The sequence below is a fragment of the Gobius niger genome, assembly GCF_951799975.1.
Source record: "Gobius niger genome assembly, chromosome: 14".
Taxonomy (NCBI): Eukaryota; Metazoa; Chordata; class Actinopteri; order Gobiiformes; family Gobiidae; genus Gobius; species Gobius niger.
The window spans coordinates 5,134,319-5,278,497 of record NC_136865.1 but is presented as its reverse complement, the minus strand read 5'-3'; the positions used below and the strand labels follow the sequence as shown (position 1 = coordinate 5,278,497).

General features: G+C 42.4%; 3 protein-coding genes across 5 annotated transcripts; 2 read left to right on the top strand and 1 right to left on the bottom strand.

Moving 5' to 3' along the window:
- The first annotated feature begins 47,386 nt into the window (after positions 1-47,386).
- On the top strand, positions 47,387-50,042 carry tril (TLR4 interactor with leucine-rich repeats). The gene has a single exon (XM_079571246.1). It carries the CDS (start codon positions 47,731-47,733, stop codon positions 50,026-50,028), a length of 2,298 nt encoding a protein of 765 aa, XP_079427372.1. The 5' UTR covers positions 47,387-47,730; the 3' UTR covers positions 50,029-50,042.
- Positions 50,043-58,583: 8,541 nt separating this feature from the next.
- Positions 58,584-94,860, bottom strand: LOC306974134 (cyclic AMP-responsive element-binding protein 5-like). Of its 2 annotated transcripts, none has more exons than XM_079571293.1 (9): positions 94,796-94,860; positions 86,530-86,596; positions 86,002-86,095; positions 84,917-85,023; positions 83,373-83,635; positions 76,762-76,888; positions 60,314-60,619; positions 58,960-59,208; positions 58,584-58,715 (listed from the first exon to the last, which is right to left on the bottom strand). In XM_079571293.1, the coding sequence occupies exons 2-9, from the start codon at positions 86,581-86,583 to the stop codon at positions 58,590-58,592; spliced, it is 1,326 nt and encodes a 441-aa protein (XP_079427419.1). In that variant the 5' UTR covers positions 86,584-86,596; positions 94,796-94,860; the 3' UTR covers positions 58,584-58,589. The 2 variants fall into 2 exon arrangements, with proteins under 2 accessions (XP_079427419.1, XP_079427418.1); XM_079571292.1 differs by having other exon boundaries at positions 94,792-94,839.
- A 9,710-nt stretch (positions 94,861-104,570) lies between these two features.
- LOC306974163 (juxtaposed with another zinc finger protein 1) lies at positions 104,571-143,101 on the top strand. 2 transcript variants are annotated; one of them, XM_079571333.1, is made up of 5 exons: positions 104,571-105,094; positions 130,243-130,315; positions 135,205-135,410; positions 139,269-139,438; positions 142,647-143,101. In XM_079571333.1, the coding sequence occupies exons 1-5, from the start codon at positions 104,980-104,982 to the stop codon at positions 142,821-142,823; spliced, it is 741 nt and encodes a 246-aa protein (XP_079427459.1). In that variant the 5' UTR covers positions 104,571-104,979; the 3' UTR covers positions 142,824-143,101. The 2 variants fall into 2 exon arrangements, with proteins under 2 accessions (XP_079427459.1, XP_079427460.1); XM_079571334.1 differs by having other exon boundaries at positions 104,584-105,094; positions 135,205-135,401.
- Positions 143,102-144,179: the final 1,078 nt, after the last annotated feature.

Here is a 144,179-nt window from a genome sequence, read left to right as displayed (position 1 = left end):
TGGCGCACAGTAATACTAAGAGGAGGTGTTTATCAGTTAAAGGCGTTGATCTATGGAACGGTTTATCTATTCAACTTAAAGGAACAGGCCACCGTTTTTACATACTGAGATGTGTTCTTACCTTAGCTTTGACGAGTTCTTTAGGACCTGTCTGGTCTTCCCCCGTGCCTTCAGTCACATAAACACAGCACAGACGGCGTTAGCATTTAGCCTCTCCCTCTCTCCTCTATAGCTCCAAAACTGGTCAAGATAGAAGCTACCAAGCTCTTCCACGTTTTCCCTATTTAAATATGGTTACGTGACGTGTTACACTACAAAGTATAATTACACAAAATTAAATAATGTGGATTTTCTAAGCGGATAAAAGGGGGGACTATATTGTAAGGTGTAATAATACCAGGAGTAATTTGGCATCCGCACAGTAAAGGTAAAGATTACTGCGCGGATTTCGAACTACTCTTGGTATTATTACGCCTTACAATATAGTTCCCCCTTTTATCACTTTTTACACTTGAATGAAGACTATTAGAAAAGAAGTCGATCGAGGATACATAGCATAATTTCTGATTGTTGAAGTTTAAGTTTTGTGCTTAAGTGTTGCCATCGTTGGTATTAGAGAAAGTGTATAATGTGTCATCTTTGGACACAGAGTCACAGTTGTAAAAGGGGTTGGGCAGATAAAGTCTTGGCTTCAGCCTAAACCTCTTTCGGTCAGGCATCATTTAGCACTTAAATTCTTAATGTATGTGTTTTCTTATTGTATAATGTCTAAGATTTGATTGATGATGATTTAAATGTTCATAATGACCGAAGAAAATCAATTAACTAAAAAACTAACTGAATTATTATTATTATTATTTATTTCATCTCTCAAACTGCATAAAATGAACAAAAACGACATGTTGAGCTTTTTAAGACAAAAAAAAGTGGTGTGAACATTGGTCACTGGACATCTTTTTACGCATTATCATAAGGTGACGGCAAAATTGCAAATAGAGTTTGTAGCCGTCAGATGGTTCTATAGACACTGCCTATATTTAACACGGATTCAGTCAAGTTGGAAAACATGACGATATATTGCTGATGTCAGAAGGGAATTTCTTTGTTTAAGCTAATTTAAGCAGCTCACTGCTCCCACAGGTCGCCCCAGCTGCAGTGAGGATGGTTCAAATGCAGAGAATGAATTTCCCTACGAGGATTAATAAAGTACACCTTAAGCCTAACTTAACCTTAATTCTTTCAGTGGCTGACAGGAAACAAAGTCACAAAGGACTATTATTCTTTCACTCTATAGTAAGTGGTGGCAAGCTAAATATATCGCCATATCTGCCCTGGAGACTGGCAGAAGCTCAGCTGTCGATAGCATGCGCTCGCTTCGACCACCACCAACCACTCATGCACCGCATTCACGGTAAATGGTCTCAGCTTATATAGCGCTTTTCATTTGGCTCAAAGCGCTTTACAGCAGGGAACCAGTCACACATTCACTCTCTCATTCATACACCAATGTGCGCAGACACTGGAGGCAAGGAGGGTGAAGTGTCTTGCCCAAGGACACACCACAGTGTGCATCTTTTGGAGCTGGGATTTGAATCCTTGACCTTCCGATCATGAGACAACCCGCCCTACCAACTGCGCCACTGACAAACCTTTACAAGGAGGCAGTACAGCTCATAGAAATCACATCATAATAAAAAGGAGACGTATTATATGGACTGTTATCAAGTCGGCATGTTAGGAATTTGTCTCATACTCGTGTAAAAGATAACTCACGTGCAGGAAGTAAACAAACGGGAACCCGGGCCGAGGGGGGCGCTGCGGAGGAGCTGATCCCAGCGTAACTTTGACACAGATTTAGCCACTTTTCAAACCTCCTGTGACTATTTGTAGAAACAGGGAAAGCAACAAATGTTGTGTGACCCTCCAGGGTTTTAATAAAGTCACCATTGCGTCTTCAAAGCACGTCCAGCTGCTCCGTGTGCAGGTCAGTCCCACGCCTCAAAATAACTCCTCCCATCAGCGCGAGCGTCTCGTCTTCTCTCGGGTCAGTCTCATGATCGATCACAAACACAAACGCTCCGTCTAAACTCGCCTTTTACACAAGATAACAACAAATAATCCGGTCCGCGGTCAAAACGAAACAGAAACCTGCAGTGACATTGATGTCAGTGCTCCGCTTACAGCAACAAAACACTTCCTGTTGTAATATAGGCCCCGGCCTATATTAGAGCATTTACGGAAATATGTTAATGATAATGATACTAATGATATAAATGCCGTGAAAAGGACAAAACGTTCTTCACCGCACTTGTAGTACTGTGAGTATTGCATTTATTGGAACAGGCTAAAGGACCAGCCTGTCAGGTCCAATCAGGAGGAAGGGGAGGAGCTTGTTCCTGCTCTCTTCATTTTCCAAACAAAGAAGTACTTTCTGATGAAAGAGGGAGGAGTCTGATTGTTTACTTTCAAATTTCACTCTCTCTCTCCTCACTTTGCAAAACTTGCAGACTATCACTTTAATCAAATAGTTAATGATAATAATGAATGAATAAAAGTGGCCTCTGATCCAAATATTCTATTTACTTTTTCTGCTTATTGGGGGACAGATACACATCTAATGTCCACTAAACATCATCTAATAATTTGTTTATTATGGAGACACTTCAGACATTATATAAACGCCATGAAACAGACGTTCTTATACCTCACGGTAGGCAGTAGCTTCACCATTTCCAGACATGGGGAGAGAAAGCTCCTTAAACATGTCCGTGAAGCCGTTTGCTCTCATAAGTGCACATTTTTAGGAACACGCTGAGATAATGAACGCCGTTTATGCAGTTTGCTTTGGTGCAATTTCCCACACAACACCCGTTTGGTTTGTTTGCTGCATACGAACCATAAGAACGGCTCGAGATCTAAACCGGTACCCTGCCAACATCCACACAAGTCTTACACATGTTTTCAGAAAGTTCAAGGTCTTAGCTTTCAAATGAGGAGTTGCACTGGCTTGTCCGCTTTTCAATTTGGGTAAAGCCACACCGGAGAAAGTGTGCTTGGTTTTTAGTTACATCACAAATACCCAGATTCCCGTCTAACTCGATAAACAGAGCGGATCTAAAATAGAACAATCTCTACAGACTCTTAACCTCTTGCCCCCCCACTTTAACCAAGCGCATTTTCTTTTTTACTGAAAAGCTTGACCAGCGTAGCACCTCATTTGAAAGCTAAGACCTGCAAACCTGATCGTAAATACTTTGTCATGTCATTTTTGAAGCGTTTATGTCTTGTTTTCATCTCTTTATTGTGTTTTCGTAGTTTTGTCCCACGGGTCATGAGACAACCCGCCCTACCAACTGCGCCACTGACAAACCTTTACAAGGAGGCAGTACAGCTCATAGAAATCACATCATAATAAAAAGGAGACGTATTATATGGACTGTTAGCAAGTCGGCATGTTAGGAATTTGTCTCATACTCGTGTAAAAGATAACTCACGTGCAGGAAGTAAACAAACGGGAACCCGGGCCGAGGGGGGCGCTGCGGAGGAGCTGATCCCAGCGTAACTTTGACACAGATTTAGCCACTTTTCAAACCTCCTGTGACTATTTGTAGAAACAGGGAAAGCAACAAATGTTGTGTGACCCTCCAGGGTTTTAATAAAGTCACCATTGCGTCTTCAAAGCACGTCCAGCTGCTCCGTGTGCAGGTCAGTCCCACGCCTCAAAATAACTCCTCCCATCAGCGCGAGCGTCTCGTCTTCTCTCGGGTCAGTCTCATGATCGATCACAAACACAAACGCTCCGTCTAAACTCGCCTTTTACACAAGATAACAACAAATAATCCGGTCCGCGGTCAAAACGAAACAGAAACCTGCAGTGACATTGATGTCAGTGCTCCGCTTACAGCAACAAAACACTTCCTGTTGTCCCGACAAAATAAAAGGCGTCAATGTTCCAGCGCTGGGAGAGTGTTTGAAATGTTAAATAATAAATGAACCTAATATTTTAGGTGCAAATGGACACAAATCTGTTTTTCTTCGTTTTCCTGGTCGTCCGTTTTGCTCAAATAGAAATAAAGGCCTGTCTCTAACTGTGGCCTGGTTCCAATAAAGGCCTGGTCCTAGATGCCCTTGAGTAAATAAAGGCCCCGGCCTATATTAGAGCATTTACGGAAATATGTTAATGATAATGATACTAATGATATAAATGCCGTGAAAAGGACAAAACGTTCTTTACCGCACTTGTAGTACTGTGAGTATTGCATTTATTGGAACAGGCTAAAGGCACTTCTATGATTTCTATGGGGGACACAACAACAGTACTGTTCAAAGCTGGATTCAAACCGCTGAACTCATAACAAATTCCAATGTTGTGCAGACACTGAGGGACAAACCTTGGGGACGACTCCGGGTTCTGCCCGGAAGGAGAAACAACAGCACATTTACTGTGAGAATAATCTGATGTACCACCATTATGTGCTCCACAAGCCTGCAGGACATGTACATACAGGCAAGTCCGTTACAATGTTGTTGCTATGAGTCAGTATCACAAGACTGCACTTCTTCATGCATCATCCCTCCTCCCTCCATTTTCATGTGTAAGCCTTTCCATTTGCCTGTGTTTTTTTTTATATAACTATAGCCCTGGTTTATTGAGGCTTTACTCCACCATGGCCTGCACATAACCCCTTTTTACTCTCCATTATTCATTTAGCATATATTATGGTCTGTCAATCCCCACCACCAAGTGTTACAGCTGAAATATTAATGATTGCTGGATAATTACTGATTTAAACACAGCGGTGGTGAGGTATGACTGCGGCCCGCCCGGCTAGTCTGTGCCAGTCACTCACTCGTTCATAAACAGGGAGCAAAGGGGCAAATGATTCAGACAGAAGCTATAAACTGTCAAAACACTTAAATAAACATTAGATTTTTGCTTCTTTTTTTGGTAAATAACCATTAGTGAGCTATTAGTTAGACATTATGTTTTTGAACAATGTTTAGCCGTCAACATTTAGCCTCAAACATTGCAAAGTATGAACAATCCAGATGTTTTCAGCTGTTGTCAACCTCATTTAGGTGATGTCAAAGCCTGGTTACAAGTCATTAAAGTGATAGTATGGAAGTCTAAATGTTTTACAAATGTTATACAATGTGCGAAGTCAACCACCTGGTCCTGCGTTTTGATGTAAAGTAAGTAATAATAGCGTTTTTTTTGTTTTGTTAAGTCCCTCCTCCCCGGATCTGAGCAGCTAATCAGAGTCTAGTCCCCTCCTGCATTGACCAATGAGATGAGCTTTCCCTGTGGACCAGCCTGTCAGGTCCAATCAGGAGGAAGGGGAGGAGCTTGTTCCTGCTCTCTTCATTTTCCAAACAAAGAAGTACTTTCTGATGAAAGAGGGAGGAGTCTGATTGTTTACTTTCAAATTTCACTCTCTCTCTCCTCACTTTGCAAAACTTGCAGACTATCACTTTAATCAAATAGTTAATGATAATAATGAATGAATAAAAGTGGCCTCTGATCCAAATATTCTATTTACTTTTTCTGCTTATTGGGGGACAGATACACATCTAAAGTCCACTAAACATCATCTAATAATTTGTTTATTATGGAGACACTTCAGACATTATATAAACGCCATGAAACAGACGTTCTTATACCTCACGGTAGGCAGTAGCTTCACCATTTCCAGACATTTTGGGGAGAGAAAGCTCCTTAAACATGTCCGTGAAGCCGTTTGCTCTCATAAGTGCACATTTTTAGGAACACGCTGAGATAATGAACGCCGTTTATGCAGTTTGCTTTGGTGCAATTTCCCACACAACACCCGTTTGGTTTGTTTGCTGCATACGAACCATAAGAACGGCTCGAGATCTAAACCGGTACCCTGCCAACATCCACACAAGTCTTACACATGTTTTCAGAAAGTTCAAGGTCTTAGCTTTCAAATGAGGAGTTGCACTGGCTTGTCCGCTTTTCAATTTGGGTAAAGCCACACCGGAGAAAGTGTGCTTGGTTTTTAGTTACATCACAAATACCCAGATTCCCGTCTAACTCGATAAACAGAGCAGATCTAAAATAGAACAATCTCTACAGACTCTTAACCTCTTGCCCCCCCACTTTAACCAAGCGCATTTTCTTTTTTACTGAAAAGCTTGACCAGCGTAGCACCTCATTTGAAAGCTAAGACCTGCAAACCTGATCGTAAATACTTTGTCATGTCATTTTTGAAGCGTTTATGTCTTGTTTTCATCTCTTTATTGTGTTTTCGTAGTTTTGTCCCACGGGTTTATGTCACAGAATGAACTGTTACAATAGTCTAAACGGGAAGGCACAAAGGCGTGGATGACCATTTCAAGATCATCTCTGGACAGAATCATTCTAAGTTTAGAGATTTTTCTCAGTTGGTAAAAACAGTTCCTTGTGAGCAGTTTTGAGTGATGCTCGAAGGTCTTTGCTTTGTCAAAGTTAACGCCTAGATTTCTGAGGCTTGTTTTAGCAGACAGACTCAGGTCGCCCAAATACCGGTGAATCCCTGGAATAGCGTCATCGGGGGGCGATCACCAGCACCTTCGTTTTGTCTGAGTTTAGTTGCAGGGAATTTGCGCCCAGCCATTGTTTAACTTGTGCAAGACGTTTCAGCAGAGAGCTTAACTTCTGGATCTCAGAGGGCTTAGAAGAGCAGTAAAGCTGAATATCATCTCCAAGCAAATGGAAACATCGGTAACACTTTACGTTACGGGCCGGTAAGTCCGTGGTACTTATAGTGGTAATTACTAGTAATGACACTGGTACTTACAGTGTAATTACAGGATAATTACTAGGTTATTATTGTGGTACTATAAGTCATAATTACTAGTCATTAGGGTTAGGGGTTAGGTAGACACAGAGTTAGTAATTCTTAGTAATGAAGGTCATGCATCTATGTACTTTGGTACTTTAAATGATAGTTTCTAGTAGTTTCAGTGATACATCTATGGTACTTATTGGTAATTCAAGAATACTACAGCTGCAATTTATAAGTAGTAAATGTGGTACTTCTACATACAGATGTCATTTCTAGGATTGTGTGACTATAAAACAACATAAAACAGCATTAGGGAAAACAAGAAGTACAACCTTCATTACTAAGAGTTACCACTGTATCTAGAAGTATATACCTTCTAACTCGCACTATAGTGTCCTTTAAGTACCACGATAAGTACCTAGAATCACCACTGTAATTACCACCATAAATACCATTGTAAGTACCACTGTAAGTACCAAGGACTTACCGGCCCGTAATGTAAAGTGTTACCGAAACATCATCAGAGCTCTGGATCATTTTTGCAAATGGAAGGACATAGAGTAAAAACAAAATCGGGCCCCAAACAGAGCCCTGGGTAACCCCGCACAGTGTGTTATTCTTGATTTTCCAGCATGTTTTTGTCGCTGTTTTGGTGCTTTTATCAAGAAGCTTTTAGATTTGGGCAATGCCGAACTGGAGAATTTGTGCTTGGTGCAGGTGGGGGTTTAAGACGTTAAACAATATAATATTGCGATACTGCACACACTTGATGGATATACGCAAGATGGATTGTCCTTTTATTGGCCTTACACCTAAAACACTGTCCACTTCAAACACCGATGCTTCGACATGTCATTGATGATTTCCTCGAGACTTTCCCCCTCCCCTGCAACAGATATGTAAGTGTTTTATAATCAGGCACCACATTCACAAGCAAAGCGGGTGAAGGTTTGCCCAAGAGACACAACAGCTGCACACACACACACACACACACACACACACACTCACACACACAGAGGAGTTAGTGAATGCGTGGCAGGCTTCTTCCCCATTCCGAACAGTTGCGTGGCCCCCACCTGACTTCATGCCTTACATTTCTCTACCTCGACTAAACAAAGTGCCTTTTTTGCATGAGCCAGAGGCCGTCCCATCCGGCCGCGGCTCATCGCTATGGCAACCGTGGAGAGGTAATGAATGAGTGTGTGTGAAAGAGAGAGAAGGCGAAGGGAGTGGTTCTACCGGAGCTTTAAGGGCCTAGATCTTGCTCAAATTAGACTTTTTCTCCCCATGCGGGACTTGTGAACATGCCACGCCTCATTCAAAAGCTAAGAACCTCCGGAGATTAAAAACAAAAGAAATCTTATATTGTGCAGACTTATTCAAAAGGCTCCGGTGTATAAAGTATTAGAGTAGTGATGTATTTTACCCAGCTTTACCCAGAACAGTAAGTGTCGGCGTGAGGGGGTTGCCGCACAGGTGGTGACTTTGGGCCCGAGCTTTGCGATTTTGAAGACACAAATGTAACCGGGGGTGGTGTAAAGGGACAGAATAGCAGTTTTAACCCAAAGGCACACAGGTAAGTAATGCTGATACAGAAGGCAGGTTCCACACATTGAATATGAAGTTTCATTTGTTCCATTAAGGTCTCTCTTTTTCTTAAAGGGGGGGGGGAATATTATGCAAATTCGACTTTTTCAAGCTTTACATCATGTTATTATGTCATTCCCTCATTAAAAACATGCCTGAAGTGTTGCCTTGGCACATTCACGTATTTTTGAGTAATCTGTAAAAACTCTGATGGCGGCCATTTTAGGGATAGGTTTGCCTGAGTCCTCCTAGGAACGCCCCCACCTCCTGGAGACGCCTCCGAGCTTTCGTCACCAGCCGAGTAACCAACCACTGCCCCTCAGCAGAACCCCCTCCCCACTGATGCCACAGACAGCGTGTGGAGGGGGCGTGTCGGAAAGGGTCAGAGGTTCTTAAAGAGACAGAGGCCTATTTCAAGACATTCACTACAGCCATTTTGAGAGAGACATTTTATACAAGGCAGTTATTCTAATTTACTGCATTTACAGACCAACAGAAGGTTTGGTCATCATTGTAGTGTGATATAGACTGGTGCTATGTGGTTGAAAAAGCATAATACCCCCTCTTTAAGTTCACCGATCATGGTTCTCTTCATCGTTCAAAGTTTAAAATATAGAAATCCATAGTTTGACAAGAGGACCGCTCTCCGGACCTTCGGGACAACCACACCCGATACACAGTGGCTTCAACGTGCATTGCGCTGAGGTGCTCCCCCCGGGGTAGCTGTGCCCCATCGGTGCTTGTGTTAGGGCCAAACCCATTTAGTTAATTTTGAAAAGAGTTAAAACTTCACTCTACCTGTTAGCCTGTTGCTCCAAACACAGGGGAACACCGGCCTGAAGAACAAAGACCAAAGGCAGAGCGAAGATCGGCGTGACCTTTTATACTTTTTACCCCTAGTGGGCGCACCGTCACACAAAGATACTCATTACAACACTCATTTAAAGTGATACACTACAAAAATATCAAGCATTGGCTTAAATGACTTGAATTAAGGAAATGTTTCTTGTTTTGAGCGGTTTTCACTCATTTAGACACTTTTCCTGATCGGACCAAGTTTCCTTTGCTTGTTTGAGGACATTTCAGACCAGTTCTAATGTAAATCTCGCTTGAAATATCCATCCATCCATCCATTTTCTTCCGCTTTATCCGGGGCCGGGTCGCGGGGGCAGCAGTCTCAACAGAGATGCCCAAACTTCCCGATCCACACACACCTCCTCCAGCTGTTCTGACCCCGAGGCGACACCAGGCCAGCTCGGAGACATAGTCCCACCACCGTGTCCTGGGCCTTCCACGAGGCCTTGTCCCACTAGGACATGCCTGGAACACCTCCCGCGGGAGGCGACCAGGAGGCATCCGAAACAGATGCCCGAGCCACCTCAGCTGGCTCCTTTCGACGTGAAGGAGCAGCGACTCTACTCTGAGCTCCTCCCGGGTAACTGAGCTCCTCACCCGATCTCGGAGGGTGCGCCCAGCCACCCTGCGAAGGAAACTCATTTCGGCCGCTTGTATTCGCGATCTTGTCCTTTCGGTCATTACCCAAATCTCATGACCATAGGTGAGGGTGGGAACGTAGATCGATCGGTAAATCGAGAGCTTTGCCCCCCGACTCAGCTCCCTCTTCACCACGACAGACCGATACAGCGACCGCATCACTGCTGACGCCGCACCGATCCGTCTATCGATCTCACGCTCCATCCGTCCCTCACTCGTGAACAAGACCCCGAGATACTTGAACTCCTCCACTTGAGGCAAGGACTCCCCACCGACCTGCAGAGGGGAAGCCACCTTTTTCCGGTGGAGAACCATGGCCTCGGATTTGGAGGTGCTGATCCTCATCCCGGCCGCTACACACTCGGCTGCAAACCGCCCCAGTGCGTGCTGAAGGTCCTGGTTCGTTGAAGCCATCAGAACAACATCGTCCGCAAACAGCAGAGATGAGACTCTGAGGCTCCCAAACCGGACACCCTCCGGCCCCTGGCTGCGCCTAGAAATTCTGTCCATAAAAGTAATGAACAGAACCGGTGACAAAGGGCAGCCCTGGCGGAGACCAACACGCACCGGGAACAGGTCTGACTTACTGCCGGCAATGCGAACCAAGCTCCTGCTGCGGTCATACAGGGAACGGACAGCCCTTAGCAGAGGGCCCCGGACCCCATACTCCCGGAGCACCCCCCACAGGGCACCACGAGGGACGCGGTCGAACGCTTTCTCCAGATCCACAAAACACATGTGGACTGGTTGGGCGAACTCCCACGAACCCTCGAGTACCCGATGAAGGGTATAGAGTTGGTCCAGTGTGCCACGACCAGGACGAAAACCGCATTGTTCCTCCTGGATCCGAGGTTCAACTATCGGCCGGATCCTCCTCTCCAGCACCCTGGAGTAGACCTTACCGGGGAGGCTAAGGAGGGTGATTCCTCTGTAATTGGAACACACCCTCCGATCCCCCTTTTTAAAGAGAGGGACCACCACCCCGGTCTGCCAATCCAGAGGCACTGTCCCCGACCGCCACGCGATGTTGCAGAGACGTGTCAGCCAAGACAGTCCTACAACATCCAGAGACTTAAGGTACTCAGGGCGAATCTCATCCACCCCCGGAGCCTTGCCACCAAGGAGCTTTCTCACCACCTTGGTGACTTCAGCCCCGGTGATGGGCGAGCCCACCTCCGAGTCCCCAGCCTCTGCTTCCTCATTGGAAGACGTGACGACGGGATTGAGGAGGTCCTCGAAGTACTCCTTCCACCGCCCGACGACATCCCCAGTCGAGGTCAGCAGCCCCCCACCCGCACTGTAAACAGTGTTGGTGAAGCACTGCTTCCCCCTCCTGAGGCGCCGGATGGTTTGCCAGAATCTCTTCGAGGCCGACCGATAGTCTTCCTCCATGGCCTCCCCGAACTCCTCCCAGACCCGAGTTTTTGCCTCCGCAACCGCACGAGCCGCAGCACGCTTGGCCTGCCGGTACCTCTCAGCTGCCTCAGGAGTCCCACAAGCCAACAAGGCCAGGTAGGACTCCTTCTTCAGCTTGACGGCATCCCTTACTTCCGGGCGCCACCACCGGGTTCGGGGATTGCCGCCGCGACAGGCACCAGAGACCTTACGGCCACAACTACGAGCAGCCGCATCGACAATGGAGGAGGAGAACAGAGTCCACTCTGACTCCATGTCCCCCGCCTCCCCCGGAATCTGGGTGAAGCTCTTCCGGAGGTGGGAGTTGAAGACCCCACTGACAGAGGGATCCACCAGACGTTCCCAGCAGACCCTCACAACACGCTTGGGCCTGCCAGGTCTGACCGGCTTCCTCCCCTGCCAGCGGATCCAGCTCACCACCAGGTGGTGATCGGTTGACAGCTCAGCCCCTCTCTTCACCCGAGTGTCCGAGACACGCGGCCGGAGGTCAGACGACACAACTACAAAGTCGATCATCGACCTCCTGCCTAGGGTGTCCTGGTGCCACGTGCACTTATGGACACCCTTGTGCTCGAACATGGTGTTCGTTATGGACAAACTGTGACTAGCACAGAAGTCCAACAACAGAACACCACTCGGGTTCAGATCGGGGAGGCCGTTCTTCCCAATCACCCCCTCCCAGGTCTCACTGTCGTTACCCACATGGGCGTTGAAGTCCCCCAGCAGAACAATGGAGTCCCCAGTCGGAGCACTATCTAGTACCCCTCCCAGGGACTCCAAGAAGGCCGGGTACTCTGCACCGATGTTGGGCCCGTAGGCCGAAACAACGGTGAGAGACCTGTCCCCGACCCGAAGGCGTAGGGACGCGACCCTCTCGTCCACCGGGGTGAACTCCAACACGTGGCGGCTGAGCTGGGGGGATATGAGCAAACCCACCCCAGCCCGCCGCCTCTCCCCGCGGGCAACTCCAGAAAAATGGAGAGTCCAGCCTCTCTCCAGGAGTTGGGATCCGGAACCCAAGCTGTGCGTGGAGGTGAGCCCGACTATATCTAGTCGGTATCTCTCCACCTCCCGCACAAGCTCAGGCTCCTTCCCCCCCAGCGAGGTGACGTTCCATGTCCCGAACGCCAGAAGCTGTGCATGCGGACCAGGTCGTCGAGGCACCCGGCCTCGACTGCCACCCAGTCCTCTCCGCACCCGACCCCTACGGATCCCTCTGCGGGTGGTGGGTCCACAGGAGGGCGGGCCCACGTCGTCCCTTCGGGCTGGGCCCGGCCGGGCCCCGTGGGCAGAGACCCGGCCACCAGACGCTCGCGTTCGGGCCCCAACCCCAGGTCTGGCTCCAGGGTGGGGCCCCGGCTGCGCCATGCCGGGCGACGTCACGGTCCTTGTATAGTGTACGTCCATGGGGGTCTTTTGAACTGCTCTTCGTCTGACCCGTCACCTCGGACCTGTTTGCCATGGGAGACCCTACCAGGGGCATAAAGCCCCAGACAGCATAGCTCCTCGGATCATTCGGGCACTCAAACAACCCCACCACGTTAAGGTAGCAGTTCATGGGGTTGTAAATAAGAAAGCTTGAAATAAGAAAGTAAAATTGCCAATGAGACAAGACCAATTTTCTTTCCCCATTGGCCAAGAGAATGACCTGAAATAAGGACGAAACGTATCGAAACGAGTCAGAAACATCTCAGAACAAGTGAAATAATCCAGGACAAATGCCCAAGAACTTCTTAACTAGTCAAAACAACTAAAATGTGGATTATTATGCTCAAATTGAGATGTTTACACTGATCTAGTTAAATACTTTTTGCAGTGTAGTCTGTACGTTTCCTCCCCTCTTGGATCAGGAAGCCACTGCTAGTTTGCAAAATGAGGAAAGCAGGACCGAAAATTTCAAAGTAAACAATCGATCTCCCTCCCCCTCCCCTCCTGATTGGACCTGACAGGCCAGTTCACAGGAAAAGCTCGTCCCATTCGTCAGAGTGATGGCTCCGGTGCTGAAATCAGTAAAGGGAGGGACTTTAGAAGAAATATTATTATTTTGTTATTACGTATGTTGCATCAAATTTCATTCAGAGCTATGTGGTCACTTATACACAATCTGTTAACCTCTTATCTCCCGCCTGAACTGAGAGCATTTTCTCCAGTTCAGCTTTACCCAAATCCTGTAGGCCAGTGGAACACCTCAAGCTAAGATCTACAAAACTAAATTGATCTTTTTCCTCACATCATCAGATTTTTTTTCATCACTTTTTTTGTTGGGCAGTCATCTCATTTTTGTCAAATTATTTGTGCCTTTTGTCACTTTTTGTCAAATTTTTCGATTTTTTTTTGTCCATTTTTTTTGTCACTTTTTCATCTAATTATTCAAATTTTTTGGTTAAATTCTTATCCCTTTTTTGTCCATTTTTTCTCAATTTTTCATCACATTTTTCTCACTTTTTTGTAAATTTTTTGTCCATTTTTGTCATTTTTTTGAAAAAAAAATTGTAAATTTTTTGTTACTTTTTCGTCAGTTTTTGCTCACTTTTTTCACATTTTCATCGTTGTTTTCGTCTCACTTTTTTTGTTGCTATTTTCACACCTTTTTTCCAGAAGCTTTTGGATTGGGATAAAGCTGGAGAAAATGTGCTCGGTTCAGGTGGGAGTTAAGGGGTTAAATTTGTACAACATTTAAACTTACAGACTATCACTTTAATCTCTAGTCTGAATACCTTTTGTGTTTCTCATCAAATGTTATTGGTCTAGGAACACAGGGTGAGGAGCCCGCCCACATACCTGTGCACAGCGCCACACCTGGCACTCACTCGCCCGACTTACGCACACGCCGGAGAATGCTTTGTTTGTTTTGGGTCACAACATGCTACTAATTATACAGAGGGTGAAATAAACACGGGCGGAGAAGGTTTTCTATGTGTAAAGGTACCAGTGAGATCATCCCAGCTATGATGAACCTGAGCACAGATGAAGCCGCTGGTGGAGAGAGGGCGCCAAATTGTGAACTTAAAGCCACACCGCGTAGAATTTTACCCAATAAATAAAATTGAAATACAAGCATTTATTTTATAACAGATATTTTCATCATTGAAAAATACCTCATAAATGCACAAACAAACATTTATGAGGGTCACCCCTGCTAAGATATGATTGTAAACTTCACTGGGAGTGGGTACGTCTCCAGCTCGTCTCCATGGAGATGTGATGAAAGGCAGTAGAAGATGGGATTTAAACAGGTTAGTTTCTCATCCAAGTCCATTCTTTCATTGCCCACTGCAGTAACAGCATTTTCTGTGTCATTAGGAGCATGTTTTGTTTTTGCCGCAACAGTATAGTCCAAAATGTTACGCAGTGTACCTTTAAATACATACTCAATATACAGTCAGTGGTCACTTTTGGAAATATCTTCTTCAAGGACACGAAGCAGTGATATAAAAAAACCTTCACTATTTGTCTGTGACACTTTTTAGACGCTATTTAGTATCTGAGGTCAAATCTCAAACGAGGCTTTGACCTCACCTAAATGTGGTCGGGATGGGTTGACAACAGCGGAAAACAGTAAATCGCTCATAATTTGCGAGGATTCGTGGCTAACGCTAACGGCTATAGAGAAAATACATTGAGCAGGCTAAAAGGGTTCTGAAAACTCTCCCGGACTAGTCTACTTGTACGTTAGAATCGGACGCCACTTCTCCTTTTTATTTCTATGGTCTTAATCAGGGGTCCTCAGACTTTTTCTCTGGGGGCCACATTATTGTTCCTGACTTTGATGGGGGGGCCGGACCGGGTTGGCTATAATATAGAATTGAATGACCCAGAACAAAATGACTCTTTGTGAAGTAGAGATGACTCGCCTGCAGTTGTCCCCACGACTATATCCACAAGATCAACACTTGATTCAGGCTCATATATGCTTCAATGTAGTGGTTTGCAAGAATAATCAATCAAGTCTTCACACTTTGTTTTAATGTCCATTTATTTATATTTTCAAATAAAACATCATTATGTAATGTGACCAAAGTAATAACTTCTTACACTTGTATTGCGGTGTCACAAGTTTCTCAAAGTACTGCAGTCATTATTCATTCTCTCCACACTCTGTGGAGGTGAGCTTCATTTACCACGTGGCTATAATGTGTTTATATTCTGATCTCTTATGTAAGTGCCCTCTGCAGGACACCTGTGGAATTATTTTTTGTTTATTCAAATTACCCCCAGTGGCTGAAATGAGTAAACTTGTTATTTAGTTAAAATATCCTAACTACGCACAGGAATGGGCTAGAGACTTTTTTTTCAGGGATTTGTGCTCTACAAGTGGGGGGCCGGAATAAATCATCTCGCGGGCCGGAGTTTGAGGACCCCTGGTCCTAATGAACCTCTTTGACCCCAAATGTGTCACGCTAACGCTAATGCTAACGCGCTGATGCCGTGCATTCTTGTAATCGGGTGGCAGCTTAAACAATTGTACAATATGTGACGGTGCACTTTATAACAAGCAGAGGTGGGTAGTACTCAGTTACATATACTCAAGTACATGCACTAAGTAAGGCACTCAGGTAATATTAAAATAAAGTATCTGTACCCTTACTTGGGCACAAACAGGCCTAACTCGTGCCAATCATTCAATCAATGGTTTTGCATAAGCCAATATAACAACGGGAGCTGCAATAAAACAGGACAGTAAATAAGATAATGTAAAGCTCAGGCGAATGAAGTATCCAGGCAAACATAAAGTCCAAATATGTGTCAGCAGCAGGTGGTGACGAGCCGCATGGGTGTCCCCTGTCCTTCGACTCTCCAGCACGATGAGGAAAAACTCAAAAACCCAGAGAACCACAGAAGGAGAGATCCACTCCCATGGACGGACAGGCTATACAGACCCAGGGCTGATGGGAGTCCCTCAGCAGACGGGCCAGGATCAAAGAACGTCCAGTCCTTGTTGGAGCTTGGAGTGGGACAGGAGAATGGAATTTAGTCAGCATTCAGTAATAAACTTCAGATAAAAATATATATTATATCATAATTAGACGATAGCACTCAGTGTACCGTACTTCCCACAGCAGGTTTTCTCCTGAGGCTTCACTTCAGTGAATCATTTTGACACGTAAAATAGATGTATTTTGTTTTGTTTACTTAATTCTTCATAATGATTGATTGTTGTTTTGTTTTTGCGGTATTTTCCTATTTCATGTTCATCATTATTTATGTCACTACTGAAACATGAATCAAACGCTCAAACAGATACTCAGTTCTCACCGGGGCGGACTGGCCATATGTCCATTCTGGAAGAGCACAGAAGGGCCACTGGCTCTAGGGCCACCGGTCCCGCCTCGACCGAGCTTTACCCAAATCTAAAAGTTAAAAAGAAAAGCATCAAAATAGCGACAAAAAGAGGATGAAAAGTCAACAAAAACATGAGGAAAAACACGGGCAAAAAAACTCTACAAAAACGTGAGAAAAACGCAACAAAAAACGACAAAAATATGACAAAAATGTGGCGACGTGACAAAAAGTTTCCATCACTTTTGTAGGTCTTAGCTTTCAAATTAGGCGTTACATTGTTGCTCTCCAGTCGAGAAGCTTTTAGATTTGGGTAAAGCCCAGTATAAAAAAACATGAATCTAAAAGGAATTCCGTGGAGCATGGTGCACCACAAGGTTCAATATTGGGACCATTATTATTTATTATTTATATTAATGATTTTGCTTCTGTTTCTACGACCACATTTTCCGTTCTTTTTGCTGATGATGCCAGTCAAAATAATAATAATAAAAAGCCGAACTGGGGAAAATGCACTCGTTAGTGTTAGGGCGGGTGGTAAGAGGTTAAAATATGTATTTGTGGAAGTGCACAATTATGATAATTTGGGCCAGGCTGGTCAGAGTCCAGGGCTGTTTTTCAGTCCCAGTCCGCCCCTGATTCTCACACTACTGAAGTCAACTTTGCTCCAAGCACTTTTTTCTTACTTTAATAAATATTTGTGCCACTGCTCTTGACTTCTACTTGAGCCAAAGTATTCAAAGTAACATTACTTTCACTATATTGATATTTTGGCTACTCTTCCCACCTCAAGCGAATACTTCTATTTGTTTTTTTGTTGTCAAAGATTGTCACACATGGTACTGGAGCAGGAGGATGTGCATAGAATGGGAGAGAAAAGATAAATAATATCCCACAAAACCAGTCTCATTACTCTGGCACTTAAACTCACCAAGAAAATGGCCTAAAACTGTAGAAGAACAGTTTAGTGGAAGCAGAAGTCCAGACGTCAACTGCTGCTCCCTTTGATATTTTCTCATCAAAGTTGCTTCAGGCCTAAACTCGATGTTATGATGTAATTCATTCATATAAATTGTGTTTTCAGTGCCATAGTAGTAATGTGCACGTGACAGTTCCATCGACGCACACATAACTTTAGAATTTTTTTTTTTAAAGAGGATTCTCTCTCCAAAACCATACACACTCACTCCCAGGGCACAAACAGGGGATTGTTGACATTTAGGACATACACAAAACCACATGCTAATTAACATTTACATCTAAGTTTATTGTATTGTGCCCAATCGTGACATAACTGTTTGGAATTAGTTTGGAAATGTTTTATTGTGGCTAGAATATGTGTCAGAACGTGCTAATTCTGTGTCCGTGCACAGGGACACATTTATTTTGGTGTTTTCAGATCAAGTGGATTGGCTTTTATCAGAATCAGATTTGTATTTATTGCCATTGTTTGAGAACAGGTTCACAAACTAGGATTTTTTTCTCAGTGCACTTGTGCAACATAAAACATACGACACTATGAGGCTCTAAGGGCATGCATGAAGAAGATTTAAAGGGACTATACAGATTAACCTCTTAACTCCCGCCTGAACCGAAAGGATCTTTTTCCTCACGTTAACCATCATTCCATCATTTTTTTGTTGGGTATTCAACTCATTTTTGTAACTTTTTTGTCATTTTTTGTCACATTTTGGTCATTTTTTGTGTGTCATTTCTTGTCACATTTTTGTCATTTTTTCTTCAATTTTTTAATCAATTTTTAATCATTTTTTGGTCAAAATTTTATCACATTTTTGTCATATTTTTATCAAGTTTTTTTCATTTTTCCGTCAATTTTTTGTCAATTTCTTGTGACATTTTTGTGAAATTTTTGCCACTTTTTCATCCATTTTTCGTCACTTTTTTGTCAATGCTTTCTCACTTTTTTTTTTTTTTTCCATCATTGTCTTCGTCTCAGTTTTGTTGCTATTTTCACAGCTTTTTTCCAGAAGCTTTTGGACTGGGGGTAAAGCCAAACTGGAGAAAATGTGCTCGGTTCAGGTGGGAGTTAAGGGGTTAAAAATGTTAAAACTAAGTATTTTCCTCCCCCTACATGTCCCAGCCATGTTCCTAATGTGTAGAATGAGCTCAGACCTGTTCACCACAACTGCCTCTAAAATCCTGCATATAGAAGCTGCAGTTGCGTGTACGACCTGAGGTGGAGGTAGTGAGTATAAAAATGACCAACTTGCATCTGGTCCCTTTAAAATTAAAATAAATAAATAAGGCAAAATACAATTAAAAGCTAAATATGCACAAAATATCCACATAGTGCAACAGAGCAATGCAAATGGCCACAGGTTATTCTGTTCATGAGTCTGATATAGAGGTACTGGGTCTTGTTATCAGTCATGAGTCTGATGGTGGAGGAGAAAAAACTGTATGGGTCTGTATAGATCGTAGCCTCCTGCCTGAGGGAAGGGGGTGAATAGTCCGTGTCCAGGGTGAGAAGGGTGAGCAGTGACCGACCCACACATCTCTGGGTCCTGGAGAGATGGGAGCTTCTCAGCAGCAGCACAATGCGCTGCAGTCGATGCTTTTTGCTCTTTACCTCCTCCCACTTGGAGAGATTTTTAAGAAGCATGGCATGTCTTACCACCTTTACGCAGATGACTGTCAAATTTACATGCCCATTACCAAGAATGACCACAGCCCCCTGACACCCCTGCTCGACTGTCTAGGTGACGTCAAGGCTTGGCTAGCCCAGAATTTTTTAAAACTGAATGAGGGGAAAACAGAAATCATAACATTTGGATCTACCCTCACGGACTTGGGATCTCTACAAAATTATTTGCGTCCCAAAGTCACCAGCCTTGGCGTCATCCTAGACAGTGATTTTAAATTTGACAAACAGATCAATGGCGTTTTAAAATCGGGTTTTTATCATCTTCGTCTTTTATCCAAAGTTAAGCCGTTTTTATCTTTTAATCTTTTTGAGCAAGTCGTGCACGCTTTTATTTCAAGCCGTCTGGACTACTGCAACGCACTTTACTCGGGCATCAGCCATAAAGCACTTTCCCGATTGCAGTTAGTCCAGAACTCCGCGGCACGACTTTTAACAGGGACCAAAAAACGTGAACATATCACCCCAATCCTCGCGTCTTTGCACTGGCTCCCTGTTAATTTTAGAATTGATTTTAAAATTTTGTTGTTTGTTTTTAAAGCTCTAAATGGACTGGCCCCGCAGTACATCACAGACCTCATCCAAATTTACCGCCCCCCACGCGCTTTGAGGTCTGAGGGCCAGCTCCAGCTCGTTGTTCCGAAGACGAACCGAAAAACCAGAGGGGACAGAGCGTTCGCTGTTGTCGGCCCTAAGCTGTGGAACGCTCTGCCCCTTCACGTCCGTACGGCCCCCACCGCGGAGTGTTTTAAATCTCGTCTTAAGACTCACTTTTATTCTCTGGCTTTTAGCACCGCGTAAGTTGTGTGGTCCTCTGTGTCTTTTTATTTATTTTTATATTTTATTTTTTTATTGAGTTTTATTCTTATTTATAGTTTCTAATGTGTTTTTATTTATATTTATTCTTTTAACCTGTTTTATTTATATCTATTGTTTTACACTCATAGCGGTAGAGCTCATTTGCATTGTTTTGGTTTTATTGATTTTGTTGCATGTGCAGCACTTTGGAAACGTTTTGTTGTTTAAATGTGCTATATAAATAAAGTGGATTGGATTGGATTGGATGCTTGTCCCGGGCTGTAGCGCCGGAGCACCACACGGTGATGGAGGAGGTGGGGATGGACCACACGGTGATGGAGGAGGTGGGGATGGACCACACGGTGATGGAGGAGGTGGGGATGAACCACACGGTGATGGAGGAGGTGGGGATGGACCACACGGTGATGGAGGAGGTGGGGATGGACCACACGGTGATGGAGGAGGTGGGGATGGACCACACGGTGATGGAGGAGGTGGGGATGAACCACACGGTGATGGAGGAGGTGGGGATGGACTCGATGACGGCCGTGTAGAACTGCACCAGCATCTTGCTCGGCAGCTTAAAGGATCTATATCATGCTATTTTAGCCATTCCAAAGTTAAGTATAGGCATTTATATGATATATTGTACCTCTACCATTATGGAGCACTCATTTTTGTGATAAATATAAGTGTTTTCTGGAGGTATTTTTCAAACCCGGAAGACAAAACGCTTCGATTCAGTTAACTCCGCCCCCTCTCTCCGCACATACAACTTTACCGTAATATAAATAAACAGCAATAAGTGAAGTTACTTCACGATGCAGTTATAAGGAGTTGACATCTGCAACACAGCTTCATAAATGGCTAACACACATGCTAATATGCTAACACACAAGCTAACACACGTTTGGATTGACTCACCGCTCTGGTCCATCGCTGTTTACATTATGGGACTCGCGTTGGTTATAAAAGTTTTGATTCTGGCGAAGGTTCACCAAACATCCATCAGTGACAGTCACAGAAAAACAATATTTTGGTGAAAGTCGCTGAATCCTGGAGAAAAAATACAACTTCTGAGAGAGTGGCCTCTTCCTGAAAAAGGTTGAATAAACTCCGTAGCCAAACGCGCTTCTTTTTCTCCGTCCGTGACATTATCGTTAGTTAAGAATAAAGAACAGATGTGTCCAGTTATAACGAGCTCCATCTTCACAGCTGCAGCGCAAACATGACTGATCTGTTCAGACGCTCAGGGATGTGTTTGTTTTGGCCTCAGCTGACCTGGAAGCACCTCGGCACATCCTTTTTATAGTTTTTTTTATAATTTTTTTCTCTTTGTTTCTCTCTTACGACAGAAATAATGAAAACGCTGTTTTACAAATTAAAATCCGTCCGTAAGCATAGAATTAAGACATTACATTACAGACGTCGAGCACTTCCGTTCCGCTGTTACGACACAACTGAACACTCAGTCGTTCACCAGGAGAGGGAGGAGCAGCTGCTCAGAGAGCAGGATTCAGGAGGATTACTGAGAGCTGCGTGAATGAAGCCACAAACCACTCTGGGGGTGTTTTTGATAAGGAAATAGCATAACAACATGGCTAAAAGCTCCAAAAAGTCGATTTTGCATGATATAGGACCTTTAAGTTTCCTGATCTGCTGCAGGAAGAACATCCTCTGCTGGGCCTTCTTGATGAGGGAGCTGATGGTCGGCTCCCATTTGAGGTCCTGGGTGATGGTGGTGCCCAGGAAACGGAAGGAGTTCACGATGGAGATGGGGGTGGGAGAGTCTGTCAGGGCGAGGGGGGGACAGTGGGGCTGTGTCTTTCCTGAAGTCCACGATCATCTCCACTGTCTTGAAGAGCTGGAAATGGTCATCTTGTTTTTCACTCTTATGTCCCATGGCTTAAACATATGCATATTTCAACCAAGTGAAATACCAATATGAAGACATTTTTTGGGGGGAAAAAACAAAGTTGGGGGAATTTTTTGGTAGAAAATTGGGAAAATTTTGGGGGTGAAAATGTGGAAAGTGTTTTTTCTGCCCATGTGTAGTTAAAGGAAGTGTCTTGGTTGTTTCACCACACATTGGTGTCAGTGAAGGATTATATCAAATTAAGCCTTTTGCACATCCTTGAAGACCATCTGACTTGGTCACATCCCGACCCCACAGCAGCGCTCAGTCGCCCTCTCATTTGATTTAGTAACAATCGCGACAGCCAAACTGGAAGCTGTAATCCTAAGGAGAAAGAAAGAACATTATTTCACCAAAGAAATGTTCAGATGTGTTGTAGAAGCGTCGGCACGAGCAGCTGCAGATATAGATGACTTTCATAACAAGGAGATATTGCATTCAGCAGCCGTGGCCTAAAAGGCTCTATTATTGAAGAAAACCTGCACGATATATCTGCACATCATTGTTAACACAGCTTTAAACAAACACATGCAGTTTAGTTTAAGTCAGCTTTAGTCATTTGAGTCTTGTTTTAGTCCTCATTTTGTTTTTGTTTAGTTCCTTTTGTGGGGAGTTTTTGGCAAACTGCCCTCAGTTCAAGTGTTTACCCGGTGACATCCAGCCCTCAGGTGCGAGCGAGCGCGCGGGGTTTCCGGGCCGGTCAGAGGAGACAGTGAGGTCATGAATAAGAGAAAGGAGATGGTTTACTTGGTTAACCCCTTAACTCCCACCTGAACCGAGCACATTTTCTCCAGCTTGGCTTTACCCCAATCCAAAAGCTTCTGGAGAAAAGGTGTGAAAATAGCGACAAAACTGAGACGAAAACAAGGATGGAAATGTGACAAATGTGAGAAAAAAATGGACGAAAAAGTGACAAAAAATGTGCAAAAAAGTTATAAGAATTTGACCCAAAATTTTTTTTTTTACAAAAAATGGACAAAAAAATGACAAAAATGGACAAAGTTTTGACAAAAAAGTGAGAAAAATTTGGCGAAAAATTGAGAAAAAGTGATGAAAAAGTGACAAAAAATGGACAAAAAAGTTTTAAGAATTTGACAAAAAAATGTGAATAATTTCACGAAAAAGTGACCAAAAAATTGACTTTTTTTTTGAAAAATTGGACGAAAAAGCGACAAAAAAGTCCCGAAAATTTGACAAAACTGAGATGACTGCCCAACAAAAAAAGTGATGAAAAAATGGATGAAAAAGTGACAAAAAATGTACAAAAAGGTTTTAAGAATTTGACAAAAAACTGCCAATAATTTGACGAAAAAGTGACCAAAAAATGGACAAAAAAAATATCGAAAAATTGGACGAAAAAGTGACAAAAAAGTCACGAAAATTTGACAAAAATGAGATGTCTGCCCAACCAAACAAGTGACGAAAAAAAATCTGATAATGTGAGGAAAAAGATCAATTTAGTTTTGTAGGTCTTAGCTTTCAAATGAGGTGTTACACTGGCCTACAGGATTTGGGTAAAGCTGAACTGGAGAAAATGCTCTCGGTTCAGGCGGGAGTTAAGAGGTTAAAGACTCTCCTTGTGTTTTTTTCTTTCTCTGATTGAGTTTCTGCTGAGATGCAGGAGAAACACTGCTGAGGGCTGCAGCTGTGGACACTGACACCTGCAGGCCGCGCTGGGTAATACACACAATCACCTCAGCGCAGTCTCTGTATGTGATCAACCTCTTAACCCCCGCCGTAAACCGGGTGCATTTTCTCCGGTTCAGCTGTACCCAAATCTGAAAGCTCCTGGACTGGAGCTTACAGACTATAGGCCAGAGAAACACCAACATTTGAAAGCCAAGGCCCACACAACGTATCTTTTCCCCTTGTGTTGCTGCTGCGTGAGTCACTCCTTTCATGTTCTTTTTCACTAAAATCTTCCCAGAGCAAATCTTTGTAACTGGCTCTATTGTTGTTTTTGTCATATTTGTAAATCAGAATGAGTTCTCAAACATTGTTACCTGGTTTAACCTCTTAACTCCCGCCTGAACCGAGAGGATCTTTTTCCTCACATCATTAGATTTTTTTTTCCATCATTTTTTTGTTGGGTATTCAACTCATTTTTGTAACTTTTTTGTCATTTTTTTTGGTAATTTTTTCGTCAATTTTTTGTCAATTTCTTGTGAAATTTTGTCACATTTTTTGGTCTTTTTTTGTCACATTTCTGTCTTTTTCGTCAATGTTTTGGTTACATTTTTTGTCATTTTATCGTCATTTTTTTATCACATTTTTGTCACTTTTTTGTCATTTTTTGTCAATTTTTTTAATCATATTTTTGTAACATTTTGTCACATTTCCGTCATTTTTTGGTCAATTTTTTTGTCACATTTTTTGTCATTTTTTCGTCATTTTTATCACATTTTTGTCACATTTTTTCGTCATTTTTTTGTATTTTTTTTGTCAAATTTATGTCCTTTTTTTCGTCAATTTTTCTTTCAAATTTTTGTCATTTTTTTGTCACATTTTTGCCACTTTTTCATCCATTTTTCGTCACTTTTTTGTCAATGTTTTCTCACTTGTTTGTCGCATTTCCATCATTGTTTTCGTCTCAGTTTTGTCGCTATTTTCACAGCTTTTTTCCAGAAGCTTTTGGACTGGGGTAAAGCCAAACTGGAGAAAATGTGCTCGGTTCCGGTGGGAGTTAAGGGGTTAATAAAGGCCAAATAAAAGAATTATGTCAAACAGGGGTAACTAAAAAAAAGAAAGAAAGAAAAAGAAAACAATAGACCAAAACCTTTTGAAATTATGATAATAAAAAAAAAACATAGGATTTATTTTTGACAGGATTATTGAGGAGTCAGAATTCTACTTTAAACTGATATGTAGAGGCAGGTAAATGATGTTATCGAAGACCTTTTAATGCCTCTGAAATAGCGCTGGGCATTGAATCAAATTTTAATCTAATCGTGATTTTAATGAAGGTTGATCTCGATAATCGTGTGGTGCGTTTTAATCGATGAGAATTGGCCTGTCCCAGTCTGGAAAGAAATATGGACGGCGCAATGCTGCAGCGCCTGTCAGGTCAATCCCAGGGGAACACTCGGCCCAAACAAACAGGAAGTACAGGATCACATGCGGCTGCCAGAGGAGAGCTGCTAAGCAAGAAACCACCACCAAGGCCAAACCATACTCAAACCCCTATACACTCCAGGCCCAGCGGTCCCACGAACAGAGCCAAACATACAACCCAAACAAATACGCCATGAGCAACACACACAAGGATAAACTGAAACGACCACCACAAGAAAACCCAAGTATAAAATAAGCACTAAAGATTAAAATACAAAATCATGATGAAGAGGCTCCTCTGGCTTGTCATCTTGTCATCCCCTAGTCTCCTTCTTGTATTTACTCCGGGACCACGTCCATAGGTTCCTCGACAAACGTTTCCTGTACCCCTTGAAATAAGAACTTCACAGCAGAGTTTAGTATTCTCATGTATTCAATTATTTATTAGCGTTGCTCTTTCAACAACATTGTTTTGGCGCTTGGCCTTACAGTCAGAGGACAAAGCATTTTTGACCTGTGAGAACCTCATGGAGCTTTAATCCACAGGGTGAGATCTCATTCCAAATAGACATTTAAGTTTTAGTTTGTGCACATACCCCCTGTTGATTTACACCGTCCCCCTGTTCAGATTTAAAGTAAGCAATTGCCTGTGGCTCTTGTTTCATGACCAATCACAATTATTTATTTTTATTTGTTTATTACTTTATTTAAAAAAATTGTAGTTTACCTAGTTTTCTCGACGTGTTCACGCACAGAACCAGTGTTAATTTCGTCGACTGAAATATTTAGTCTTAATTTTAGTCAAAGTGATATTTTTTCCGACTAAAACTGGACTAAAACTAAATTAAAAGTTTCTCATGAGACTAAAACTATGACTAAAATGTCCAGATATTTTAGTCGACTAAAATAAGACTAAATAAAATTTAAAAGGAGAGACTAAAATCATCCAAACTTCTATTGACCGTCTGAAAGAGCCTCAGATCATGTAAATTCTCTGCCAAAGGATCAGCTCTGAGCATGAGCATGAAGCAGAGGAACAAGATTAAACATGATTATAATGAATATTATCAATATAAGTCGACTAAATTAGTCTTAAATTTAGTCGACTAAATTGACATGCAATTTTAGTCGACTAAAACTAGACTAAAATTAAAAAGTGTTTTTTGACTAAATCTTGACTAAAATTAAATTACATTTTAGTCAAAAGACTAAAACTAAAATAAAATATGTTCTCAAAATTAACACTGCACGGAACTAGTTTTCTCGACGTGTTTACGCACGGAATACATTTTTTTTAATATTTTTGTATTTATTAATTTTTTTATTCTTATTTTTTGTAGTTTACCTAGTTTTCTTGATGTGTTTGGGCACGGAACTTTAATGAGACCTTAACTGTAATCTAAGGAATCCTTGTAATAAGGAACGGCATTCTTTTTTGTCACTTTTCTCTTGCCTTTTATCAGTGTATGTCAAAATTTAAATAGGAAGTTCCAAACCTTAAGAGCGACTCAAATGTAGGGAAATAACACGCTCGAGCGCGGCAGAAACTTAGAAAAGGTTTTCTGCTTACCTTGTTCTGAGGTCTCTTTCCCCTTTGAGTGGACTCGTCCTCCTCGTCCTTGTGGAGGTTTGGTGGATTTGTTTACTTTGAGAGTCCAAAATGGTCCTGAAGAAAGCAGCTTTTTGAAGGTAAACAAACTGCTAGCTTATCAGCTTAACCCATTTGAGATCTACAAACATCTTCTTCTGAGACACTGAACACTGAAGAGGCACCAAGAGCCCCCACACCTGCAGCACGGAGGAGGCGTCACAAGAGGAGCTACAGGAAGCAACAAAAGGGACAAACGAGGAGATGGTGATAGACTGTGGAGGGAGCTGTGCAGGAGGAAGAGGAAGGACGAGGTGGAGCTGACCAGTGCAGGACACCACGCTCTGAGACGGGGACAAGCCCAGGAGGCGGTGCACCGTTTCAGATGATCAGAGGAGACAGAGGCAGCTACAGTTTCTCCATCCTCCAAGGTCACGCGGGTCAGGTTGACGAACATTGGCAGCGCGGCTCAGCCGCAGCAGCTCAGGACTGACACCTGAACACTATTTCGTTGTACGCTTGTACAATGACAATCAAATCAAATCAAATTTATTTATATAGCACATTTAAAACAACTGCTGTTGACCAAAGTGCTTCACAAAAGGCCTACAGTACAGAAACAAATAGAAATATAATAATAAAAAACAAAACACAATATACAAAACAGCAAAGCACTAACAGCTTAGATTTGGCCAGATATGTGCTAGACAGAGTTAAAAGCTTTTGCATAAAAGTGTGTCTTAAGCAAAGATTTAAATTGGTCAAGTGTCTGTGCAGCTCTGATGTGGAGAGGCAGGTCATTCCACAGTTTTGGAGCTGCAACAGAGAAAGCCCTGTCCCCTTTAGTCACATATTTGGAGCGGGGAACCTCTAAAAGCAGCAGATCAGCAGATCTCAGAGCCCGAGCAGGGGCGTGACGTACCAGAAGCTCAGACAAATACAGAGGAGCAGCGCCATGAGACATTTAAAGACAACAAGTAAAAGCTTAAACCTTATCCTATAATACACAGGGAGCCAGTGTAGAGCAGCTAACACAGGGGTGATGTGCTGTCTCTTTCTGGTCCCTGTAAGGAGACGAGCGGCTGCATTTTGTACCCCCTGTACAAAGTGTAAAACACTTACTTACTTAAGGCACTAATAACATGTAAACTGTTCATTCAGATCCATATTGTGTCATTTATGAATTATTAATGACACAATATGGATCTGAATGAACAGATTTTATGTGGATTTTATGTGGACTTCTCCAGTCCCATGTTAACAGATAGGAGAAAAGGGGCGGGTACAATTAATGGCGGCGCCAACGCGAGCCTCCGGAGTAAGGTGAATATTTAAGAAGGCCAGACTGCGGCAGCACCAGTTAATAACGTTAGCATACGTTAACTGAAACCCTCATGAGCAAAACTAATGCTAAATACTAACATGTTACGCCTAACTGTAATGTGTTATAATTAACTTATGTTCAGTCACATTTGTAAGTTTTCCTGTCATATATGAGTCATAACACAGCAGCTACATGACATTAATAACTAACGTTAACTTACTAACTGTAGCTTTACCGCAGCAGCTGCTTTTACACACGTTACGGTCCAAATCTGTTGATGTTTTACATCAAATTAGTTTAGCAGTCTCGCTAATAAGGCAAACTTTAATCAGTCAAAGCTTAAATAAAAAGAAACCAACCTTGATTTTTGCTTTGTGTCCAAAAGCTACGGTGAAAGCGCAGCTTGAAAACAGTTGAACCGGTTTGAACCAGTGCTGAGGAGGGGCCACTGGGATTTGCTTTTTATCAACGTATTTTTAATGGGACATTCACCTCATTCTGGAACTTCGCGTGGGCGCCGCCATGAATTGTGCCCGCCCCTTTTCTCCTATCTGTTAACATGGGACTGGAGAAGTCCACATAACATCAGTCACTACACGAAAACAAAGCCGTTTTTCGGCTGCGCAGAAAAACGCTGCAGTGTCGACATGTTGGTGCAAATGAACATTGGACATTTTACACAAATCAATCGACTAAACATCAGATTTGAGCGGAGAATATTTTCTCCGTTCAAATGAACGGGCTTCGCGCTCGACCGGAAGTGTCTGTACAACCAGACGCTGTCCTTCCTGTCCGCTATCTCTCCCATTAAAAATTAGCAGGTCCCACAGAAATGAGTCGATAGCTCTAAGATAAAAAGCCCCGCCCTTACGACCGCTGGTGCTTCCTTTGGGTGCAGGATTCACTGCAAACATGATGTTTGTAATATGTTGCTGAGACTGTCCTAAACCGGATCCCGAGCTATCTTTTTATTTGTGTGGGACCCTGCTAGTTTTAAAAGTAAACGATCGCCAACAGGAAGTACAGTGTCTGGCTGACTGTCCGTCCAGGAAGACGTCACGTGGGGAAACTGCACATAGCCTATACCTTTGTATTGACAGGCCAATCACAAAGAAACATTTCACGTCTTAAATTAAGTTGATCTGAAGTTATATTATCCATCCTTGTGTGGTACTATTATTTACAGTACATGCAAATAATTTCTCCACACATAGTTATTTAATGGTTAAAATTAAGTATAAAATAATTATTTAAAATGTTTTGCATCAAAGTTGTGACTGCAACACTTCTTACAGTGTGGGCTTTGTATACAATTGTCAAACACGTTAGAAAATTCCAGCCAGGTTGTCCGCAGGCTTTGGGCGGTTTTTCAGATATTGTTGGCCGGGTTTTGGTGTTGAGGCCTGTTACAGGAAATTCTGTGTCCCGTGTGCCTCCCCCAAAGGTATTTCATAAAACTCTGGATTGGACCAACAACCAATGCAAAACAAGGAGCAAAATGGCAGAATGTGAGACACACTCAATGGCCCTCATTTATCAAACTTGCGTACGGTGAAATCAGAGCGTATGTGGGGTGTACAAAAAATTACCGCCTGTTTTGGCATTTATCAATCTGAGCGCACCGTACACTGGCGTACGGTGCGCTCAGATCCTACACGAAGTTAGGAGGTGGTGTACATGATACACCAATTTTAAAGGAATAGGCCGCCGTTTTATACATACTGAGATATGCTCTTATCTCACTTTAGCCGTGTTAATATATCCCCGTCTGGTCTTTGTCCGTGCGCTCTGTCATGCAAACGGAGCACATACGCAGCCTCTCCCACATGTCACATAGCTCCAAAAAAGCTCACGATAGAAGCTACCAAGCTCTTCCACGTGTTCCCTATTTAAATAAAGTTACGTGAAGTGTTTTCATGCGAAGTATATTTACACAGAAATGTAACATGTCGATTTTATAAGCAGATAAAAAGGGGGACTATATTGTGAGGCGTAATGATACGAGGAGTAAAACGTCCGCGCAGTAACTCCTAAAGGCTATTGACGGAAGTGAGCGGGGGAAGTCTTTAGGAGTTACTGCGCGGACGTTTTGCTCCTTGTATCATTACGCCTCACAATATAGTCCCCCTTTTTATTTGCTTATAAAATCGACATGCTACATTTCTGTGTAAATATACTTTGCATTAAAACACTTCACGTAACTTTATTTAAATAGGGAACACGTGGAAGAGCTTGGTAGCTTCTATTGTGAGCTTTTTTGGAGCTATATGACATGTGGGAGAGGCTGCGTATGTGCTCCGTTTGCATGACAGAGCGCACGGACAAAGACCAGACGGGGATATATTAACACGTCTAAAGTGAGGTAAGAACATATCTCAGTATGTAAAAACAGTGGCCTATTCCTTTAACTAAACACTAAACAGCGCTGGGAAACAGTTTTAAACAGCATGAATTGCATTGCCACACCGCATATAATCCACATTGATGATTTAAACATGAAACAAGGCGTTAATGTTTATGGGCAGACTTGATTCAATGTTGCTCTGCATCGCATGCTCCTCCACGGCACGGGACGAGCTCAGGCTCAGCCCGGACCAGAGACACTAGAACGTGGACTGCGGGGATAGTTTCTTTTTTAACAAAAAAGACCACTACTGCTGCTGCTGCGCAAACTTTGTGTGGATGGCTGCCCCGCCTCACATTCCGCTGCCATCGGGACACCGAGACTCACCTGGGTCTTCGCGAGGCCCTGCTCCGTGTTCTGGCTGCTTTGAGCGTCAAGTCTGTGGACCGTATTCCGTGGCGCGAGCAACCCGGGTGCAACCCTGCCCTGATCAAATCCGCCACAAAATATCTGAAAAACCGCCCAAAGCCTGCGGACAACCTGGCTGGAATTTTCTAACGTGTTTGACCTGTTTACAGATGCATGTGCTCGTCCAGTGATGCGGGACTGGCCCTTTCTCTCTCACTGAAATTGCAGCTCTTGTTATTGTGCCGTAATTTGCTCCTAATTTGTCAATTTGTATCGCGTGGTAATATTAATTTTACTGCCCGACAAGTGGAAGCATACGTGATGCTTAGTGCTAGCTGGTTTGTTGAGTATATAACCCTAACCTTAAAGTTAACCCTAATTTGTGTCATAAAATGTCAAGTTTTCACAGCAGACTGTTTCTCCTGTGCAAACTATCTTGCATTAATGTCAAAAACGGGACGATGTAATCGTGATAGCAAACCGGATGTAATCGCAATCCCGACGTATGTCTTATTTCAATTAGCCATTAGCTACCTAGCTCCTCTGTACGATCTTAAGTCTACGTGCAGGCTCAGAGGTGTCTCCCGATGACCACCAGCTCCACAGTCGGCTGTGTGCCCTTCTGTTGGCGGTCCAAACCTGCCCTGGTGACCGGGGCTTTCTTGTGGCTGTTTGGGACTTGACTTGTGGTACGTGGTACCTTATTTTCCTTACCTTTAGGCAGACTTATAGGCTGCTTGCCGTTCAGCGGGCGGTCCAAGCCCGTCCTGGTGAGAGGGGCTTTCATGTGGCTGGTACGTGGTACCTCATTTCCCTTACCTTTAGGCAGACTTACAGGCTGCTTGCCGTTCAGCGGGCGGTCCAAGCCCGTCCTGGTGAGAGGGGCTTTCATGTGGCTGTTTGGGACTTGACTTGTGGTACGTGGTACCTCATTTCCCTTACCTTTAGGCAGACTTACAGGCTGCTTGCCGTTCAGCGGGCGGTCCAAGCTCGTCCTGGTGAGAGGGGCTTTCATGTGGCTGGTACGTGGTACCTCATTTCCCTTACCTTTAGGCAGACTTACAGGCTGCTTGCCGTTCAGCGGGCGGTCCAAGCCCGTCCTGGTGAGAGGGGCTTTCATGTGGCTGTTTGGGACTTGACTTGTGGTACGTGGTACCTCATTTCCCTTACCTTTAGGCAGACTTACAGGCTGCTTGCCGTTCAGCGGGCGGTCCAAGCCCGTCCTGGTGAGAGGGGCTTTCATGTGGCTGTTTGGGACTTGACTTGTGGTACGTGGTACCTCATTTCCCTTACCTTTAGGCAGACTTACAGGCTGCTTGCCGTTCAGCGGACGGTCCAAGCCCGTCCTGGTGAGAGGGGCTTTCATGTGGCTGTTTGGGACTTGACTTGTGGTACGTGGTACCTCATTTCCCTTACCTTTAGGCAGACTTACAGGCTGCTTGCCGTTCAGCGGACGGTCCAAGCCCGTCCTGGTGAGAGGGGCTTTCATGTGGCTGTTTGGGACTTGACTTGTGGTACGTGGTACCTCATTTCCCTTGCCTTTAGGCAGACTTACAGGCTGCTTGCTGTTCAGCGGGCGGTCCAAGCCCGTCCCGGTGACCAGGGCTTTCATGTGGCTGTTTGGGACTTGACTTGTGGTACGTGGTACCTCATTTCCCTTACCTTTAGGCAGACTTATAGGCTGCTTGCTGTTCAGCGGGCGGTCCAAGCCCGTCCTGGTGAGAGGGGCTTTCATGTGGCTGTTTGGGACTTGACTTGTGGTACGTGGTACCTCATTTCCCTTGCCTTTAGGCAGACTTATAGGCTGCTTGCTGTTCAGCGGGCGGTCCAAGCCCGTCCTGGTGAGAGGGGCTTTCATGTGGCTGTTTGGGACTTGACTTGTGGTACGTGGTACCTCACTTTCCTTACCTTTAGTCAGACTTGTAGGCTGCTTTTTCGGTGACCTCCTGGCATCGCTCAGCTCATCCTTCAGCCTGTCCACCTCTCTGCAGTGCGCGTCCCGATCGGCTGTCCTTGCGTGAGTCTCATCCTTAGCCTTTCTCAACTCAACACGACAATTTTCGTATTGACCCACAGCCTGTGCCGTTTCGGTCCGTAGCTTCTGACAGTCATTGTGAAGCCTTGTGACCTCTTTATCCTTTTGGGCGACATCTTTTGCCAGTGCTCTGATCTGGAGCAGTTCCATTGGGGTTGTCATTATTGAAGTTGGGCGCTTGACTGTGTGTGGAAGAACGTTGACCTTTCTCCCCAATTCCAGCTCTAATTCGTGATGTTCCAGCATGTCTGCCATTTCTTCACGCTGTAATTCCAAGTCTTTCTTGAGCTTCAGGATATGTTTTCCCTTTACTTCACTGGCGTCAAGAAGGTGATTGTAATTGGCCATCCAGACATTCAGTTCTCCATCCAGCTCCCGAATTCTGCGTCCTTGACTCTGGAGCTCTTTGTCCTTGCGTTTTAAATTGGAGATGTGTGTAGAGTTTTTGTTTCCCAAATCAGAACTCTCCTCTTTTGCCTTGGTCAGTTCATGTTTGATGGCGTCCATCTCGGCCTGGACAAGCTTCAAGCTGTCTTCAGAATCTTTCCATTTCGTCTTGTGTTTTGACGAACAGTCTTTCGCTTCGGCGAGCTGTTTCTTGAGCGATTCAATGTCTTTGTCTTTAGAGGCAATGACATTCTCCGCCCGTCTTACGTCCACCGTGAGCGTGTGGATCTGTTTTTTCAAGAGCGCGTTGTCTTTGTTCGCGTCGACCAGATTCTTCCGAACAATTGTGTATTCGGTGAACAGTTGGTTCTTGTTTTTTGAGAGTTCTACCTTGTCGTTTGCCTCCTGTATCTTTGCTTCGAGGGAGGCAATGACTTTATCATATTCTTCACACTCCTTTGCGTGTCTCTTTGCCAACAACTGCAACTGCTTCTCATAGAAATACATGTTGACCTGTGTCTTCCAGTGAATTAAAGCTATATATTTCTAATCAAAGTGCCGGAAGACTCCTTTGAAAACCTGGTTTCAAGTGAATGTCAATGTCGGCCTTTTACCGTCATCAAACCGGAGACCAAGGTGAAAGTGTGGAAATGTTTTGATGTAGACTTGGCCTAGGACCGAGCTAGCAGGATCTAGAATATTCAAATAAGTCTCATCAGTCCCATGGAATGTGCACAACGGAAGCGTAACCTAGATACAGACGGAATTGCCCATATATGGTCATGTTCAATGCTCACAGAGGGGGAAACAGAAGAGGGAAGGGGGTATTATTCTAGTGTTTAATATTATTATTTGTATCTACAATAGCTATGAATACATAAATAACGGAGACGTTAGCTTCATGCTACATATCCTAACGCCCCCCCCGTAGCCATAGCCGTATTAGCATTGTTTTCTCCATTCATTCCCTGTGTTCAGTGGTTAGCATTCACTATCACTGTTCCAAGTTCAATACATTTATAAATCAATAAATATATTTATATTTGATATAAATAGAAGTGAATGATTTGGAGTGTTTGACAGAGGAAAATCCATGAACAACTGAAGCTTAAGTCTCTGCCTCCTATGAAACTGACCTAAAATTTGAAAAACTGTAAAAACATAATTTTCTGGCCGGATATGACATAATTTTAGTCACAATTATCAAAGAGCCATTAAATCAAAACGGTACCAAGGAAATAAGTGCTGCTTTCCACTTGATTAAATTGCACTGGGTTAAGGGCCAGTCACAATATGGCCGCCAGAATTACCATTCGTTCCAATGTATTACTATGGCCATGTCCTAGAGTTTGATTACAGAGCTATGGGCCCCTCTCTTTACAAACACACGGCGTCAGCCATTATTAACACAAGGCGGGAGGTAGTAGGTTACATTTCGATTTAAGATTTAAAATTACCAGCATAATTTCAAGCGCATCAAATAATATTGTCCAATGTCAAGTCTAATGTCAATGTCAACTTTATTTATAAGCACATTCACAATGCTTGGTGCTCAAAGTGCTTCAAATACAGGATAAAAACCATAGACAGAGTATCAACAATGTCAAATAAGGAAAAAAGCAGCTCAACTTGAATCAAACGCCAACACAAACAGATTTGTTTTGAGAGCAGTCTCAAAGGTTTCTAAAGTTAGAGCAGCTCTAATGTTTGGGGGAGTTTGGGTGCAGCCACACCAAGACCTCGTCCACGTCCACGTTCACTGAATGAAATGGGGTAAAACTAAGGCCTTAAATGTCACTAAAAGCATTAAACATTTACAAAAATAAATTGTCACATTTTTTTGTCAGGGGATTTTAATTTTTCAAATTGTTTCACTCACCACTAACTTATTTAAAAAATAATTTGCTTCATTAAAGTGAAGCACTTTGAATTCCCTTGTGTTCCCTTGTGAATTGTGTTCTACGAAATAAACTTGCCTTAAATATGAAATAAGAAAGCCTGAATCCCGTCTGACAGCAAGAAATCCCCGGGTCCAAAACCCCGGACCGGACAGATGTTTCCAATTGTTTGTAAATATCCTAATTTTACACATCCTCTGCTGGAATAGATTCATATCTTTAGAAATGATAATGCTTCGATTTTTTGTTGTTGCAATATTTAATTTAGACACTAAAAATCATGACATTTTATATGGTGTACACTGCTCAAAAAAAATAAAGGGAACACTTGGAGTTATAGTGTTTTTGAGCAGTGTATATAAACCTGCCTCACATCATCATCACTGTGTGTCTCCAGGGCCTGCTCTCCATCTACAACAGCGTGTTATTTATACACATTTATACATATATACACATATATACTGATGAAGCCTTAACAGAACAGCTGGATGTATTTTTTTTCGTAATGGCAACAGCTGCTGTTTTCAAATATCCCAGTTTGTAACATTCCTTTCACTCGCAGCTCGCTGAGGGAATCCCACTGTTCTTCAAGACTAACATAATCACTTCACTAAAATAAAGATGCTTCAAAATCTACTTCTTTTTATGCTCTGAGGGTCCTGTGGAGCACTTGGTGACCATTATTTGGCTTTTGTGATAGAGGGGTATTGTGTTTTCTGCAGGTATTTGATAATAATCTCAATTTAAACAGGGAAGAGAAATCCACCAGCTCGTAATTAAACATAAGTCTAAGTAGTGGGGGAGGAAATATGCATATACTATTTACTAAAATCTAGATCGGGTGAGGAGCTCAGTTACCCGGGAGGAGCTCGGAGTAGAGTCGCTGCTCCTTCACGCTGACAGGAGCCAGCTGAGGTGGCTCGGGCATCTGTCCCGGATGCCTCCTGGTCGCCATATTGGGAGGAGGCCTCGTGGATGCCTGGCCTGGTGTCACCTCGGGGCCCCCCCAGAACAGCTGGAGGGGGTGTGCGTGGATCAGGAAGTCTGGGCATCTCTGCTGAGGCTGCTGCCCCCGCGACCCGGCCCCGGATAAAGCGGAAGTAAATGGATGGATGGAGTAGCACTTCAAGGCTTTCCCGGCAAAAAGCCTCATAAGGTTCGAAGTCTCTGAGCTGTTTCATTCTGTTTGAACACTGACCTCTTGTGGACAAACATGTGGCGGTTTTAATATTTGCAGCCTGATATTGCTGTTTGAATGATCAAATCAATCAAAGGCCGACGAAGTCCTTTTCTCTGTAACATGGGTCTGTGCTTCGCGGAGCTCCAGTGGGCGGGGCCAACTCAGTCACCTGAGGCAGGACATCAACGCGCAATCTTTCCATTTCATTCAGAGCTAAATGTAGCCACTATTTGCTGTAGATGGAGCTCCTTACGTTTCCTTTGCCTGCTTTTGTGTCTCTTCAAAAGCAGGACTTTGTAAAGAATCGGAAAAGCGTTTGTTCTGACTTGCCCACAGCCTGGCGTAGACATCTTGTACCACATGAACCTGGTTAAATGGGAAATGGGGAAACACAGCACATTTATTTACCATTTATGATTTACATCGCTATATGGACCAGAAAACATCTGCGCTTTAGCCTCGCCGCTCAAGGCAGCAGTGAAACGCTCTGAGCCGATGACCCGCCTTGAGACACTGACACGCAACTCACAGAATGAAGCAGTCGTCACGTGACCAGCTGTTACTGAAACAGGCTCCAACACAGTGTTTGGAAGCAATCGGCTTCAGGAAGGGCAATTCAAGCCCCGGAGCATCGGTTTCTTTTGACCATCACTAGATATAACCAAATAAATATGTGCAAGACTGGCCATCGGGAGTACCGGGGGTTTTCCTGATACTCCCGATGTACTTTGTGGCTGGTCTGACCCGACGAGAGATCAGGCCCGTATTGCACGGACCGGCCCACAAGAGATACTGCATGTCTTATTGATGTGCTCCTCATTATTTGGATGCAATTACACGGTGGAACCATTACACGTACCTGCCGTTTTACATACCCCTCCGGTGGCATCCTTTCCTCAGTTACGGTTTCCATGTTAATCTCGTATATAATGAGCAGTGGGCCTCTCGAATAAAATATTACTCCTCACATATTTGCCATAAGTGAAAAGAGTTTATTGTAACACCCTTCAAGACCAACAGAACCTCGGGCCTCTATTTTCTATACATTTTAGACAAATGAATGTAAAGAAGTGCATGTTGGGAGTTGTCAGGTGACACGCCCTCCTGCCTCTCGTCTCAGTGAGCGCAGTTTGGAAAAAGCATCTGGTTTCCATTGAAAGGATTTACAATGTTTTGGCCTTTTTGTGATTTCTATTTTCACTCCACACCTCCCTAACTCCGCGGTGAGTTTTACCATTTCATTACCTAAGCCTGCAGTGCGATCATTTGGTTGGTTTTGTAAAGTTAATTCGCGAGAGGAACCTCCTTAACGGAACATGCATTTTAAGATTGTTTAGAAGATTTGGCAAAGTTGCAGAAAGTTGCAAACAACAGTGGTGAGTGCTTGGAGCTATTGTCCTCGGTTTCGTAGCTTATACTGGTTTAATTCAAGGGCTCGTTGTATTGTTAATGGCCTCGACTATTGCATTTAATACCGTATGCTTCATAGGCGCCGATCCCGTGGGTGCTGCGGGGCTGTAGCACCTCAGTCAGCACCCACTCAAATCTTTGGGCACCCAGGCGAATTTGCCCTAATTCCAAAATAATTCAATAAGTAGCCATAGCCTAACCAGTAAAACCGCTACACCGGTTTCTGTGAAAACACCAGCACAGGGCCGTGTGGCAGCGATTTGACTCCACTTGTTTAGCTCCATAGGTAGAGCGCCGGGCTCATATCCACGAGTTTGTGAGATCAATCCTGACCCCTACCCACTGGGAAGAACATAAATCAGCGTCTATGGTTTTATGTTGTTTTTTTACTGGTTTTATAAAGGGCCGGTCTTGACCCGAAAGTCCCGGGCCAATTTTTTTTCCCGGGCCTGCTTGAGACTTAAAGGTGTAGCGGAGGATGTTCTATTTCCGGGTGGATCATCAAGACGATTGGTCCAGTGTTAATTTTGACAACATATTTTAATTTAGTTTTAGTCTTAGCCTTTTGACGAAAATGTAATTCAATTTTAGTCTAGTTTTAGTCAAAAAATATCTTCAATTTTAGTCTAGTTTTAGTCGACTAAAATTGCAAGTAAATTTAGTCGACGAAAATGAAGACTAATTTAGTCGACTTATATTGATAACATTCATTATAATCATATTTAATCTTGTTCCTCTGCTTCATGGAGCTGCTCCACATGAACAAAGCTCAGAGCTGATCCTTTAACAGAGGATTTAAATGATCTGAGGCTCTTTCAGACGCTCAATACAAGTTTGGATGATTTTAGTCTCTCCTTTTTATTTAGTCTTATTTTAGTCGACTACAATATCTGGACATTTTAGTCAAAGTTTTAGTCTCAAGAAAAACTTTTAATTTAGTTTTAGTCCAATTTTAGTCGTCAAAAAAATATCACTTTGACTAAAATTAAGACTAAATATTTTAGTCGACGAAATTAACACTGGATTGGTCCTCTTAATTGTCAATCATTCTGGTGATATGCCTACGTGAGGCCGTCGTGCGCGCTCGGCCCTTGTTAATCTCTGCGCATGCGCACTTTCAGGCCTATGTGAGTTACGCTGTTAGCCGTTCATTGCTGCTGCAGAACGCACCGAGTCGTTTGAAAATGGCAGAGGGGCAAGAGAAAAAGTGTCTTCGAAGTGTATGAGAAGAAGAGAAAGGCTTCAGAAGAGAGAAACAAGACCAGAGTGTTTTGGGGAGATTCTTCCTCCTCGGAGGCAGGTAGAGCGTTGCGGATGCGCATTTTTTTTTAAAAGTGGAGAGGGCGGTTCTTTCCTAAAATTCGGGAAAATCCTCCTGTATACCTTTAAATTCTTTAAACTAAAGCTTACGGTTCACAGTTACGGCACATTACACTTCTGCGTCCTCGGTCCGCTACATTAAAATGGTGGCGTTTGCTTAAACACCTGTTGCACAAGACGTTTTGGGCCTGAACGCACCTGCAGGCTTAGTGGGACAAGCATAGGGAAACAGGAGGAGCATTCAACAAACCCTCAAAGATGCGCGAGTGCCTCCAAACACAACTCGCGGTATGTTTCTGACGAGAGAACAACGTTTTATGCTTTCTTTTTGGTGGACTACCCCATCCACCATATTGCCAAACCACAGACTGCACTTTCAAACACAGGCATGGTCTTTAAAAGCGCCGCCGTGCTTTATGTGGCAGCGGTAAACAGAGGCTCTAGCGGACGTCAGCGTAGACCCGCTGTCTGCACTCGCCCAAACAAAGACAGTCTTACCTCCCCATTAAACTCCTCTGTCTCTGGGAGCACCCTGCATCTTCGATATGGCTCCACCTCAGCGTCTGGGACTGTTCTGTCATTACCCGGGCCTGGGGAGAGCACACATGGTTCACATCAGGAGGAGGAGGTCAGAGGTGCCCAATCTCAACATCTCCAGGCTTTGCCCAGAGAAAATAAACGGCCAGATTGGCTCCAACACTTAAACGGTGAGAAACACTCCACAAAAATCATCTCCATTTAGGTTTTTATCACATTTATAACCTGTTAACACTGTAGTTTACTTTTGTTATTGCCTTTACTAGCTGCTGGCGGTCTGTCAAGCAGGGGAAGCTCTGCTCAAGATGTTTTCTATTGATTCTCATGGAGCTGCATTAACCCCTTAACTCCCACCTGAACCGAGCACATTTTTCTCCAGTTTGGCTTTACCCCCAGTCCAAAAGCTTCTGGAAAAAAGCTGTGAAAATAGCAACAAAACTGAGACAAAAACAATGATGGAAATGTGACAAAAAAAGTGAGAAAACATTGACAAAAAGTGACAAAAAATGGATGAAAAAGTGGCAAAAATGTCACAAGAAATTGACAAAAAAATGGACAAAAAAATGACAAAAATGTGATAAAAATTTGACAACAAAATGACAAAAATCTGATAAAAATTTGACCAAAAAAATGACAAAAAATGACAAAAAAATGACAAGAATGTGATAAAAATTTGACATAAAAAATTACAAAAATGTGGAAAAAAAATTACAAAAAAATTACAAAAATGTGACAAAAATGTGACAAAAATTTGATAAAAAATGACTAAAAAATGACAAAAATCTGATAAAAATTTGACAAAAAAATTACAAAAATGTGACAAAAAATGACCCAAAAAAATGACCCAAAAAAAATGACAAAAAAGTTACAAAAATGAGTTGAATACCCAACAAAAAAATGATGGAAAAAAAATCTGATGACGTGAGGAAAAAGATCCTCTCGGTTCAAGCCGGAGTTAAGAGGTTGACCTGTACTTGTTATGTTGACCGTTGATTCAAAATGTTCAAATTCAATTGAATTAGGCCGACTATTTAGAGGGAAGTGCCCTATTCCTATATCAGTGAATAAACCAAGTCCAAACAGTAGCTACAACGCTAACACGGTTCAAACTGAAACAATATAAAAGTTGGACCAAACAAAGAAACCAGGTCTAAACAAGGAAACCAGGTCCACATTTTGCTAACTTTGAGCTGTTGTGCGTGTGTCTTGATGTAGCTGTAGCTGCATGTGGCTAATAGCAGCTAAAGCAGAAGGAGCTAACGCAAAAAGTGCACTCTTTTTGAAAGCTTCCAGAAAACAACACAACGGCTTCAGTTTCCTCTTGCAGCTTCACAGTGACAGAAGCTACTGCTAATGCTAAAGCTAATGCTAATGCTAATGCTAATGCTGCTCTCATAGACGCAGAGCAGGAGCTGTCAGTCAAAGCTTTTTCCTTGCTTTTGTGGAAGCGGCCAATCAGAATTCAGCTGGTGGGTGTTACAACATGCGATGTAAAAACAAATCTGTACATTTTACGGTAAAAAACTGGCAGCTGTGGTTGCCATTTTTTTTTACTGTAAAAAATACAGGATCCTTGTTATTCAATTTACAGTTAAGCACTGTCTCATTTGTTTTTATTACAGTTTACTGCTGTCAATTTAACACCCATTTCTTGTGCAATTTATGGTAAAAACATTTAAAATACATAAAAATCTGCATGGCCCTCTGTAGTGAGGGCATTTACGGCTCTTTACTGGGAGCCGAGTCTATGGGATCCGTTCATTTCAAAGAGCCGTTCAAATAGCTGGACAATGAGACTGATATTTCCGCTTTGAAAAACGTGTTTGTGAATCAAATCTTGCGCCACAATTAATAAAAAGAAGTTGTGACTGTCTGATAGATCATTTTAAGTGCATTTAGCTTTGACTTTAGAGCAAAACGCTTTTGCGTGGCCTGCTCCGCTGTCGGGCTGATTCTTGTGCTCGTTTGGGGGAGTTCTGGGTAAAATTGGGACAAAAAAAAAAGATCCAGCTCTTTTCACAATCAAGATCCGGTTCATGTCGTTCACCTTAAAGCAGTAACTTGTTTACCTTAATAAATCCTTTTCGTAATCCAAGTGTTAATGGGATGATCTCCCCCGGTGTCTCTGTCCAGAAAACCACAATTGCAATTTCGCTGCCTCAGGGTCGGTGTCACCAATACACACTAACAGAATCACGAAGAAGCTAACAGGCTAACGGGCAAAGCTAACTGCGGGCTAGCGCCACTTTAACAGTATTTACAGCTAAGTTTGAGTGAGTGTGTAGTTGGATGTACAATATCCCTCTCTGCCTTTGTCTTTTCTGTCAGCGTGGTATTTACTCTCACGGACAATTAATGAGTAAAAAAAGGTAACATGCTACGACACCTGCAGTGGCGCTTATGGCCTCTAGGGGCATGAGTTACTTAGTACAGCTTTAAAGGAATAGGCCACCGTTTTTACATACTGAGATATGTTCTTACCTTAGCTTTGACGAGTTCTTTAGGACCTGTCTGATCTTCACCCGTGCCTTCAGTCACGTAAACACAGCACAGACGGCGTTAGCATTTAGCCTCTCCCTCTCTCCTCTATAGCTCCAAAACAGGTCAAGATAGAAGCTACCAAGTTCTTCCACGTTTTCTCTATTTAAATATGGTTACGTGAAGTGTTCCACTACAAAGTATAATTACACAAAATTAAACAATGTGGATTTTCTAAGCGGATAAAAGGGGGAACTATATTGTAAGGCGTAATAATACCAGGAGTAGTTCGAAATCCGCGCAGTAATCTTCCCTTTACTGCGCAGTAATCTTCACTTTACTGTGCGGATGCCAAACTACTCCTGGTATTATTACGCCTTACAATATAGTTCCCCCTTTTATCCGCTTAGAAAATCCACATTGTTTAATTTTGTGTAATTATACTTTGTAGTGGAACACTTCACGTAACCATATTTAAATAGGGGAAACGTGGAAGAGCTTGGTAGCTTCTATCTTGACCTGTTTTGGAGCTATAGAGGAGAGAGGGAGAGGCTAAATGCTAACGCCGTCTGCGCTGTGTTTACGTGACTGAAGGCACGGGGGAAGATCAGACAGGTCCTAAAGAACTCGTCAAAGCTAAGGTAAGAACATATCTCAGAATGTAAAAACGGTGGCCTGTTCCTTTAAAGAGCCATCATGAGCGTCACATCTCTAGCCCCTGCGTTGAAGCTCTGATTCACAGTTAGCCAATCAAAGGCTGCTTTCTAAAAGCAGAGCTTCAGCCGACATTCTCACGGCATTTAACGCACTCTAGTGGATTTATCATGACATTTAATACCTACATTTGCAGAAGTCGCAGAGTAGTTCATTGTTCAAGTCCAAATCCAGGTCTTGGACTGTCGTAAGATCTGAATGTTCAGTCCCACGATGAATCCATCTCGAAATCCAAAACAGATGTAATGTCACAAGTGAGCAAGTGTTACATTTGCTACAACAAGCCCTTTTTCAATACTAAAAAACACAAAAACACACGCTACAGACTTGCAAACATAAATCACACGTTTAACTCCACTCCCCAGTCCTCAATGTGTTCCATGTTCGGGACTTGAGGAGCGCTACATCTCTGCCTATACCTGTTTTCTATAAATGAGGATATTTGATTTGTTCCAATATTGAATGAACCCACCAGTGAAAAATACAAAAGCAGATGGGGAATGAATGCTCTCTCTTCACTGCAAACTCAGGTCGAGAAACATGTAGGTCAACAAAACAAGGCTGTGCGGCAGAGTTTCCCCGGGACACGGGCAGGTTAACAGCCCGGGACAGACGCAGACAGGGTTCACGTGGGTCACCTCCGCACACATGGTTCACGTGGGTCACCTCCGCACACATGGTTCACGTGGGTCACCTCCGCACACATGGTTCACGTGGGTCACCTCCGCACACATGGTTCACGTGGGTCACCTCCGCACACATGGTTCACGTGGGTCACCTCCGCACACAGGGTTCACGTGGGTCACCTCCGCACACATGGTTCACGTGGGTCACCTCCGCACACAGGGTTCACGTGGGTCACCTCCGCACACATGTCTCACTGATGACTTCTCCGGATGGTTCGCACTGTGCCGGTTCTCATGCATTTCTCTGCTTTGACATCACCCCCTGGCCGTGCTGAGTGACTCTGTGTAGTATTGTGTTTGTATGGGGGATTGGGGGGGGATGTATGGGACCGATGAGGCTCTGGGGAAAGAGCTGTGGGGTCACTTCCTGTCCAGATCGGTCGGCAGACTCATGAAACTGGGACGTTGGGTTTACGCTGATTTCTACTCAAACTGGGATGAACGACCTTTTCAAATGATTTTTCCCCCCCCTATTTTAAGTATACAAGCTTATTTATCTTAAAGCAGGCAAAATGGTATATTATGTCGCAGAATACTGAAAATACAGAAATGCATTGTAAATGTAACTGTATACAGTCATTTATTGCATTAGTGACAAATGACACATTGAGGCCCACTTTCATTCTCGGGCTGTTAACACCACCTGAATTGTGTCCTCTGTGTCTTTTATTTTATTGTAAACTTTTTAACTGTGTCTTATTTACGTTTTTTGATCCTCAGAGGACCCTTTTAGAAAGTTACATCGGTAAAAGTTATAAAATTACTATACTTTAAAAAAAACATTCTACTACTACTAAAGCTCAGATTCATAGAACTACTTCTGTTTGATACATACAAACCAAATATGTGTAACATTTTTAACCCTTTATATGCCGAAATGCACACAAAACTTCAATGTTATGGTGTTTACAATTCACAAATCCTTGCATAACTTTTATAAAAGCATTCCATGTTGACTGAGGTGTGTTTGTATTATTGTATTGTGGCCACACCGTCTTTGCTCTGCCCAATCCCGTCAGACCTGGGAAGCCAAGCAGAGAAGGGCCGGGCAGGACTTGGATGGGAGACCGTTTGGGAAACACCAGGAAGCCTAGTGAATGTGAGTGAGTGAGTGAGTGAGTGAGTGAGTGAGTGAGTGAGTGAGTGAGTGAGTGAGTGAGTGAGTGAGTGAGTGAGTGAGTGAGTGAGTGAGTGAGTGAGTGAGTGAGTGAGTGAGTGAGTGAGTGGGGGGCCGATGGCGCAGACTGGTTGCCTCGCTTCCGTCAGTCCGGTCCAATGGCCGCTGGCTGCTCTGCTTTTTGACCACGAACGTGGGGGCCGCCATTGCTGTAGCACCTCCATATCGCCAATAGGCCCCCATTGAAAAGCATTGGAGTTCAGACACGTTAAAAACAACTTTAACGCCTGGTTTCAATTTTTTCAACACTAGACTAGGCTAGATATTCCTCCTGAGATAACACTGGGTTAGTCACAATTTAAGAAACCAGGCTGGTTTTCGTAGGAAGAATTTTAGAAATCTCGTACTTAATGAGGGTCGGACTGTTAGCATTGGAGCGGCGCGAGCTACACGTCACGTAAGGGCCGAGTCTACAGTGAAGATCCCGCCCTTATGCCCTTTTTAGGAACATGCTTCGTCAGAGCCGAGGAGGAGGAGTCTGTAAATCCGCCATGAATTCCCCCACGACCGTGGTCATTATGGTAAACGGGGAGGAGTGAGCATAAGCTGTCCATATTTTTTTACAGTCTATGGTCCCGTCCCGTCCTGGGGGATGCCGGGGGCAGCTGTGGCTACAATAGTAGCTTACCACCACTGAGTATGGAGGGAACGAATTGTGCAAAAAGCGTCTTTGAGTGTCCAGAAAAGCGCTATATAAAACCAATGCATTATTATTATTATTATTATTATTATTCTTAGCCCTTGGGATGGGTCAAAAATAAGTGACAACATTATTTTCTGCAGATTGTTTGTTTTTCTGTAGTGGCAGATTTTCTTACAAAAAATCACGCTCAGCACCCTGAAACGCAGCCTCTACATTTAATAACCATAACATCACTATACTTTCAGATTCTTCCTATTTAAAAGACTCATATTCATAGAACCGCGTCTGTCTGACACACAGATGCCAAATGTGTGTTTAATGCGTTGTCTGTTTGCACTGTACGTCCAACTGTCCATCCTCCCACCGTTGACTTTTCCAAATGACACATTCCTGTTCATTGCAGTGGGAAATCCCGCTGTTCTTCACGTGACGTTACAAGACATCTGCACCAGACCTCTCCTTCAGATTGGTTAAAGGACGGAGTGAGTGTGTGTCTATGGTTTAAGCCTTTTCCCTCCGGGGCAGTGTGGGGCGGGCTCTTCCTGTCTGAGTCCCGTCCAGAGCGGGCTGATGGAGGAACTCGGTCAAAAGTCTTCCATTCCCATGCTCCCCGCTCCCCCCCCCTCCCTCCCCCCCTCCCTCACATGCTTGTGTAGGGTTACCTGAACAGACTCTGCATACCCCACATCTGCAGAGTGAGAGGGGGTTAGGACAGATTCCAAAATGGTCGCTACATTGGGACAATACGGTTTTAGACGGTGCTGATAGCGGAGGGTGATGCTAAATGCCATTGTGGTGATTAGACTCTTAAAACAAGTATCACATTTGGAAGGAACTGTACTTCATGGAGTAGTTTTATCCTTTTTACTTCTCCTGTTTTCATTTTGAAGTAGCAGGACTGACTCTTTCTTGATTAAGATATTTGGTTTTATGAGAGAATCTGTACACTGCAAAAAGTGCCCTACTAAAAACAAGGGAAAAAAATCTTAAAATAAGACATTTTGGCTTGTTTTAAGAAAAAATTCTGCCAATGGGGTCAGCATTTTTTTCTTGCTAAGGATTCTTATTTCTAGAATGTTTTTATCATCATAAAACAAGAAAGAAACACTCAATTTAAGCAAATAAATAGCTAGAATTAAGCAAAATGTCCTCAGAAAATGGAATAACATTCTTATTTAGTGAAAAATTGTGGATATTTTACTTAAATGTTGCTTGATTTAAGCAAAATGTTCTAAATTACACACATTATTGAGCAAAATGTTCTTAATAAATACTAATATTTAAGGAAAATGGCTGGAGGATTCACCTATTGCACATGTTTTTAGTGGCAGACACGGGGAGAACATACAAACTCCACACAGAAAGGCCCCGTCCTGGTGGGAATTGAACCCAGTTCCTTCGAGCTGTGAAGCTGAGGCTCTAACCGCTGTGCCACCGAGCCACTCCCTTTAAAGAATGGAATGTATTTTCTATGTGTGAGAATCAGTTCTTACATTAAGAGTTGTTGTGATCTTATTTTTTCTTAAAATAAGACAAAATATTCTTGGTCTAATGCTGAAAAACATTCAAAAAGTTTTTCTTTCTTGTTACAAGAAAAAATAGCATGTTTTTTAGCAAATAAACAAGAAAACTTTGCTATGCAAGACATTATTACTTTTTAGGGAAATAATAAGAACGTATTTCTTAAAGTAGAACATTTTTTATTTGCTTAGAATCCACTTTTTGCAAACTTCATTTTTGGGGGGCTAGTGGCTAAACACAGCCCCAGGTTTGTTTCTGATGAGAAAACAACTTTGTAAAATAAATTCTCTTGTTGTATCTTTGCTTTAGGGTGGTTTGTGGTACAAGAGTGAACAGTCAATGAACACACATGAGACTCATGCAATTTCCATCCATTTATTGCTTGTCCTTTTTTTGTGCAATTCACAAACTGTATCAACTTCAAAAAAGAGTCTGGTGAAGGCGTCAGAGAGGCTCGATGGATTTCTCTTTGTGACGTAAATCAGAGTGTGGGCTGGTGCTTTGAGTGTAAGAGAGAGAGAGAGGGAGACGACCCGAATATGCATTGGAAAAACATACGCAAGAAAACACCAGCGCCCGTCTGTTTTTGATGACATGGTAACCGAGTTGACAGAGAAAAAGACCTTAAAGAAACGTCTCTGCATATTTTACAGAACCATCCAAAGGTTCAAACAAATCATCGTGTGGTAAAAAAAACAAAACAGCAACAACAAAGATGTAAGAAAGATGTCGCCGCTCTTTTCGGCACCGAGAAGCTAAACATTTTCTCTTGACAACTTTCCTTGCGCGCTGTGTCAACTCTGAACACATGGAAGTGTGTTTATGTGAGCAGCGTGCCTGAGCTGTGTAATTGACTGCAGATGACCTCTTTGGGGGTTGGCGGCTTCTCTCTGGGAGGGGCCCCGCTCCCCCTCTCCCTCTCCTCACAGCCACTTCAGTCGAGCAGTGAGGTATAGAGCTCTCGTTACTTACGGCTTACACGTCTCCGACTCAGAACTGCAGAACAATGGAGATCTCGCTCTTCTGCCCCGGGACAGAGGGGTACGTGATCGCGTCGGGAATGCCCTAGCGCGACCACCTGGAAGCGGGATGGGTACCGGCGGAGCGTGGCGGCTGCTCTTCCCTCTGCTGCTCTCCACCTGTTTGTCATCAGGGTTCTGCCCGGAGAAATGCGACTGCCAAAACCCCCTCCACCTCATGTGCGCCAACCGGGGACTGCGCGGCATCCCCCAGGACGGGACGGGCGCTTCGGAGGAGGCGGAGGTGTTCAGCCTGGGGGGCAACTTCATCGCCAACATCTCCGGTCATGACCTGGCGAGGTACGGCAATCTGAGACGGCTGAATTTGCAGTTCAATCAAATCCGCAGCATCCATCCCAAAGCCTTCGAGAAGCTGGAAAAGTTGGAGGAGCTTTACTTGGGGCACAATGTTTTGTCTTCCATACCGTCTGGGACTTTGCAACCGTTGAAAAAACTGACGATCCTCTACGGGAATAACAACGACATCAGGAAAATCGTGCCGGGACAATTCGCCGACTTGGACAGCCTGGTCAAACTCCGGCTGGACGGCAACGCTCTGCAAATCCTGAAAGATGCGGACTTCAAAAGCTTAACCAGCTTGCATTACCTCCACTTGGAATCCAATCAACTGCAGCACATCCACCCGCACGCCTTCTCCAAGCTCTCCAACCTGCGCTTCCTAAATCTGTCCCACAACCGGCAGAAAGCGCTCCGGAACGGCGTGACCTTCTCCCAGCTCGGAGCCCTGACCACCCTGCTTTTATCCGACAACGAAATCCAGCACGTCGCGAGAGGCGTCTTTCAGAATCTCCAAAAGCTGTCCAAGCTGGCCCTCAGCAACAACCGGATTTCTCGTCTGGACAGCGGGGCTCTGCAAGGGTTGTCGGGCCTGAGGGAATTCTTGATTGATGGGAACAAGCTGGAGGAAATCCCCGCCGGAACGCTGGACTCTTTGGCGGGCGTGGAGGAGCTGGACTTCAGCCGGAATAGCATCGCCAAAGTGGATGCGTCGGCGTTTTCCCATCTGAAAAATCTCAGAGTGTTAAAACTCAAGAACAACTTTTTGTCCAGCCTACCCGGGGACAGTTTTTCCCTCAACCCCCGGCTTTACGACCTCGATCTCCACGGCAACAACTGGACGTGCGACTGCCGACTGGAGGAGCTGCAGCAGTGGATGACCTTCGCGCATTCCCGTGGCAAACTTTTGTCCGTTTTCGTGCGATGTCACTATCCCGTCACGCTGCGGGGTAAATATCTGGACTTTGTGAACACGTCCCAGCTCCAGAGCGTTGCCGACTGGACTCACCTCTGCCAGGGCCCGAGGGCGCCCGAGGAGAGCCGGGCCGGGGAGGTAGTCGTCAAGCAAGCCGGAGAGCTCGGAGTTAGCGGCGTCCAGGTCGGAGTCCAAGGAGATCAAGGTGGTCCGAATTTAGACGCGCTTTCGGTGGGAAACGACACCGATGTGGTCAGGTCTCGACCCGTGGCGAGGTCCGCTGCCAGGAGACGGAAAGGCAAGAAAAAGACAAATGTAATTCCCGGGACGGATCCTCCATCGATCTTCGCAACAAGTCTTCCCGGAAACGGCCAAGCATTGCCGACAAACACCTCCTCCACATCGGAACCCGACGGTAATTTCGATCTCCTTCGCTTGGACCTACCCGCGATTACCGACGCTTGCGTTTTCAACCGGAACTTCATCCTCAACGTCTCCGTGGACCAAATCATGTCAAGTTCCGTCAGAGTCCACTGGACCACAAAAGACCGCTACCACCGCTACGCCTCAAATCATCGCGAAATCCACTTCCGGATACTTTTCGATCGCTTCGGGACGACCGACAAGTTCCCGCGCTACGTCTACGCCCGCGACACGGCGCGGTCCATCACGCTGAAAGAACTGAGCTCGGACGTGACCTACATGGTGTGCGTGGAGGGAGTAGTCGCCGGATCGGTTTGCCAGGTGGCGCCCAGGGACCACTGCGCCGGGTTGGTCACGCTGGCCGAAGGCCCCAAAGCGAAACTGACCGTCGACCTTCACCTGATCACGATAGCGACCCTGGCCGTCAACGCCGTCCTGTTGCTGACCGTCGGCGGGGTGTGGTTGGGGCGGTGCTTGAGGAGGAGGCTGCAGAGGAGGAAGTCGGCGGTGCACGTCCGGCACATGTACTCGACGAGGAGGCCGTTCAGGTCGGCGACGATGGCGGCCGCTTCGGTCGCGGCCGACTTCAGCTCGTATCAGAGCAGCTGCCCTCCCAGACTGTCGCCCCTGGAGGATCGGGACAGGGACCTGATGGAGTTCCCCTGCGAGCGCTTCCTGGACGGCGCTGGCACGGTCCGGCGAGGCGGAGACATGCAGCGGTTCGCCGACTGAAAACGGACGCGCTGTCGGAGGAAAGAGTCACGATACTGCAAAAATGTTATTCGTGAATAAAGATCGGGATTGAGTTGTCAAACTGCAAATAATGTAACGCAATATCAATATCGCAAGAAGCCCCAACATACTCTAAGGTCGACACATCTTTTCCAAACTCATCCTGAAAGAAAAAAACTTATAGAACTTATAAAAGTGAAAAAGTTAAGGTTTCAATCACAGCCCTGTTTTGGTCCTGATTTAGTGTTTTATTTCAGTTTTGACACAATTTGCCAAAGTGTTTAGTCAAATACGGCAATATTACCATCACCAGCTCTATGTCAACATGCATCACATTATCTCAAGATGTTGAAATGTAAAATGCTCTTTTATTTTCTAATGTTTTGGCTCATATAACTCCATGGACGTAGATGCCGGCTGGATTTGACCTATATGGGAGCCACAAGTAAGAGTGCAATAATAGGAAAATAAAGGGACCAATGTAAATGTGAACAGTACTCAGCTTTGCACTTTTGATGCGTGTGCCGATTGGGAGAATAGACAGGTTTGCGGTTCCCAAAGAGCCGGCATGTGTAGGTTTTGTTGCATTCCGAACTATAAATGTAGATGAGCTGGTTTTGTAACACTTTCTGATGTCATTTTAATGCCCAGATACTGTATAGTTTTGATGCTACAACGCGATTTGGTTTTGTAGGATTTGCAGACTTTACGTTTCCCTGGCTTGTTATCGTAGCAGGTTATTGTCCAGGAAGTGTGCGTTTCACTCGGGCTCCTCACTCTGCAGAGGAAGCCTGTTGTTCCTGCTTTAGTCTTTCCTGTGTGGCTTCCTCACACCTGCCCCAGTCTGCAGAGTCCCATGTACATTTGACGTATTCTTACGCCGATCACTGATTTCAATGGTGCTATAGTGTGTTCATAGATCCCTGTAAGATCCTGTACAGTTTACGTGAGTGGAGAAAGCGGTCGTTTGTGTCATATGTGTATAAACATGTTTACATTACATACATGTCGATATGTGTAATTGTACGGTGCATTACAGTTTAGTAAATGTCCAAATGTGGCGATTGTGACGTGTCTCATCATTGCTCTTTTGGTTTTAATTGTAAAAATAAGGAGATTAAGGTGCCTTTATTGCAGGGTTGCACATGAGGCGGCCCACAGTGAGGCTGGAGTCAGCACTGACAGCACTAAACACTTGGACACAAATGTGACTCAAACTGTAAATATCTAATTTAAAATCCATGAGAAAAGTAGAACACATTGATGAGGAAATCAAACACTTAAAAAATACTACTTTGTAATAATAACAAAGATAAACATGATGCAGTCTTACTTTAGGGGCATCTATGTCTGCTCTGGCCTGTGATAAACGTCATTCACAATTAGGTCCAATCAACCCCTACTGTTGAAATGTGCCAAACCGCAACTCACTGTCTTTTAAAAGTATAATATATTGTATAATACTGTATATAAAATCAATATTTTGATGTGTACAACACTCATGGCACTCAGGGCCCATGTCACCCTCTGACTGCAGGATTTGGACCCACAACCCACAATGTCCTGCAGCAGTCACCTGGCTGGAGGATTCACATGATGTAAACTCCACACATACAGCAAAGGCTCACATGGTCCGGGAACTGCACCCGGGACCTTCCTGCTGTGAGGCAAAAGTGCTAACTGCTCAGCCACTAGAGACATCTTTGATGGCCCTCAGGCTTCTTGTTTTGTTGCCACACATCACCAGAGATGTTCATTTTGCTGCAATTTTAATAATTCCACATAATTAAAAGCTCAAAAATGAACATTTATTGTGAGACTGAGCTGCATTATGGTTCCAGGCCTAAATATAAGTGTGGGGAATGGTTTAAACCTCTCTGAAATACACGCAGCTGAATGTTTGAATGCATTGACCACCGACCTGTGGCCCTCCATGCCTTATATGTCAACATACGGCCCTTGGTGATAAAAGTGTGGACACTCCTGCACTAGAGGTACTAATGAATAAATAACGGGGCATAATATACATTTGTTATGTTTTTTTTTTTTATTGTACTGTAAAAGTGGAAACAATTGTTGTGTGAGGAAGGTGGTTTTTTGAGTGGGAAAATAAAGATCAATGCACTGATAAAGTGCAGAAGGTACAAATCAGTTTAAATAAGTGATGAGAATGTAAACCAGGGTTAGGCAAGTTTGCGGCGTGGAGGGCCGGTTTTCATCATCGCCAAATCACCAGGGGCCGAACCTCAACATAGTAGCCTCAAGTAAAGAACTTTCTTCTGCAAAGGCCACTGTCTTACATCAGTGGTTCTAAAGTGGTTTGGCTTTGGGACTCGCCATTACCCTGAGATGACAAGTTGCGACCCAAATAAAACTGTCATTTGCCACATATCGTATGAAATATTGTATTTTCCACAAAGGTTTTACAAGCCGTAGATATGCTCAAAACAACCCAATAACATTCCTTTTAATCTCTTACCCTCCGCCTTAACCAAACATATTTTCTCCAGTTTGCCTTTACCCAGATCTACACGAACAAAGCCCAATAACCAGGATGAAAAGACAACACAAAAAGTGACAAAAAAGAGCCACATAAAAGTCACAAAAACGTATCCAAAACACGAAAAAAAAAAAAAGCAAGGAAATTATAGCCATGAGGAAAGCAACAAAAACCAACAACTACTACGAAAACCAGACCAAAACATGACAGACAAAAATGCAATCAGTTTTGTGGGTCTTAGCTTTCAAATGAGGCGTTACACTGGCACACTTTTGGGTCCTGGCCCATCAGTTGACACTACTTCTTGCATTTTAAGAGCACTTTGACTGGTATTTGATCTCTTATTTGCATAATAATACTTGAGGGCCAGGGGTTCTGTGCTGGAATAGAACAGATTAGAATAGAATAGATTTTTTTGTAGTCAACCGAGGTAGAAATTCATCTTTGGCTCATCGACACAAAAACACAAAGCTCGGACAATACAAACAAAAGAAGAAGAAACATTACAGAACAACTGGTGTTCAGGTTGTGCTGCTTCATTCAGAATTCCCACAAAAGACACTTAAACGCAGCCTTTTTTAGCCAGTGGAGCTCGGTATCGCCTCCTAGAGGTGAGAAGCTCAAGCTGAGGGTTCAGAGGGTGAGCGGAGTCAGAGGCGGCTTCAGAAATGTGGGCCCAAAGTCACCCCCTGTACGGCAGCTACAGACTGTAAATTAAGAACGGACTAACTATTTCCTCTTTCCTCCCGATTCGGTCAGGAAGTGGAGGCTGGCTCCAAAAGTCTCTTTCTTTAATGGACTTTCTGTTGAAACTCTGTCAGTCATTATTGAACCCAGGCTTATCATTCTGACCTCCACAGTTTATTCTTATTTAAAGTCTATGGCGGCAACGTGAAGCTTCTTGTCGAGAGTCGGGGACATTGAGATTGTGTCTGCACAGCGCCACCTACTGTCCTGGAGGGTTCATCATGAGGCTTTCAAAAGGGGCAAAAAAGAGGTTTACTTTGGAGGTTTTATAAAACAGTACATAAGTAGAAAGTAGCATAATCCATCTTTAAAATGCAGTAGAGTAAAAATACAACTTCTCAACAGAAACACAACTCAAAGCAAAGTACAGATCCTGAAGAACTCTATACTCCGACTATGTCCACCGACTCGGAGACCATTGGCATTGACCTAATTTCGTGATGAAGTCAGGGAGGCCTGGTCTGTGTGTGTCTGTGTGTGTGTGTGTGCGTGGAGCGAAAGTCTGGCAATGGTTACGGTCTTTGTTTCTCGTCTGAAGGCCGGGCGGGTCCCTCTCCCCCCCCCCCCCCCAAATCACTGACACATGCAGCGCTCACAGTACTTTCATCTGCGTGTACCGGGGCCATGACTGCGAGGGCCCGACACGAGCAGATAGGAAGACTTTGAATTGTGATTACAGCTTATAAATAGCATCGGTGGACAACTTATTTCCAAAGCAAAGACATCTGCGCTTTCACTTGAGCAGCCGTGTAACCTCAGCTCGGGGGGGGGGGAGCGATGTCTGACGGGAGGGAACGGTTCTTTTGCCCATTTTTACCGACTGTGTGAGAGATAAAATAAAACTGCATTTCTTCAAAGCCAAAAGAACAGATCACTCATGCACAGCGCTGAGTAATAACCATTTATCACATGTGAGCGACTTTATCAGCAATACCAAAATCAGCCACAAGAGAGCACTAGATGCAACCTTTTCATTTGCCCATGCAGCAGTTCATGGGCTCAGAAAGACCTTTAATTCTTTCGTTAGGGTTAGGGTTAGGGTTAGGGTTAGGTTATTCCATCATTAAAGGCCCCATGTCTGATTTTCGCTCTGGCAGTGGAGTTTAATTAGTTTTGTCCTTTAGTGTTTTGTAAAAGCAAACGTTTGTGAAAAACCTTTGTGCATCTACTAAAGACTCTTTATCGATCGTGAACTGGCAGCTGGTTGTTGTTGCTTGGCCTGAGGGCCATCAGCACTGGCTCAGGGCTTCTTTTAAGCGTGCTTAGGACGAGCTTCCAGGAAAAAGGAGAGAATGTGTGAGTCAGGACAGATATGGGACTAAACCATGATAAAAGCTATAGCTACAAACACTATAGCTCCCGATGGATCCAGATGCAGCTCCTCAGTATAAATAAAGTCTGTCAAGCCAGACTCAGGGTTCCTGCGCAGTTTGCAATGAGAAATTTAAAACCCTTTTTAGACTTTTTCAGAATTACAAAATGTAAGACCACAAGCTCCTAAAGACGACTCACATTTAATGTCAAATGAAGTCAAATAATATTTGAAAAAACAAACAAAAGTCATTTGATTTGTATAAATTATTTGATTTAATTTGGTCAGGACAGTGCATGTTAATGGACATACATGAGTCACATGCATAATTTCCATCCGTCGTCCCCCATGCGCACTCTCAAACACACTCTCTCTCATCCTTGCCTATTGTACATGTTTATAGTGGTAGAGGAAACCTACGCAGACACGGGAGAACACGCAAACTCCACACAGACACGCTCCGTCCAGGTGGGAATCAAACCCGGGACCTTCTAACTGTGAAGCACGAGCGCTAACCACTGAGCCACCGTGCGTAATTTAGAGCAGAAACAAGCATCCTGCTTAATATATGGTAAACTAACAAATGGTTATAGAAATAAGTATAAGAGATTCTTTACCATATTGCCTTAATTTGCAATTATTTGTTTGTATTAGATGCTATTCTATATGAATGAAATCACTTGTGAAAGCAGTACTAAGTAACTCATGCCCCCAGAGGCCATAAGCGCTACTGCAGGATGAACCCCCCCCCAATCATCCCATCAACACTTGTATTACCCTCAGAGAGACTCCGGAAGGGATTTATTAAGGTAAACAGTTACTTAGTGCTGCTTTAAAGGAGCAGGTCTTAAAAATACACACTTCAAATTCAGCCCACATTTTCAGCAAATTTAAGACTTTTTAACAAAGTTTTAATGTTTTTAAAAGCGCTTTTCTGGACACTCAACAATGCTTTACGTCGCACTATTCATTCACTCCGTACTTGGTGGTGGTAAGCTGGTAGCCACAGCTGCCCTGGGGTAGACAGGCGGAATCGGCACGTATCGAATTACCCTACAGTAAATTCAAATGTAAAGAATACATTGCAAAACTCTAAACTCAAAAGTCTCAGACCTACATTGCTCATGATATACATCTAAGATAAATTGTAGTTTTACCCAAAAATGTTATTATAGTAACGAAGCTCATTAAGTATGTGGCTTTGTATTTGGATGTTTTTGTGTGAACTTAAAAAACAAAAATCATAACTTGACCTTGTGGAAAAACCATGTAGTCAGACTAAAGGAAAATATCTCTTTATTTGCAGTAATACTGTACATAAACAGGTAAAAAGACAATATAGAAATATAGAAATGACCATGTGCCAGTACTGCATACGTCTGCTCTGGAGCTAAACAAAATGGCGGCTTGTAGAACAGCTCGGTACAGTGTCTATATTAAAGGCCAGGGTTCTTCCCGTCACCGCGTCCCGCCCTGAGTGCAACAATGGAGTCTTTAGTACTAGCTTCATCGGGGAAAAGTGCACTAGCTTCTACTTGTGTGACATGCAGTAGAGTTCACGAGTGTGCTGTGAAAAAGAGCCGAGAAACCCCCCCAAAACAAAGCAGAAAATCCTCAAATGTTGAACTTCTTTTTCACCCAGAAATGGGAATGAGGATCAAGGTAGGCGTGTGACGATTCTAAAATGTTTTCTCAAAGCCAAAATAACTGTGATTAACAATTGTAAACCATTTCCTGTGGAGAGTTTCCTATCTTTGCTTCACCAGCCTACAGAGAGTCGTTCCTTTTCTTCCTCACGATCAGAGACTTTATTGTACATCTTCAAGAATGATCAAGTTCAACATTTGTGGATTTTCTGTTTGTGGAGATTTCTTTCAAGAATCGCGTCGGTCCCGGAGAGGTGTTTCGGGCCCGTGTAGGACCCCTCATGTTTAATAAGCGTCTCGGAGTAACGGCCTCCGTGGCATCTGCGGGAAAGCGACCTGAGAGAAGGGGCTGAACTGCGCGGGTCTTTCCTTAGGAGGGGAACGGGACAGGCCGGAGCGCTTGGGGCCGAGAATGAACCAAAGAGCTCCAACCCTAGAACACTTTTGTAAAAAAAAAAATACCTTAACTCAAGCATAAAGCATACACACATGTACATTTGTCACATTTTGCTGACCAGTTCTGTTTCCTGTGAGAAGTTAATGTTGTTTAGCAAAGCGAAGCTAGCTTATTAGCAACAGCTGTTTCCAGTGTTGGTGCTTGTTTCGAGATTAAGTGTTGATTAAATGTTTAAAATTGTTTTGCCTGTTACAATTTAGAAGCATGCCTGTGTAGATATGACTGCATTGTCTTTCTCATATCCGTATGGAAAAACAGTGGAAGAAATATACCACTAATACGTTGCAATTGTACTTTAAAGTCAAGTTAAAATGTACTGAAAGAATAATGGTAGCTTGCTGTAGCTGATGGGGTTTCTAGTAATAAACTAAATGAATATTCAAAGATGCATTTGGAGTGACCACCTGCCATTTAGACCTTTGTCCCCGCAGAGAATTACAAATGATCCACCAGTATGTTCATCTGCTTAAAGGTTCATTACGCAACTTTTTATGTGGAAAAAAAAAAAGTGGATATTTGTGCGTATTTGACCTTGTAGTGACTCAGCGGCTGCATGAGTCAAATACGCACAAATGTCAACTTTTTTTCCCACATAAAAAGTTGCATAATGAACCTTTAATGTTTTCGAATGTTTGGAAAATGATAAATGCATAGATTTGTTGCATTTGACGCATTAAATTTCGCTCTTTTTTTGCATAAAATGTACAATATTGTGTCCTAACTATTTGGATTCGAATGTTCTGTGGCCTGTTTCTATCTCTGTGAGTGATTTGGGCCAAAACAGCAAAGGAAACACTTAATAATCTGAGTTTTAATTTCTCATGTCCGTCCCTCCACATTAGGGATGCACCGATCCGCTTTTTTGAGCTCCCGATCCGATATTTTGACACTTCATCTGGCCGATACTAATCCGTCTTTTTGTATTATTATATTTTTATATAATTATGTATTATAGCCTCTGGATATTACAGTAGTTTACCAGTTTTTTAAATAAACATGCAAGAGGTTTTGGCTGTTTTTTGGATGTTGTTCTGTACAGTTTCGGTGATTTCATTTTGGCAGCATCTGAATTCTGTTTTGACATGTGTCCTGTAAGCCCATGAGGGCTGGGCACTTACTTATGTGCAACACACAATAATAACAATAAATCAAATAAATCAAATCAGTATCGTAGCTTAGTGATAGCATGAAGGCCATGAATCTGTGGTCCTGGATCTGCAGCGGCTCCAGTCTGCAGGTTTAGCACGGGGCTGCAATAAACCTGGACGCGCTGCGGTGCCGTAAACCTTGACCATGATTGCAGGTCACGGCCGTCGCGTATCGGACCCGTCCAGTCATCAAATCCAATCCAGTCCGATTCTCTAAAAAAGCCTGAACGGCTACCGATACTGATACTGAATATCGGATCGGTACATCCCTACTCCATATCCCACCGCATCACGTGACCTGTCCCACTTCCACCCCTGTTTGAGGCGGTCACTCTAAATGCATCTCTGTTTTGGAAGCGTTTGTTGAGATAAAACAAGTTAACTCCATTACAGAAGGATGAGTCGTAATATTAACAGTAAAAAAAGGAAGTTGTTTTCTGCCTACGTTAACTGCCGTGAACGTAACCCCACAGCGCCCCCCGTCGGTCACTCCCATAACGGTCTGGAGCGGTTTATCCTAAAGGCACTTGAACCACTAAACACCAGGGGGCGCACCAGTCCCGTTCCGCTCCCATTGAAAGACGATGAAGAGTGTTTATGCAAAATGATGAGGAGCGCGTTTAATGTCAGTACCACATAGAGCCCCTGGAGCTCCCCCAGGGATTTGGCGTGGGTTTAAGTGCAGTGCTCTCTCTCTCCTGAGGCGGTGTCGGGGTTTGGGGCGTTAGGCAGCGGCGGCGTGGGGGGGTTTTCAGTCGGAGGAGGAGGAGGAGAAGGCGTGGTTCTCCCTCTGCCGAGCCGTGACGGGACAGTCTTTGTGCGTGAGGAGGATCTGCTTCAGCTGACCCACCTCGGACCTCAGCGACGTCACCTCGTTCTGAAACAGGGAGCGAGGAAAGAGCTTAAAGACCTTAACGCATCAATCTGTGAATAAAACTCATTTACTTGTAAGAAGCTTGTTGTGGTTGATATTTTTCCTTAATTAAAGTGTAAAAAAAACATCCTCAAATCAAGAACATATTGACTTTTTTCAAGCACATTGACCTATATGTAGATGACTTTCTGCTCTCTCACTCCCCTTGTGGCCCGCGGAGGTACTACTGTGTGAGCCGGAGCCTGACCTGTAGCTGCAGGTTGGTGTGGGTGAGCTCCTCGGCCTTCTTCTCCAGGGAGGACACCCACACTTTCCTCTTCTGTCGACAGCGCGTGGCTGCCGCTCTGTTCCTCTCCAGAAACTTCTGTCTGCGCTCGTCCGGGTCCTGCTCCGAGGTCCTCCTGCGCCGGGGCCCTCCCCCTGGTCCTGAGGGGCCCGCACAGCCGACCCCGGCCTGAGAGAGGGAGTGCTGGCACTGGGACGGGACGGGGGACACCTGGGGACACAAGGCAAGTGAATTTTTGTCACAAACATAACTTCCAAAAAGCAGAGCCTGTCTCTGGATGTGGACAGAGCACTCTCTGTTAGAGGGCTTGTTAAAGCCACACTGCGGAACGTTCCAGGTTCATTGTTGCCACATCACCAGAGCAATTCAACTCGTGAAACTAACAACACATATGCTCCTAATGATCAGCGAGACACACACAATGCTATCTTTGCTAAGTATTATCAAAAGCTCTTTTCTGGAGCTCTGTAGTTCTCATCTCCATGGAGACGAACTGGTGACGTCCCACTCCCAGTGAACTTACAAGTCAGGCACTGGCTGATATGTTAGGCTGACTGCCTGTCAAACACAGTGTCAGTGTATAAAATAGTGGGGGGGGGGCTTCTCTCTGTTTCTCTGTCAGCTCTTAAGCAGTAGTTAGCTACTCAAGAGCTAACTAGAAGTAACTCGTAGCTAACTCTGATTTCTATCCGATTTTATTCACATGTACTGCATGTCTCACACTGAGATGACGAGACGAGCCATGTGTTTGGGAACTTACTTTTAGAATCAATTTAGCAGCGACAACCCTAATTGCCACCATATTGACTGGGCAAAAGAATTATAAATTGATTGAGTTGATTGTAAATGACAATAAGCTTATGGAGGGTTTCCGCAGGTTCATGCGTTTGAATGCCATTTTAAAGTGATAGTCTGTAAGTTTAAATGTTTTACTAATTTAACAGATTGTGTTTAAAAGGCCTCATTGGCCTGCAATGTAATGTAATATAAGTAATATTAACTAACTATATGTTTCTAAAGTCCCTCCCTTTGCTGATGTGAGCAACCAATCAGAATCCACGGTGCCATCACATTGACCAATGACACAAGCTTCACTCTCCAGTGTTACAGACTTTAATGCCCAAACAAATAATGCATTTTCCCCAAAATATTTTGTGCCCAATATGGATATATATTGTGAAAAATGGGATAAAATAAGGGACTCAGTGGGTAAATATTAAAGAAAAGAGCATGTCAAATGTAAAGAAACATAAATGTTGTTTTGTCACTGAACTTAAAGTCGATCAGAGACGTTACAGAGAGAACATGTGATTACCTGCGCGGGGGCGGACAGGGGCGCGTTCGGGGGCGAGCCCTGGTGCAGGCGAGGGGGCGGGGACCGGTGCGCCTGAGTGGGCGGGGCGTTCTGACGGAGGTGGGGCATTTGCTGGGGAGGCGGGATGTGGAAGCACTGCTGGTAGCCGACCGGTGGAGGAGAGATCTGTGGGTGGTGCTGTAGGGGAGGGGCTTGTTGCCGCGACGACATCATGTCCATCATGTGCGCCATGGGCGGGCCCGCGCTGTTCATGGACATCATCCTGGGGTGGTGGTGGAAGGGCGGGCCCAGCGGGTGCTTCAGTCGCTGTGGGGGGGAGACACGGAACAGGTCACTCAGGTGCTATGGACCGCCTTTTCTCAGGGTTTGGGACCAGCCAAATCCAATACGACAAAAACAGTCCATTTATTGATCCACTACTGATAATAGCAATTTGAGGACTTTTTCGTGACAGGCCGATTAACATAACTTATTTAATTGATATACGTTAAATAGTACATTATAATCGGTGAGGTAATTCGTTTTGTCTAAGCTCTCAGTCATACAGTAGTTTGACAAAGGATTCTAAGCCGTCATCTGTACTTACATACACGTTTAAGTACATTTTTCCGATACTTGATTTACAAGTATTGTATTTTTCCCAATACCTTTAGTAAAATATTAGTCATCTAGAACCATAAAAGAGATCAATAATGTTAAATTATTCCATAAAAAAACATTTCTTTTAATTGTGTATCATTTATTTGACCTCAAACAACAAAGGTCACTTTCTTTGGTGCCGTCCCTGGACCAACAGGCTTCACAACTTGTCACTTCAGTTTTTAATTTTTAATTTTTTTTATTTATTTCATTCATTTAAAAATGCAACAACAGCATTTAACATGAATGAAAAGGAGCAGAAAGAAGTAAAAACTTATAATGTCTGCCCCTAATCAACACAAAATCATTTACAGTTCCAGTTCATTCAACTTCACTTAAAGCAGTACAAAGTAACTCTTGCCCCGAGAGGCCACAAGCGCAAATGCAGGTGTCGTAGCAAGTTGCGATTTTTTAACTTAATAATTGTCCGTGAGAGTAAATACTACGCTGACAGAAAAGACAAAGGGAGAGAAGGATATTGTACATCCAACTACACAATGGAAATATATATTTTTTCACTCAAACTGTAAATACTGGCTGTAAATACTGTTTAAGTGGCGCTAGCCCGCAGTTAGCCCGTTAGCCTGCTAGCTTCTTCGTGATTCTACTAGTGTATACTGGTGCACCGGTCCGGGGGCAGTCAAGTTGCAATTGTGGTTTTCTGACCAGAGACACCAGGGGCAGATGAAAGACCCCCCAATCATCCCTTTAACACTTGTATTACCCCCAGAGGGACTACGGAAAGGATTTATTAAGGTAAACAAGTTACTTAGTACTGCTTTAAAGATTCTTTAATGGAACCTGTTTCCAATACCATATTTGGTGTCATTTAACGGTACCTAGCCCGAAGTTTAATTGTTTGTGTTAAGAGTTTAGGTTTGGCGGCTGTTTTTACTCCGCAATGAAAGGATTAAGCTTAGCAATGTATCAAAAGGATTCATTAAGAAAACAATTCCGAGCTTTTTCTGAGAGGAAGAATAACCACAGGTGAAGATTCAAAGATTGCTCAAAAAAGCGCTCCACACACAGCTCCAGGTCTGCTTTTGGTGAGAAAACAACTTTGTAAATTTTATTTTTTAGCTTATTTCTTGATGGGTAAAAAAAACGAAATCACTACTTGGAATGAGAGCAATAGATGGAGACGGCATCTCTGGAATTGCCCATATATGATCATGTTTGAAAACAGTTAAGGGGGAAAACTTTCTCTAATTATTCAAAAACTGCTTCAACAAACGCTGAATTGTGAATATGGTTTTCTACTAAATAAAGATACAAAGACATGGAGAGGAGAAAAGTGGTTCACAGCCCATAAATACATAAATAAAGGAGAATGCTAACATGGTGCTTCATGTTAGCTAGCCAGTGTTAGCTACGACTGCCGTTTTTTCCCTTCTACTGAACAATCTGCCGTGAAAAAATATCCATATGGACCTGATTTAGACTTGACTTTATTTGTATGTGATAAATAAGTTTATATTTCGCCACAAAATGACTAAAAATAGTGACATTGACAATAGTGAAATTGTGTTGTCTGTTTTCCCCCTCGGCGAGGCCACGCCCCCTTCTATGACGCGAAACCGACTGTATCTATCAGAGCTGCTTTTCCAGTACATACATAAATATATAGTGCATTTTTAGTACATATGACTGTTCACATTGCCTCGATCATCGTTGTCAACATGAGCGCGGTAAAAGATGATTCCCAGCAGAACAAAAATACTCCCGTCTAAAAAACCATTACCCAATGTCAGTCCTCCGTATCAGGTGACTAAAGTCAGCTGGAGCTCACCTTGCTCCTCGCGCCCCGGGGAGAAGGTAGAGCGAGGAGGAATAACGGGGGCAGGGCTTGAGTTTGGAGCATGACATCACCACATGAGCCCTTGGTCTCAACGGTTACACAACACTGACAAGCCAAGGCCGCCGTGAGTCACTGGGACAGTCAGTGCGCAAACTGGGTCAAAGAAATCTAGATCAGACATCGAACAACTGGATTTTCAGACGAGTCCCATAGAGTAAGAGACACCTCAGGGCGAACCGTCGAGTCAAATGAATACAAGGGATGTTATCAATACGAGTACTTTGATTTAAGTACTTACCAATACGAGTACGAGGCATTTTCTGCAGCAAACTTTATGAAGTGAACAGACGGTTTATAGAGTGACTTTTTCATAGCAGATTGGTTAGGAATTAGTTAATTTACTCATTTACATTTCCTTGAGTAAAGTAGGCGTCACTTTTAAGAGAAGTTATATCAAAATTGAACAGATGCCATTTTATTTCATATTATTTTCATACTATTTCAATACTATTTTTTAATTTTTATTGCACTGTCCATCATAGACAGAACGGCTCATATCCAAAACCTGTGCTTTATTCATTTATCTATTTTCATTTAACAATAGTATTGAGGTGTTCCTTATTACTGCAGCTAAATGGTCTCTTCTCGCCTTTACTTCAGCTCCGTGTAGATTTTTTCGTGTGTTTATAGCAAGTTAGCGAGTAGCTACAGCATTTTGATTGTTTTGCTGCAAGCTGTATCTCTTTATTTTGGATTTTCTGATGACTTTTTAGTCGCTGGGTTAGTTTTCAGATGAGCCCCTGGGTATAAAATGGCGTTAGAATCGCCAGAACTATTAGCCGCGAGTTAGCAGCTAGTTTAGCAGAAGAAGAAGAAGAAGAAGAAGATCTTTATTTATATAGCGCCTTTCACAGACATATAGTCACAAAGCGCTTTACATGAGACAATTGTACATTCACTCCATACTCGGTGGTGGAAAGCTACGGTTGTAGCTTCAGTTTCCCCTGGGGGAGACTGTCAGAAGCGCTTTCGTGACTACACACGTCTGCGCCAACGGACCCTCTGACACCACCATTCACTCACACACATCATTCATCCTGGCCTATTGTCAGCATCATTAGCCTGTATCTTGTAAACACTGCAGACTCCACGCTGCAGCGCTAACAACATTTAGCTCTGGTTAAATCCAGCACAGACTCTGATTTAGGGAGTGCAGTCTGTAATAAAGTCAGCTCTATGTGGAATTTTGTATTTCCACTAAACAATTGTCCAGTTTGTTGCTATTTTCTCTCCTCAGTGTAGAGCTGTGTAGGAGCGCCCACCGCACGTCAAGTGGTATCGAGTGGTATATGAGTACAAGCATGTGGCATCGGCCCGATACCCGATACTGGTATCGGTGCATCCCTATTATCAACTTGGTCCATTGAAGAAATAACCTGACCACTTTATTATCTATCTGGAGTGGTAAACAGTGCGTAGGACAATGTTGCTGATTGGACCAACAGTGCAGCATTTTAGCCGATCACAGCCGTCTCAAAACGCAAGAGTTCCATTACGAAATGCCATTGAGAAAATAAGCGCATGTGTCTTTTTATGACCAGATCTTTTAAGTTGGTTCTAAGTATTACCTGTAGTATAGACAGAAAAAACGTTATGAGAAATACATTTTTGCATTATTCACTTCTCCATCTGATTGGTCCAACTCCCCGGTGGATTTAACACATTTCAGTCTGGATTTTTATGAGAGTGAAAACTGAAGTAGCTGCTGTTCTCTACTTTAGTCCATGGGCCAAACCCCAAAATCTGGCATATCGGTACCGAAAAGGTGGCAAAGGCTATCGTTGATTTTTAAGTAGGTCCATGTCTGAGGTTTATATTTTTGTATGATAGCCTTTTCAGAGTTACAGCTTTATCATAGTTTTCAGCTGTTGAAGTGAACCACCCCCATGTCAAAAAAGTCGCTTTTGACACTGGTCCATATTTTGGTTTAGGCCATTTCCAGCCCATTAGATACTGATTTACACCATTGTATTTGGTATCATTGTAAAGAAGACATTCTCAGGTTTCATTTGAGCCCAAATGTACTACTCTGTGACTATTACCGTGGTAACCATAGCTCCTCAAACACAAACCTGAGGACGTTTTTTCACCATTTTCACAAAAACAGTTTTACTATGTTTAACGCTGTTTCTTCAAGGAACATCACAGAGACAAATGTTTGATACTGGGAAACTCTCTAGACTCTGAGGATTCAGGAAATGTACAACATGTCAGTACTTTCTCAACTTAAGGCCTCACAGTGAGCCACGAAGTAAAAGAATGTCCACCTCACATGAGCCTCTCCCATTGAAATAAGCCTATATCTGCCATTCTAAGGTTGGAACAGCTGGTGAGACTTTCTGTCCAGGACAGGCCAATGCAACTTGAACATACATTTATAATAATTACAATTATTCGGTATAATACACTGCTCACAAAAACTTAGGGCACACCCAAAAAACACATCCTAGATGTCAATCAATTTGATTTTTTGGATGAAAATCTTTATTCATAGTGTAGGGCAATGTGTTGAGAACAAAATAACATAAGAATGATAAATGGAAATCAAATTCTCAGCCCCTGGAGGTCTGGATCCAAAATTATAGTCAAAATCAAAGTGACAAATCAGGTTTATCCAAATTCTGTAGAAATTCCTCAAAACGAGTCTGTATCATCCTCAGTCGTGTGTGTGGCCTCCACGTGCCTGAATTCACTCCCTACAACGCCTGGGCATGCTCCTGATGAGACCACGGATGTCCTCCTGAGGGATCTCCTCCCAGACCTGGATTAGAGCATCAGTCAGCTCCTGGACAGTCTGTGGTGCGATGTGGCGTTGATGGATGGACCGAGACATGATGTCCCAGATGTGCTCTATTGGATTTAAGTCTGGGGAACGGGCAGGCCAGTCCAGAACATCAATACCTTCATCATGCAGGACCTGCTGACACACTCTTGCCACATGTGGCCTGGCATTATCAGGCATCAGAAGGAACCCAGGGCCCACAGCACCAGCATATGGTCTTACAATAGGTCTGAGGATCTCATCCCGGTCCCCAATGCCCGTCAGGGAACCTCTGGCTCGCACATGGAGGGCTGTGCGGCCCCCCAATGAAATGCCTCCCCTGACCATCACTGACCCATCACCAAACCGGTCATGCTGGATGATGTTGCAGCAGCAGAACGTTCTCCAGGGCGTCTCCAGACTCTGTCACGTCTTCACATGTGCTCAGGGTGAACCTGCTCTCATCCGTGAAGAGCACAGGGCACCATTGGCCAATCTGCCAATCGCTGTGTTCTCGGGCAAATGCCAATCGGGCTGCACGGTGTTGGGCAGTAAGCACCGGCCCAACGCCCTCATACCCCCCTCATGGAGTCGGTTTCTGACCGTTTGAGGACCAACATGCACATTTGTGGCCCTCTGGAGGTCATTTTGTAGGGCTCGGGCAGTGCTCCTCCTGTGTCTCCGTGCACAAATGAGCAGATAGCGGTCCTGCTGCTGGGTTGTTGACCTCGGTCGCCCCCCCCCCCCCCAGGTCTCCTGGTGTACTGGCCTGTCTCCTGGTATCTCCTCCATGCTCTGGACACTGCGCTGGGAGACACAGCAAACCTTCTTGCCACAGCACGAATGGACGTGCCATTTTGGATGAGCATCACTCCCTGAGCGACTTCTGTGGGTTGTAGATGCTCCTCATGATACCTCTGGTGGTGAGAACACTGGACAAATGCAAAAGTGTTCCAAAAATACGGTACAAAGGATGAAGACAGGGAAATGGTCTGTGGTCACCACCTGCAAAACCATTCCTCTTTTGGAGTGATCTTGCTAATTGCCTCTCATTTCCACCTGTTGTCTGTTTAATTTCCACAACACCAAGTGAAACTGATTCACAATAAGCGTGGCTTCCTAACTGGACAGTCTGATATCCCAGAAATTTGACTGACTTGGAGTTACATTGTGTTTTTTGAGTGTGCCCTAAGTTTTTGTGAGCAGTGTATAAACTGTACCCTAAATTGTAAAAAAAATATCCATATTATGTAGCCTACACAATGCACTCACTGACAGTCTCATTCACTTTTAACTCATTCACTACTGAAACCACATCATTTTACATTTGTATTTGGTAAATGAATAACATTTCTAGCGATATAACATTGCAGACACCATTGTCTTTTGCTTCTAGAGAGTTGTGCAGTCGAATAGCCCTCGGGACAAAGACAAAAGAGGGTTTACTATCGCTAGATTTTGAGTCAAAAGCTAGGTTAGAAGCACCAAGGTGTTCTACCGTACTAGAACTGGATTCTACAGAACATTAACTCAGGGGACATGAAACGAAAAGAACAACATGCAAACTCTACACAGAAAGGTCCCACATGGCCTGGGATGTCGAACCCAGGAACGTCTTGCTGTGAGGTGACAGCTAGACATTTAGTCACTCTTGAATCCCCTTGTACAAAAACCATTATGCTGATAGAAAAGGGTGAAGGGAATACCTTTATGTCCAAGAAGACACACAAACTGCAGTTGGTTAGACAGTTGGTTATCCAAGAACCAAGCTTTTCCTGCAACAGTTGACAATGGCGACTCGTGACCAATGGCAATGTTGTGTTTTCTTCCAACCAGACTCCGCGACCGGGAAGGGGCGAGGGAGAAGGGTGGTGTAAGAGTGGGGGTGAATTACGGCTGAGTACAGACTGGAACCACAGCAGGACCGCCTCACATCTTTTTCTCTCAGATACGGACACTGGTTAACTCAAGTTTTTAGTTTGACCTGATAGAGCTTATAGAAGCCCCTAACACTAAAGGAAGAACATGAGGCAGCACGATGTTACCTAGGAAAAGAATGTGGGTCTTGTCTTGTTTGGAGCAGCGCTGTCCTTGTGCCAGGTGGAAGAACTGGCCCAAAAAGTGTTGAATGCGCAGGAGAGATTGCATGCCCTCAGTGGTTAGTCTTAGTGCTTAGCGTTCTCTTGCCTCTCAGCATGAAGTTCAATTTAGGTGTTTTTGTGTGGAGTTTACATCCACTCTCTGTGTCTGGACAGATTTTTTTGGGTGCTTTGGTTTCTTCCATCAACGTAAAAGATGCACAGGAGGATAATCCTCTAACTTGGTGATTCTGAACATGAGCATGGCTGTCCACTGCTCCTGACATGTTCCAGGGGCAGATGGATGGGTTAAATGGTTAATTATTGTAAAGGGACAATAACGTACAGCTTCGACCTGTGGCCCCAATTGAAATGCATTATCTGAATTACAGTTCACAAACAGTTGTAAAAGTTCGGAATATCCATAAATCTTCACTTCGTTGTCTTCTTCTGGACCTCGATCCCTACTCTGTGCATGTCCAAATCTAGAATCAATCGGCCTCAGACCCTTGTTCTTCTGCATTGTCCTCACCACCTCCCTATGCATACTTGCTGTTTTTCATCTCCTCATACAACATTCATGTGCAACTTGTTGAGTCCAGTCTGAGCATATGAAGTATCTTCAAAAACACAAATTTCAACAAAAGAACTCTTGTGATACATTCCTTGTGCTGGATAAAGTATTCTCATGCTACAATTTGCATGTTCTTTTTTCACTCTACACTTGTTGAGGTGTTGAGATAAAATGTGCACAAGAGGCAACAAGAGACTATCCCAAACAAGAATGGTTTCAGAGGTGGAGCCTGCTGAGCTTCCCAGAGACAGTTTTCTAGTTGCATTTGACTGGGCTCGATATAACTATTGTCAGCCTGAGGTGATACTGAACCCTGCAGAGGTGGCACAGTCCAGGATGACAACTCAGTAAGTGCCATCGCCAAAAGATTTGTTTCCAGCATTTTCTGAAGAGCATGAAGAATAATTCAGGATATGGGCACAACTCTACATTTAAACCTCCACAATCATCAACAGGTTTGTTATCTGCTACGTTATGATGGGAAAAGCAGCGGCTCTACTCCAAGCTCCTCTTAGTTGACTGAGGAAACTCCTTTCAGCCGCCTGTATCTGCAATCTTGTCCTTTTGGTCATTACCCAGATCTTATGACCATAGGTGGGTAGAACATAGATCGATCAGTAAATCAGCTCCCTCTTCACCACAACAAACACAGTAACAATGATCACTGCCGATGTCGCACTGATCCGTCTGTCGATCTCACGCTCCATCCGTCCCTCACTCGTGAACACGACACTGAGATACTTGAACTCCTCCACTTGAGGTAAGGACTCTCCACCGATCTGGAGAGGGGAAGCCACCCATGGCCTCGGATTTGGAGGTGCTGATACTCATCCCGCTTCACAGTCGGTTGCAAACCGCCCCAGGGCAGCTGAAGGTCCTGATTTGATGAAGCCAACAGAACAACACCTGAGATCCTGGGGATCCCAAACCGGACACCCTCCGGTTCCTGGCTGTGTTTTTAAGTTCTGTCCATAAAACTAATAAGTAAACTTTTGTTTAGTCATTTATACAGCATATTTCATGCGCACAGACTCAATATGCCTGGGAAGAAAATAAATAAATTACACAACATAAAAAATAAACTCAAATATGTTAATACAGCACATACACACACAAAAAAACAATTCATGTACAAAGAACTTAAAATAACTTCAGAAAAGCTGGAGAAATTGTTTAATCAAAAAAAAAAATGGACTGTTTTGCTTAGTCGACTGCCTCTGTGATTTAGTTCTGGACGAGGCTAAGCTGTAGTTTTGTGTTGACTCATGTCCTGGTTCTAACACCTCACACCTCACCATCTTTATACTACTATATTTGATTTATTAGTAATGAAATAAAACAACTTTACTGAAATGACCTTACAAAATTATTTACTTTATTAATTTACTAATCAGTAAAAAAGGGTGATGTTCATAGAAAACGTGTGGTTTATGGCAAATTCAGCTTCAGCTTCAGCTTCATAACCATGTGGTGTCTACAAAGACAAACCTTTGGAATTATCTTGGATTATTGAGACATTTTAGACAAATGTACAGGACTATGTATAGTAGTGAAAGAAACAGAATGCCATTGTGTGTATGGCATAGTATATGATAAATAGCTATAATATATAAAATATATGAACAACTTTTTGGTGAAAATACAGAACTGTTCTTCTCCACAAATGTATGTTCAAGTTGCATTGGCCTGTCCTGGACAGAAAGTCTCACCAGCTGTTCCAACCTTAGAATGGCAGATATAGGCTTATTTCAATGGGAGAGGCTCATGTGAGGTGGACATTCTTTTACTTCGGGGCTCACTGTGAGGCCTTAAGCTGAGAAAGTACTGACATGTTATACATTTCCTGAATCCTCAGAGTCTAGAGAGTTTCCCAGTATCAAACATTTGTCTCTGTGATGTTCCTTGAAGAAACAGCGTTAAACATAGTAAAACTGTTTTTGTGAAAATGGTGAAAAAACGTCCTCAGGTTTGTGTTTGAGGAGCTATGGTTACCATGGTAATAGTCACAGAGTAGTACATTTGGGCTCAAATGAAACCTGAAAATGTCTTCTTTACAATGATACCAAATACAATGGTGTAAATCAGTATCTAAGGGGCTGGAAATGGCCTAAACCAAAATATGGACCAGTGTCAAAAGCGACTTTTTTGACAAGGGGGTGGTTCACTTCAACAGCTGAAAACTATGATAAAGCTGTAACTCTGAAAAGGCTATCATACAAAAATATAAACCTCAGACATGGACCTACTTAAAAATCAACGATAGCCTTTGCCACCTTTTCGGTACCGATATTTGGTCTGGCCCATGGACTACTTACAGAGAGACTCTTATGAACTCTGGTACATTTAAAGCCACACCACGTAACATTTCACAATTTGCTAAGAAATGAACAAATATACTGTAAATGCTGCACTGCTCACTTCTCCCCAGACCAGCGGTACGTCTCCAGCTCTCCATGGAGATGTTGCCTAAATATGAGATTTACATAGTTTAGGCCCTCACCTACATCCATTCTTTGACCACCCACTGCAATAAAAGCCATTTCTGTGTCTGGCTGGTCATTAGGAGCATGTTTGTAACATTTTGGTATAACACAAAATCTTACGAAGAGTGCCTTTAAAACCCCTAATCCACCAAACAGTGATGGAGTGTAGAAGAGGGTCAAAAGAAATGTCTACAAACTGAAATGATAATAATTAAAACAATGACCTTTGAGTGAATGCCAACCAGTCCAGCCTGTGCTATTCATAAACATGTCCCATACCCTACTCTGGCACTGGACGTCAAGGATTTTTTTTTAACTTACTGTCAAAGTATGAAGAAGTATTATTTACACAGTTTATGGTTGCAAAAGAGACACTGCCAGAGAGACAAATACACACTATAAATATACAAGCTATGAATATTGTCTGACTCAATTACACCCAAACAATGAACAATGGGGTTTTATTTATGATGTAATAAACACTGCTACAGGTCAGTTAGAGCTAGCCAGTGGTGGACGTTAGCATTATTAGCATTTTAGTTTAAGTACAAGAGGCAAAAAGGTCAGGTGCTTTGATTCACATTTCCTAACTTGAAAGAGTCAGAAAGAGTTTTCCTGTTAATATCACCAGGAACTCGAGTAAATGAGTAATAAACCCTCTCCCCCCCCCCGGCCTGCTCCTTTAAGCGCCGCGCTCTCCTCCCGTCCCCCGGCCCGGGCCCTGCTTGCCAGCGATGATCTCATGTCAGACCGTGTGCCAGCTCGACCCGCAGCCCGCCTGCCACTCCAGCTCCTCCTGTGTTTACTACATAGAAACGAGCGGCGTTACGTCATGGGCCCCGGCGATGACACACGCCATTGATATGTGTGACCGGAGGGGGGGGGGAGGGAGGGCTCGGTGAATGAAGACGCTGCAGTCGGAGTGGGAGAGGCGGGGGGGGGAGACAATGAGCTGGCCTATGTGCGGTCGGCCCTGGTGTTAAGATAGAGAGGTAAGGTTACAGACTTTGAACACACGCAACCAGCCGAGGTTCAGGGCATCTCCGTTTTGCACTACATCCATAATGTTCCTGTTTTCTGGCACCTCATCATCCTCACACACGTCTCCTTGATAGAACTACGTCTGCGCAAAGTTAAAGTAGTAAGATATCGGCGGCATCTCTAGGAACTCCCACAAACAGTCTCATTCGGAAAACAAGTAGGGGAAAGAAACTCTTTCACTTATTACAACACTACTACTACTACTACTACTACTACTACTAGCAAATGTTGAATTATGTATGTATTTTCTACCAAGTTAAAATATGTGGACGCAGAGAAGAGGTGCAACCATGGCAATCAGAGAAACGGCTTTAGCAATCGGACTCTCTACAAATTAACATAATATATGATGATGTTTATTGGCCATTGAATGTGTATCCGACCAGAATAGGATTAGCATTTAGCTTTTAGATGCTAATTCTTATTCAAAGTAAAATCTTAAATGACCTGTGCATTGAGTATTTATATATTTCTTACTCAGGTTTGACCTCACCTAAATGTGGTCGACCCAGCAGCTGAAAACATCTGGATCTTTCATCCTTTACGATGTTTGATGGCTAAATGCTAACGGCTGTAGGAAAAATACATTGATCCGGCAAACAAACGCTAAGAAGTAGTGGAGTAGCCATTAACTGTCCACATACGTCCACCTCATTCGCACTCCTATGGATTCCACAGCCTATAAATACATAAACAGAATGCTAACCTTAGCATTAGCTCCATGCTACATGCTAACCCCCAACTTTGAGTGCCGGCTTTCCACTTTCACTGGACAATTTTCTAAATCAAGCATGAGACCAAACGTTCACAAAGATGCTGTTTTGGACATAGGCTGAAAGTCCACCGGAAAACGTCTAACAAGAGGGAGAAATTCCCGTAACAAGACTCCTTTCTCCGCTAGGCTGTTTGTTGATACGGTGGTTTTCTCCCTATAGATATGGCGGTGTGATGCCACCTCCGAGCGGTCAGTAGGCCAATAAACTGTTGTTGTGTCCTTGGGCAAGACCCGTGAGAGGTTCAACAGCAGGAAGAGAGTTCCCCCTCACTCTGCACACTGGCTCTTGTCTCCATATCTCCCTCATTGTGAATGGATGAGTGTTTGGTGTCAGTGGGCCGGCACACTTCACAGTTTTCCCTCGGAAGCGGGATTTTGATGGCACGCACAGCTTTAACAATTGATACAAACATGCCCTCGAGGAGAAACTGTAGCATTGTACAGCAGGAACCTCCAGCAGCCGGGTGAATAAAACAACAAACGCAGCGGGCAGAGAAGGCGGCACACAATTCTGTAATATTTGTGACATTAAAAGGGACAAATGACACAAAATTGACTTTTGATCTGGCTTACTTTGGTCGTTTCTTCTTCTGCTGCAGAAAGCAGGTTTCAAACTGCGTTCATTACGACGCCATTGATTTGCTAGCATGCTGTTGTGGCTTTTCCTTTGCTTACTACTAGTGTGTTTTATTCCCCATGTTGCCAGTGGAGGGCACTCTTAGCAACACAAGCCCAAACCAAAATAAAAAATTGTAATGTTTTCATATGAAACATAATCCAAAATATAATAATAATAACAATATTTTTTTTTTGAATTTTACTTCAAATATATCAAAGTGTGCCCTTTTTTTTTTAAATGGCAGTCGTTACTCATCAATAGTTTTTTCCATAACTACACATCCATTTAAATGATAGAATGTGAAATTTGAAAGCTGATAATTCTACCATTATAACATAAGTGAGGCTTAAAATCATTCTTTTGTTAACTCAGCCTGAAGAAGGCCTATCGCTATAACTGGACACATAACTTTCACGTTCTTTCAAAATATTGCAATAAATGAACGTGTAAGGATTCTGGGCTGATGTTGGACTGCAGAGAGCCTGTTTCAGTTCCGATGACCAGCTCACACGAATGATGCAGTAAATATCTGTAGCCAAAAGTAAAAATAAAATCATTATTTATCTGTCACTTAGCAGCTGGTCGCACGGATGACAGTGAACTAATTGCTATTATCACTCACTCACTTTAAGCTGACCCTGGATCTTACTAACAGACAAGATATGCAGACTTCACAGCCAAAGCGCCCATGTGAAGGGTGACGCATGCAGGTCTTTCTCTTTGATAGTCACATTTAAGTGCACAAGATGGAGTTCACCAGTACACTTTGCGCAAAGGCCCTGCTGAAGGCTGGACTCACACCTCGGCCTCATTGAAGTTGTTGAGTGGACTCACTTGGTTTAAGAACTTGGCTACTTTCTCGTAAGTGACAATGACCACATCTGCAAAAAAACTCTAAGTTTCCTATTACCGCTGCTCGCTTTGAAGCTGAAGCAAAAATTGCAGCGCTCTTGGTCAGAAAAGCAGCATTTGTTACAGAAACATTCGTTGGAAGAACAAATAGGAATAATAATAATAAAAAAAAAGAAGAACTTGAAATTAAAATTAGGAAAGCTGAGGCCGAGGCTAAGCTCACTGTATTGGCCTCTGCTAAAGTGAGTAAGAAAACTGCTTCACACAAGTAAAAGTGACATCAAAAGAAGGGATTGTGGGTCTGTCACTTGACCAAAGTGTTGCTGCCTCATTACTGCCTGTGACTATGTTTCCTGTCACTCCAAATGAAGATACAGAGGCCAGTGTGGACAACAAACACTTCATGATACACGTACTTCACACATCACTCATGTGCCATCATCTCCAAGACAGGAACAGACTAATCTCATATTGAAGGATGCTGAGCATTCCTCCAAAATAATGGAACCCTTGGAGTCTGCCAGCAGTGAAGGTATAGGGCTGAACACTGCTGACTCCCCATTGATGCAGGGGTTTGGAGCCCCTCTGAGGAGCACAGGACAGGATAGGACAAGCCCTGCCCTGATGATGTTCTGACAGTAGCTGCCGTGGAAAAGTTACAGTGACTACAGTGACACTAACAGTGTAACAATATTTGCACTATGATGATCTCATCTGCATGTCGATCACAAGGCCCTTTGCAAAGTTTTGTTACAGACAGGACACTGTTCAGGATGTTGCTGCTTGAACGCACTGATGATCCAGTGGAGGAGGGGATATTCAAATGCCCTGAACCTGAAAGCAGCCACAGTGAGCCACTGTTACAGGAACATAAAGTTCGACTGATGAAAAACCCAGTCTGATGCAGGTCACTGTGGCATTAATAAGTAAAACATTCATTATTAGCGAACAAAAACACACATTGTGACCAATGTTATTTCTAACTTTAATAGTAGCCTGGTCCTGTGGATGTATCCGGATGGGATGGGTTATACGCAGTCTATATAAAAGCATATTACATCAAATAATTAAAACATAGTCAAATACTGCTCCACATGAGTTTGACACCCCCGACCTAAAGAGACTCATATAATATCAATTAACGGGCTGGACTGAGGAGCCCTGAGGGCCCTGGTGCCGGACATGTCCCGCTGCTTAAAATACACAGCCACTCTCAGCGGGAGCTAACAGAGGTCTGCACGAGGGCACCGCCTTTTAGAGACAACACCTCGTATTCCTGCTCCCGGGTGTAAAGTGTCTTCTGCTGTTTGGATATAAATATGAGCAGCGCCCCTTTGGCCTTCCTACCTGCTCATAAATCAGTGATAGAGAGTGAGACCTGGAAGTGTTGAAGGTGGAGATGGAGAGGTGCAGGGCGGAGTCTGTTAACGGCAGTTTACTTTGCACTTACATTTTTTCTTTCTTTCTTTTTTTTTTAGATTTCCCAAAACACGCTTTGGCCTTAGAGTGTTGTCAAAGAAAAATATATCTTTATTTTATTATTAGGTGACGCAATAAGCCCTTTTCACCAAATGCCACGCTTCAACCTTTATCTCTCGGGGAGAAAGCATCTTACAACTTCTTGTAAGTTGCTATGAAAGCCTATGGAAAATTCAGCAGATCTCTGGCAAACAAGTCTTTGCTGTTAAGCACTTCGGGCCTAATGACTGGAGAAAAGTGTTCTATAGGCTGAGACCGTTTGGCATATGAAACTGTAGATTATGAAAGTTGCACTGAACGAAAAGTCTGAGACACAGGCGCTGGGAGAACATGCAAACTCCACGCGTCCACTGTCTGGGATTTGGACCTTCTGTGAGGCAAGACATTCCACTATGTGAAATAACCAGTAAAAGCTACATGTGTTCCAGCCACTTACGCCGCAGTTCCACATAGCACGCTTCTATTCAGTACGGCTCGGTCGAAGCTTCTCGTGTATCTACTCTACCCAGGCGAGGGTGTCCACTTAATAATGGACCACACGCCAGAATACACATAACTGAAGGAAGAACAGAACGGCAATGAAATGTTTTGTGAGAGCAATGAGAACAATATGGACAAAAAATGCCCTTTTGGTGGGGTTTATGAGATTACTCTCAGGTGCCAAGGCAAATGCTACACGAAAGAAGCAGCTAAAAGACGAGCTATGAAGGCAAGCTACATGCTAATGCTAACACCAGCTTAAGTTGTCAAATGTTAAAGTCTGAGGCTGAAGATTTCACAGAGCGCCCCCTGTCAGCGCAAAAGTCTTGTCTACAGTCTGCGTTTAGAAACACGAGATCGGGCCCGAAGTGTTATAGCCTTGAAGCTAAAGGCTGGCTAACGTTACTTTAATGCTAGCAAATGGTATAATAGGGGACGATCTGAACCCATTTAGTATATGTAACACACTTGGCTTGATTTTTTTTGTTTTCTTCGTTTTATATATTTCTATTTTGCATTAAAATGTGGACAGGAAGTAGTCTTTACTCCACACTGGCTGACAGGAAGCTAGCTAAAAACATAGCGTGTGCAGAGCCTACTGCAATGTCAAACCCCTATCAGAAGGTTTCCAACTCTGTGATCATGTTGCCCACTCAAATATTCGGTCAGAACATATTTTTTGCTGGCCAAAATTGGACTAAAACAAAATGAAAAGATGTCCAAATGAAAAGTGGCCAAGCTCAAAGCCTCCTGAATAAGAGATGACGACTGCCGTTTGAAAGCCTTTGCAGCCGCGTTGTCATACTCACGGCCATGTGCTGAGCGGCGGCCCCCTGCATGGCGGGGTCCGGCAGAGTCCCGGGCAGCGAGGCGGGCATCGGCTGGCGGTGCCTGCTCCTCATGTGCAGCAGGCAGGACAGAGGGCTGGGCACCGGGCTGCACACGACACAACAAGATGGTTACAAGAGAGCACAAGCCTAAACATCCCACGCCCAACTTTATTCAGGCGAGTTGGACTTCTCAGCCTTGGTATTTCTAGTTAAATTATGGAGAAAGAAGCAGGACTGTTTGTGAAATGCAGTTGCGCAAAACACCAAAAGTGGGTTCTAGAGGGAAAACGCTGTGGAACGAAAGCTGCTAAGTTGCTAACAGTTTTAGTAACATATATTGTACTGGAAGGAATAACAGGATTACAGATATCAATATGAAAAAATGCAATATTGGATCATTCCTGTTCAAAACAAGAAATTTGATGTCATTCATAAGTGACTTTAACCAATGTCAGGTCATATATGACAAAAAGAATTCAACAAACATTGTAGCAAAAAATTTGGTATGAACTAGTTTGTTGACGTACTAGACACAAAGATTTGGTTCTATCCACTGAGTGAAATGTTCCGCAGTAAGCGCAGCTGTGACGTGTCAGTGGAAGCAGGGAGCCGAGGCTGAGGGCTCCCTGCTGCAGGAGACACCCACGGGTGCCCTGGCGCCGCGCCCGCCCGCCCTCCCGCCTCCACCTCGCCGTGAGCTCATCCCCGCTGAGCTCATCCACTGAGAACAACACAGAGCAACTTCACACACCACATCAGCGCCCCGGGCCGGACGCCAGACTGGCACGCCGTCGCCATGGGAACGGGGTTTAATACATTATGAAGAGACGGTGGCGAGTTTCATTGACAGGGGAACACTGTCACTGTCACTGGCCAAAGCATTTTTTGTCATTTGACCTCAGTGTTGATATTTCCAGTTTTAGGATTCAGATGAGTGTGTGTGGAAGAGACACTGCTCTTTTAAGCACAGACGCAGAGAGTGTCATGGGGAACGACACAAATGGCCACAGCCGAGAGGGAAAACTGAAGGAAAGAGAACAACTACCCCATAATGTTCAACTGAAGCTTGTTCATGCTAGCAATTTGGATAGATACAGATGGCATCTCTGGAGTCGCCCATATATGGTCATGTTTGAAAACAGTTAAGGGGGAAAACAATTTTGAAAAAATCTAAAAACTACTTTAACAATCGCTGATTTATGAATATAATTTTCTACTAAATAAAGATATAAAGACATGGGGAGGAGCAAAGTGGTTCAACAGCCCATAAATGCATAAAAAAAAAGAATGCTAACATGATGCTACATGTTAGCATCGGGCTAATGCTAACGGTTAGCTAGCACTAGCTACAACTGCCGTTTTTTCACTTCTACTGAACAATCTGCTGTGAGAAAATATCCATATGGCCCGATTTAGGCTTGACTTTATTTATGTGTGATAAATAAGTTCACATTTCACAAGAAAATGGCAAAAAGAGTGGACAATTGTGTTTCTCTAAAGATTCTATTTTCCCCCTCGGCGAAGCCACGCCCCCTTCTATGACGAGATGCCGTCTGTATCTATGGGTTTCTGGAGCCTATATTTAGATTAATAGGGAATTATTTTTTTTAGAGATAGACCAAAAAAAGAATGCAAGTTTTCTGTTTGCTGCAACATTTCGGTCAAACTGGCCTTCGTCAGCAAGGCATGCTAACAAATCGACGGCTCAGAATGATGACAGTTCGGGCTTTGAAAATGCAGAGGACTCTTCCTGGTTTAATCAAAGACGCTTTACCTTTATCAGAAGATGGCGGACCATGTTCCAAATAACAACAAAATCCTACATGCCAGGCCTTTAACTGTATTTGTTTGGTATCTGTGAGGCTATTTCCGGCTCATTAGGTCAACAGTGAGCGTAAGGGCCCAGTGTTATGTAACTGCAGATATGGAGAGCCCCTGACTGTGAGTGAGACGCACAAACACCTCCCAGTTTGTGAGCGCCGTCAGCTGGTGGGGCTCGCGTTGGTGCTTTTCTAATCTGTGGGTCACTTTTTGTTTTCTTTTGTGAGAAAACTATTTACCTCTATCTGATAAGTGTAATTTTGTCAACTAAACACAGACATACTTTTTTTTAGAACATACTACATCCACGTAGATTGTTTTCGGAAAAATATGGACACCCCGGTTGGATATTTTGACGCGACAACACTTGAGTACAGACCAAGCGTAATGCCGTTGCTGTTTATTGGTTTACTTTATGCATTAAAGGCATAGCAATTTCAATTAAGCTCTTTTGGTTTAAATCCACATTTTGTGCATGTCCAGAAGCGTTAACATTCGGGAGAAGCTAAAAATGTAATAAACAATTTATGACCAAGTGTATGAGCCTGAAGTCACATTCAAAATAAGGTAATGTCTGGATTTCAACGATTCATGATATTTTTAACTTTAAAGAGGGGGTATTATGTTTTTTTTTTGCAGGTAGTAATAATCTCAAACACAACTTTAGTATCGTACACTGTGTTGGTTAGAAAATGTCTATCTTGCTCTCATTTGCTGTGCAGCTGTTTCAATAAAGAGGGAAAACAAAGGAAAATAAAAAGCCAGTGCAGCCCGTACAACAAGGGGGCGTGGCCTAGCAGAGGGAGATGAAAACCTCTCATGGGAATCAAACTTTTTCACTATTTTTAGCCGTTTTCTGGTGGACTATAAACATATTCATCACACACTGATACAGTCAAGCCAAAATTTGGTTCATAGGGATGTTTGGAAGTTTTTCAGTAGAAGCGGAAAACGGCACTTGTTCTAACGTTAGCATACGTAGCATGAGGCTAGCATAGATTCCGGGTTAGCAGTTAGCATTGGCTGTTTTATGGGCGATGTTTTATGGGTATTTATGGGCTGTTGAACCACTCTGCTCCTCTCTATGTCTCTGTATCTTTGTTTAGTAGGAAAAATATATTCATAATTCAAATGGGAAAAAGGATTAAGCTTAGCAAGCGATCGGAAAGTTCCATTGCAGTTTGACTCACTCATTTCCCATTGACTTAACATGGTTGGCATGACAACAGTTTAAAATGGTGTGCCTTCATCTATATCACTTCCTGCCGGTGTCCAATAAGGAAGTAAAACTATAAACATCACAAAAATGGCCAAACTAAAGAAAGCTGGGTACAATCTTTAGCAAAATCTTACATATAATTGTGTTAACCTCTTAACTCCCGCCTGAACCGAGAGGTTTATCACATTTTGTCACTTTTTTGTCATTTTTTTGTCATTTTTTGTCAAATTTGTATCACATTTTTGTAATTTTTTTGTCACATATTTGTCATTTTTTGTCAATTTTTTGTCAATTTTTTGGGCATTTTTTTGTCAATTCCTTGTGACATTTTTGTGACATTTTTGCCACTTTTTCATCCATTTTTCGTCACTTTTTTGTCAATGCTTTCTCACTTTTTTGTCACATTTCCATCATTGTTTTCGTCATGTTTTTCACAGCTTTTTCCCAGAAGCTTTTGGACTGGGGTAAAGCCAAACTGGAGAAAATGTGCTCGGTTCAGGTGGGAGTTAAGGGGTTAACTATGGTCTGTTTCTGATGAGAGAACAACATTGTGTCACGGTAAAAAAACCCAGCTTTAAACTGACGATGAATGAGATATTACCAAACACCAGGTTAAAACATCGGAGTTCTGACCTGTCCACCTCGTCAATAATAAACTCCCAGCTCTAAAGAATGTAATGATGTCACACAAGTCCCTGAAGGCAGCACAGTCTGGCCTGCTGTCCCGAGGCTGACAGTTGGGTGGTAGGGTGGAGCATTTGTGGTTTTGAGTGGGTGTTTTTTAGACTTTGTTCTTTATTTTCTTTCATTTTTTTTTTTTCAATGAATGTAAAAGAGTCAAGAGCTGCTACTTCCCTCCTCTTTCCCCGCGTTCATTAGAGTGCTGGGAGAGTTACATCAGGGGGAAACGCCAGACAGCGCCAGACGGAACAATATCTCAAACAGCATGGGCGAGACAGGCCGGGACAGACTGACAAACGGCGGCGTTAAAGTGAAATACTCTGCGTCCGTGCATTGAAGTCGAGCAGTTTTCTGTTCAAACAAAAGAGGGTACATTGCAGATGATTGTTGATTATTTTGTGCGCGTTTAAATGACATTATACACCGGGCCGTCAAAGGGATAGAAGACCTCAGTTTGTCTGTCATTCGTGTTTAAGAATTTCGTCTGTTTGGATGTTTTTGATATGAAAAAGCAGGTGTTTAGGGATTTGATCTTCACCACCATCAAAAACTGGACGCACCTTTTCATTCTGCGATTCGTTTCACTGTTGGTTTTTCTTTCTTGGTGAACTGGCAAATCGGCTAGTCCAGGAGACTTTAGATTAAATTTATCAAAGGGGCTAAATACAAGTTGGCCATTTTATACTCACTACTGCCATCTCAGGTCAAACTTGTAACTGCACCTTCTACACTGCGTTCCAAATTATTATGCAAATGACATTTTTCTAAGATTTTCTAAATTGTCAACTCAAATGAGAGTCAGCATAATTTTCAAGTCTTTAACTGGTAGAGGATCATTTAAATGTGGTGGAAAAAATTTCCTAGTGATAACAGTATTTTTTTCAAAAATAAATTTAGTAAAAACCTCAAAATCCACTGTTCCAAATTATTATGCAACTCATCGTTTCAATACATTTTAAAGCTTGTAAATAACTGAAAATGGTCATTTGTTGTATTTGCAGCATTAGGAGGTGATATTTACTGAAATCAAAAGCTATTTCAATCAAAAAAATATTAACAGGTCAAGTTATAATTTACCAAAGGAGCCCTTGTGTGATAGCAGCTTCAAAATTCTTAAATCCATTAAACTTGTGAGTTTTTGGACAGTTTCTGCTTGGATTCCTTTGCAGGATGTTAGAATAACCTCCCAGAGCTGCTGTTTGGATGAAAACTGCCTCCCACACTCATAGAAGTGTTTTTTTGTTGAGGCTCCAAAGGTTCTCAATAGGGTTGAGGTCAGGGGAGGAGGGGGTCCACATCATGAGTTTCTCTCCTTTTATGCCCATAGCAGCCAGTGATGCAGAGGTTTTCTTTACAGTAGGACATGGTGCGTTGTCATGCATGAAGATGATTTTGTTCGGGAAAGCACAGCTCTTTATTTTGTAGCATAGAAGACAGTGGTCAGTCAGAAACTCCACATATTTTTCAAAGGTCATTTTCACACCTCCAGGGAGCCTAAAAGGGCCTAAAGGGCCCTTGGGGGTGGTTCGGTGTTTTAAGGCGTTCCCACAAAAGTTATTGACCTTTTATTTAACCAGGATAGTCCACTGAGATTAAGAATCTCTTTTTCAGGGGAGTCCTGGCCCCAGAGGGGAATCTATTGTACATGTTTTTAGTGGTAGGGGAAACTGGAGTACCCGGAGAAAACCTACGCACACACGGGGAGAACATGTAAACTCCACACGGGACCTTCTAGCTGTGAAGCACGAGCGTTTAGGAGCTATTTTCCACATCCGCACAGAGCCCAGTGACAGCAGGAAGGCTGTGCAGAATCTACTTTGAGCAGGGGTGAATCCGAGTATACAAGGGCTGGGGCATTACAGGGGAACCATGTGGAAAAGCAACTCATGTTTAAAAAAAAGTTTCAATTTTTCTGAAGTAGGCCCCCGGGCCTGCTGCCTTATAATGCTGCCCCAGTAATTTTGTACATAGACTGGAGTATTCAAAATATGCATTTTTTTTTTCATTTTGTGGCAATTGAATTTTAATTAGATTTTAAATCCAAATCCATTAGATTTTTAAAAGTTTAATGTTAGATTTTCAAAATCGCAAAATCTTGAGAAAGCACTTTCAAGTAGATTATAAACACATTTTGAAAAGAAGAATTAATAGTCCAACAGTGAAAATAAGGCTGACGTTTGCAACTTGAAGTGACTTGCCGGCTACAGCAGGACTTGACTTGACTTTTTTCCCCCTTTATTTAACCAGAAAGTCCCACTGAGATTAAGAATCTCTTTCTTAGTCCATAACTTGGACTTGCTTGGGACTTGGACCTTCACAACTTGGACTTGACTCAAGACTTGCCTTTAGTGACTTACTCCCACCTCTGCAAATGAGTGACTAAAAGTGTCCTCAGAGCTAAATGCAAACTCATATTCAGTCAAGTTTCTGCTTTTTGTGGGTCAAATAAACATCCAATGGCCAATAAACTCTTATATATAAATAACAAAGAAACCACAGAAATGACATGAATGAAAAGGCCATGAAAAAGACAAAACGTACCTCCCCGTACGTCAGTATTGAACCTTGCTTTCCTGTTCATTTGTATGGGGATAGAACAGTCTAACATAATGAGCATCTATAATCAGATCGCTAACGCCGTTTCTATGACGATCGCAACGGAAAGTGTAAAGCTCGTTCCCTAAACCCAGCCCTCGCTTTGACCTCATGTGCTTTCGCAGCTGCTACTGACTGGAATCCTGCCCAAAATCCACCAAAGCTGGACTCACTGATCTCACTCTCTGCTTTTACACACAGGCTACAGGACGTCTACTTTGTTTTATTATCATACTTCATGATTTGAAGAACGGGAGTTGTTCGAGGTACTCACCCGGAGTGCGACTGGCTCTGCGTGATGACCGACCCGGGGGCCTGCTGAGGAGCCAGGCAGCAGCTCGAGCCCCCCAGCGCCAGGGGGGGGTGCTGCAGAGGCAGGCTGCGGGGGTGCGGGCCGTTGGGGTGGTGGTGGTGCGGATGGTTGGAGTGTTGCTGGGGCGGCGGGCAGGCGTGGGAATGCGTGTGTGCGGGGGGCAGGTGCACGGGAGCCTGGCCTTTGAGCTGGTTCATGCAGGACGGCCCGTTCTGGGGGAGCATCTGTCAGGAGAGGAGAGAAGCCCATCTCAAACACTGGCTTTCGCTCAAGTTCAGGACGTGATATAAACATTTGAGCGCTCGGGGATTTCGCACCGGGGGAAGCTTTTGCACTTCTCGATTCTGTTTGGGACAGGGGAGAACCGGAGGCAGGGACGTTTTTAGAGCTCCTGCTGAGGGAGAAGTATAATCCGTCAGACTGGGAACGCTTTGGTTACATAGACGTGACTAATGCAAGTACACGTGCGTTTCTGCATTTGGTAATTACTTTTTGCAGGTACTTGGTAATAACCTCACACACCTTCATCACTGTCTTACGCTTTGTTGGTTAGAAAATGCGATATTGATCTAAAGCAGCTGAAACAAAACATCCAGTAGTTTCGCTTGAAGTGTTTTTACTCCGCGATTAAAAGAATTAAGTTTAGAAAGAAATGGAGAGGTGATGAAAGCATTTCCTGGATATGTAGGAGCTTTTTGGAAGCTGCTACAAACAGCCTCTGGGGAAGACTCGAAGATTACTCAAACGCCTGTAAGATTTTGCATAATAGTACTCCCCTTTTAAATATTCATTTTAGCACGCAATCCAAACGGCAGTAGGACTTCGCTTCTTTCTCCTTCGATAGATACAGATAGATGACCATATTTGGTCATTTTTGAAAACAGTTAAGGGGGAAAACAATTTTGTGAAAAATCTAAGCTTTCTCTAATTATTAAAAAACTGCTTCAACAAACGCTGAATATAGTTTACTACTAAATAAAGATACAAAGACATGGAGAGGAGCAAAGTGGCTCAACTGCCCATAAATACCAAAAAAAAAACGGAGAACATGATGCTACATGTTAGCATCGTGCTAATGCTAACGCTAGCTAGCGCTTGCTATGACTGCCGTTTTTTCACTTCTACAGAACGATCTGCTATGAGAAAATATCCATATGAGCCCGATTTACACTGGACTTTATTTGTATGTGATAAATAAGTTCATATTCCATCAGAAAATGGCTAAAAAGAGTGAAAAATTGTGTTTCCCAAAAGATTCTATTTTCCCCCGCGGCGAAGCCACGCCCCCTTCTATGACGAGATGCCGTCTGTAGCTAAATGAACCTCCTCGTCGCTTCTAACTTTGACAGTTTAGTCCCGTATGAGGGTAGTGACATGCATCTAAACCCATAGTGAAGAATATAGTTAGTGAAAATGCTCCCTTGTTGCCTACACTGAACATTTCCAAAACTCCAGCCAAACAGGATGGATGGGTAAATGACTGATGATGATCATACGGCCGGTACCTGCTTCTTCTCCTCCTCTTGTGCTTGTAGGAACTCCTCCTCGATCTCCTTGAACAGGCCCACCTCGTCGCAGTTCTGCAGGAACTTGGTCGGAGTGGGAGTGCCACCTGGAATCAAACACAAGCAAAGCCACGTTTCATGATTTCATTATTTATTATCTATTATTCAAACTGATATGTTGCCGTACAGGAACATTTGTATTTGTATTATTAATCTCAGTGCCTTTTTCAACCAGTTTTTTTAATTTTTTAAATTGGTGTAGGACTAGAGCAGGGCATTATGGGCTAAAATGTATTTCACTGTATACTAGAAAAAATCTTATCATATCTCAGTGTCATTGGCAAAATAATTGACAAAATATGTATATCTATGTAGTCGATTGGGCAAATTAATATTTTTAAATCATTCCTAAAACGTCTTGTGTACTCTGCTGGGCTGGGTACCATTACACTTTTTCCACAGTACTTTAACAATACTTGGTTTATGATACCGATACCTAGACGGTATTTTTTCTGATACCAGAACCTAGAACCAGAAAACACAACAATAATGTTTAAAATAGAATCAAATGTACAATATTGGGAAAATGGGGGGAAATATAAGGCAAGATTGGAAATAAATTTGGAAAAAAATTGGGAAAATTAAGAAGAAAAATATATAAAAAGTAAGAATAAAGTGTGTTTAAAAAAATGGCAAAATGGGGGAAAAAAAAAAAGAAGAAAAAAAAATATTGGGCAAAAATGGGAAAAATAACATTTATTTGAGCTGAAAACCCCCCCAAACAAAAACAAGTCACTTCCTTGAACGCTGTCCCTTTTTTCGAAACCTGTTTTCGATTCTCTCTTTTTTTCAATACCAGTAGTACCTAAACTTTTTTTTCCGACACCATACTAGTATCGTTTAACGGTGCACAGCCCGAGTCAGCAATACTAATGGTCTTAGTTTTGTTTAGCAGGGATTTCAAGCTCCGGTCCAAGTACTGCCCATCTTTGCTCTCAAGACCTACACCAAATTTCCTCAGGAAGTCGGGGAACAGACACTAGACTAAAAAGCTGCTTGTGAGCACGGTGTGTGGCGTGTCTGACCCGTGAAGGCGGCGTCGCCTTTGATGGAGCAGAACTTGAGGGTCATCCCATGCTTGTGTCTGTGGACGCTCAGGTGCTCCTCGAGCTGGAAGCGCTGCAGCACAAACAGAGGCGTGTTAGACGTCAGCCAGACAACATTGATTTGTTAGTGACAACATGGGCAATATCGACACAGGGTCACTTTCTTCTTTTCAGTTTTCCAGTAGAATTTCCAAGTCAGTGCTATAGGAGTTTTCCTTTGGGGCTCATTTGAAACCAGCTATTTTGTAAAGCAGGATATGGAGACGCCTGGGTTTAGTGTCAAAAATGTGGCAAATGTATGAAGCGAAATTGGTGCCAACACAGTGAGATGAATGTTTGCGCAAAAAAAAGAAAAGAAAAAACAGTTGAAATGTACATGTCGGAACCTTGGAAAATCTGACCACTGGATCGCAGCATTACTGTTTCTCTTCCCGTCTGCAAGCAGTCCATTCAGATGTGTGCAAATATTTAAAATGAAAGAGTTTGGTGGCGGCGGAGTGAACTGACCTGAGAACAGCCGGGCGCGCTGCACACGTACGGCCGGTCCTGCTGCTCGGTCATGTCCCACACGAGCCTGCAACACAGCACGGGCACACACTCACTTAATCTGGCTAGTTTACATACGGTCATCCATGTGTCCCGCTATAGGCCGGGTACGCACGGCACTGCAGATAGAGAAGACATCTGCTTTAGCTGTAACCAAGACTATTTCTATCGATGATACATTTTTTAAAATCAAATAATTAGGCCTTTCTAGACATTTTAGTCTCTGTACTTCTCTGTACCTCCTGACTTGTAACATTTCTATAATTCTGGTCGGACTGGAAAGTAAATACATTCATTTTCATGCACTGCCCCGACCAAATAAACAAATTAATTAATGTTGTAAATAATTGAAAAAAATCCCACACAATCAAATAAACATTAACTGAAAATTGCTTTAGGCCGTGGCAGTTACTCCACACAGACAAGCTAATGCTAACTAAGCTAATGGACAAAGACTTCAGCGTTCACCATTATTAATCACACAAATACAGTATATAGCTATACAACAATGTTAACTTCCATAAAAAAACACAACAGACTTACTTATACAAGTGTAAGAAGACCAAAGTTGTAACAAAATGACAGAGCCAAACTAGTCAGTTACAAACCGTTATGTCTCTCAACTGTCAAAGGGGAGGAGCAACGGGGCGCAACCATGGTAACCAACTCTGCCTTTTACAACACTTTCAATAAATAGATGAGATTTTTTTATGTAATTCAATAAAAATAAGCCTGTTGCAGAAGTGGAAGTCCAGTCCCAGAGTTTTGAATAAGAATTGAATCAGATCAAGTGTGAGGGGAAACTTTGATATGTGTATGCAGTAAAAAGTAGGGATGCACCGATAGCACTAAAACCGATACGAGTACTTTGATTTAAAGGGGCTATATGCAAGTTTGCCATTTTATACTCACTACTGCCACCTCTGGTCATACGTGTAACTGCACCTCCTATATTAAGCTCGTGCATGACGGCACTTCGGACCAAAGTAACACCTTTTTGAGTGACAGTGCAGGATTTTAGAGGCAGTTGTGGTGAACAGGTCTGGGCTGATTCTACACATTAGGACATGGCTGGAACATGTAGGGGGAGGAAATACATAATTTTAACTTTTTTAAACTTAAAACTCAATACCGATACGAGTACAAGGCATTTTCTTCAACACACTGACTTTTTCACAGCAGATTGGTTAGTAATTAGTTAGTTTACTCATTTACATTTCCTTAAATAAAGTAGGCTACACTTTTAAGAGAAGTTATATAAAAATTGTACAGATGCCATTTCATTTTATTTTTTTATTCAATATAATTTTTTTTTTATTGCTTTGTCCATCATAGACAGAACAGCCCATGTCCAAAAGCTCCTCAGTGCCTGTGCTTTATTCATTTAAAGGAATAGGCCACCGTTTTTATATACTAAGATATGTTCTTACCTCACTTTAGTCGAGTTAATATATCCCCGTCTGGTCATTGTCCGCGCGCTCTGTCACGCAAACGGAGCACATACGCAGCCTCTCCCATATGTGACATAGCTCCGAAAAAGCTCACGATAGAAGCTACCAAGCTCTTCCACGTGTTCCCTATTTAAATAAAGTTACGTGAAGTGTTTTCATGCGAAGTATATTTACACAGAAATGTAACGTGTCGATTTTATAAGCAAATAAAAAGGGGGACTATATTGTGAGGCGTAATGATACGAGGAGTAAAACGTCCGCGCAGTAACTCCTAAAGGTTATTGACGGAAGTGAGCGGGGGGAAGTCTTTAGGAGTTACTACGCGGACGCTGTGCTCCTCGTATCATTACGCCTCACAATATAGTCCCCCTTTTTATTTGCTTATAAAATCGACACGTTACATTTCTGTGTAAATATACTTCGCATGAAAACACTTCACGTAACTTTATTTAAATAGGGAACACGTGGAAGAGCTTGGTAGCTTCTATCGTGAGCTTTTTCGGAGCTATGTCACATATGGGAGAGGCTGGTATGTGCTCCGTTTGCGTGACAGAGCGCACGGACAATGACCAGACGGGGATATATTAACTCGACTAAAGTGAGGTAAGAACATATCTTAGTATATAAAAACGGTGGCCTATTCCTTTAAGTATTTTTATTTAACAATAGTATTGAGATGGTTACTTATTACTGCATCTAAATCATAGACTGTATATATAAATGGACAGCTTCTGCTCCCTCCTCCCAGTTTACCATAATGACCACATTCGAGGGAGAAATCATGGCAGATTTACAGACTCCTCCTCCCCAGCTCTGACGAGGCATGTTCCTAAAAAGGGCATAAGGGCGGGATCTTCACTGTAGACTCGGCCCTTACGTGACGTGTAGCTCGTGCAGCTCCAATGCTAACAGTCCGACCCTCATTAGGAACGAGATTTTCAAAATTCTTCTTACAAAATACAGCCTGGTTTCTTAAATTGTGACTAACCCAGCGTTATCTCAGGAGTGTTGAAAAAATTGAAACCAAGTTGTTTTTAAGGTGTCTAAACTCCAATGCTTTTCAATGGGGGACTAGCGGCGATATGGAGGTACTACAGCAATGGCGGAGCAATGGCGGCCTCTAGTGTCGTGGGCATAAAGCAGAGCAGCCAGCGGCCATTGATCTAAATGGTCTCTTTTCGCCTTTACTTCAGCTCCGTGTGGATTTTCTAGTGTGTTTAAACTTAGCGAGTAGCAACAGCATTTTCATTGTTTTGCTGCAGCTCATTTTTGCTCGATATGGACATGCTGTATCTCTTTAATTTCGATTTTCTGAGGACTTTGTAGTCGCTGGGTTCGTTTTCAGACGAATAAGCTCTTAAACGGCGTAAGAATCGCCAAAACTGTTAGCCGCGAGTTAGCGGCTAGTAAGCAATGCTAGGCTGTGTCTTGTAAACACTGCAGACTCAGCTCTGGTTAAATCCAGCACAAATTTAGGGAGTGTAGTCTGTAATAAAGTCAGCTCTATGTGGAATCTTGTATTTCCACTAAAGAATTCTCCAGTTTGTTGCTATTTTCTCTCTGCTGAGAGCTGAGCCCCATAGTGGTATTGGTTTCTGGTATCCGGACCTCATTAAATAATGAGTACGAGTATGAGTACAAACTTGTGGTATTGGCTCGATGCCCGATACTGGTATTGGTGCATCCCTAGTAAAAAGACAAGAGAGAGCCTATATTGAAAAGAGTGAACTGGCCTAAAATCACACCATTGCCGACATTTTCCCTAACTATAAAAAAGTCATATCTAGCAGTGCAGTCAGTTCGCGACCGGCCTCTATCGCCTGGAAAACTTCCCCGACCCACCTTCTAGTGCACTTCAAACGGAAACATGCCTGTAGCGTTTGTTCCGGCCCATTCCCCCAGGCCTGTTTACCAGACTTCCACACGGCAGCATCGTTTTTATTGGGACGAGTGCTTTCCACATGCCCCCTGTTATTATTACCACCATGAGCATTAGCGCTATTGTCGTGCGTTTGCTCCTGTCACAGTTTCGCCCCAATCCGCCTTTCAGCGCGGCCCACGGTTAACAACACGGCCCGCGATGACAGGACACATGCCTGCGCTCAGTCCGCTCATCATCAATAAGGCACGATAATAATAACGCTGGCCATTCATTTCCCAGCGTCGGCAAAGCGAAGACTCAGACATTCCCGGGAGAGGTAATAATGAGGAGTGGAAGGGTTCAGGAGCGAGGGCAAGTGAGAGTTCAGCCTGTCACAGTGATCGCCATGGAAGTTTTTAATCAGTCACATTTAGTGAATCGTTCAAAAATATCATGAAGGAATTTCTGCTTTAGTTTAGTTCGTTTTAGTTCATATGTAAGTCTTTTCTCGAATGTCAAATGGCACAAAGTGAACGGAACCAAACATAAATTGCACGTATAGATGGGAGCAACGTCACTGGAAACAGAAGATCAGGAGCTATTTCATTTTGTATGGAAAAAGCATGGCTATTATCTGTCAAGGGTCGTCATTGGGCAAACAGCACCACCTGCTGGCCGTGCATCATGGCCTTTGTGACTTCTTTAATCAGCCTGATTTATGTCATGCAGATGGAGCCTAAAAATAAGACTAAAATAAACTTATTTTGGGTGCCCCAGCCTTGATATCGGCTTTACCCAAATCTAAAATCTTCTCAACTGGAGAGCAACAGTGTAATGCCTCATTTGCAAGACAAGACTTACAGAAGTGAACATAACTTTTGTTGTCACGTTGTCACTGCGTTTTTGTCTCATTTTTAAAGCATTTTTGTCGTGTTTTCATCTCTTTTAGTCATGTTTTTGTCCATTTTTTGTTGCTTTTTGAACACGATTTTTGTTGATGTTTTGCCGCTTTTTGTTGCGTTCTTCCTCACGTTTTTATGTCACTTTTCTGTTGCTGTTTCTGCTACGTTTTTGTCGCTTTTTTTGCACTTTTCGTTATGTTTTTGTCCCTTTCCGTTGTGTTTTCATCCTCACACGGTACGGTTCAAAATCAATAACGGATTATGGGCTTTCAAAATGTGGACCAACCAACCCATTCCCTATTCATAAACCTGCAAACATTGAAATTCTATGATTTAGTAGACTTGTATACAATAAAATGATGTTCAAAGTGAAAAATAAACTTGTGTCACAAACACTACAAAATATGTTCACCATCAGACAGATGAGCAGACAGATGAGCTCAGAGGAGAGGAGATGTTTGTAAAGAATTCAAACAAACACCATGAGATTTTGTGTTTCTGTTAAAGGGGTCGATCTCTGGAACGACTGCACAGAGGGTCTCAAATTATGTCCCTCTCTCTTCCACCTAAAGAGAATGTATAAAAGTACTATACTTGAAAAATACCTGAATTCTGTTTACTAGTTTGTTTAAGACTGTATCAACTTACTTAAAAAAAAAAAAACTTTTGAATGTTTGATGTTATGTTAGAAAGTTAACAAAAACACGTGCTGTAACTTTTCAGTCATTTTGTATGTTATGAAGAAGTATACTTAACTTAATGTAAATCTTTAGTGCATAATTTTGACCGAAAAAACAGAAACAGAACTGAGGACAGTGACGCGAGTGTAACCAGGAAGTACAGAACGAGGCATGACACCGTAGAAGAAGAAACCGCTAAATGTATTTATTATCATTTCAAACTGTGTGAATGTTGTGAAATACTACTCCAGATCTGTCTTTGATTAAGGAAAAAAACGTACAACATAGTCTAAACCTCAAGCAAGTCGATTTTGCATGAATGATGTCCACTTTAAATCATCAAGAATTACTACTGTATATCGACTTATCGTCCAATGAATGACAATTCAATTCAACAGTACAATGTGGGCTCAATACTGTTAGACTGTCCTTTTATTTGCATTTATTTCCATCTTTTCTAATGTTATACAGTCACTGAGGTCTTCCATCAGACTGATTTATTTTTGCAAACACAGCCCAAACACAAAGCAGTTCAGTTTTAATTATGACTCCTAATTTAGCTCCATCTTAACCTGGCTTTGGTCCTGATATCCAAACAACGAGCGCCAAGTTTACATGAGGCAACGAGCCCGAGAGAAAGACGTGAGAATGAACGGAGAAGGTGACGCATAGAGGGAGGGTGCGCGCACACACTCGGCCTGACAGGTCCCGACCTGCCTGGCCCCCATTTACCTCAACACCCTGACTCCATGCCACCGCACCGGGGATCACAAAGCACCAGCCACTGGATACAACGGCGTTTAGAAAAGATAGCGCCAGGACTGGTATGCCCCTAATAGTTTGTGTTGTGATGCCATAGCGTAATACAATCAGGCCCCCGGTTCAAAAATAAACAACATGCTGCTGAAGCATCAAAATGCCGATCAAGTTACAGGAAGTATCCATTACCTCCACTGCAGATTTTGGAACAATTTCATCTTCCGCGTGTATAATTGTTGATGGAAGCAATTATGCCAGTAAGAAAATCACTCTGGGAGTTAATACCCTCATTAAAAACTGACTTTATGAATGGTTTTAGACATCTGCAATTCACAATTTAATCACATTACTCTCTACTTATTTCTATGTAAGTGTGTGAGTCTGATATGAAATTATAAATGTTAATCTGGTTAATCTCTAAAACTGGCACAAAATGTCATTGTTTTTGTCCTTTTTGTGCTCTTTTGCAATGAACATGCTTCGTAGTTGCGAGTTAACAGGACTTTAAAACCCACAAGCTAGTATTGTTTGTTTAGTTCAAAATGTTGACCACTTATCCCCGTGCCTTCCCTGTTTCCCTTTTACACTAGGCTATTGCTTGTGTCACGAATAGCAAAGTCAGCGCTTTCCCCCCCCAAACCTTCTGTCAAGTGGGATTGCATCAATGCATGACGTCAGCCCCGATATGTAAATCCAACAATAGACACCAGCATGTGGCCCGTTTGATCGGGATTAAAGACTGTTTTCGGTGAGATTAGCCCAGTCGGAATGATTCAATAGGCTATCACTTTTCAAACTGCCAAAGTGCTACTACTTAGACAATAGGGGTTTAATATGACAATTGTTCAATTATTCTAGAAAATGTTATTAGTATCATTAATTGCGAAATCACTTTTACACAAAATTGACTTTATTTCTATTACTGCCCACATTTGATTTTGCAGCTCACCTAAGTTTTGAGGACTTAAAGGAACAGGCCACCGGTTTTCCATATTGAGATATGTTCTTTCCTGTGTTTAGACGAGTTGATACGTACCTGTTTGTTCTTTGTTTGTGCCCTCAGTCATGCAAAACGACCAAAGATGTTGTTAGCATTTGGCCTATCCCAAGGTATTCCTATGGCTCCAAACGGGGGTGAAGCTAGAAGCGACCACGCTCTTCCACGGGCACACACAAAGACCAGACAGGTACATGTCAACTCGTCTAAGCTCAGGTAAGAACATATCACAGTATGGAAGAACTGTGTGCCCTCAAAAAGACCAAAGATGTTGTTAGCATTCGGCCTCTCGCAGTACATTCCTATAGCTCCAAACGGGGTGAAGTTAGAAGCGACCAAGCTCTTCCACGGACACAAAGACCAGACAGTAACACATCAACTCGTCTTAGCTCAGGCAAGAACATATCTCAGTATGTCAAAATGGCGGCCTGTTCCTTTAAGGCTATATTTTTAAGGCTATACTTGATATTTGTTCGGGTTGACAAACAATAACAGACAAAGCTAGTGTGTAAACTTTACTATTAAATGTGGTCCAAACTCATTCCTTACTTTTTCTTAACACAATCATTCATAAGCACGTTTCACAACTTTCCGAGGCAATACTGACCCGGTAATGTATACAACAACGACAACAAGCCTGCGAGTTTATGCTAGATAACAAGGCTTCAGAATTAGTCTACACAGTACACAGCATTAACTTTAGCAATATAATGAAGGACAGACAAACACATTATTATATTATCCACAAGAAAAAAAATCAGGTGTAGGGCCTTTAAGCTATAATAAGTATGCTAAATAATGTGATAAAAATGATGGAAAAATAACAGAACTTCTATTTTGCTAACAAAGTTGCTAAAATGTAGCAAATGTAGCCAATTTTGAGTTACTGCAACATTAGCTAGCCGATTCTAAAAAGTTTTGATTAGCTATTTATTTATATATATTTTTTACATTTATTTATCTTACTATCTTTACTTAAAATTGAACCAATGTTGACGTGACAGCAGCATAAGCTAACTGCTAAAAAGAGACAAATAGCCTGTTAGCTTGCCACATCGTTAAACAAATAGCCACCACAGGAACGGGGCGCGAATCACTGCGATACACCTGCTGCCGGCGACCACCAGTCGTACCTCTAGCTAGTCCAAGAAGTCTTCGAAAAAGTTGCTGAACATCAACTTGAGCTGACAGATTCGCCGTTATTAATAATAATAAAAAAAAAAAAAAAAAAAAAAAAAAAGCGGCTGTATCCTCAAATCAGTGCCCGCAGAGAAATCAGTCAGTCCGGCTTGGCTCCGGGCACATGCCCCGCTGCCGGCCCCGTTCTCCAGCAGCACTTCCGAAGCCCGTTCACAGCTGTATACGAGGGAGCGCTGCCTGTCACACCCCCCTAAATAGACACCACCAGCACCACCACCACAGGCACCGACTCGACTTCCACGGGCAAGTTTAAAGTCACGAAAAGTTCCCGAAAAAGTTGCTCAAAGTGCATCCCTGCGCCCTCTCTCCCGCGCGTAAAAGAGTGCGTGTGTGTGTGTGTGCGAGCGCGTGAAGCGGGGATGGCACGGCTTACCTACGGTGTCGAGGGACTCTTTGCCGCCGCGACGCGCTCCCGGAGAGGAACCACGTTGGGACTGGAGCGCGATTACAATACGATCTATTTACAGCAGCATTACATCACCCCCACCGATGACGTTAGCCTACATGGGATTCCTGAACTTCTAAATCATAGCGGGCCGCGTAGGGGAGGGGAGGGGAGGGAGGGGGCTGGACTTGGGGGCGGGCGGAGAGAGACAGGCGGCCGGTGGTGGAGAAGAAGTAGTGGTAGCGGCGGTGGTGGTGGTGGTGGGACAGGCTTTCACGACGCGCAACGTGACGGTAGGGGAGAGTAGAAACACGAATGGAACACGGGGTTCTAGACCGGTCTGAGCGCACGAGTCGCGCTTCTTGGTGCCCCTTCCAACTTTTACAACAGTTTTTTGTTTTGTTTTTGTTTTTTTTCGTTCAGCTTGTGCCAGTCCGGACAGGATCGTGAAAATGTAGACGTGCCTGTTTGCCTGATTTGATGAAGTGGGTACGCGCCAACAGCCGTCTTTTCAAAACAAACAACTTTCCAATGAAACGATTTTGTAATATCTACAACAACATAATCGTTTGGCTTCCAGTAACTTTACTTTTAACCTCTTAACTCCCACCTGAACCGAGCACGTTTTCTCCAGGTTGTCTTCTACGAAATCTGAAAGCTTCATGAAAGGGTCCAAATAGCGACGAAAACGAGGGTGAAAATGCTTCAATAACACAATAAACTAGCTATGAAAACAGGGCAAAAAAGTGTCAAAAAAAAGGAATGGACAAAAGTGACGAATAAGCAACAAAAACGCAACGGGAAAAAAAAGAGACGAAAACACGACAAAAGTGCTTTAAAAGTGTGATGAAAACGCGGCGAAACATCGACCAAAAAGTTACCATTCAGTTTCGCAGGCGTTCAAATGAGCCGTTACACTGGCCAAGAAGCTTTTTTGATTTGGGTAAAGCCAAACTGGAAGAAAAGCACTTGGTTAAAGGAATAGGCAACCGTTTTTACACACCTACTGTCTGGTCTTTGTGCATGCGCTCAGTCATGCTATTGTTGTTGTTAGCATTTAGCCGCTGCCAGCAAAGGTATAGCTCCAAACTGGGGGGGTGAGTTAGAAGCTACCAAGCTGTTCCACGATTTCCCTATTTAAATACAGTTACGTGATCCAAGTCTAGTTACACAAAATTAAACATTTTTCTAAGCGGATAAAATGGGGCACTATATTGTGAGGCGTAATAACACCGGGAGTACTTCAACATCCGCGCTGTAATATCTCAATATGTAAAAACGATGGTCTATTCCTTTAAAGTGGGGGATGAGAGGAGCAGTTGGCCAAACTGATTGTAAAAATCAAACTTATGTTGTAGTGTTGCTGTATGTGCAGGATACAAATACAAGAAAATCGTCATATTTTAAAGGCCAATTTTTGAATTATTGCAAATATAAAATATTGGAATTGAAGGTTAAATAAAATAAAGTAATCAGCTTTTGTACGTAAAGCTTTTATCGCATCCAGATTTACTTGCAATAAAGAAGTGCGCTGATTTAAGCTACTTGAAAAAGTTACTCAATTACATGTAGCCTACTTGAGTATGTGAGTACTATAAACCTGCCTCTACATATAGGCCTTTACAGCTATTTAATGAAATGTAAAGTCAAATTGTGCTTGCAATGTTAAGCTAACATAAAGGCCTGGCCTGTATTCACTTTATTCCGGAAGTTCGCTAGGGCTTTGCCACTAATTGGGCCCGCCCCTTTACTCGTATTAGTTTACATAGGACTGTAGAAGTCAAGAGAAAATCAGTTCTACACGGACACAAGGCCAAGGTGCAGGGTTGACTTGTTGGTGCAAATCAGAATTGGACATTTTACACAAATCAATCTACTAAACATCAGAATTGAAACTCCGCTTGAAGAACGAATACATGATTTTTTTTAATATCAAATAATAAAAGAGGAAGCCACTAAATAAAAGTGATACACGTGGTCCGAACTCATCCCTAACTCTCTGAACATATTTATAGTAACCCCAATTCTTCACAGGGACGAGTTTATCGGCACATTTTACATTTTGCAGGGTCACTTTCACAGAAATGCGAGAAAACTAGCTTTGTTCCAAATGCTTTATATTTAGTGGTTTACAAATATACTAAAGGAGGACAAAGCAAAGTTCATTCCATTACTAGAATTAAAAAAACATCAGGTATGGTGCCTTTAATTTGTGGTCCAGTATAGCCTTGACTTAATTGTCTTGAAGTCTGAAAGAAAAGAAACCAGTAAGGACACATGGTGTAAAGGTAGGCCTGAGTCAGTCTCAATAATCGTCTTACTTAGGCCTTAATAATCGTCAGGTTTACTACCTTTTCTTTGGCAGAAACAGGACCCAAGTTTGGATGTGACAATTGAAGATTTTATGTGTGTTAACCTCTTAACTCCCGCCTGAACCGAGAGCATTTTCTCCAGTTCAGCTTTACCCAAATCCTGTAGGCCAGTGTAACACCTCATTTGAAAGCTAAGACCTACAAAACTAAATTGATCTTTTTCCTCACATTATCAGATTTTTTTCTCATCACTTTTTTTTGTTGGGCAGTCATCTCATTTTTGTCAAATTTTCGTGCTGTTTTTGTCACTTTTTCGTCAAATTTTTCAACTCTTTTTGGTCCATTTTTGTCACTTTTTTCGTCAAATTATTCGCATGTTTTCGTCAAATTCTTATCACTTTTTTGTCCATTTTTTCCTCCGTTTTTCGTCAAATTTTTCTCACTTTTTTGTCAAATTTTTGTCCATTTTTTGTCACTTTTCTGTCAGTTTTTTCTCACTTTTTTCACATTTTCATCCTTGTTTTTATCTCAGTTTCGTTGCTATTTTCACACCTTTTTTCCCAGAAGCTTTTAGACTGGGGTAAAGCTGGAGACAAAGTGCTCGGTTCAGGTGGGAGTTACGCGGTTATTTGTCATTTGTTTTAGTTTGAGCTGAGGTTTGTACAAAAGGTTCATGAATCAGCGTTTTGCCCTATGTAACATAAAGGCATTGCTCCAACAGACAGACTTGTTTCAGACCTCAAGAATCACATAGTGTCTGCTTCGTTGGTCGCATGTGCCGCAGCTTTATCCTTTTAGAAGCTCAAGTTTATTAAGTGGAGCAGTCAGACAACTTTGCCACAATTTGCCCCTCACACAACAACAACTTTGTGACTCCTTTCCCGCTGTCTTAATGGTTTTCACTGGCCCGGGCCGCTGTTATGGAGCTGTGAAGTCACGCCGCAGCGGAGAAGGGCTGAGGTCATCATCCCCAAGACATGCAGTCACCGGCCGGGGCCTTGTTTGGTCAGGCTTTCCGGCTCCTCTCTCCGCTCGTTCGTAGGGGTCCCTCTGTTGTTGTGCCTGAACCAGCACTGACCCAGGCCCCGCCCCTCTGACTCATCACCCGCCAATCCCAACCGGCGTATGCAGATCGCGGTGGCCGTGGCAACGTGGGGAAACAGGAAGCGGAGCATGGGTGACGTGAGTGTGTTTTGAGCGGAGGGGGTGAATCAGCGCAGCAGATAGGGCAGGTTTACAGGCTCGGTGGAGTAAGGGAATAATGTCCAACTGTCAGAAATGTAAATTCAAATAATCCTGAAAGATCAACACAGGGATTGATGAGATAATATTAAAATGAAGTGTGTGCACTCAAACAAATAGCTTCTCATTCCAGGGTGAGTAAATCTTTAAGTGGCAAATGCTTCATGTTGACATTTTTTTTTTATGTTGCACTTTTCTCCAAGCCAATATTTACTCTAACTCGAGTCATTTATTGTTTCACTACTTTTTACTAGCCTGGGAATACCCATGCTGCTTAGTGCGCTCGAATCATTTGGAACTTCACAGCAGCCTGGGGACCATGGCCGAAATCTTTGCATGGATTTGGGGATCAATCACAGAACGAGGAGGGACGGCAAGACGATGGCGCACTATTCGATATGCGGAAGCCTGTAGTTTGTTTAAGTCAAATTTAACTTTATTTACGAATACGGGGTACGCCATACGTCATCTGATGCGATGATACGATTGGCTTTTCACATATTTTATGGTAATCTGTAACTAAATACAATTTCAAAGTATTCTTCCCAACACTGGGTATGGCATGTCCGTATCATAGCATTTATATAATTCATGTGGTTTCATTAACATATTACTAGATGATGTTCAGTGGCCATTGACATTTTAATACTACAGTATGTGTTTTTCTGTTCTTAGTTGATTATCCATTTTTTTTTCATTTTATAATAAGTAACTTCTCTTTGCTATTACTCGTTACTCGTACGCACATTATGCTCTTTTTGTTTGATTGTGCACTTTAAATGACTATTTGCACCCCCAGAATCCTCTTCAGAGCAGTTGTTACAAGTCTATTTGTGAGATCACTAGAGTTCTTTATTATCTAAAAAACACTGATCTTTTTTCAGTCAATTTTACCCATAACTCCCCTGAACGAAGACAAGAATCAGCCCAACAATAGAGCAGAGCAAAGCTTTTTGCACTTAAGTCAAAGCTAAATGCGCTAAAAATGATTTCTCAGACAGTCGCAGCCTCTTTTTGTTATTGTGGCTTAAGATTTTATTCACAAACACGTTTTTTCAAAGCGTTAATATCAGTTATTGTCATTTTAGATTATTTAAATTGTAAAAAGTGCCTTTTATCGATCGCATCTTAGATATTGTGAGTTAGCATTAATAAACTTTTATATTAAAAAGAGCCAGTCCTTTAAACGGCTCTTTGAAAGGAACGGATCCCAACGAGCCATAAATCCCATCACTTGTCCATGGGAAATCTCTGAATCGGAAAAATTCTTGCGAACGCTGCTCAAACTTGTAATCATTCTGTGTTCTGATGATCAGGATAGTCCAACTTCCATTACGGGTTAAATAGCGACAACTAAAGCGGCGGCCACAAAAAAGTGTTTTTCAACGACAGCATATCCAATGACATCACGCATAGTTCCGGCGGCCATTTTGAATAACACAGTAGAATTATGCAGTACTACAACATGTAATATCTCTATATCTCTATTAATGCAGTGGCATTTTTATTTTACTCGTAATCATTGCTCAAGAAGATAACATTTAAAACACGGCCCCAGGACGCACGTTTATGTGAAGAAACCAGCAAACGTGGCACAGACGTAGCAGCTCTGTCTGTCGAGCAGGGTTTACTAAAGAGCTGCTTCAATCTGAAGACTACATTAACACATCAAAGAGGAAACAGAAAACCTTTCTCTGTGATTTTTACAGTTTGTCATGTCAACAGAGTCTCAGTCTGAGTCAGTGTTTAAGCTGCTCAAGACGTTAGCATGCTACCGGTTAGCAACTGTCAACAGCTTCAACACGATAAACACATGTGTGTCTCACATCTATGAACACTGAGGAAATACTACAGGAACAGCTCAGCTCTGACCTCTGTCACGTGTTGTATTGGAGTGTCTTCAACAAGATAAGCCTCTCCAAAAGAAAGCTCTCTTTTGGAGAGGCTTATCTTGTTGAAGCTAAATGCTAACCGGTAGCATGCTAACATCTTGAGCAGCTTAAACACAGACTTACTGGTTTCTAAACTAAATAAAAATTCAGCTGTCAATCAGTTGTCTTTCATTCTCATCCTGAGTAGAGATGTTGTTACATGTTGTAGTACTACATAATTCTACTTCGGTATTCAAAATGGCCACCATAACAAAAAAAGTCACATGACTGAAAGGCATGTATTAGCTTACTAGCATTAGCCGTGTTGTTAGCATACGAGTTGATAGAATGCTCTACAGAGTATAATTTGACAAAGCAACTTTTACTTGTATTGGACTAATATTTCACCTGCAGTATTTGCACTTTTACTCAAGTAATGAAAATCAAGTACTTTGACGAGCTCTAGTTACACGAAAAATCATGGAATTTTACCTCTGTATGTTGCATCCTGTTCCTAGTCCTTCTACTGTAAGGAACTATTATAAACATTATTAAAACAAGTCCAACCAGGGGAAACTATCCTTAACAAATTCTTAAATAATCAATATTTGATGTAACTAAATATAAGCCGTCCGGTCCACTCTCCTTCCCCCTGTGAGGTCATGCCGGCTGCTCCCGGTAGCGGACCCCAGAAGAACACATGCTCGCAGTTGTGATTGACGTAACGGCCGCTTTACCTGCGTCACTGTGTGGCCCCCGACACAACATGTGTGTAATGAAGGGCGGCCATGTTGGGCGTAAGCGAAAACATCTGCGCTCTGAGCTCAGTGAACATGTGTGGGGACTGCTGAGCTCACAGACCTTTTGCATGTGGGGCAGGTCCCCCCCCGCCCCCGATACACCCCCCCACCCCAGGGAAACATAGGAGGCAAAATATAGGCCGAGTTCACGGAGTTTGGCGGAGTTTTGTTTCAGGTGAAGGGGCTTATAAAAGTCGTGGAGTGACTCACAGTTTTAAGAACAATAAGCAAGCAGAAACTCCCACATCATTATATTGGGGCAGTTTGGGGGGTCTTTCCACAAACTAAACACAACTGTTCCCCAAACGGAGGTCCAAGGCATCGTGCACGAGTACAGTATGTCTTTACATACTCACGCGGAGTCCAGACATATTCAGAGGCGGACACCGCGGTCCCCTTCCCCCTGTGGCCGTGTGACTACAGGCCCCCCCTGCCTTTCTCCACACACCTCCACAGGACGACGGCAGCTTCAGCTAATCCAAACTAACCCTAATCTTAAGGATAGTGAAGTTTACTAAAGGCGTTTTACTAAGATTCATTGAAATACTGTACATGTCTCGGAAAAAGGTTGTGACGTCATTTCCTTTGGAGGTGTGGAGCTCCACTACCCACCTGACCTCTTGGCTTTTGCTACTGGTTGTAATTAATAAATCACATTCAAGCATCATGTATTTTAAGGTTGTTTATATGTTTGAGAGGTAGGTTTTAGATGCTTCTCTGTATTTTCCTACATTTTAACTTATTTTCGTGGAGATGTGAGGCCTTTGTGATCATTTCAAACACTTGAAAGACAACAGCAGTTTGATTTATTTAACACCAGGAAGCCTGGCGAATGTAGTGAGTGAGTGAGTGGTTGGTGGTGGTCGGAGGGGCCGATGGCACAGACTGGTTGCCTCGCTTCCGTCAGTCTACCCCAGGGCAGCTGTGGCTACAATAGTAGCTTACCACCACCAAGTATGGAGTGAATGAATAGTGCAATGTAAAGCGTCTTTGAGTGTCTAGAAAAGCGTTGTATAAAACCAATGCATTATTATTGCAACAATGATTTTTTTTTTTAGTTTAAGGCTTGACTGTGTGTATAAACAAGTTCATGAAGAAGGAAAGTGTGTGCCGCTAAAGTAAAGTGTGTTTAATTAAGATTAATATTTTTAATCACATTAAACCTTATGTAATGAATGAATCGGAATTAATAAGAAAAAGTCCAGGTCCTAAAAATGATATATTTTTTATTTTACACAAGTAAAATATATGGGTTGCACTTTATTGTACACATTGTACCTAACTTAGTACAAAGTTATGTGCGTTGTGCCGCCTATGTAACCCATGGGTACAGGTTATTACATTGTTACAGAGCACATTACATCGTGCTACATCAGGTGGGTGCTATACACCAAGGGTCGTGTTACATAAAGTGTTACCAATATATGACCTCCCAATACCACCAGGCCTAGATCAAGAGATTAGAACTAAATTGGACTAAATTATGTCCAAACTGTGTAAATCAGATCTAAACCTGAAAAACACCTTACTTCAATACATTACTAAAGCATCAGTTAAATGATGTGTAATTAGATGTTGCTCCACTGCGACGGTGAACTTTACAGGATCACATTCAAACCACTCAAAACAGCTGCACGGCAACTCATCTACATAGTATGTGTTAAGTTCATTTCACTATTATTATACTTGTCCTATTATAATATTTCACTTAAATGTGTTCATGGTCCAGTCTGTTGTTTCTAAGATTTCTAATTGAGCTACTGTGATATTGCACTTTTCCTTGTGGATCAATAAAGTCTGTCTGTGTCTCATAACAGGGCCTTCAGACGACACATGAGCTTCTGCCTGTACTGGTTCCTAAAATTGTGTCCTGTAGTGCATGAAGTGGTACGGCTGGCTGAGCAGGGAATGTGTTCCCGTTCGTAAGGCTGTTTGTGGAAGTTAGCGCTCAGTGGTTTATGAGGGCGGTTATAACGCTCGATTAACGGGTCTGGCATGGACCGGACAGAGCCGGACAGAGCCGGAGATTTAAAGACCCCCCACTCCACAGACTTCAGCCCCGCTCTTACGTCACCTTCATCAGTGCAGACTAGACTCGAGTGTCTAGTATATAGTATATATATATATATATATATATATATATATATATATATATATATATATATATATATATATATATATATATATAAATGTGATTCAAATATAGGATGTGCACGTGCCACACAAAATCTAAACTCAGTCGTGATGTCACAATATATAAATTGATCCTTCCTGCTCCATTAGGAGACACAATATCCACATCCAGAGCAGCTCTAACAGTGATGTCAGTAATGAGCTACTGAGTAAGTACTTTATTTGTCATTGTACAAGCGTGCTATGAAATAATGTTCAGGTGTTAGTCCTGAGCCACTGCAACTGAGCCGCGCTGTCATTGTGTGTCAACCTGACAATGAAGTAACGAGTTACTCTAATTTAAGTAACTGAGTTACTTTTTTCAGTAAGGAGTAATCTAACGCATCACTTTTTCCAGACCAGTAATCAGATTAATTACGTTTCGACTGCAGTATTATTCTATCATTTAACTTTGGAAAAATATATACAGTACTGACATGCGTCTCATGGAGTGACGTAAAGCCTGCGACAAGTTACATTTTAAGCATGAAAGATGGAAATATCACTATTCTGAACCTGTCTGTCTTTGTTGCTGTTAAAATGCACTTCCAATCACGCGAGTATTTGCAGTCGGCAGCTGATTCATGTAACAAAGTAACTTGTAATCTAGCTTCGTAATTTTAAAAATCAAGTAATCAGTAAAGTAACAAAGTAACTTTTAAAAGACTGATCAGAAATCTACCTGTTTTGTTTAGTTTTTGTTTACAGCCAATGAAGTACTGTGTGTAAATTACACTGCTATTGTGTCCAAACTCATGCTAACTTTCCTCACTCATTTAATTCTTCTTCACAGGGATGGGTTTATAAGCACTTTTCACAACTTGCAATGTCACTTCTCAGGTCACAGATATACTAACACACTCGCACACCTGCACGCTCATGGAATTCATTTGAATGCAGTGTTTTTCTACAAAAAAAAAAAAAGTACAGTATAAATTAATTGTTGTGTTCACCCCTTTGAGACCATATGTTAGGGCGTGGTTGTGTTTGTGTAGGCTGGCTGCATTTGGCCCCAGGGCCGTAGTTTGCCCACCACATCCCTGTCCTTAGAACTGTTTCTAAAAGCCATGAATGGTTTGTATATTTTTGTGCCAGGCCCGTCTTCCTCGGCATCTCACAACTAACTGTAGCTCAGCACAATGTGACTTTACAATGTTGGGAAGATAATTGTGCTTTTTATTAGTTTAAATAATAAGAAAGAAGATTAAAAGATGAAATCGACTTTTTATGCTAGAACATCTGTAGGTGGAAGATTATAACTGTGTGCCTTATGGGCTCCGACATCACAGTGTGTTATGGATGATCATGTATGTTAAAGTGTTTAACATGACAAGGATATGATTTATTGGTGCATAATCAGCTTGATTTTTTTAAAGACCTTCTGAAGTCCAAACACAGGGTCGATATTTGCTCTGAATGGTCCAGCCTGCAGTGCGTCCTCTGTGTTGATTGGATTGAGGTAAAGTCGTGCATATCAAAGCTCTGTCTGTCTGCAGGACCCGGACCCTCTCCACAGGTAGTCCGTCCATGAGGTGAGTGAGGCAGGCTGTAGGTTGGAGCAGGTCGTGACGTCTCGCCCAGGAGCCCTCCTCCTCCTGCCCCCATCCCCCACCGCCGTCCTGCCTGCCTCCAGCTGCGTCTGCCGCTGTCCTGTCTGCTCCGCCGCCCAACCCGCCCGCCCGCCCGGTGCTCCCTCCCCGGTCGGACCCGAAGCCTCTGCCTCCTCGCTCCTCGCTCACCGCCCCGGCTCCCGAACCCCAACCGCCCGCGGAGTGCACCATGACGGGCATCGCGGCCGCTTCGTTCTTCTCCAATTCCTGCAGGTTCGGGGGCTGCGGTCTGCAGTTCGAGTCCCTGGCCGAGCTCATCGTCCACATCGAGGACAATCACATCGGTGAGTCACGGGCCAGAGGCATGGGGCCAGGGGCCAGGGGGGCTAGAGCTAGCCGAGAGCAGCTAGCGGCTCTGCTAGTTAGCCGTGCGGAGACGGAGCGCTCTGCATTCCGCTATTCCGCTGCGCTCGCGGGACTCGGAGCCTCCGCGAGGCTGGAGTTTGGAGCGTGGTCCGCGCAGCACGTAGTCTTTCAGCTGCATATGTGCGCGTGCGTTATGGCCCGGGTGTATATGCTGTCCGTGTTGTGCTGGACTGTTGTGTTTTGCAGTTGTTAGTGCAGTACGAGGCCGTAGTCTCAGGTAACTAGCATCCCGCAGACAGCGGTTCAGCTAGCGCTGCAGCCGGGCACGGAGCTGATGCTCGGGCTACTCTCCGTGAGGCTGTGGGGGGAGCGGCCAAGCCTGACACGGTTACTGCTCAAACTGTCGTTATAACACATCCGGGAATCACCTTTACAGCGGTGTATTGTTCCTATTATCATACACTTTGACTGCAAACAGCACATTTAACCTGAGCTGACTCAAAGCTTCTACTTGTTGCTGCACTATTTCCAGCAGATAAGACAGTCTGCCTTGTGACCTGTGCTCTGTGATGCACTGGGCTAAAGCCTGTCAGGAATGTGGGGGATTGTGTGGGTGGGAGTGAACCTGCACAATGATAACAGTGTAGCCTCGTTTAACCCATATCTGCAGCATCCACGCAGTCTATGTATGTTTCTTCAGTTCATAAGAAATGAGCCTGAAAACACACCCCATCATTCCCTTTTTAAAAGCTATTAGAAACCCACATGCTATTACTGATAAATCTAATATAATAACAACATATCAACGTGCAAAATAAAATGCAGCCAACAAAAAGCATGTTCCGAAGCCAAACAAAAGCCATCTGCATCCTTAAATACACATGTGGTGGCGGGGAGGACACCAGCAGACTATTAATGACCGGACTGATGCGTCCTCGTCCTGATTAGTGGCGTGCACCCGTCCTCAGGAGGCTGTTTGTGGTCGGGCAGGAGAGAGAGAGAGAGGGGGGGGGGGGGGTGCTTCACTGAGCCGGTCGCCATGGAAACTGAACCCTGTCTGAAGGGGCAGGGGACGGGCACTGGCGGACACTCTGCACACCTGCTGTCTCCATAACAAAGAGGACGTAGTGGATCATCAGACAGTGGCATTGATCACACCTCAGGCTTTGGATGGAAGTTTATTTCCTTTTGTTTTATGTTAATGACTAATGTTTATGTACGTCATTGTTATTGCCCGTATAATGATGCTGTTTTCTGTGCTTCATATTAAGTAAAGACGAGCAAGGATCAAACAGAATCACTGCGAGGAAACAAGACGAGGATATTCTCTCAGTGCGATATTATTGATCATTTGTTTTGATTTCTTGGATTTGGATTTCTTTGCGACACACACTGCAACTTGTGATGTTCCCCTGATTATTACTCATTTTTAGGCCAAAGATGAACTTTTCCTGTTGCTTCATCCTTTAATTTTTCATGTATTGCAATACTTTTTTCCAAATGAATTGAAAAAGAAAGCACAGTTTGAGTTTTCATGAGTAATACACCGCGCACGCTCTAATACTATTTGGCTGGAGCGCCTTTAGCTTCACACAGTGTTGCCTTCATTCTTCACCAAGGTCTTGCGTTGACGATGGGAGATATTGACCACGGCGCAGATCCCTCTCCAGCACATACCAGAGATAGACAGTTACTGAATGCTTCATTTTATAAAAATAAAAACAAGACAAGAATAAATAAATAAATCTCACAATAATCTAACAAAAACTACATGTACAAACACATAACACGACTAAAACACCTCAAAAACCAAACTCCCACCCCTCCCCCAAACCCCACAGCGCTATCCGTCAGTCCATCTAGATTGTTGATCCATGGTTTCCAGGTACAGAGTGAAAGGCTTCCAAACACAGTCAAAATCTTCCAGTCTATTATTGAGGTTGTAACGGATTCTTTCCAAATGTAGAGTATCTGTCATGACTGATATCCAGGCCTTTAATGAGGGGACCTCTTTACCCTTCCATAAAAGAAGAATCAGCCTCTTAGCGGACATCAGACCATATGACATGAGATGAGCTTGTGAGCTTTCGAGTTTTTTTTAGAATGTTCCGAAAGTCCAATAATAATCCAAACAGGGTCTGGCTCTAACTTTATACATTCCAGAGATTCTCAGTGGGGTTAAGATCTGGACTCTGTGCTCAGTCTCATGCTCTTTCATAATGTGAGACAGATGAATCCTGGCATTGTCATCTTGGAATATGCCCGTGTCATCTGGGAAGGATAAATCCACTGAGGGAATAACCTGGTCATTCAGGAAGCCAGCTGATCTCATTCTTTGGGCGGGTAGTGTGTCGCTTAAAGGGATATTTCAGGATTTTTGACATAGGGCCTCATTTCCTAGTTATCCAGAGTGTTGCTGATTTCTGGAGATATTTTTTTTGTGCTAGGCTAGTGCAGGGCTAGTGCATTTCTATGGTATCAGCTAGCCTGCATTAAAAACAGTCTGACCCGCTCCACAGTGCACCTGAGGCAAATCACTGATAACGCCAGACTAACCATATAAATGTCTGTGTCGCTAGAATCGTTTTTGGAATATAACTGACCTTGCATCACATGAACGATCGCATTTTGAGGGACTATTTTCTGGCAGATCACTCCGCCTCTGCGCAGCTTTATACAACCACGAAGCTGATGCTGCTCAAAAAGAAGTTATTTTAAATGCAAAATGGTTAAAATGATTCTACAGTGTTATATTTAAAAACAATGTATTAAATATTTTTGAAAAAGTGCGAGGACATAGGCTTTCTGCTCACGATATGATACAACGCGACAAAAGCGTGCCATGATGTATCACAGACGGAAGCAATCGGGGCTGTCATGGTAACAACAACAGTATATCGACTTATCGTTCAATAAATCACAGATAAACGATACATTTAGGGCTCAATGTTTATTGGCCGTACATTTATTTGCATCTTCCGTCACCTCTTTCTACTGTAATACTTCATTTTTTACCCTAAGTAAGTTGTATTGCGTTGTATTCCCCTCCCCATGGCCGAGACGAGGCTCATCAGTCCTGGATGTGAAACAGGCTGACCTCTTGACCCCTCCTGACCCCTGTTGACCCCGAACGCAGCTGGGTTCGACTAGCGCTTCCAGGTGTGGCTTAATGAATTGGCCCTCTGTGCTCGACGGCGAGTCCCCTCCTCTCGGATCAATACGGCTCTTATGAGAACGCGCCGTTAGCCTCCTAGCATGTCAAGCTATTCTTAAAAAAAGAGCGGCACTGTTTTTTTTTTTTTTTTTTACTTTTACTGCGAGGAGAGTGAAATCCATCCTTGCAGGAGTAGATCATGTTTGTGGCATTCGTGGGAAAAAAAAAAAATCAGACCAATGTGTGGTGTCTGCAGTGTGTTTTAAACCGGGTTGTATAGCACAGATGCTAACAAACAATTAGCCCGGTGGATGCTAACACTGTAAACGTTGCTTTTACCTTATAAGGTGATCTACGCAGAATGTTCACAATAAGTTTGGACCACAACTATCTATAGAGAGTTCGGGAAATTCCACAGTTACCATGGAGATCCGCCATCTTTGCAGCTGTTAGCATACATTTCCATTGACTAACATTAGCTAAAAACAATATAAAAAGTGGAGAAAATAGCCACAACTCCAATAGCTGCTGAGATGCTGCTGGTAAATACATCTAACTCACTGTGGTGCCCAAGTGTTTTGATCTGAACAATAACTCCAGTATTTGAACATTGAAAATCTCCGTTAGTTTACAATTGCTGCTAATCCAGACCAAGTTTAGTTTTGGGATTCGTTGGTCGTAATAATTTGGCCCAAAAATGACTGTTTATTATTGATTGACTGCGGAATTCTTCCGCAGTCAATTATTGGTTTTCATGTTCTTTATTATTATTCCTCTTCCATCTTTTTCCCGATTTTCTAGAGCTTTCAGCACCTTCATGCTTTGTGCAATTTATGCAAGTTATGCATCAAAACGTTCTGCATGTTGAGGAGAAGGGTGCTATTACTTTTGGGACTTCTGCAACTTACGGTTTTTCCGCAATCGGCCAAAATGTCGGAGATTTTTCCCATTGACTTATAATGGGGCTGCCGCAAATCCATGCTTTTCTGCACTTTTTTCTGCATTTTATGCAATTTCTGCACTTTGTGCATGTTCAGCTTCTGCAACTTGTGGGTTTTGAGAAAAAATTGTCCTTCTGCAGTTTTCCAGTTTTTTTATACGGAGTTTGAAATTTTTGCATTAGTGTGTATGGGGGAATCCAGCCAATGGGGAGACTCCAGGACTTTCAGCCATTTGTGCAGCTTCTGCCAATCAAGCACTGAGGCCATTTCAACAGTTTGACCAGTTTATGGAATTTAAAGCGTTCATGCAACTTAAGAGTTTATGCCATTTAGGATTTACGCATTTTAAGGCGTTTATGCAATTTACATAATTTATGCAAAAACCCATTCATGCATTTTACCACTTTATGCAGTTTATACAGTTTATGCAACATGACATTTTATGCATTTTACCAGTTTATGCAAATTTGATTATGCAATTTGAAGTGTTTATGCAATTTCTGCATTCGCATCCCGCATTTCCGCAGTCCATTGCATTTCTAGTTATTATTATTATTGTTTGGCTACAAATGTGTCTCTTTTTTCCATCTCGGCCTAATCTAATGTTGTCTGGTTTACTTGCTGTAGAGAATATTTGGCGGATTGGAAGATCTAGAAAATGTTGCCGTTATATTTTTGATAAAACCTTGATAGTTTGAATTTGAATTGTGGATTGTTTTTGCAGGACTTTTTAAAGATTGAAACAAGCTAAGTTAAAAGCAGGGTCAAAATGATGTTGCTTTTTCGGTGATTGCAAGTGATATTTAGTCTGGGGACCACCATCATATGTATCTGCATGTAGCCACGGTTAACACAGTCTAAAGCCTGATCGGAAAATAGCGTTGCGTCTGCTGCTGTTGTGTTGGATATGTAAATAAACTTTTTTTATTTTTTATTACCGTAAATAAACTACAAGCTTCCGTTTGTCGAATAGCGCGTCATCGTCTTGCCGTCCCTCCTCGTTCTGTGATTGGTTCCCAAATCCATGCGAAGATTTCGGCCATGGTCCCCAGGCTCCAAATGATTCGAGCGCACACAGCCGTCTGACGTTAGCCAGGCTGATATTTATCATTGTAATGCTTAAGTTTAACACTTTATAAAAGGGCTGCACGATATGAGAAAAAGTTGCAGTAGCCGTCTTTAAAGCTGGGGTACCTGATTGTTTGGTGCTGTAGAATACATTTATTTTTGCCACCTCAGAGTATGAGGAAAACACAGACCTTGTTGTATTGTCCTCACCTAAAGTTTTGTTGAGCAATGGATGATAGAAGTGTAATGAGTGTCACCTCTCAGTGCTGTATGTGGGTGTGATAGATAGATAGATAGATAGATAGATAGATAGATAGATAGATAGATAGATAGATAGATAGATAGATAGATAGATAGATAGATAGATAGATAGATAGATAGAGGAAATTGCAATATTGTGCATATAATTACATTCATACATTATATTCTGGGTGGGACTGTGAGAGCTAGAAACAAGTTTGGGCCAAGCAAAAAAAATGTCACTGTTTTAACAGGAATAATACCCTGTAACGCATGCTAACGTTCAAGCTAGGGAATAATACCCCAGCTTGAACGTTAGCATGCATTTTTATTTAGGCTAAAAATGGCTGTTCCATCGACATGACCATACCAGTAGTATTTCACTGCACTGATGCAGTTCTGAGCGTTACTGTTCACTTTAGTCGGCTCTTCTGCAGCTGAAATGATTTTGTTGCATTGAAAGTGTCTTCCACATTTTAAAGGTGAGACGCTGCACGTCAATAGGGAAACTTCTCAAATTCAGAGATATCACTTTTTCAAACTGACACAAATATAAAGGGGAAAAACGGTTGCAAGTTATTATTTTTTTCCATATAATGTTAAAGCAGTACTAAGTAACTCTTCCCCCTAGAGGCCATAAGCGCAACTGCAGGTGTAGTAGCAAGTTAAGATTTTTTAACTTATTAATTGTCTTGGAGAGTAAATACTACGCTGACAGGAAAGGCGAAGGGAGAGAGGGTTACTGTGCATCCAATTATACAATGGAAATATTTTTTTTCACTCAAACTTGGCTGTAAATACTGTTCAAAGTGACGTTAGCCCGCAGTTAGCTTTGCCCGTTAGCCTGTTAGCTTCTTCTTCGTGATTCCATTAGTATGTATTGCTTTCTCCGCACCGGGGGCAGTCAAGTTGCAAACATGGTTTTCTGGCCAGAGACACCAGGGGGAGATGAAAGACCCTCCAATCATCCCATAAATACTTGTATTACCCCCACAGGGGCTACGGAAAGGATTTATTAAGGTAAACACGTTACTTAGTACTGCTTTAATGTATAAATAAGACATTTTATGCTTAATCATGGCCAAAATTGCCAATATTTTCAGCTACAATAGCTGAATAGTGGATTTAAATGTATGGGATATTTTTGTGACTTGGATCTTGTTTAGTTTAAAAACTGTACATAAACTCAAAAGGGAGTGGGAGGAAGTAAACTTCTAAATTCCCACCCCTGTAAGTATCATTTCATTAGCGTGGTTGGAGCCAGTTGCAAAGCCATGCACAACAACTGGTGGAAAAACGGTCACATTTCGCCTTGGTCCTCCAATCCTTTGGGGGAAAAGAAACTGAATATTGTTAAGTCTAAGACCGGACATTTTCAAGTCTGTTGGTGCTACTCATGTGGAGATATTGTCGCCACAATATGAGAAAACTGCATTTTGAGAAAAAAAATGACAACTTCCCAAATGAATCTATGGAGAAACATTGAGTCCGTGCAATAATTCAACATGTTATTGTGAAGATGAGCCAAAAGTGAAAGCTTGTTTTCACTGCTCTGACACATCGCTCCCACTGCTGTCTGCAGAGGGCGCTCCAGGCCAGTTCAAACTCCTGACTAGCCCTGTCTCTTGATTTCTACTGACTTTTCGACCAAGTTTCCCTAAAAGACGTCAATCCTGCATGTCCTCTTTAAAACTGAGATCGGACTTTGAAACCAATCATTTCCCATTCAGCCGCCCTCCTGTGACCCCTCTCAGCTGGTGTCCTGTGAAGTTGCCCTGCGCATTGTGCTGGAGTTAATTCGATTATGGGGAGCCACCGGGGGGGGGGGGGACTGCTCTGCGCTGTGTGTGAGGGCTGGCAGCTTCGCAGGGCTTCATTTGTTTGAAAAATGGGATTACATGTGTCGTCTTTCTTTCCTCTGGTCAGATAAGCCCTACAGGCGTGAACCGCAGGTGGCAACACGGATTTACTGCACAAGCGAACGCGAAAGGTTCTGAATATTACCAGAAGAAACGGGATGGACAAGAGAGATGTAATTGGTTTAATGACATCTATTTATCTTTTACACGTTCTTTAGTGTTTCGAAACTTAAAACGTAAGTCTCCTTTAAACATCATGCGGCACATCAAACCGAGTTTTGTTTTAATCGCGAAACTGTTGTATTATTTGGTCGCAATTAACAAGTTGTAAAGGTTTGAGGCAATATTCATTTGTTTTGTCCCTAAGTATTACGGTAAAATCAGACATTTATCCAAAAAAACACTGGCTTTAAAGCTTTTTAAACAGTCATAAAATGTCAGGCTAGTAGGCATTTTTTACAGTGAAGTGACAGTTTTCCTCCCGAAAGTTGGGAAACCTGGCTTAAACTCAGTCCCTGTGACGAATTTTGATGTTGTTAATGCATTAGGAAAGTTTGAGATGAGTTTGGACCAGAAAACAGCAATTTGTGAGTGACCCTGTTTCTTTGTACAATCAGGTATAGCTCTTTTAACCCTAGAACACTATCGCTCAAATTCATAACACCATCACTGACACTGAGTGAGATAATACAACTGATAAAAAGTACTTTGAGTCGTGTTCTTTTATATGAAACTGTGTCATGTCTAACACGATGAAAGAAAAGCATCATGAGAGGACCAGATAAAAATGCTCCAAAATTACTGGAAAATTCGGAATTTAGGAACAAAATATTCCTAAAAAATAAAATAATGAAGATGGAAACTTGTTTTTTGGTCCACCCATTCCTGAGACTTCTCTGGTGAAGCTCGGTGTCCTTGGCACAAACAGCCACAGTAGAGAGAAACAAATATGCCATGTTTTGAATGTGTATAAAAGACCAGCTGACTAAAATAACTGTGTTACTCACTTACTGTGAGGCCAGAGACACCGACTCTGCGACAGGAACAAAGCTGTCGTTGAAGTCACAAAATAAATGTGTCAGTCCTGAATGTAAAGCTTGAAAGGGGGCAAGATTGCCTGATTAAATACACTAACCCTAACCTACCTTCTATCACTATCGCTAACATCTGCCTGTAGGAGAAAGTGTGTTTTGGAGTAGGAAAACACCCAGGCCATCAAAGATGTCAAAAACAAAGCTGAAGCCTAGGACACTCAGACAAACGCAGCAAAATGAAAATACACATAAATGTATTTGCTCGGGTGAAAAACACCCGGCAATAGTAGGTTTAAATGAGATAAATGACTTAAAATCACTTGAATCAAGGCTCTTTATATTGAATTTGAGTCAGTTTGAGCAAATCTAAGATGAGATAAAAATGCTAATGCCAATGGAACAAGCATAAAACCAATTCGAAAGCAGACAAATTAACTTTTCTTGTGAAAATATTCATTTTTCTAAATAATCAGAATTAAAAAAAAACATGTACTTGTTCCATTGGCAATCAAGTATATCATTTATTCCTTAAAGATGCATTATGCAACTAAAAAAGTTGATATTTGTGTGTATTTGACCTTGTAGTGACCAGTGGCACTTTTTACTTTCCATCACAGTGGGCTTCTAGGACGGTCCAGGATCAATTCTTTGGGAGGTTTTCATTGCTGACGGAGCCTCTCACCAGAAAACCTACAAAACAACTGATCCTGGAGCGTTGTAGAGACGATGATGGAAAGTAAAGGTGCCACTCATACAGCTGCAGGGTCACTACAAGCTCAAATATGCACAAATATCAACTTTTTTTTGCACCTTTAAGGAATAAATGACATAAATCTACTTGTTTTTTTGTGCTGGAGTTGATTCCAATTTTTTTCTGTGTCGTTTTGTTCTGGCAAAATGGTTCGCAGTTTGCCCATACAGCTTAAAAGACTTGCTCTCAGATATATATCTTTCTGTACCTCTTTTCCATAACAACATAATGAATTGTTGGTTCGGTACAAGTTCAAGTCACTTAGTTTAGACCACAGTGCCCTCTTGTGGTGGGAACTGCTCATTTCATGGGGGGAAAACTTGCAGTGTTTTGTTGTAGTCATGCTAAAGTTTATTTCCTCACGGTGTTTAATAAAATAATAGTCAGTTTATGTTGCGTCATGTGTTACGCAATTATGTTGTAGTTTTTCCTTTAAAATCATTTCTTTGGTGAGTAATACCCAAGAAAATGAATTAAGCCAAAGGAAAACATCGTTTCCAGAGCTCCAAACTTCACAAAGTCCTGTCTGGTCCCTTGTATGTGTGTGATCAAAGGTCCCAGAAGCCTTTGCAATATGAATGACTACATTTGCGTGGCAGGGGGGGTGATGCCCACGTGAGCCTGGTTTGGGTTTGTGTCGGAGATGAGCTCATTGCCCCCGCACACATGGCGCTGCAGCCCCCGGGAGGAAGTGCGCCGCTATGGGCTGTTGTCCCGATGTTTGGTGAGCTATCAGGCTGGAGGAATGTGGATGATCTCAGGCTTAACCCTCCTCACGCGGGACAGGCCCCTACCTGCCTGCGTTACCTCATGTGCCCAGGACCAGAGAGGGGAGGGGGGATGGAGAGGGGGGAGGAGGAGGAGGTACGAGGGGGGAGTCCCAAACAAGCACCGCCGTTGTGTTGCGTTTGGGGCGAGGGCTGGGCCGGGTGCTGCTAAATGATACCTTTGTGGAGTTGGGAAAAAAAAAAAAAAAAGGTAACAAGGCTACGCTCCGGTGCCAGAACGCAGTACAATATATCTCAGGTTCAGGGATTGAGACTCGACTGGCAATTGTTCTTCTTCTGTTCTTCTTAAACAACTGGAGACGACAATATAGTGAAAGTAGTAGAAGTAATTGAAACTCAAACTCATTCCCAACTTTTAACTACAAGATTACGATCGCGTTTGTTAGGGACCTGCTCATTCAAACGACTGTGATTTTGCGATATATCGTGATATTTTGAGGAGCAATGCAATACTTTTATTCCGATATTGCTACTTCTGATGACGGCCGTGCATTTTAATAACTAACTCCATGCATATTAATGAGGCTACAGTAGTTTTATCTGCCCTCAGTCAGTAGAGGCCAATAAGCACTTGGACCAAACACTGTCACAATCGTTTTGATGATGTTTTTAAAATGGTAAATTATGCTTATTTGTGGTTAATTCATTCCTTTTTGAAACAGGTCTGTGGTTTCTTGTATATTTCAGTGTTTCGTGTGCAAGTCGGGGATCAAAAGGGGTACAAAGCAAGTAAATATAGAATGATTCTGTATGTTAAAGGAACAGGCCACCGTTTTTCCATACTGCGATATGTTCTTACCCGAGCTTAGACGAGTTGATGTGTACCTGTCTGGTCTTTGTGCCCGTGGAAGAGCTTGGTCGCTTCTAACCTCACCCCGTTTGGAGATATAGGAATATACTGGGAGAGGCCAAATGCTAACAACATCATCGACAGGTACACATCAACTCGTCTAAGCTCAGACAAGAACATATCTCAGTGTGGAAAAACGGTGGCCTGTTCCTTTTAAAGCTACTATAAGCGATCCCGTTTTGCTGGTCCGCCCCCCTCCCCTCTAACAACAGCAACAATTAGCAGCTAGCAGTTTAACATTATGACAGGAGTTTACAAAAAGATGGTGAACTGACAAACATGTGACCGACCTGCCCTGATGCAGCTGAAATCCTCGTGAAATGTCTGTTTGTTTATTAATCCAATATCTACAGGAGCCGTCAGGTCTTTTTTTTCCTCCTTCTGATCACAAAGCAAAGCAGCACCGGAGGCTGAGGCGTTCAAGGGTTGCGGGAAAACATATACATACATAGCTACATATCATGTTTTCTGCTGATAAATGTATGTTTCACACAAGATTAATGAGATTTACGTATCTCATTGAATGCAATCAGGGCAGCTTGTAAAGTGGAGGGGAGTGAGGGGCGTGGGTGGGGGGGCAGAGCAGGGTTCACTACTCCACCGATTGATGAAAAAAATTCAAAAAGAAATCACTTAAGGCAGCTTTAGGAACAGTTAAACATTGCATGTTTCTCTAAAAATAGTGATGTCTTGCAGGTTATTTTTATGCAATATATCGATTATCGCAGTACTGTATTAGCATATCGTGAGATTATCATTATCGTGAGCCATGTATCGTGTATTGCATTGAATCGTGAGGTACACAGAGATTCCCACTCCTACTATCAATGATGAGGTTATCCTTCACTTTGTGCCAAACTTTTGGGCACGTTTTCTTTTGGACAGAAAACGTGCCCAAAGGTTTCGTATCGTCTGCACATGTGCCTGTATATCAGGGCTGCTCGATTATTGATAAAATAATATATATTTTTGTCATAATTGAAATCACGATTATTCAAACGATTATTTGTTGCCTTTAAAAAAAGTCTTTATTTTATTTACATATTTATTAATAAAAAAAACTATGCTGAATATTCTCTGTTTTCTGAACAGTCATAAAGGTACAAATGATTTCAAGTTTGCCTCGATTAAGGAGAGGTCTCTGTTTCACGCCTGCCCCCTGCTGGCCAGCCCTCACACCTGCGCAAGCAAATTGAGCAGCGCGGCCTGATGACATCATCACACAGCGCCGTTTGTTTTTATGTCAGGCAAAAAGCATGAGCCATGGCACGTGAAATGCGAAGGGGAAATAATCCCAGCGCCGTGAAATAATGCAAGTGTGATTTGCAAAAAAACAAAACAAAAACTTTTTTTTCCCCGATTATGCTCATTTTGTAATCGTTTAGTGTAATAATCGAAATTGTAATCGAATTTCGATTAATTGCACAGCCCTACTGTATATTACTCCTGTCTTTAGCCACGGCTGTCTCCCAGAAGCGAAATGCTATCCTTTTGTGCTACACGTGGATAAACACGTCAATATTTGTAAATGAATATGGAGGTTATTTTCTGTAAATCTCAGGCTCACTTGTGGACAAAATGCAAAATAGGCATCGCAAAGGGCGAGTTTGGTCGTCTGTTTTATTTTATTCTTACTTTAAACTATATGTTAAGGAGAAAACCCGCTGAAAAAATCTAAACTTTAACCACTTAACATTGTAGAACACAGTCTACCTTCCTCCCAGCAGATGTCCCCCTAAAACAGACATCGGAGAGCAGGATTTGAAAGCACGCGTCGCTCGGGAGTTTGAAGGGAGCGCGGACAGCTGTGTCTCCACTTCCTGAATGTGCTTTTAGGGTGTAGCTTAGCAATTAGCGGTGCTCCTGCTGTCCCATACGCGCCACTTAAAACACACCAGCGCACACACACACACACACCTTCTCTTGTAACAGGGACCCCAGCTCTGCAGAAAGACCAGACACAGTCACACACACACGTCCCACCCCTTTGCCCCCATCCGGCTCCCGCTGCTCCAGAAACACCTCCAAACACTCTCTGCGCCTTAATTAGCCGCCCGCACAGCAAACCCCCTGCATTCTTCTTGCCCTGGCAACTTCAGCTAAATCTACACTCAAAGTTGTTTACAGTGAAATGCTGCGAAGCCTCAAAAAACCTTTCCACTGATTGTGTGATTCAGTTTCTTTCATCATTTAGTCGATAACCATCTCGCTAAAAGAAAAATTACAGTGAAGTGCCTGACAAATTGCAGCTCTAATTACCCGTATTAGAATTTGGGGGAATCTTTGCGATGATGGGACATGCTTGGATGACTGAGAGCTTGCACGAACAATATTTTGTTGAGGGTGGCGTTGTCCAATATAGACGACTCTTTAATTGAAAACAACAAGGAAGCCTTAATCTCTTTAGACGCCGAGAAGACTTTCGATAGGGTGGAGTGGCAATATTTATTTTAAACAATTAGAAAATGTGTTTTGCCGAAAATGGCCTCTCTTAGATTTGGACCCACATCTACGACTAAAAATAATAAAAAAATAAAAATAAAAATAATAAAACAACCAACACTTGTACATAGAAATATTGTAGTGGCAATAGTAATGACAACAAATGTTTTATCAGGATCTTTGTGTCTAGTAAACAAGATTCCATTTAATCTCTGAATATTAAATATGCCTGTATAATAGTATAATATTGTAATATTATAATATTACAATAGCAATATCTAGGATGTCATCAAAAATAATAAAACAAATAATTGTAATGATGGTAATAACATTCATAATATTAATAATAATAACAAATGCATCTGTTTGTGTGATCATAATTCTCATTGTGATGTATGCAAGAGCATAAATGTCAATCTTAAACACCGTTGTATGTGCCTGGGTTTGGAAAATCGAATACAGGAATTTTCTTATTTTCTTGTTGCTTGTTTAGTTTCCAATAAGAATTGTAAGCAATGGAGTCCAGGCGTTCCACTCATGTAATCTCATTTCCTTTTTATGTGCAAACTTTTTCTTGGTTGTGGATGCAGTCCTCACGTACTTCTGTAAATGGTAAACGTGTATTATGTTGAATGTGGGGCAGGCGCTCATAAGCTTCTTGCTTCAGCCGACTCCTTTTGAGCATCTGTGACTTGTTAATGTGCATTTGTAAATCAGGAAAATGTAGTTGCTCAACTAAAATTAAACTAAACTAAACTAAACTGCAATCGGCCTATTTTTGCCTCACTCCCTCTACAAGGCAAGGCTGTCCCTTAAGTCCTTTGTTATTTGCGTTGCTGATTGAACCTCTTGCAACAACACAGATCAAACCCAGGAATTAGAGGAATATTTAGACTTGGTATAGAAACCGAAATGTCTTTATATGCAGACGATTTACTTTCATTTGTTTCTGACTTGAACTCTTCTATTCCGGCGGCTATAAGATCACTACAGGTATTTGGACGGTTGTCAGGCTACAAATTAAATCCCAATGAGAGTGATTTTTCTCCTTTCCCCTTTATTGTTGCGCATTAACAGACCGTTGGTCAATCTTCGGACTTTCTGTGGTTGCACGAATCAATTGCGTTAAAATGAATATACTTCCCCTTTATACTTGTTTCAATGCATCACAATCTTTTTTCAGGAAACTTGATTCTGTTATTCATGAAGTTCCTTTCTTGCGCTTGTAGTATTTGCAAACATCTAAACTTGGGGGCGCGGGCCTTCCTTACTTTAAATATTATTACTGGTCTTGTAATAATCGAATATTCAAACATTGGCTTCAGTTTGGTGCTTCAAATTCTGCCGCCTGGCTTCATATAGAGACAAACTCCATTAAACCAACTTCACTGTTGGCTTTGCTTCATTCTCCTATTCAATTCTCACTGTCTGTTTATACAGGCGACAAGACAGTAAAATCCTCATTGAAGATTTGGCTTCAGTTCAGACGATGCCTTGTCTTGCAATCCTTCTCCTTACACGCCCCACTTGCATCCAATCATAGGAGATACGTCTCTCGATACATTTTTACTCTACTTTACCCGACTTTCAAAAGTGCCATCTCTTTTACATATAATCAAATGACCTCAGTTCCTCAGGCCACTGATACAATTCCAGGGAAGAAGACTACTGACATTGATTTGTATTGTGTCTAGGGCTGAAACGACTAATCGATTAATCGACGACTAATCGATTATTGAAAGAGTCGACAACTATTTTAGTAATCGATTAATCGTTTTATGGCTCACACAGACTGAAATGGAGCAAAAATGACCAAAAACATGTAGTATTTTTGATGAAAACCTACTTTGATTTTGTATTTAGGGTCGGGGAGGTTTGTACAATGTAAATTTCATGAATAGAGCCTTCAACAAACATTTTCCTTTAGTTTACGCCATCAGCACTTCCTTAAACAGTGCCACTTAAGCTATAATGTGATTAAAAAAATTGAAAAAATAAAATTTTACTACACCATTCACAGCCAAGCGATTAATCGATTAATCGATTAATGGTAAAAATGATCGATAGACTAATCGATTACAAAATAATCGTTAGTTGCAGCCCTAATTGTGTCAATACATCACATATCACTGTACACGATTCATACTGTGATACAGTAAGACTTCAGTCTGGAGTTGCAAAACTTTGCCAAAACTTAACCAACTGTTAGTCAGTCTGACACTGAGTGAAATGTCGGAAAGGTCTTTTTGTTTTGATCAGTGGTTCCAGCGCACAGGGGTTTGAAATCTCTAGTCACTGATAAATTCTGATTAGTCAAATAAACATCCAGGTACAAAAAGATTGTGAATAAACCACATGTCCTGTAGCGAAACGTCAAGATAATCCTGCTGGTTTGATTTATTGGACTTATGATGAACAGTTTTTGGTGGTTATGTTTTGTTTGTAGGACAATTTTGATGGGCCGCTTGCCAAATGTCGCCCAAGGGTGTTGTCTCGATAATGTCTTCCGTCCTGGTGCCTGTCTGACTGGGGTTGGTTGTAACATCATTTGCATTTGAGCATATATTTTGGTTCACAAAGCAGCTGAGCTTACAAACTAGCGTGTGGTGGTGACAATTTATGGAAACTACACACATAGAGGCACGTTTATTCTGATACGTGAGTTCTCGTCTTAGAAATGACAAAAAAATATCACAATGTCATTAGGGTAGGTTTGAACAGAACTACAGAAAGTAAATCAGTTCAAAAGACACCTCACAAAATGTAAAATGTAAGTGTAATGTATCTGGCTGTTTTAGCTTTTGATTTTGTAATTGTTGTTATTTGTAATATACTATAGTGAGATCTATGGCTGTAATATATCCACATTTCTGGTTGCAATTAGCAAATCGCAAAGACGAGTTTCCTTCAACAAGAAGTCCTGGGTCTTATATTAAAAACCTGCTAACCCTGTAGTTAGACCTCTACAAACATGAGATATCTGCAAATATTGATGCTAAAATGCATGTTCAAAACGCAGACCGAGTTGTACTTTTAGAATCAATTTGTGAAAATGTCTTTTACTGATTATATTTTTATTATTTTCTTAAAATCATACAGCTCAAGTGAAATGACAACCCTAAGTGCTATTCAAACTTGTAGGTTGGTAACACTTTAAAGTATTTCCAGCAGCCGGTTAATTCTGTCTTGTAGGTTCAAAGCAATACCACCTAATGTTTTACTTTTGGACAGGTGCCAGCGTTTTGGAGAGTGAAAAGTACCCACTATGTTCAAATACAAGACAGAAAAGAAGAAAAAGTCCTGCCGCATTGTTTTAACCTCTTAACTCCTTAACTCCCGCCTGAACCGAGCACATTTTCTCCAGTTTGGCTTTACCCCAGTCCAAAAGCTTCTGGAAAAAAGCTGTGAAAAAAGCAACAAAACTGAGACGAAAACAATGATGGAAATGTGACAAAAAAGCGAGAAAACATTGACAAAAAAGTGACGAAGTGACGAAAAAGTGGCAAAAATGTCACAAGAAATTTACAAAAAAATGGACAAATAAATGACAAAAATGTGACAAAAAATGGATAAAAAATGGACGAACAAAAATGACAAATGTGACAAAAAATGACAAAAATGTGATAAAAATTTGACAAAAAAATGACAAAAATGTGACGAAAATGTGATAAAAGAATGGACGAAAAAATGACAAAAATGTGACAAAAAATGTGACAAAATGTGACAAAGAAATTACAATAATGTGATAAAAATTGGACAAAAAAATTACAAAAATGTGACAAAAAAATGATAAAAAATTGATAAAAAATGGACGAACAAAAATGACAAAAATGTGACAAAAAATGACATAAATGTGATAAAAGTTTGACAAAAAAATTACAAAAAAATTACAAAAAAATTACAAAAATGTGACAAAAATGTGATAAAAAATTGACGAAAAAATGACACAAATGTGACAAAAAATGACAAAAAAGTGTCTTGAATACCCAACAAAAAAAATGATGAAAAAAAAAATCGTGAGGAAAAAGGTCCTCTCGGTTCAGGCGGGAGTAAAGGGGTTAAACCTACACAACAGAGACACATCCAAACTGGTTATTATCATCACAGTAATGCAACAGTAGAGGTCATGGCGTTGTTGCTCCAGCAGGGGGCAGCAGGCGACCGCTTCCACACAGAGGCAGAGTGGGCGGTGAAAAGTGTGGGCCGGCTGCTGATTGGCTGCCGCTTTAATGACAGGAATCCTAACGAGGGGATATTTATAGACCCCAGAGACTCTCAAATGTCCGAGACGTGTCCCGACCAAATTCACACCCAGACACTCGCAGAAACAACACTGCAACTGCCTCACATTTTCAGGCACGCAAGAGTAACATGTGCAAGATAGGATATGGAAATTGTTAATATCGATTTAATACCGGCTGGAAATAAGAAAAAAGTGTCAAATGCAATTGATTTTTGTGAGTCACCTGACAAAACAGGCAAATTGTTTATAACGCGAATAATGTCAAACAGAACCGTAACCTCTTAACTCCCACCTGAACGGATCCCATTTTCTCCAGTTTGGCTTTACCCTAATCAAAAAGCTTCTTGGGGAAAAAAGCACCAAAACAGCCACAAAGTAATGAGAAGAAAACAAGGATGTAAACGCGACAAAAATTCAACAAAAAATCAACAAAAATTCAACAAAAATGTGACAAAAACTCAACCAAAAAGTGACAAAAATTCAACAAAAACTCAACAAAAACTCAACAAAAACTCAACAAAAACTCAACAAAAACTCAACAAAAACTCAACAAAATGTGACAAAAACTCAACCAAAAAGTGACAAAAATTCAACAAAAATTCAACAAAAATGTGACAAAAAGTCAACCAAAAAGTGACAAAAATTCAACAAAAAATCAACAAAACAGTGACAAAAATTCAACAGAAATGTGACAAAAATTCAACCAAAAAGTGACAAAAATTCAACAAAAATTCAACAAAACAGTGACAAAAATTCAACAGAAATGTGACAAAAATTCAACCAAAAATGTGACAAAAACTCAACCAAAAAGTAACAAAAATTCAACAAAAATTCAACAAAAATTCAACAAAAATTCAACAAAAATTCAACAAAAATTCAACAAAAATTCAACAAAAACTCAACAAAAAGTCAACCAAAAAGTGACAAAAATTAAACAAAAAATGACAATAATTCAACAAAAATGTGACAAAAAGTCAACTTTTTTTTTTACAAAAACTCAACAAAAATGTGACCAAAAATAAAATAAAAACCATAAAAAAGGTGACACAACACAGCAATAACGCGAGGAAAAAGATCAGTTTTGTGGGTCTTAGCTTTCAACTGAGGTGTTGCACAGACCTATATAATGGCCAAAGAGGACAGAATGCATTTGGTTCAGGCGGGTGGTAAGAGGTGAATTTAAGTTACAAAGCTACTAACTGCTCAAACCTTAAAGCATAAAAATAGCAATACTAGGCTATGACATTATTTAGCCTAAAATGCTAACGAATGATTAGCAACTGAAATTAGCTTACAGGCCTAGCATAATACAATATTAAAAAAGTCTCCTGGTGACTGAAATATATACTATTAAAAGCGCTTCTTTTGATATGGATGTTGTGATCGTAACAAATACCATTATTGAAACAGCGATAACGTTAAAGTCACTCGGCAGAACATTCCGGGTTGCTAGCAATGTGACGAGAGCGAGTAACTGTTAATGATAAACAAATTGCTTGATTTATTAGAATCTATTTAGAAATTAACAAATTGCTTGATTTATTAGAATCTATTTAGACATTTTAATTTAATGGCACATGCTCTGTTGGAACGACCTGTAGAAATATCACATTAATGTTGTATTATTCAAGGTAGTTTTCAGTGAGTCTGTCATTCGGTCCAACGAGGTTTATCAAACAGTAAAATGTGTCGAATTAGTTTTCACTTTTGCACTAAAGTTCACCCCAAAGAGTTTCAATCTTTTTTTAGAGCTAAAAAGCTTTGACCAATGAGGTTGAATAATGACAAAAAGTCAAATGATTCCATATTTGTTGTTAAAAAGTGGGATTGTTTAATGAACTGTAGTTTTATATTTGTAGATCCATCACTACTATATATCGTTTCACCCGCAAATGTTGTCCCGTGCTCTGGTCGGAAGTGGCCCGTCCGTTCCCAGAGCACTGGCGGTGTGAAAGCTTCCTGTCCTGCGGAGGTGAGCGGAAGTCTTAAACGCCACATTTTAACTGCCCCGCGTGCACCTGGACACTGCAACACCCCCCCTTTTCCCTCCCCCCTCGTTCCCCCTCGCACCTCCCTCTTGTCACGGAAACCCCGAGCTCCGCGCGTACAGCCGGAGAGTAATTGGCAATTTCCGAAGGTCCTCCCGTTCTCGATGGCCCGGCGCACTTAGCACTCCCGAGGCATTTCCTGGACTCTTTCACCTGCGGCGCTCCACCTCACGCCCCGCGCTCTAATGGGGAGGGGGTGGGGGGGGGGGAACTGAAGAGCCGCTGTTCTGAGGAGTACGGCTGGGCGGTGACGGGATTCAGTTCAATGTGCTCTTTTAACATTGGTGAGGAGACCGGGATAGGAGCGGCTGAACTAATGCAAATGTCGGATCATGCCTGAACTCTATGTCCTTTTAGGGCCTTTTTGACCCCCCCAGCAATTATTAGGTGGAAGATTATATCAATGTTGTGGCTTCTATCATTTTAAATCTCCAGAATATGAGAAATTATTCATTATTACTCATGAACTTTTACTACTGTTAGGATATGTCATTTGGTAAAACGAAGTATATCAGACAGCACAATGGTACATTTTCTTGCCTTTACACTACTGATACAAGGAAGGTTTTGATTATTTAAGAGAAAAAAATCCATCACCAGCGTTGACCAATGAGGTGGAATAATGACAAAAAATGATGTATTAGGGCTGAAAGAAATGAACATTTAAGAAATTAAAATCGAAAAAGTAACAATATATCGTTATCGTATCGATATCGAGATATGAACATTCAATAGATTTTCATCAATAAAACTACACTCTTTTGTAATATGTTTTTATTTTTCTGAAAAATGGTTCACCTTACCCATAATAATATCGTATCGATATCGAGATATCTGGCATGAATATCGAGATATGAAATTCTGTCCATGTCGTTCAGCCATACTATGTCCATCCATCCATCCATTTTCTTCCACTTGTCCGGTGCCGGGACCTGGGCAACGTTGCACCAGTCTTTTATGGCTCCTCCTGCAGGTGGTGGGTCCACGGGAGGTCGGCCTCACGATTCTCAGGCCTGTCGGTCTCTCATAAGGAGCTTCTGGGAGACCCAGGGCAAACCCCTCCACCAAACCCCTCCACCACGTTAAGGTGGCGGTTCCAGGAGGGGGCCCTACTATGTATGTTGTTAAAAAGTGGTATTATTTAATTAACTATAGTTTTGTTTGTAGCTCTAAGGTTGTATTTTGCCGTGTTAAGTTAGTTCACATTCAGTTTATTAAAACATTTGGAATTGTTTTACCAAATGACAATTTTTAAAGACATTCCTGTTATTTATTTTAACTAAATACAAAACAACATTTGACGCACGTGACCATTGCTGAAATATAAAATGCACATGAACGTAAACCTGGCTTTTAATGGTAGTGATTTGTTAAAGGAAAAAAAAAGTTTTGTAAAGATGAGAAGATAGCTCAGAAAACTGCGGTATTTGCCGTTTGCTTCAACAAACTATACAAATTGTGAATCATATTTCCATTTTTCTTGGCAGACTTATCCACTTCTACGACATGCGAGGTTGCGAGCTGTCATTTTTATTGCAAAGGAAACTACAATCCAGAGTGATCCATTATGAGCTGCATTATGGCCAAAGCAGACGCTGACGTTTCCCCCGTCTAAGAATCAGTCTGTCACAGGCGCCCGTCACAGTCATGGTGGGACTGACACAAAATGACTGTATTACGGCGTTACAGTGATGAGCCGTCAGCGCCGGAGGGCAGACAGGCTCAGGCTTATACTGCTACCAGCCCGGAGAGGGAGAGGGAGGAGGAAGAGGAGGAGGAGGGAGAGAGGGACCACCGAGTGAGATCACTGCTTAACCAGACGACACATGGACAGAGGCTTGTTGAGCAGCATTTTGCAATAACACCATATTGAATAACTGTTCAACATGACACCATCTTCACTTCATCATGTAATAAAAGCACATTTCGAACTCCTTCATATTTTTACCGATCACATATGCTAGCACTTGAATAAGCATAGTGGGTTTTTTTGGCGGTCCGCCTAGTTCACCCCCCAGCACCGTCTCAATCCGAGCTCCGACTGAAACTAACCACCTACTTTCACACTTTGAAATCGGTGTAAATCTTCGTGTAGTTAGTTATGCATTGATGATTTCAACATCTGTTTTGAAAAATGACATTGCAGCTTTAAACCCTCTTGTACGGCAACACAACGGGGACAAAACTTCATCCTTGTGGTGAGTCGGTGACAGCACATCCACACAGCGCCACTGATTCTTCACAGAGTGTGCATTTAAAGGCCTTTCAAATGAACCAAACACGTGAACAAATTGACTCCAAGAATTACCATGGAGCTCTGTGGAGTCCCACCTCTCTCTCTCTCCCTCTCTGTGGGAACTTTGCCAGCGTTTTTTTTTTTTTTTTCACTCCGAGGTGTGAACTCTTAAAAAGGCCAGAACACGGACTGGACGGACTTGAAAGAGGTCTCCAATAATTAGCTAAACATCGACATTGTTACTCAGAGATGATGCACTCGTCAAAGCTTAATGCGTACATGTGCAAACGATTACATCCGAGAACGTGAAAGCCAGAAGCCTCTCTGACCGTGCATGTGAACCTCTGGTGTTTAAAGCCACACTGCGGAATGTTCCAGGGACACAAAAGGGGCATCTCGTCTCGCCTCGCCAACACGAGGTCTGCCCAACATAGCGATTTCGTGGGCCAGGCAAATCCATTATTGCAAACAATCGCAAAGAAATCTGAAAGGATTCCCCACAAGCGTTACCTGCCAAATAAACCTAAACGCTACTTCATGGATAACATGTTAAAAGATAGCAACGTAGTTTTCACCATTATCGGAGGCCATTATTCCAATTATGACGAACTCTCCCAAGATGGTGTTTGGAAGCGTGTGTTGCTGTGCAGTCCTAAAGGCTGTAAAAGAGGGGACTCAGAACACATCCTTGGGGGGGATCCAATGTTGAGAGTCCCAGGAATTGAGGGGCTAATATGATTAACTACATAAACCCAGAGCTGTATTCTTCATTCAGACATTTTTAACCTCTGCAATGCCAGATAAGACGGTAACAACGTGATACATAAATGACAAATTAATATCAGAAGAAAATTGCAATAGAGCTCTTCCATAACTGTCTTGAATGTTGACAATATTTTTATAAAACTATTTCAGCACAGACTTTTCCATGCGTTTCTCTGTTTTTTTTTCTTTCAGAAAATTGCACTAAAGCCAAAAATGTAACTAAATTGCCGTAAGTGTTTCCAAGGAGCTAAAGAAACCTCTACATTGCGCTGTTCTCGTCTTGAGCATTTGGTGTCGCTGGTGCTTCACCGTTGCGCAAGTACCGCTCTCCCTCCAGTTTTTAGAAGAAAGCCGGCGGGAGGCGGGGCTTTGAAGAGCGCCCACTTCCCCTGCGGCTGTGGAAGTGTGTTCTGACTAACACTACACGTTAAACAGAGCAGGGTCACACGGGGAGACGCACTGGGAACAAATGTATGGGGGAATGGTAGTGAGGAAGGTTTACGCGATGCTCAGGGGCCACGTTTCTGCTAAACTTACATGTTCTCTTGAGGTGACGAATTAGGTTGATGAAAAATCCTCATCACAAAATCGTGGAGGGGTTCCATCGGTTGCCAGCAGACCAAAACAAAACACATGGTGACTTAAAAATTCTGTACTGTAATACTGCAACTTCTAGTAAACATTTAACAAAGTTTTCGAAGATTTGACAAAAAATAGTGTTCCAAGTTCAATGCAAAGTGTTGCGATGAACACACTTTGAGCTCACAGCTGCTCGGAGTGGGTCCAGTAAGACACGGCCCGCGGGCTGCATCCGGTCCTTAGGAGGTTTAATCCGGTCCCTGAGGCGATTCTCAAGTTATAAATATTTTTTAACCAATATATTATACATGGAGCTTATTGCACAGAAATGAGTTGAGGAAAAAAGAAGTGTAGTTTGGAGAAAAATGGAAGAAGGGAAAGTGCAACATCGCAATGAAAATTGGTTAGCTTCAAGTTAAACACAAGTTTCATTAAACCTCCATCTATATGGACATTTGAAGTGTAGAATCTGGAGAATTCAGTCGCTGAGTTAGTTTTAACCTCCACTATTGTATTTTTGATCCCCACGCAAAATCCCTCAGCTAGTAACAATATGCTAGTGCTAATGCTAACGACAACTAATCAGAGCTGGGACCGAAACTATGATTAGATCATCTAAAACACATGTGTCAAGGTCAATGTGGCCCGCGAGATGATTTAATGTAATGAAATAACCAGTTTGCTCACTCCAGCCACTAGGGGGCAGCTTTAGAGATCAGGATATAAACAGCATATTACAGCCACGTGGTAAATGGTCAATCTGCCCCAGGGCTATATGTGGCTATAATAGTGACTTATTGCCATTGAATGTGGAGTGAATGAATAATGACTTTATGTAGCACTTTGAGAAACATATGACACAGGCTGACACGAAGCACAATAAGTGTAAGCCATTACTTGAGGCCACAGTCCTTTACAATATATGCGGCCCGCGACCCGCCGTGGGGGCTGAATTTCGGCCTGCGACCCAAACGACTTCGACACCCCTGACCTAAAATAATAAAATCGGCCAGTGCTGGAGTGGCCAAGTATTTGTTTTTACAGGATTTTAGACCAGACATTTGGACATATTGGCCAAAAATATCAGTTGAAAAAATATCGGTCCAAAATATTGGTCAAAAATATCGGCCGAGCATATCTGCATCGGCCAATTAACATCCCAAAATATCGGCATCGGCCTTAGAAAAACCCATATCGGTCGGTCTCTAATTAGAACTGGACTAAATCTGGCACTTCAAAAAAGTAGAGATTAGGCTGCAATTGTTTATTATGGAATGTGCATTGTTAATTTATTTTGTTTTGTTAACTAGCTATTTAGCTCCAATTTGGTGCAGTGTCTCTATGAGCTTAATGTCTCTGTACATTGTCCCTTAAAGAAAGATTAACTTAACTAAACCGCAGTCAACACTGACAGCCCGAAGCACAGGGCTGTGAAGAGTCTGAGTCCAAACAAATGTTACTCAAAATGAAGATTTGGCTACTGTGTGAATAAAACACACGAATGTCTAAGTTGTACCATTTTGTACCAAAATCTGTAAAATTCAAAATTCTTCATGCTTTCCTTCTTGGTTTATAAGCGAAATAAATTTAAAATAAACTACTGTGTCGTAGTGTTTCGCACGCAGTGTCTCTCCTGAACAAAATGGAATTCACCTTGATAAGGGTCGGCGCGGTGATAAAAGAGGGGTTTTCCCGCACATTTTGGTTCTGATAAATATTTGCCCAACAGATGCTTGTGCTTGGTGGTCACGCACTTTTATAAAGCTTTTCTTTTTTCTTTGCTCAAAACTGACCAACTTGTGTGGGGTATTAACGCGCTTTTATGAGTCTGACGTCACTTATGGGAATGATGGAGTGCGGCGGGAGACAAGAGACCCTCGGGCGGCACTGAGTCAGCCTCCCATGAACAAAAGAGCGCTCAGATCTAAGTCACATTATTAATTTATCTGACAAGAAAATACCGCCTCCTTCTAATGCCTGGGAACGAATGCCTGGGCTCGGTTTTGGAAAAATACCTAATGACGCTTTTAATAGTTATTCATTTTTGGCAAATTGTCGCATGGTGGTTATGATTAGATTTGCAATTTATGATTTTTATTCCTAGCTAAAAAATGTTGTTCTCTTTCAGACACAGACCCGCGGGTGCTGGAGAAGCAGGAGCAACAGCAGCCCACCTACCTGGCCCTGAGCTACATCAACAGGTACTCCTTACATACAGCATCAACTTAGCCGTTTAACGTTCTCAAGGAGTGGGTTGGAAAAAGATCTAAAACTAAAAACACAATATCCAATACTTTCACTTCCTGATCATCAAATGGGGTGTTTCCACTGGCAGACTCAGGTCAGTGTCTGGTCAACCCGGGAAGGCGAGCGTCTCCACTGCCAAGGCCAGGGCCAAACCAGTCTGACCAGGCATACGTTTTGGGACCAACCTCTGGCTGTGGCCTAAACGTGCTGAACCGAGACTAATGGCCTATTCATACTCCACGAGACGCAAGAACTTTCTGACACCCAGAGCTGCAATAGGCCGATGTTTGCAATACCGTGACTGATACATTTTACAATAGTTTGAGCTCAAATGACTAGTTTCATTTCTATAAATTCATGTTTGCTTTGGCTGCTGAAATGTGGGGTTGGCAGTAAGACTGCCGAACTGGAGAATGAAATGTCAGAGCCCAGACAAACTTTGTTCTTTTTCTTTTTGCCTCAAGAACAAGAACAAAGTTCTTGCATCTTGTGGAGTATGAACAAGCCTTAACATGACGTAAAAAGACGCTGGTGTCTGATTGTCAAACGAGAGCGAGGACAGCCCTCAATATTAACATACAGGTCATACTGATTTAATATTTCACATCATCCGCTGTCTTTTAGCTGCTTCTTTCCTCTTGTATTTGCCTTGGCACCTCTGAATGATTCCATAACCCCACCAACAAGCAGTAATTGTTTCAATAAATTGATCTAGTGGTGTGACAATATTATCGATTTTTATCGATATATATTGCAATATTTTGCGCCACAATACGATACCGATGCTTGTTATTACAATATCGATAATTTTGATGACGTCAAGCATATTAAAGAGCCAGCAGAGCTGTACTGGTCAATTGAGAGCAAATAACGGTCAAGAATTCAGTCAGAGCAGTAGAGGGCAGCACTACAATGTCAATCAAGCATTAGGACCAAATACAGTCACATCACATATATTACTTTAAATGATAGTTTTTATTTTGCCTATTTATTTCAGAAATAAGGTTATCTTGTTCATGTATTCATTTTTGACACAGCACTAGTTTCTCAAGCATTTAGATGTAAAGTGGTGCCACTGACAAAGTGGATCAATCGGCCCATTTTTAGTAAGTCTGGTTTTAGTTATTTACTTATTTATGCCAGAGAAAGTAGAACAATGTAAATGAACTAAACGTGTAAACTATGAAGCATGTAGTTGTTTAGCAAGTAAGGATGTTAAAAAAGGTTAAAAATCATAGTTGTTTCTCTATAATAATGATATAGTTATGTTATTTTATTCAATACGCCGATTACTGCAGTATTGGTGTATTGTGAGGTTGTCATTATCGTGAGCCATGAATTGTGAAGTATCCAGAGGTTTCCACTTTTGTATGGATGTAGTGAAGCTATGGTGAGTGTTTTTACTTCCCGAAGAAATAATTAAGCTGAGCAAGATCAGGAGCCGCACTTCTAACTAAGGTCACTTCTGTTATTTAAAAAACATGGCACAGGCTTGTGCTCTTCTCACCTCTGTGATGGAGCTGCTGCTGCTCCGGGCTCAGAGCGAGCTCCGACAGTGTGCTGAATGTCTCTCCTTGACCGTCACCCGCAACCTACAGATGAAAAAACCAGGATGAGGTTTAAAGGCCCTGTACCTGATTTTTTTTTTTTAAATTTAATAGTACTGACATGGAATTAGTTTTGTTGTCCTTCATTATACTGAATGTGCAGTGGATTGGGAAAGAAACATCTATAGTTAGCATGCTAGGCTAGTTTTTGTTTGCATTCTTGTGACAGTATGTTGAAAGTTGTGAAATGCACTTATAAACTCATCCCTGTGAAGAACTGGGATGTTAGAAATGCGTTTGGACCCAGAGGCGGGGGGAGGAGCCAAAGTATATAAGTAAGAGTAAAATGAAATATTTTTACTTAAAGGTGCACTATGTAACTTTTTGGTGTAAAAAAAAAAAAAACCTTTTGATATTTGTGCATATTTGACCTTTTAGTGACTCAGTGGCGTTATGGGTGCTCATGGCACCTTTGCTTTCCCTCACAGTGGCCTCTATGATGCTCCAGAATCAATTGTTTTGGGGATTTCTGGCCAGTTTCTGGAACGAACCCGAAAAACAATTGCTCCTGTAGCATCATACAGTTTACTGTGAGGGAAAGCAAAGACGCCATGCTGCACCCGTAACACCACTGAGTCACTAAAAGGTCAAATATGCACAAATATTAAGGTTTTTGTTTCACATAAAAAGTTGCATAGTGCACCTTTAAGTACGTAAGTAAAAAGTAAGAACCCAAATGAATACTCAAGTAAAAGTTGAAAAAAACACTTGGAGAAAATGTTACTTAGTAGTAGGGCTGAAACGACTAATCGATTATTGAAATAGTCAACAACTATTTTAGTAATAGATTAATCATTTTCTGGTTCACACAGACTAAAATGGAGCAAAAATGACATACAAATGTAGTACTTTGTTTATATAGTTAGGGTCTGTGTACATTTTGTTTATATAGTTAGGGTCTGTGTACATTTTGTTTATATAGTTAGGGTCTGTGTACATTTTGTTCATTGTAAATGTCATGAATGAAGCCTCCAACAAACATTTCCCTTTAGTTTACTCCATCAACACATCTTCAAGCAGCCCCACTTAAGCTAAATGTGATAAAAAAAAAAAGAAAAAATACAGAAACAATTACTTGACCAGAGTAGTCAAACTTCCCTGTAGGGGGCAGTGTTAGCCCGGCATTTCGGCGTCGGCGTCAGAACGGAATGGGGAACATGTGTCTTTTACTGTGAGCTTCTTTTATAAAATGACTGACGCCTTCCCACACAGCCTGACTCATCCACGGACCGCACAAACACAATCAGGGCCTTCTGCGCCGCCGACCGCCGCCGCTGCGCGTGCGCCGACCCCGAAGGGCTCGCGCGTACGTACTCAGAGCCCTGTGGTCAAGCAGGCGTCACGCCCCACTAAACGCTCCGTTAAATCACACCAGGGCAGGATGATAACGGTAAAGCCCGGGCCGCCCGAAAGTGTGTTTTCTGCGGTCCGCTGGCACGGCCGTAAATGTCATCTGCGTTTGCGGTGATCTACTGTGATGGCTCAGTCATTCCCGACCGCAAACTTCACTATTAAAACTCCACTCTGCTGGAATAATTACAGCGCTTGGAATGTTTTATTTCCAGCATCAACAAGAAGAGACATTTGGCAGTTCAGGGCTGTATTTTATGTCCCATAAGCATCAGCCATATTTGTCTTAGCGACCAACATGTGGCTCTTTTGGTCATACGTGTGCTGTCATTAATAAACATAGGCAAATGTCTCACATAAACTATTCCAACCAGGACTTTCCACCTGCACATGTAGGTGAACTTGAACTACTGTTGACTTTGAAGGCATCCCATGGTCAAGTGCAGCACTGTTTGTTTTAATTGTTTGTACTTTACGGTTATGGGTGTGAAGGTTTTTAGCAGCACTGTAAAGCACTTTGGAACTATCAGTCACGGAAAGTGCTTAAAAAATTCTGATTCAGTCCTGAAAATAAGTCTGTGCTTAAGAGATAAACATTTCAAAATAAAACAAATTCAAAGACGGGGTATTATACTTTCTGTTGGTGTTTGGTTATACTGTCTTTATGATCTTACACTTTGTTAGTTATTGATCTAAAACAGAGGAATAATATCCAGTAGTTTCACTTCCTGATTTTCAAGTAATCCCCCATGTTAGCCCCTCCCACCTCTCCTTCGCTGCACAGCTATTTCAAGAAAAAAAGAAAGTGATGAATTAATAAAACTCCGCAAGAAACGAAGAGGTGAGGATACATAGGACCTCAGGAACATTTTGTTTAACTTCCACCGCGATACTAATAACAGCTACTGCATAAGGAAAATTCAAAGATTACTCAAAGTTGTGCTAGAGGGTCAAAACCAGTGTCAATTTTGACAACATATTTTAATTTAGTTTTAGTCTTAGTCTTTTGACAAAAATGTAATTCGATTTTAGTCTAGTTTTAGTCAAAAAATATCTTCAATTTTAGTCTAGTTTTCGTCGACTAAAATTGCATGTCTCGACTAAATTTAAGACGAATTTAGTCGACTTTGCATTGATAATATTCATTATAATCATATTTAATCTGTTCCTCTGCTTCATGGAGCTGCTCCACATGAACAAAGCTCAGAGCTGATCATTTGGCAGAGAATTTCCATGATCTGAGGCTCTTTCAGACGGTCAATAGAAGTTTGGATGATTTTAGTCTCTCCCTTTCATTTTTATTTAGTCTTATTTTAGTCGACTAAAATATCTGGACATTTTAGTCATAGTTTTAGTCTCATGAAAAACTTTTAATTTAGTTTTAGTCCAATTTTAGTCGTCAAAAATATCACTTTGACTAAAATTAAGACTAAATATTTTAGTCGACGAAATCAACACTGGTCAAAACACAGCTAAAGGTATGTCTGTGATGAGAGAACATTGCAACATAGTAAAAAGCTCTAAAAAGTTGATTTGCATATTACCTCCTTAAAACAGCATTAAGTTTGGAAAACTAAAATTTGATTTTTTTTTTAGAACTCCCTTTGTCACATCCAAGTTTGGAAGGGGCTGGGGGGGGTCAGGCGGGAGACCACACTCGCGTATTTTGAGAATGTCCAAAATTAATTGATTATTGGAAATGTTAGGGGAAGCGTTTAAGTTTTGCGAAGTAATTCCTGGAAACTGAACCACAGTCACCCAGTTACCCATTTGACCAAAGCAGGGATCTAGAAGTGTTGAAAGTAGGCGGGTGCTCGGTTTGCATGAATGTAAACCTGTGTGTAAACCTCGCCGATGTCTTATCCGGCTGACTTCCTGTGCGGCAGGTTCATGACGGACGCGGCGCGCAGGGAGCAGGAGACCGTGAAGAAGAAGGCCACGCCCAAGCTGTCCCTGTCCATCACGGGGGGCGTGTCCCGCAACAGCACGGCCACGCCCCCTCGCCACACCAGCGGCAACCTGACCCCGCCCGTGACCCCGCCCATCACGCCCTCGTCCTCGTTCCGCAGCAGCACGCCCACAGGTACGACAGGTGTGTGTGTGCACGCCCCCACTCGCAGGGAGGGTCTCTCGGTCGTCCAGGTAGCAGAGGTTTTCAAATATTGACGACTGGTTTATTATTATTTCGAGTTACCGTTCAACAAATGGCAGGTGAACATGTTTTTGGGCTCAGTATTTATCTATTTTCTCCCTTTCTGCCTCGGGCAAATTGTGTTCCTTTGTGTTTTGTGTTTATTGCTACTTACGTTTAAGACATGGCTAAGTTAATTTAGAACTAAGATTTCTTGTCACTTTTATGCTTTAGAGTCAGATCATACATTTGATTACCTCAATTTATCGAACGTCAGGATTCGTCGTGACAAGCCGAGACTGGATAGGACATGGCCGATATACCGATATTTGGGTATTACACGATATTGGCCGATATCTCCGGAACCAAAGGTGATGGAGACTTTTGCGTTGGAAAGACCTCAGTTAGGGCTTTATAATGAGCCCCTCCAAAACTTCCTCGGCCTCAGGAGCGGAGAAACATCGCAGTGAAAATCGGTCACAAGTTTGTACACCTATTTTATATATTTTATGTTTTGGAACCATAAGAGGTAGAGACTTGCCGTTTCTTGTTTTGGAATCTACTGTATTTTCCGGACTATAAGCCACACTTTTTCCATAGTTTGAAAGGGGGTGCGTCTTATCCTCGAGTATTATGTGATTTCCCCCCCCCCTTTTGTTAAAATTCAAATATATAATTTCACATGCCACTAGAGGGCACTGCAGACTAATCGAGCAGCAGTAGGAAAGTTTGGAGTGAGCAAGAAGCGGAGGTTGCTCTTCGAGAAGAAAACAAAACAAGGCTAATCACGGGATAAAAGCTAGATGACCTCAGCTAGAGGAATGAGTTTGTAAATGAGAGCTTGAAAAACGTGCTGCCGGGAGAGGTTTGCCAACGGTGCAGTTATGCCTCCGTGCCCAGGTAGTTGCCAAGGCGATTGTTCAGAAGTGACACCGAAGATGAAAATTTGAATGGGATTAGTGATTTGGAGTGAGATGGAGAGTTTGGTATGTTCTTTATGCTATAGCTATCTGAACTGTTTATGTGACGTTAACAAACCACACACCTATTTAGTCCGTTGTTTATGCTTCATGTAGCTAACCAATCAATACTACGGAGTGACTTATGTATGTTTTTTCCTTCTTCATTACGCATATTTTAGCTGGTGAGTCTTATACTCTGGAGTGACTTATAGTCCGGAAAATACGGTACTGATTTTTGTCTTTCAAACAAGCTCCCTCTGACGATCCTACTAAACCTGAATGCCCTAAATAAATCAGCTATAATCTCTAAGAGAGCACAGGGGCCTCAAGCATTAGCTACAGCATTCTCATTGTGTATCACAAACCCATTAAAAGCTAGTCCTGCGGGAGCGAACGCCACAAATACAACTTGGAAATAACTTTTACACACATGATGGCTGTGTCTGGCTCAGGAGACAGGTGAGAGGCCTCTTTCTGAGCGACTGTACCTTTGACATGTTTCCAAAAGGAGTGAACTGATCACACTTTCGAGCGTGTCCCAGATTTAGCTTCTAAAGTCTTAAAAAGGTCTTTCATTTGACTTCAGGACTCCTGCATTCACCCTGATTTGATCTCATTAACAGCAGGGGTAATGCGTTACTGAGAAGGTCGACTAATGCCGCTTGTAGGCCCACGGTCAGGAGTACCTAGCAGCCGGATTAGCCTTTCCCCGCCTGGTTTAGGTTGATGGGGGGAGCTGGCTCTTTTCCGCGGCGCACACTGTGTTAACGACCGTGCCTGGTCCCGCTGAGCGCTGGCATGAGGCCTCGTGTTGCTTAGCCCGGGAGCAGATGTGCGCGTCCAGCCCTTTCAACATGTGCCAGGGTGCCATCTATTTCCTGGAGGGAGGAGGGGGGCGATGGGGGGCTTCCTGCGCGGCGGTGGTGATAGTAGTTCTAGTGGTAGTTATTGGGGGGGGGGGGTTCGCTGGGCGTTCCGTGTGACCGTCTCAGCGCACATGTATGAGAGTGGGGGGGGAGAGGCTCGGCTCGCTCGCACTTAATCACACCCTTTCTCCTGCCAGCAGTGTTTTTCGCTCGCAGAAACAAACACTTTTGGGCCAAACGGCGCATTTCTGCCTCTTTCCACAACCAGTAATTAGAAGTGGAGTGCTATATTAGGGAAAACATGGCTCTTGCGGGAAGTCGTTACGTTGGTTTGGTGTGCTTGGTTTTAAAATAGGTTAAGTATTGTTGATTGGATGTAATCTCAGAGTGTGAATAACATTAGCGAAGTAATATCATTGACTACGTTTACGTGCAGTCAATAACCCGCTCATAACCGGAATATTAGCAATAACCTGATAGCACACGGCTATGTAAACACAAGCAAAAAAAACAAAACAGAATATGCTCAAATTCCAGCCCTGGGTTACTCCTTTTCTGGTCATGTATACACGACTCCCCATTGAAAGGAACATTGATATGTCTTCTGCGCATGCTCTATCCACAAGGAATCTTACAGGAAGTACTTGTATGTGCGGCCTGGTGGTTCTTTGGTTGACGGTAGAAAGCACTGAGATAGCATATTTGCGTCATGATGTTCTCTGTGCGTTGAGACGTTGACCGCTGGATCGGGATACAGTGGTCCCTTGCTATACATCCGTTTCCAATGACTTCACGCATAGTTCTGGCGGCCATTTTGAACACCGAAGTAGAACTATGCAGTACTACAACACGTAACAATATCTCTACTCAGGATGAAAATGAAAGACAACTGATTGACAGTGGCATTTTTATGTACTCGTAATCATTGCTCATGTCAAGAAAGTCTCAGTCTGAGCCAGTGTTTAAGCTGCTCAAGAAGGTAGCATGCTACCGCTTAGCACCTGCCTCAACACGATAAACACATGTGTGGCTCACATCTATGAACACTGAGGAAATACTACAGCTCAGCTCTGACCTCTATCACATGTATCCAAGGCTAGATGTTTGTGGTTCAGGGCTTTCTCTTGGAGAGGTCAGACCTGAGCTGTTGAAGCTAAATGCTAACTGGTAGCATGCTAACAACTCTGACTGACAGGTTTCTTCTCATAAACGTCTCTGGGGCCGTGTTTTTACTGTTTTCTTCTTGAGCAATGATTACGAGTACATAAAAATGCCACTGTCAATCAGTTTTCTTTCATTTATTTCCTGAGTAGAGATATTGTTACATGTTGTAGTACTGCATAATTCTACTTCGGTATTCAAAATGGCCACCATAACAACAAAAGTCACATGACTAAAAGGCATGTATACAGTGGTCCCTCGCTTTAACGCGGTTCACCTTTCGCGGATTTCTTTTTAGCACAATTTGTATAAGCAAAAGTGTATAAAGTGTGTGATGAGGATTGACCTTCATCCGAATACTGACAGCATGTAAACGTAGTCATTGGGGGAAGACTTTGTGAAAAGGACAAAACTTGCAGCAGAGTACTTGCTGCTGAAAGGTCAGTGGCCAAAGTACTTTTAATTACTTGAGCAAAAGTAGATCATTCCTTGTCAAGTATTGCTTCAATAAAAGAAAAAGTTGCACTGTAAAATACACCTGACTCTGCCCGCATTTGCCTCTCATTTTAGATGGTTGAGGTTAGTTGAGATTTAAGTCATAATACTGTCACTGCACAGCTTGTACTTGGAGGCAAATCACAAAAGGACAAACCTTCCTTGTCTTTTTCTTTACTTCGACTCGCACTTTTTGAATTTATACTCTGACTCAAACTAGCACTCAGTGACTAGGACTCAAAAAATGACTTGGGCTTGAAAAAATTGTACTTGGACTAAAACACATCACCGCGGCTCTGACGTCGCCCCCCGGCCTCTGTCTCTCTCCCCCCCAGGCAGCGAGTATGACGAGGAGGAGGCAGACATGGAGGAGTCGGACAGCGATGAGTCGTGGACCACCGAGAGCGCCATCAGCTCCGAGTCCATCCTCAGCTCCATGTGCATGAACGGAGGAGAGGAGAAGCCCTTCGCCTGCCCCGTGCCCGGCTGCAAGAAGAGATACAAGGTATACACGCACACAAACCAGCCAACCAACCAGCCAACCAACCAGCCAACCAACCAACCAACCAACCAAACAAACAAACAACCAACCAACCAGCCAACCAACCAGCCAACCAACCAGCCAACCAACCAAACAACCAACCAACCAACCAACCAAACAAACAAACAAACAACCAACCAACCAACCAACCAACCAAATAGACCGATTCACACAATAAGCTTATTTCACTAAACCGACTTCCTCCATAGCTTTATATTAGAACTTATATATTTAAATACTTTTTTTCTCTCAGCACACATTTTTCACACTCTGGGGAAGCCATTCTCAAACTCGAGAGCATCATGGCCCCCCTTATAGACCTGAACTTCTCTATTTTTATGCCTTTACTCAAATGGCAATAATTGTAGACTAAACGTAAACTTAATTTCAAAATCAGTGCATCTTTTAAGTCTTTGATGTGTGGCCCACTTTGGGAACAAAACATCTCTACTTAAAGTTGGAAAGGCACCAGATTTTCCTGTCTTATCCTAAAGCCACACTGCGTAACCTTTCATCCAATACATTTACAACAAATTGTTTTTTGTTTTGCTGGCACCTACAGTAGGGGAATTCAACATTTTGGTGTTTAACAATATCAGCCATTGGCCGATGTAATGTCGCTAAAAGGCCGGTATTTCCGGAACCGAAAGTGAGACAATTTGCGTAGGAATTACTACCTCAGTCAGGGCTTTAAAATGAGTCCTCCCACAACTTCATAGGCCTCAGGGGAACTGAGAAACATCAACTTTGTAAACCTAGGATCATGTTTTATACGTTTTATGTTGGAGATTTTGATTATAATGTCTTACAGTTTTTTTGTCCTTCAATCTCCCTCTAAAGTACCTACTAAACACTAATATCCTAACTAAATCAACCATATACCTCTAATATAGCGCCCTCTGCCCCTCTGTCACAGTTTAACAATGACACATTTTACAGTTTAGAGGCTTCATACACAGGATTATAAACAGGGCATCGGTCAATAAAAAAATCAGCATCAGGCGTAAAAAACATAATGACCTGTCGACCTGTACTGGCAACATTATAATCCAAAATATTACGCAGTGTTCCTTTAATGTGATAGTCTGTAAGTTTGAATGTTTTATAAGTTTAAAAGATTTCTTATATTTGAGCAGCTTGGCCTGCAATTTTACCTAATGTAAAGTAATATTATATAAATCAGGAAGGGGGGACATGATAGTTAACTTTTAAATTTCTACTCTCTCTCCTTATTTTTGCAATATTACAGACTATCACATTAACAATAACATATGTCAATTACAGCCAGATTTACTGAGCTTTTATTTTAACCTAAAAACTTTGTAAATTTTTCCCCCATCAAAAACTAGTTTACTCAAAGATGGAATATATATAAAAATATATTTTTATACCATTTCTGCAATTTCATTTGTATGCCTAAAATGTCCAGCAGATTTTCTTATATTAATCAGTAACTACATTACATTACAGTGATTACATTATATATTTTTTTCCACTATTCGTCTCATCTTAACTGTTAGCTATGTTAGCCTTCCGTTAGCGCTAACCGTGCTGCACCTTTGACATTTCAACATATTCCAGTCTTCATTGTGTCCAGCAGAGGGCATTGTTTAGTCCATTAAATCCAATTCATCTGGCCATAAGAAACAAAAACGGCAGTGAAGTGAGTTTACATGAGCGTTGCTCGACCGTGCAGCAGACAGCGCCGAGCCTGTGAGACAGTGGCTCTGTTTGTGCCCTGGCGCTTCATGGATCATCCGAGATAACAGCTCTGCCCGAGGAGGTGTCTACACTGGCTCCACTGTCGCACCCAGATTGATTTATTTGCATTTCATTCTGTCTCCTCCTTTTCTCCACTCAGATTCCAAACAGGACAGGCTTTGACTAATGAACCCACAGCTAGGGTAGCTCACACACACACACATAAAAAAGAAAAAAAAGAATTGAAAATGGTTGCAATCAGCAAATCACAAAGAGTGACATTATTTAGTCAGTGTACCATTCTTTGCAACATATTATCCTGTCTCTGACGTTTGGTTGTTTGTTATGTAGTTTACACGTCTAAAAGCATAAATGCATGTGTTTCTTGCATTCATTTCGCAGTTCATATTTCAGTCTTCTCTTTGCCGGCTGTGCCTGGGATAAATGAACACCTTGCATGCTATGTTTTGAAATACTTTAAAGTAACGAGTCTCATAAAATGAAGGCTTGTTAGAGAAAGTAAACAGAATTTAGATTTTTAGGAAAAGTGCCTTAGTTTCTTTCTTTCTATGTGGTGGAGAAATGTTTGGACAGAGAGCTTCATCCATTTACGGCTCTCGATCCGGCTCGAAGGACCATTTCTAACACATAATGCAAATTACAAAAATCTGTCAAATATGTCTTGTAACTTCAAAGATTATGGACATTTTTTTGCAGAAAAAAAAAGTTAATATTTGTGCGTATTTGACCTTGTAGTGGCGGCTGAATGAGTGGTCAGGACAGTACCTTTACTTTCCAAACAAGGAGGATCCTAGAGACCACTGTGATGGAAAGTAAAGGCGTCATGCTGACCTCTCATACAGCCACTGGGTCACTACAAGGTCAAATACGCACAAATGCATCTTTAACATTATAGAGAGGACTTACAGTAAATAAGATAAGATAAGACAGCCTTTATTGATCTCACAATGGAGAAATGTACTAAATATGAACTGCTCAAGGAGCACATGCATTTCATTGCTACCTTTCCGGAAAAGTAGCAATATAGTTTTAAGCACGTGGACCTAAAACTATCACACAAATACATGTACTTTTAATAATAGAATTTATATTTCTAAATAAGATTACTTTGCGGTTAAGTTAATTCTTTTGGAAACAGGACTGTGTGTCGTGTAATTGTGAAAAGTCAGGGTTTATTTATTCACTTCTTGAGGAAAAAAAGGATAACAAGGCACATGAAGAAAATGTAAATCATGAAAAAAAAAATGGAGCATGTTGTAAGAAAAGGTTACGCGACACAAAAAGCAGGTGTTATCCATAACAAGACCACATGTTTGCAGACACCGTTTTATAAAAGCATTTTTGAAAGCTAACCGCAACCATGCAAATCACGGCTTTGATTCATCTCGTGGCCCTAATTCAAAATCTTTCTAACAATCATCCACCAAACCGGTTGTGTCTGTTCCCGCAGAATGTCAACGGGATCAAGTACCACGCCAAGAACGGCCACCGCACTCAGATCCGCGTGCGCAAGCCCTTCAAGTGTCGCTGCGGAAAGAGCTACAAGACCTCCCAGGGCCTGCGGCATCACACCCTCAACTTCCACCCGCCCGTGTCCACCGAGGTCCTGCGCAAGATCCAGGGATAGTCCAGCCCCCCCACCCCCCCCCCCTACCCCCCATCACTGCACCGCTCAAAATGAACGGAGATGAGCCGAGAATGTTAGCAATACAAAGCGCGAACCCGACAGCGCGGCTTGTTTTCGGGGGCGACAGTGGCTCAGGTGGTCGAGCGGTCGCCTCGTAAGTGGAAGGTCGGCAGGTTCGAAACGACTCTCATTGGTACGCACTGTTGTTGTGTCCTTTGGCAAGACAATACCGCCAACTCGCTGATGGGAGAATACGGTGTGTGAGCGTCCGCGAGTCAAAAAAAACAAATAACAAAACATTCAAGTTTCAAACTGGAGCCAGTATTTATCCTCATGCGATTTTAATCTATTTATTGATTTGATTGTTTTTTTTTTACTTCTTAAAATGGTTGGATTAGTGGATATGAAGTACTTTGCCTCAATCCTTTTCACACAGTTCAAAATCAGAATCATTTAACTGATCCTAAAAAGGAAAAGATACACTTAGAAGGAACTTTGCAATGAAAAAATGTACAATAAGTTTAATAAATGACATAAGAGATAATGGCCTTAGTCATTTCAATGCATTTCGATGTAAAATGCATGGAAAATAATGTAGATGAAATGAGATTTGGTTGAGATTAAGTTCAAAACAAAACAAAGAAAACAAACACATCCTTCTCCAACCGAATAACTTTTAATGGTTGACTACACACCATCACTCCACTTAAAGTGTTAGCAAAGCTTTCATCATCATTTATTAATCATTAATAAGCACAAAACAGTGATTAATATGATTGTTTAAACCATGAGTATGTTTAGACCCTACAAGCCAACGAGCCCCAGCCCTTTTATAGCGGCAGTGTTTACAGTTACTACGGCAACGCATGCAGCATCAACTCAGGTGTTTTGTAAATAATGACGAAATGATGATTCCCGATGCTTTACTAACGTGTTACAAAGGCTTCAGAGAGTGTAGTCATTGTGACGTAGGGGCTCTTGAGCCAAATTTAAACTTTTACAGAAATTTATTTGCAGTTTGGCTATTTTATTGTGAATTTTATATGGAAACGCACCATTTCTTTGCAGAGTTCAGTCGATTTAGGCATTGACCATAAATTCTCAAAGCAAAAAAATATCAAAAAACTTCTATAAAAGACATTTAAGTGTCATTCTATGTATATGAGTTGGGGTAGAAGTGTCTTGCCAATGGACTTCCCGTACGTGCTCACGCTGGACATCGAACCGCTGACCTTCCCAATCCCCGGCGACTGCTTACAACATTTCCGTACAGCTGATCCCAAGGGGAAACAAAACTACTCAGAATTCCAGCCATTTCAACTGATCCCGGGTTCATTTTCTGCGGTGCGCCAACCC

Bases quoted from the DNA above. Each gene is read 5' to 3' on its own strand.
- LOC306974134 (XM_079571293.1), bottom strand. From the start codon at position 86,583: ATGACCGAGCAGCAGGACCGGCCGTACGTGTGCAGCGCGCCCGGCTGT. The intron at 85,024-86,001 runs GTCAGACACGCC...GTTTGATTCCAG, and splicing joins AGGCGACGCCGCCTTCACGG to GTGGCACTCCCACTCCGACC. The intron at 60,620-76,761 runs GTGAGTATGACA...TCCCCCCCACAG, and splicing joins CCGCCGCTCAGCACATGGCC to CGACTGAAGCACCCGCTGGG.
- LOC306974163 (XM_079571333.1), top strand. From the start codon at position 104,980: ATGACGGGCATCGCGGCCGCTTCGTTCTTCTCCAATTCCTGCAGGTTC. The intron at 105,095-130,242 runs GTGAGTCACGGG...GTTCTCTTTCAG, and splicing joins CATCGAGGACAATCACATCG to ACACAGACCCGCGGGTGCTG. The intron at 139,439-142,646 runs GTATACACGCAC...CTGTTCCCGCAG, and splicing joins GCTGCAAGAAGAGATACAAG to AATGTCAACGGGATCAAGTA.
- tril (XM_079571246.1), top strand. From the start codon at position 47,731: ATGGGTACCGGCGGAGCGTGGCGGCTGCTCTTCCCTCTGCTGCTCTCC.